The sequence below is a fragment of the Jaculus jaculus genome, chromosome 16 (assembly GCF_020740685.1).
Source record: "Jaculus jaculus isolate mJacJac1 chromosome 16, mJacJac1.mat.Y.cur, whole genome shotgun sequence".
NCBI lineage: Eukaryota > Metazoa > Chordata > Mammalia > Rodentia > Dipodidae > Jaculus > Jaculus jaculus.
In genome coordinates this window covers 39,899,715-40,035,078 of record NC_059117.1, presented here as the reverse complement: position 1 = coordinate 40,035,078, position 135,364 = coordinate 39,899,715, and the positions used below count along the sequence as shown (strand labels likewise).

Sequence of the window (135,364 nt, the reverse complement as noted above, 5' to 3'; positions counted from 1 at the left end):
TGGAAAATTCTGCTTAGCCTCATAGGCAATTAGGAACCTCTGGGTTAGAAAGAATATGGCATATTGGGGACCTTTCAGTCCACAAAGCAGCAGAACACTGAAGGTGGCTCAAGTTCAATTTTTCAGACTTTTTAACTCTCAGACTTTAATACACAGCTGCCTCTCAGGCCTCTGATCTTTGTAACCCTAGTGAGACTTTTCCTTCCACTTCTCATTCCCATTCCCAAACTCTCTGTCCTATCCAGGGAGGCTCTGAGAGAAAACCTGAATGCTCCTTGGGTGAGAAGAAAGACTGGGGTTAAGAAAAGGCAAGAGGCAACAGGCTGTTTTCCCCAAGGTCTTGCTCTCCTACACTGTGAAGACACTGCATAGCTAACACCCATCACCCCCAGAGCGCCCCTGGAAACCTAATTAAGGAGTCACTTAAAGCCTGGGGTTTACTTTGGGGTGCTGCCACCTAGGACCTCCCAGGGCCTTTGCCCATCTGTGACTATAGAGCTTGCACACTCAAGAGGGAGATCGGAGGTGCGCACCTCAAATTATCCCAACGTGGGGGGATCTGGGGCCCTGGCCGAAAACCTCCAGTAGCCCGAAGGCATTCTCTGGAAGATACATACAGATCAGGAACAAGCCGCTCTACTAGGTTTTGTTTTTCTTCTTTGTGTGAGTATATTTCCCTCCCTAGGATTCCACCCTCCTCCTAGTTCCTTTCACACACCCTAAGGCTGAAAAAAAAAAGCCCTGCCAGGCCTCAGAAAAATGCTCCCTGGATCCCACACAGATTTTCTTACTTTCACAGGGAATGTGCAGTTTTCAGTTTTTATTTTACTTTGACTTGTTTTAAACCAGCGGCCTAAAACGAGTTCAAAATCAGAGCTTTTCTAAGGACAAGACATAGGTCCGTGATAGAAGGGTGCATTAAAGAGAGATCAAGTCCTGCGGCTGGGAGGCCTAACCTGGACCTCCAGTAGAGAAACTCTCGGGCGGGCACCAGTGGCTGCAACCCGCCTCCGGAGCATCAAGCTCCAGTTAAGGCCGGAGGTGGAGGGGTGAGGGACACCTAACATTACTCTGCCCGTGAAAGACAAAGCCGGCCTCATTCTTGTGCTAAAAAGCTAAACTGAAATAAAAATTAGGGGCGGGGCGTGATGGGGGAGAGGTACCATTGACTTGCAAACGCACGCGTTTGTCGCTGGAAGCCCTCCGCCACGCCGGCCCTCGGTCCCAGCACTGGGCGCTTACTCACTACGGGCGGGGCCGCAGCCCGCGCACAGGACCCCAAATGAAGCTCGCAAGGCAGGCAGGAGGTGCCAGGACAGGACCTTACAAGGTTCGCGTGTGGCCTTGGCATGCCTGAGCCACTGGGTGGGTGGGAGGTTGACCTGCTCGGGATGAAGACGTGCTGGCCCGGGGATGGAGGCGGGGGGTTCCCCATACCAGCTGTCCTTCTGGCCCCGCAGCACCCCACCCCAAAATAGCAAGTTCACCGCGGGACATCCTTGTGAGCGGTGACCTGGCTCCCCACCCCAGCAAGACTTGGTTCTGAGCCTTGGTGAGCTGCTGGCGGGCGGGCGCAGAGCCCCTCCGACTAGCCGTCGCATTTGAACTTGGAGCAGCCACCGAGACGGGCGAGGGGGTCCTTGAGAGGGTGACACGGAGTCAAAGGACTGGAGGCTACCCCAAACACAGGGCATATATGTCTGACCCTGCCCATGGTGGCTCTGCCTGCGGCCTCGAGTGCACCAACGCCACCAGCTCCAGGCTCCCCCCAGTGTCCCCAGGGGCGCACGGCCCGAGGACAGTGGGTGCCCAAGGCCACGCGGGCCTCTTCCGCCCCGCGCCCTCTCTCCCGAGCTCCCCGGAGCCTGTCTTCCAAGCCGCCAGATACACTTCGAACAATCCGGGAAAAGAGGTGGAAAGAAACTGTTTGCCTGTCTAAACGCTGAGACTTATTCTCAAAGCTTTCCAGACTTCTCCTGAAGGTGGAAGGGGCCGCGTACAGTAAAGACAGAGCGATGTTTGCGATGGTATGACATAATTATCTCCAGACATGCCTCTCCCGCGCCCCCAGCTAGAGTTTGCACCAGCGAAAGCGTCCTAATGCATTTGCACACATTAAACATCTTGAACGCATAATTACAGGCTGCAGACAGACTGGACAATAAAAGATCTCGGCTCAATATTTTTGGAAGCCTTTTGTGACCGTGCCTGGCATAGTAACAGCCGCTTTCTATGGCCTTGGCCATCTAACTGGGGCCACCGTTATCGTTATCGTAGAACACACCCCCACACTCAGCTCATCTCATCTCATAGCGCTTCTTGAAAAAAAAAGGGGGGAGGGGGGTAAAGGTGGAAGCAGCCAGGGGGTGAAGCTGGCGGGGAAGGCCTCCCTGGCCTGCGGCTCTGCGCTGGAGCGCGTGTAGCCAGGGATGACGACGATGCAGAGAAAATATGTGCCGAGCCCAGCCCCGGGGACCAGCTTGCTTATTAGAGGCTCCTCAGTGGGACCCTCTAGGCCTCAAAACTCTGGGCACATAGCCCTCTGCATCCCTTCCCTACCAGGAAAACTCAACGAGTTGAAAAAGGGACGTACTGTGGTCTTCCTGCCTCCCAACCACTGAGCCTCTAAACTGAGCTGGCGCCTGCCACCTGGGCTATCTTTTAGAGAAGAAAGCCTTAGCTGACTTGGCACAGCAAGACTGAGAAGAAACTCAGGCGGTTATGTTCATCCACGCAGGCCTGAACTCTCTAGCTTCCGCTGAGTCGTAGCTGCCTGGTCTGTAAAATGGAGATGATTATAATAACCTCGGGACCTACTTCGCAGGTCGTTATGAGGAAGCACTTAAATTTTTTTTTATTGCCGTATATAACTTACATATAGCCAAGTATACAAATCTCAGGCACCCACCTCACTGAACTTTTATGTATGTATACACTTGTGAAACTGCTACAAAGATCAAGATATAGAGTATTACGAGCTCTCAGAAGTTTCTGAGAAGAACTTCGAAAACTTGCTTCAGCCCATGATCATGCTGCCTCCAACTCAAGAGAACAGCATGGTAGTCTAGAATACAAAGCTTCCTCATCTTAGGGACAAGAATCAGCCACTAGTTGGGGGTGTACCTCAATAATGAAGCTCTTGCCTAGCATGCACATAGGGCTTGGGTTTGACCCCCAGCACTACCATATATATGTAATTTGTAAACCAAATGCACATAAAAATGACACTTATTATTTTTCTCATGCCAAAAACTATAGGAACCTCTGATTTGGAGGAACACTAGGGATTGTGCCTGCAAATACTCAAAGCACTCAGGGATTGGGAAGGAATGAAGATAAAATTTCAATTCATTTTGAGACTATAGAGTTAGGCTTCCAGTGTGTTCATTTCCAGATGTAGAGGTGAGCCCAGAGATAAGATGGGAAACCCCCCCCCCCCATGACTGCAAGGCTGAGAGGTCCAGACCTTGAGATATTTTTCAAATTCTCCTGGGAATCCCCACCTGGTTCCATATATGGAGAAACCTTCAAAGTGATATTTGGGCATGAGATTTGGGAAAGCCGTTTTGGAAAGACTGTAATCCCAGCCACTAAAATGCAACTACTGCACTTCACAAGTAATATAAGATAATTAACGGGGGAGGGGGGATGGGAATTTTCACTTCAACCCTTTGGCCTTTAATTTTTCTCAGACACCACTGTTACTGATGACCTTTTTAACAGTACAGCAAGACACTTCACTGTATATGCTGCCCTGGTCTTGGTTGTTTTCCCAAGTATGGCCTAAGATAATTCTCCACTGACAGGTGTATTGGCTCAGAAAGTTATATTCAGACCCAGTGACTCAGCTGGGTAGAACTAAAGCTAACCTTGTGTGGCCCCGCACACAGAGAGCAACTGTAGCCTGAGTTCTAGATGCTGACCTAATGGTAATGAGCTTGGCAACCTTCAAAACAATCAGCTAAATTGGATTAACCATCGTTACCAGAACTCTCCTCTCTGGCTGGATGCAGAGCCATGCTGGGGGAAATAATCAAGGTATTGAGTATGACTTTGAGACTTCAACTATTCTCTGAGTGAGGGGAAATTGCAAGCGCCTCTTGGAATTTTTAACTATTCTGTCTTAGTAGCTATAAAAAAAAAAAAAAAAAAAAAAAAAAAAAACTGCTCCGGTCATTAGCCCGCCCTGGGTGTTCATCTCCGATCCCACTTCCTCAGTCCTCTTTGGAGCTCCGTGGGGTGGCCTCAGTTTTAGCCCCCACCCAGGCCAGGGCTGAGGCAGGAGGGCATGGTCGGAGCCTAGGGCTGTGTCCCCAGACCTTGGACCCTGCAGTATCCGCCACAAGAAGTAGCAGGAAACGCATTTACCACCTGGGCGACCTTGACTGCAGCCGATTAAAGTTTAATCCGAGGTGTGTGCTCAGCCTTGCCATGTTATTTAAACACATCAAAGGTCATAAAAAAAGATTCCAATGGCGTGAGCGGGTCCGACACGGACCCTCAGGGAGCCAGCGTTTGATTCTGTTTGGTTTCCACAGCCAGAACGTGGCGCTCAGGACAAGTAGGGGGGTCATAGGAACAAAGGAAAAGGGTTGCTTTCTCAAGGAAATTCCAGACTTCAAAACGCGCCAGGGGAAACCGAGTCTCAAGACACCTGGACAGACAGCGCTCTGTAATTCCGATTAACTGGGAAGACATCTAGTGGGCAGAGTTCGCAATTGCAGCAACGTCCTGCGAGCATCTTTGGCCTCTGGCCGGGGGCGACAGCCTGGCGGCTGGACTATCTGAGGCTGGAGGCCCCAAAGAGAAGACAGGCCTGTCTCTTCCCGTCATCCCCCTGTTGTCCCAGTGCTACGTCTAATGTCAAAAATCCCAGGGCCTTGGGATTCTGGGACTTGGGTCCAGTCCTTCCCCCAAGGCACCCATACAGGGCTCTGGGAGCCAATAGATTTCTTCAGAAGCCATGCGAGGCCTAGGCTCAAGTCACATCTTGCCAGCTTTGGACAGAGCTCCACCAGGTAGAGGGCAGAAAAGTAAGTTCTCAGAGTGCCCAGAAGGCATTTTTCACCCTGTCTCCAAAGTGTAGCCCTTTACAAGACGCTAATCAAGCAGAAGACTGGACCGTCTCACAGTGATCCTATGACGATAAGCCCCCGTGTGGGCAGTGCTTTCTCTTATCTTCCTCACCCAACCCAAAAACACCAGGAGCTGGAACCTTAAGGCTAAAACATTAGAATACTGCAGGCCTTCTCTTGGGCCTCAGTTCTCTGTTGGCTAACTTGCTAACCGCTTTGACTGGATGTAAGTTCTCCCATCTTGATGCATTAGTTGTCATTCTACTTCATGCCTGACTCACTGGAAAGGGTAGCACAGGATGTGCCTTGTCTGAGTGATAAGTCAAGAGACACCACTCCATGTTTCCTGTCAAAGTGTGAATCCCAGGGGATGGCTTAGCGGTTACAGCATTTGCCTGCAAAGCCAAAGGACCCAGGTTTGATTTCCCCAGGACCCATGTAAGCCAGATGCACAAGGTGGCGTATGTGTCTGGAGTTCATTTGCAGTGGCTGAAGGCCCTGGCGTGCCCATTCTCTCTCTTGCCACCCCCCCCTTCTCTCTGTCGAAGAAATAAATAAAAATAAAATATTTTAAAAGTATGAATCCCAGGACATCGTGGAACAAAAAAAAATAAAGGACTCTAGAATAGGGGTCTGCAGCTCTACTGATAAAAGTTTTCAGGCCCTTTGGGGTGGCAGCTGCAAAAGACATGATGCTACAGGGAATCACTGGAGGCTGACCCCTTGGGCCCTGTCATGCTCAGTTCCAGGACTAGGGTTGAGGAAAGTTCTGGAAAGTAGTCTCTTTTTCCTTCACATTGCCCATCATGAGGCCTTCTCCATACCTACCAGCTTGCCCAGGGAAGGAACTCTCCTGATTGTTCTTTGTTTTGTGTTACTCCCAACCCTCCACCCCCACAATAATAATTGGAAACAGTGGATGCTTCCATTCTAGGAAAGAAAAAAGAAAGCTTTTCAGACATTAGTCCGCTCGCCTCACACTGGAAGTGCATCTTCCAAAAGGTCCCTCCCCCAGCCCCCATCACCTGTTGGCTGTATAAAACGCATCCCCTCATATAGGTAAACTCTTAGGTTTTATTGAATCAGCTACAGAGGCCTGAAGCAGCACTAGGTAGAGGATGCAGCTGTGTTAACCAAATTCAACTTCAGAGAATAAAATCCTGAGGCCTGGATTGCAAGGGAACCCAGGATCTAAGGACCTGACTGGGTCCAGGTCCCATGCTGAACTCAGATGGACTGGTGTGCTGCTTGGATCCTTTCAGGTCCCTCACTCATCCCAACCCTCCACATGACCTGGAAAGGACTCTCCTTGCACACCTGGACAGACCCCCCTGGACTCCTGCGAAGATCCTGTCACTCCTCTGTTCTGTTCTCAGCACAGGTTGTAGGGACTTCTATTCCTCGGGGTGACTAACGAGTCTGCTTGCTCTCAGTGACATCAAATTACTTTGCACCAGCCGAAGGTCCCATGACCTGACATAACCTCACATTAGATCCTAAAAATGTAAAGAAATATGGCCTTTTTAAAAGTGGCTGAGAGCAAGTAATTGCTAGCAGGCTTGAAGGATTGTTTTCAACTCAGCTACCGACCTATGCCTCCAAAGCCAGCTGGGATTCACGTGCTCCAACTCCATGGACAGAAGCTCAAGCTTCAATTCAATGCTGGACCCTAATCAGGTTCTCAGACTTCAAATTATTTTTGTGTAATTACAGAACTCACAAAGCTTGCAGCCTAGACTGCAAGTGGAGCCTCAACAGCACCAGTGAGGAGGTCAGGGCACAACCCAGTTAGGCTTTAAAAACAACAAAAACAAACAAACAAACAAACAAAACCCACTCTTCTAAAAGAGATCAGGGCTTCCACAAAACTTTAGAAACACTGACCATTCTTGGGCTACCATGGCTTAAAATGTTTGTTGAATATTATAGTTTCGTTGTTTCTTATTATTTGTCCTCCCATCTCTCCCTTCCTCTTAGTTTCTCTGTAGCACATCTTTTCTCTTCTCCCTCTTCCTTGAAATAGTGTGTATTCCCTATTCTGCAATCTCTACCTTATCCTCAACCCAAGCCCTCACTCCCTCCCAGGATCCAGAGTCCTAGGACACACACTCCCACAACTCCTCCTCAGCCATTGTGCCCTAGGTCGCGTACAATTTGACAGTGCCCCTGGGTGCCAGTCAGGGGATACCTAGGCAGCATATCTAAAGACTTCTGCTGCTTATAGTTGGAACTGTTAGAGACTGACATAAAGTGTATTACAGGACTGGGGAAATGACTCAGTGGTTAAAAGTGCTTGCTTGCAAAGCCTGCTGGAATGGGTTTAATTCCCTAGCAACCACATAAAGTTGAACCCCAAAAGTCACACACAAGTGTTTGGCATTCCCTTGCAGTGGCAAGGGACCCTGGCATGTGCACACACACATAAACACACAAATAAATAAAAATTAAAAATTAAATATATGCATGTAAGTCTTTCCTCTTGTTTAATTTATACACTTTATGACCCTGGCCAAATAGGTCTTTTCTTATACTATAAACAATTACATATGCTTACTATAAAATCATCTGAGATATTTAACAACACCAAAAAAAAAAAAAAGGTAATTATGCAATCATGAACAACTAACACTGTCAAGGAAAGGGGTTGGACTGTGGATTATACCTGGCAGCTGGCAGGACAGAATTTGTCAAATTCAACTATTTCTATAATCACTTTAGATGTTTTCTGGGAAAGATCATGCTCACGGTCAAGAAGAGCACTGGCCGGGCTAGGTGGTACATGCCTTTTAATCTCAGCACAGATGTAGGAGGATCGCAGTGAGTTCGAGGCCACCCTGACCCTGAGACTACTTCAGGTCAGCCTGTGCTCCAGCAAGACCCTACCTTGAAAAACCAAAACAAACCAAAAAATACTGAATTAAAACAAAAAAGTCTGTAATGCCTTCTATTTCCTATTTTTAATCTCTCTCTTTTGAAGCAGGGTCTCATTCTAGCCGAGGCTGGCCTGGGACTCCTCCTGTTGATCCTAATTCAACCCCGAGTGCTAAGATCGTAGGCATAATTTACCACACCTGGCTAGAAAGCTTTTTTGTTGTTGCTGTTTCTTTGCTTGTTTTTTACTTTCTAGATTTATTTATTTTTGTTTTAACTTTTTTATTGACAACTTTTGTATATACAGACACATTATCACAATCCCTTCCCACCACTCTTCCTTTTTTCCCCTCTTGAATCCCCCTCCACTGAATTCCTTCTTCTTACCAACTCTTTTCTATTCTGATGTCATTATTTTTCCCTCCTATTATGCAGATCTCATGTAGGCAGCACCAGCCACCGTGTGATCATGAATATCAAGGTCATTTTGTGTCTGGAAGACAATATTGCAAAGTACTCCTCCCCTTCCTTTGGCTCTTAAATTCTTTCTGCTACCACTTCTTAAATGGTTAGAAGGGGAATATTTTAAAACACACAAAACTGTATTTCTTCTAGAAAAATCACAGTTACAGAGATAATGCAATACAAACTTCCTCCTCTTAGCTTATTTATTAAAAAGTATTTGGGGTTACTACCAGGAAAAAAGATGTGTTGAAATGGGAAATTATTTATCCACTAAGTGACTATACATTAATTTAAGATACAGATAGGATTTGTCTATGGCTTTCATCTTCCCTCCCCCCCAAAAATAGATTTTTTGATGGAACAATAGAAATCTTCAATTAAAGGATGACTTATTCATAGAAAAGGGTAATTTGAATTTGCCTCATTCATGTGTAATTTTTATAAAGAAGACAAAGTTTAAAGCAAGATGCAGTCACATCACAAATCCCTTTCGTTCAGATTTCTCTTGAGGGGGAGCTCAAGTTCTTTCCATATTGTAATGAAAATAACTCAAGTTCAAGTCCTTTTCCTTAATCTGGAAAATCCTCCAAATCTTATATTGGGAGTGAAATGATTTATGTCTGAATTAATTTTAAATATTAGAAAAGAATGAAAATGAATGGTGAAATGCAAGATAAAATGAAAATAAAGACTGAAGGTAAGACGTTGGATACAGAAGGGTTTTTCTGCACTTTTGTATGTGTTTGGGAATTTCTGTAATAAAAATATTTTTAAAAATTGTTGTAGGCAAAGGTAGAAAATATTTCCATGCAAATGAGCGGGAAAAATAATAAAATGGTCTGTTGGGTAGCACCTGAAATTGTTCATTTAATCTCCAGTTTCCAGGAATAGAAAACGACCCTGCTCTTCTTGATTTCTCGCCATCATCTGAATGCCCTCTTTCCGGCAAGCTCCGTTTCCCAGCCCATAAACAGTACCCGAACCCAAGATTGGGGGCATGGAACTTCCGTGCTCAGCTACCCTCATCAGAATATAAATACCCATAAAAACGAATATCAAAAGTTTTTATGGAACTGCTTCGTTTCCCCGAGCACTGGACCGAGCGGGGCTGCAGCCCTAGGGACAAAGAGACTCTGGCCGCTCCTGGGCAGCGCGCGGAGCTCTGGACGGGCGCAGGGAGTGTCCCCAGAGCCACGCAGAGGTTCCAGAGAAGACTCCCAAACCAGGTAAATGCAGATCCCTTGCTGACCTTCCACTAAGGACAGGTGTATTGACAAAACCATGGGAAGTGGAATGGCCAGTAATTGCAAAAATGAAAGTGGGCCCAGTGGAGATGCACCCGCTAACCAGGCTGATTTGACAAGGTGGAAAAAAAAAAATTAGGGCGGGGGAGGGCTTGGTTATCTGGCTGTCTTTCACCGACAAAAACATTAGATGTGCACATGCGCTACGTGTGCGTGTGTGTTATATACTTTTGATGTGTGAATCTTAGTGCACGTGAAGACGCACACATCTTGATGATTACTATATACAATGTGCCTGTGAAATCTGATTATACCTCCGTGTATTCTCCAAGGGGTCCGGAGTTGCTTCTTCTACGTTGCTTGCTGGTGAGTTTCTCCCCCTCTCTCTCTCTCTCCTCCGAAGTGGCCGTGGTGCACGGAGAATTCGCAGCCCGATCGGGAGCTTGGGACGAGTCCTCCCGGAAAGGGACTCCCCAGGCCCAGGCCTCCCCTGCAGCCAACAGTGATTTCTCTTGTGGAGAACGCCAAAGTGTAGTCCAGCCGGGACCAGGCTTACGTGCAAACCCCCTGCTTCCTTCAAACTCCAGAATGTCTTCATTGTATATGTTGACATAAAGAATCCACAGCCGAGCTGGGCGCTGGTTTCCTGTTTTGTTGCGGGCTTGAGCATCAGGCTAGGGTGGGGGTGGGTTGGGGGCGGTGGTAGGATTCCTTGGGGCACTAGAGGGAAGGACCTTCGGGTACAGAAATGACTCATCCTTTTCACTTTGCCGCCGCCTGGGATCGCCTGGCTGTCCCATGTTCTATCAGTGGCCCTGGCCAAGTGACAGGCAAACCCACCCACCCCTTGGGCGGCTTGGGTCCCCACAGTGCCAAGCTAACACCCTTGCCCGCTGCTTGCCACCCGCTGTAAGAAGCAGCTTCTTCCTTCTACTGAGTTTCTATTTCCAGAAATTTATTCCCTCTGCTTTGAACGCATGTCCAGGTCCTTTGGGTGAAAGCTGAGTTTCCCAGTTTAGGGCAGAGCTGAGCAGGGATGCTGCCAGGGCAGGGAGCGCTCCCACCGCCACCCAGACCTCGGGCTTCCGAGTCACTCAGGTCTCTCAGATGCCATCTCAGGCCAGGATGGACCCTCACTCCAAATCTGTGCCAATACTGAGGAGTCTGGCTGTCGCTGATCAGAGAGGGATTCGTTATGGGACCTAGGGCTGCTCGTTTTAAACCTAGGGGTGGCCCTGTCCCTTCTCAGGGCTTCGTAGGAAACAGGGAAGAGGGCTCTTTCCAGGCTTCCACCGTCCTTCTGCCCCAGTGGTTTTATGGTACCTGGTCTAACCTCCACCATTTTGCTGTCCTCAAAATCCATCCTCAGGGGTTCTTGGTGGCAAGTTGGGGGTCTGTGTGTCTGTCTCAACTTGATCTTGAGCTTCCATTTTCAAGAAGTACAAAGTGACTTCTCTTGATCCAAAATTACCCCTTCCGACGCCTTGTTATTGCTTCAACTGTACAAAATTCTAGAACAAAAGCTTGAAATGAGCGACTCAGGGTGTGCCATTTCCCTGTCCACTGGCCAATCCAGGATTCAGGACTTGAGTCTTTCCCTTTAAGAAAAGAGAGCTCTGCTTTCATCCTGGTGTGGAAAGGAGTGAGGATCCGCACAAAGCCCCCAGTGAGCTGTGTGGTTCCCACGGACCCCATTCTTAAATTGTCTGTACCAGCGAGGTTCAGAGGCGCTACTCTCTTTGAGAATTTCCTCCTACCCCACCAACTTCAGCCCCCAGCCATCTTTTAAATTTTTTTTTCCTTTCTAGATCTGTCTCCCCTTGCCATTTTCTCCATACCCCTAGCCTGCCTGGAGTGGAAGCGAGAGGGTTAAGACGTCCTGCAAATGTGGCTCATAAAGCTTCTTGGATCCATTAGAAACACATGAATATCCTGAAATACAAAGTGTCTTTAAATCCAACCAAGGAATGTTTATCCTCATGCTAGATGCAAAGAAGTAGTTCCAGGGAACAGTGCTGACAGCATGCGCAGTGTTAAAGTGATAGCAGGTACATTTCATTTGCTTATGAAAATCAAACTCAATTAAAACATGGTGCCCCTTTATCTAATTCTCCTCTAAGCCTGAGAGTTGAATACCCCATGACCCAGGCTGGCATGGAGTCTTCCACAGGGAAAAACATGCAACTGAGGTCTTCAGTGGGATGCAGATGGATGAGCAAAGCGCTGCAAGGCACCCTGTCTGCCCTGGGTGGGGGGGGGGGGGCGGGAGGCCAAGTGTTTTGGAGCAGGGGGAAGACCCTGGAAATGCCTTGAACAAAGGCCATGCTGCAGCTGCCATCCTGAGCTTCTGCAGGCACAGCCCCATCAGTGTTTCTCTAAAAGAAATCTGGGTGCACCAGACAAAGCCTGGAAAGGAATAGCAGCTTCTCCCATGTCCACCCCTAACCCTCTCCTTGGTGCTCTTGCTTAAGTGGCCACTGCTCCCTGAGGATTCCACTCTGTGCCCTGGCTTCCCCTTCCTAACCCATGGAGAATCTGAGAATGAAATGGTCCAGTTGACGGTGCTTCTCAGAAATCTTATAAAAATCCCTAAGTCTGAGAGACCAAAATAAAATAAAATAAAATAAAAATAAAAAAAAGTAGAGGGGGACAGCATAGAAAGTCAAGCCCTCCTAGATGGGCAAATGTGCAAATTTTGCTCTTGGCTTTGGGGCAAGAGGAATAATGCTAAGAGAATCTGTTCTTGCTTCCAAGACCACGCTCCAGTCTTCCTTGCCTTCCAACCTTTCTTTCTCCACCGCAGGCCAGTTTGGTTGCTGTCTGGTGGGGTAAGAAAGTGTAATGACAGTCATTTAGTTGAGTCACTTATCTCCCTCAGTGGAAGACTGAAAAGATCGGTTCCTTTTGCTTCAAAACGAGTAGAAATTGAGAAGCCCAGACCCCAAAGTATTCATAGAACTTATTCTAAATCGTAAAACCATTCCCACTGATGACTACAACTCAGTGTAGTCGAACATGCAGACACTTACAAACAATGAAGGAGGTATGCCAAAATACCATTGATATGCCTGGTAGAAAAATCACATCAATATACAGATATCCAAGAGACCTAAAACAAGGCAACAAGCTGGCTGCCTCCCTCTAAGTCACTGTGTCCTGAGAGTTTTTAAAGACTGATAATGAGATATTCAGCCCCAAGCCCTTCCTTGGTGGGGGCACCATATGTAGGGAGCAAAGCCCAAAGAATTCAAGATGCAACCCAAAGCCTTCCCCTCCCGCCCCCCTTCCACAGTGGCGCTCCCCAACAAACCTGTAGGTTGCTCCTCTGTGGACAAGATGAAATCTTGTCTCACCATTTTTGGAGTGGAAGGACCCAGTCGCATTTAGCAGTCTTGCAGGCCCTTTCTCTGCTCACAGGGTTCCCGGTTCCAGTGAAATGGGGGAGGAAGGGAAGAAAAAGGAGCTGGCCTTGGCCACCGTGGTGTGCCTCAGCTGCCTCGCCACAGCCAGAGGTGGGCTGGCACAGGCGGTAGCTGGTGGGGGCTTCCTAAGCTGTGTTTTCGTTTTTTCCGAGTCTGGCTGGAAAACAGTAGAGGATCAAAAAATCAGCTAAGGGAAAGGCTGTGGCTGGGCCCGAGAAGAAGAGTAAACGCCACCCCATAAACTTTACTAAGACAGAAGGAAAAAAAAAATGTGTAGCCAAACAAAGCCAGAATCTAAAACTCCAAAGAAAAAGGGAATGGAGAGTGAGTGGAGGTGGGTGGTGGGACTTTTGCAGCTGTCTTGGTCTCCAGGCTTGCCTTGCAGTTCTCTCACTCTGACTAGACTGCAACTTTCAACTTGACCTTGGCCTCCAGCTGCAAAGTCTGACCCTTATGTAAAACTGCCCTCAAGTCCCAAGGAACTGGAGCCTCAAACCCTACTTTGTCTCTTTGTCACTGTGAGTTTTACAATGCCATTTGGAGGGAAGAAGGGGTGGGGGACAGACGAAAGGACCGGAAAGTAAAGACAGAAATCACGTCTTCACAGAGGTTCATTCCTTAGTCTGCAAATGGCCAGTCAGGGAGAAGGTAAACCGGGGGCAAATCAATATTTACCCAGAACTGCTAAAAAGTCCGGAGGGAAAGGGCACACTGGGTGTGGAGGTGGACTACGTCTGGGGAGGGGGGCCTGGGAAGGTTTATTGGGCGACACTTACATTGGTCAGGGCAAACCCAGAATCTATGCAGATAAAAGACTGGGCTTAGCCTCATAGGTTTGGACCCTGCAGGGAAGCCCCAGGAGCTTAGAGAGCAAACCAGCAGTGGGATGTGTAATGTCCAGAGCTTAGGGCTGAGTCTGCAAGCTGGGATCAGAGAGCCAGTTCCAGCCTGGCTGCACACCAGAAAGCCTGGAACAGGCAGGAGTGCAGCGCTCTCTCCTCAGCTCACAGACTCCCACTTTCACTTTGACCGCTTGTTTCCCCTCTGGGCATCTGACCGGGTCACAGTCTCACAATCAGAAGTGGAAGTACATACCCCGAAGAGACAGGACCCCCAGAATCCCTCACCAAAACATTATGACTTACAAGAGGGTTGCTGCTCAGCTTTTCCAGTACCCACACCCCACCCTGCTCCCAGGAAAGGGTCGCAAATCCCAGGTACCCAGGACCGACTTCTCGGACTGGTTCTTGGGCACCAGGCACCCTCTGCAGGCTGAGTTCGTCCATTTTCAAGGAAGGCAATGGCCCCAAAGAGCCCCTTTCTCTTTCCCCAAAATGGAATGCAACAGGGGGCTCCCAGGTGCCTGGCCAGCCAGGTCCAACCCGAGGTCTATGGGAGTAGCATGTGTGGGTCCTCTCCAGAAGTCACTTAAGCCGGTTCAGGAGAAACGAGCCAGACTGATGAGGATGGAGTATGAGTGAATGGTGCTTCTCCAGCTAAAGTCTCTGGAAATCCAGGAAGAACTGTTTCTGGGTCAGAGTCACGGACAAGCTGTATACATAAATGGATGAATGTGGCTGTACGTATTGGAGAGACTCAGAAAGAAAAAGAGAAGAATAGAGGAGAGGGAAGAAGCGAGAAGGGAAAAGAGAAAAGTGGAGAGGAGAGGAGGTGATGAGATAAAATAGTTGTTCAGAGTCTATGGGCCTAAATGAAATTGCCCGCTAACGCTGTGTACCGGGAAGGCAAGGGCGCTCCCAAATACAGCCCAAGCTTCCCAGTGGAATGTCCTGGGACCCAAACGCCAGACGTCTCCACGGGAAGCCACAGGAAGCAGACGCCCTGCCCTTGTCCCCCTCAAAAGAGAGCAAATTCGCGACGTTGTCAAAGCCGTAAGCGCTGGCATCCCTCGCAGAGTCTCGCTGCATGAAGACGCACGCGGACACCTGGAAAGAAAACAGTCCCCGCGACGCCCAGAAACAGCCTGAGCTAAGTCGGTCCAGTCTCCAGACAGGTTCCTCATTCCTGGCCACTGCTCGGTTTACCTGACTGGTCCCACGACCTCGGGCCACAGCCCAACTGCGCGCGCCCACCGGCCCCTCCCCAGCCTCGGTGTGTATAGCTCGGGTCCCCCCACCCCTCCGTGAGATCCTGGCCGGGGATGGAGGCGGCCCGGAGGCGCCCTTCCCTCTCGGCCCCTCCCGCAGGATCCGGTGCGCCTCTCCCACGGGAGAGAGAACGGTGCGCGGCGGGCGCGGGCGCTGGCGCTGGGGACGGCGCGGGCGGCGGCGGGGCGGCGGGGAGCGCGGGTGCGCGGCCGGCGCGGAGCGGGGTGGGAGCCGCCCGCTTTGCATACGCCGTGGGCGGAGCCGGGGGGCGGGCCAATGGGCGGCCGCCTGGCGCGACCCCGCGGGGCGCGATCCGCCCCCCTCGCTCGGGCCCCGGCCCCGCGCCGCGCGCTCTTCACTTCTTGGGGGCTTTTTAAAACAGCGCCACTGGGGTCTTCTCCATGCGGCTCGGGCTATGACAGCCTCCGTGCTCCTCCACCCCCGCTGGATCGAGCCCACCGTCATGTTCCTCTACGACAACGGCGGCGGCCTGGTGGCCGACGAGCTCAACAAGAACATGGAAGGGGCGGCGGCGGCGGCGGCGGCGGCGGCAGCGGCGGCGGCGGCCGGGGCCGGGGGCGGGGGCTTCCCCCATCCGGCGGCCGCGGCCGCGGGGGGCAATTTCTCGGTGGCGGCGGCGGCGGCAGCGGCGGCGGCGGCCGCGGCCAACCAATGCCGCAACCTGATGGCGCACCCCGCGCCCCTGGCGCCCGGCGCCGCGGCCGCTTACAGCAGCGCTCCGGGGGAGGCGCCCCCGTCCGCCGCCGCCGCCGCCGCCGCCGCTGCTGCCGCCGCCGCCGCCGCCGCCGCCGCGTCGTCCTCCGGAGGCCCCGGCCCCGCAGGCCCGGCGGGCTCCGAGGCCGCCAAGCAATGCAGCCCCTGCTCGGCGGCGGCGCAGACGTCCTCGGGCCCCGCGGCCCTGCCCTACGGTTATTTCGGCAGCGGCTACTACCCGTGCGCCCGCATGGGCCCGCACCCCAACGCCATCAAGTCGTGCGCGCAGCCCGCCTCGGCCGCCGCCTTCGCGGACAAGTACATGGACACCGCCGGCCCCGCGGCAGAGGAGTTCAGCTCCCGCGCTAAGGAGTTTGCCTTCTACCACCAGGGCTACGCAGCCGGGCCTTACCACCACCACCAGCCGGTGCCCGGCTACCTGGATATGCCAGTGGTACCCGGGCTCGGGGGCCCGGGCGAGTCGCGCCATGAGCCCCTTGGGCTTCCCATGGAAAGCTATCAGCCCTGGGCGCTGCCCAACGGCTGGAACGGCCAAATGTACTGCCCCAAAGAGCAGACGCAGCCTCCCCACCTCTGGAAGTCCACTCTTCCCGGTAAATGGTGCCCCCTTTCCAGCCCCGCGCTTCCGGCTCCTCTCCAGCTTCTCCTCGGCTCACGCCAGGGGTCACGCGGGTGTCTCCCCAGCTCAGTCCCTGGCCTGGCCTGCCCTAGCAGCTCTGCACCCCTGGGAGCTGACCCCAGCTGGCTCTGTTGGCACTGCCCTTAGCTGAGGCTGGGCCCCAGCCTTCCTTGGATAAGGGGTGTCTTGGAGGGAACTTGTGGGGAGCCGGGCTAGTCTCCTTCGCCCTCTGCGCCCCGCCCTTCTCAGCCCTTGACACAGGCTTAAGAATAAGTTAACCTAATATTTGGCTCATCAAATTGCCCTGTTGGCTGTCTGGGGGGAAAAATGGCTTCATTGGAGAAGCATAGAAGCTGAGAGGAGTCAGACACCCGTGTTGTGCCCTGTAGGGCGCTAGGATGTTAATCGCTGGACGGGGCGGTCTAGGGGAGCAGGATCACTCCACTGGGGTGGTCACTGGCTATTTCTTTTCAGTACAAAACTAACCATCCTCCCCACTAAGCCTCCAGGCTCTGGCAGAAGACTGGGGTGCACAGCGTGCATGGCAAAGAGCAGCCAGGCTGGGCAAGGCGAGTGGCTCAGATCGAGCTGTCGCCTATGTTCTGGCCCGGATCTGTTCCTTTAGTAACTTGCCTTCTCCCTTATTTTCCAGATGTCGTTTCCCATCCCTCGGACGCCAGCTCCTATAGGAGGGGGAGGAAGAAACGGGTGCCTTACACTAAGGTACAATTAAAAGAACTCGAACGGGAATACGCTACGAACAAATTCATTACTAAGGACAAGCGGCGGAGGATATCGGCCACAACAAACCTCTCTGAGAGGCAGGTCACCATCTGGTTCCAGAACAGGAGGGTCAAAGAGAAAAAAGTCATCAATAAACTGAAGACCACCAGTTAATGGATTTAAAAGTGGAGCAGAAGACAACTTGAAGAGGTGCATCAGGACTCCTTGCTTTGCCCAGATAATGATAACGTTTGATAATAATTGAAGAATTGGAAAGAGAGACACTGACATTTTGCTCTCTTTCTCTTTAATGGAATCTACAACTTAAAAAAAAAAAAAAAACTTAAGAAATGGTAAAGGCTGCCAGTTCTCCTGCCAACCCCACCAGACCGTTAAATGACAAACTGTAGCGTCAACTCGTCCACCCCTAAATACCCAATTTCAGATAAGTTATGCTTTTACTGAAATCCTGTAAGTATTTACTGTGACCGGCATACTTTAGAATACTGTGTGAGAGGGTAATCTGAAAGCTGGATACGAAATCAAGAGGCCATTTTCAACATCTGCTTTGTTCTTAGCTCGCCACCCTTTGCATGTTACGTGCCTGCTCAGGTAAACCTCGTGAAATTTCTACCTTTGTATGCTCTGAGAAATGGTTGGTGCATAGGTTTAGAAGGGAAAAGAGAAGGTACTGGAATGTTGAGCTAAAACTATTCACTGCGAAGGAAGAGAGGAGAGAACGCTCTTCCCAGGATCATGTGTCTTGATAATAAATATGGCCAGCTAAACCTTGAGGTTCCAGGGGAACCCCAGGTTGGTAATGAACTTCTGAAAATAATTTTCAATTACTTGCAACAGCCATGTTTATGGTATTTGGACTATCCCCCAGTACTATAGACTTTCCAAAGGATTTGGTATCTTTATTTTTAAAATGTTTAAATCTTAACAGGCAATCCTCAGGATTCACTTTATGTCACCTCTTCCGGAAGGTCCCACCCAACACCATGGACTTTGGATGAAACACAATCTTTTTTTCTTTTTTCAAAAAAAAAAAAAAGTTTTTAATTGGCATATCCCAATGCTTGATAAACATTTTACTGAAGAAATCATTTTCGTTTTTAATTTTTTCAGAAGACTCAAATAAAAATCCATTCCCCCCAAATACTTAGACGCCTACATTCTATATTTTGACCTATTAAGGGATTAGTATTTCTTTTTGTTTATTGTATTATGAAACTGCATTAGAAAATTTAGGGAATTCATCTTCACAGCACATTTTTAATCAAGCAATTATTTCAATTCACACATTCGTTTTGTCATATTCACTATAAAATGCTATCGTGTAAATAAAGACATTCAGCACACTGTGAAAATGTATTTGTGCACCTGCTTTTTAAATATTTCTGCTAAAATTGGAAAGTTAGACCTGTAGATAGTGATATAGTGGTATTAATTATGTTAATAAAAGTCATTGCCATTGAAATATGAAGGAAACACTCATGACTTCCTTTAAACGTGCGCTGCACAGAAAGCCAAGGAGCAGGTTTGTCCTGTAGAAACTAAGGACCATTCTTTTCTATTATTATTCAGCCTTTTTCTACAATTTTTTTTAAGAAAAGGGAGAAATCCCTCGTGGCTAAAATCTTACAAATGATAAATGCTTCAAGGAGATTAAAATGTCAGGTATTCTGAGAGGAAAAGAAAAGAAAGGAGGAAAAGATAGCCTAAGTTCCCAGGCTCCCAGTAGAAAATGAAAACCAGTTGTTTAACAACAGCAATGCTTAAGCTGTCGTATTTTAAAGTCTGCTGTTGAGTCTGCATGTGGCTGAAAACCTGAAAGGGCAGGTTTTGATATTTGTTGAAATGACAGGACTAGGAAAGGCCTTAAACCTTGACCTTGAGGAAAAAAGACAATTTGTGACCTTGACTTTTGACAGCTCATGAATTGGCCTCAGCTGGATTAGTAGATCAAGGGCGCCACCTCGTGTTGACAAGCCTCCTTGTAATTCTTTAGCTTCAAGGGAAGGGGAGCTCTTACTTCCTCAGACTTGTTTGAGATTTAGTAATCATTTCTTTGGCTCCAAATGGAGCAAATTTGAATATATGTAAATTATACATGTGCCTGTATATATATGTGAATATATCATATATGTTTATACACCTATACAGTTGCATATAAATCATTGTGTGTGCTTGTATATAATTGTAGAATTTGTACAGATACAATATCATTAATTCTTAATGACTGAAGACATTGTAATTTAAGGTGATTTCTAGAGTTGAGGTACAAAACGTACTTTACGTGATAAAGTTTTGCTCCCTCTTTCTAACAGCCAAGTTTGATTTATCTTCATAGAGGTTCGTTGTGCATCAGATTGCGGCAGATGCTTTAAAGCTGTACATTTTTGTTATAGAGGTGTTCTTAAATAACCATGCTTTGTTGGCCTTCACCCTCCAAGGTGGTCTACCACCCTAATTAGAGCTATCAAGTAGTCTTTATGGCAAATAAAACGTTTCAGATAGCTTCCTAACTCTAGAGTTCTAGAGTTACATTTCAGAAATTCAAAGAAACTCACCTCTTGAAAGGTCAGTAAGAACTTAAATACCTCATATCTACAAAATAACCATATTATGGATACAGAAGGAGAACTATCCTGGAGAGCTAAGAGCTGACTGCTGCTCCACAGTGGTGTGCAATCTTATATCAATGCTTGCGAATCTGCCATTTGATTTGTGGGAGAAATGAATGTTTAATAACAACAACCACCATCAAAACTATAATCATAATCAGTATTATATCTACTGTTTATTGACCCCTAACAACACATCAGATGCTGTGTTCGGAGTCGTAAATAATAGATGTGTATGTTTATGTATTTAATATACACATAGGATAATGTGTTTTTTGTCAACTCCATACTGTGCACACATGTATTAAAATGTTGGTGGAATCAGTAGCTTTGGAATGTGAAATTTTTAGATGCAGATTAATTTTGTCTTTATGTCAGAAGAAAGTAATACTGAATGGAGAACCGGATTTATATTCAGCATTTGATGGAAAATAATGTTGGCTGGGTTACAAACCTGGCTGATGAAAACCTCTCCAACCTTGCCTGAAGACTGAGAGCTCCTTTATATCTTTATAGATGAAGAATTGTGGACCGAGTGTACAGCTGTTTCTACAGAAGGATGGTCCTCGATCACACATGTTGGCTATGTGAAGGACAATCATATTTTGCTGCTGAGGATTTTCACTCGACTTGTGAAATAAATGAAAATACGGCGTCAGGTCCGCTTCTCACATCTTATTCCAAAGCCTTATTCTAAATATGCTACTATCAAGCAGACTTTCTTCAAAATGTTTAAAGTAGTGGAAATTCCCCTCCAAGCTGGATCGTACAGTGTGTGTTTATGAATAGCTCCAAAGGGAACTCTCTCCAAAGGGATATTTGTCTTTAGATGTAAGGAATATTTTGAGCCTCAGGCCTAGGGAAGAGACCAACAGCAGCTCTTCATATGGAATACTGCCCCTTTCAAAAGCACCATTCCCGCAGGAGCCATGGGTAAAGTAGTAGTGTCTCCCCCCGCCCCCGTGTTGGGGGGATGTAGATGTGTCAGATTTTCTTTTTTCCTTCTAAAATGGCTGGATAGTGTCAATGTCACCTAACTCTCTTATTCAAAATGTCCATGGATCTACCAGAAAAGCTGAGCTGGGCATGGGTTATAATACTCCCAAATATCTAAATTCCAATCAGCCTAGAACCTGTAGAACAAAGACAGGCAGGAGGACACCAGCCAATTCTTGAAAATAGGAATAATTATCCAGACACCAGTCCATGGACAGTGACATTAAAACCTAATTCAAATACTTTTTTTTTCCTAAAAAGAAAACTTCCTGATTTTTTTAAAAATAATTTTGGGTTAAAAATGACTTTTCCATCTACTCAGTACTGTCAAATTTGTTATTTTATGTGGATGATTATAAAATGTTACCATGCTACTATTTATGCTGTTTGATACAGAGCATCCATTTTCATCCGTCTTTTTTTTTTCACATAAAAGGGGAAAAATATCTTAACGCCAGTAAGAAAATTGTTCATTTTAAAACATTCAACCTAATTGAAATGTTTTCTTAGAAATTCACCAGGAGGCAGCGAAATTCAGCTGAGGGTGATGCATTAGTGTGCGGTTAACGACCAGATTCCCCTGAAAGGTAGATAAGTGCCGTTGTACTGGCCGCTGGGTGTTTGGAGGACAAGAAGAAGCCGGCGTCTTTGCGCTCAGTGAATTCCTCGGTTCAAGAACGCCAAGGAAGGTTGCTCGGGACTACTAATCCCCAGCCGGGGATTCAGAGGCGCCCTTCTGGATTTGCGGACCTCTACTGAGGGGACGCTAGGGGGTTGCTGATTTATGCGCATTCCTTTAAACTTGATCGAATGCGTGTCAGCAGCCCAAGACCTGGAGAATCAGAGAAATGTGCAGCGAGTTGCTCACGCCCCATTTTTCATAAGCAGAGATGCAGCCTTATCCAAGAGGCCTGGGAAGATTTATGTCTGCCTAGGTTTTAAGACAGGCACGCTAATTAAGTTTTCATCTGCTAGGCCGCCGGGTAAATAAAATCCGGCTTCATTCTTGATGAAAATACCCACTTGGTCCTCACACGTCTATCTAACGCCAAGGAATGACCGAGAGGTGCCTGCTATTTTGAATATTTTAAAAGAAAGAGAAAAAGGATGCGCAAAAAAATTCAGCAGCCAAGGCCTTTGCCACAGTGGATTTCATCTCTGCCCTGCTCGGCTGTGCGGCTGAGAGCTGCATTCACCCGGCAGAAACAATTACTCCGGGTGTGTGAGGTGCTCAAACCTTCGTGAGGGCTTGTGCAGGGGGGGGACAAGCCTGCCCCAGGTGCGAGGGTGGATGACAGCACCCTCCGACCGCCTCCCGATGTCGGGCGCCTTGGGGTCCGAGGCGCGTGCCCCCAATTCTCAGGGCCTGCCCTAGCCCCCTGCTCACAATGGAGGCGCAAACCTGCGCCGAGCCCGCCGGGATCCGACGGCCCGAGGCTGGATTGTGGCCCAGCTCTAGGCGCTGCCTGGAAGCCCGCGGTCCGCGCCCCGCGGATGCTGGAGGGATGGGACCCCGGGACCCCGGGCGGCGAGTCGCCCCGAGCTGCAGGCTGACGTCACCGCAGGCCGAGCAGGCCTTCGCGGGGCTCTAGGCGCTATTTGATGAGGAGGGGTGGGTTGAAACGAAGGTTTTGTAAGGGTGCCCCCTTCTGCGCCCCGCCCCTCGCTCCCCAAGAGAATAATCGGGTATTTAATCTCTCCTGGTCTTAATTCTTGGCAGCGTGGAAGGTGGTTTGCAACGGGAAATAAAACTTGACAGGAGCATTTTCTCTAAAAGGGGTTTTGAGACGGGCTGAAAAGAAACCGTGTTTGCCTCTACCCAACACTTCCGTTTTTTGGGGAGGTAGGGGGACCTGGGAGCTGAGCGGTGGCTGGATGGAGCCGAGGGAGCGGCACTTGGCTCAGCAGGCCGCACAGTGCTCCCCCCGCCCCCACCAGCCCTGCAAGGATACCGCCTGGGCCCCGCTGCACCCCGAGCATCTGCGCCCCGGGCCTCGGGCCGCAGCCCCAGGCCTGATGCCTGGACCCCGCGCCCGCCCGCCCGGGAGCCTTGCACCAAGCGCAGCGGTACCCGGGGCACTGGCCCAGGGCGCCTGGGGGCAGGCAGGAGACGAGGACCCTGGAGAGCGTCTGAGATCGGCCTGCTTTAGCTCCGAGCCTGCGGCCTGGAGGGGTCAGGGACCCGCGGTGCCCGGGGAGGTGGCGAGGCCTGCGCTGCGCTGGGGGCTTTGTTTGCAGGCTGCGGGCCTGCAGCCCCTGCGCAAGATGGAGGGGGGCTGTGAGGGCGAGCGGGGCCGCGCGAGTGGCTGGGCTGGGCTGCCATTGGGTGGAAGCGGCCGGACACCGCCGGGGCTCCGTCCCGGGCGGGCGCTCGCCGCTGGCCCTCCTCACGCGCTGCTCCCTTAAAGGTCAAGTCCTCGGCGCCACCGCCGAATTCACGGTCAGGGCCGCGCGGTAGCGGCCGCCGCCGAGGTGGCTGAAAGCGCGGGACCGACAGTTGTCCCAGCGTCCGTCTTGCTGCAGGCAGTCCTGAGAGCAGGAGCTGGAGCACTGGAGGCGGGAGTCTTTCCTGATTTCCAGATTCCCTTGACCCCAACCCTGTTTGAAAGGATCCCCTGCAGCAGGGGCGGGGAGGGAGGGGAGCCCAAGCTATGTCTTCCTTCGGGAAGGAGACCTGCCCCAGTGCAGGAGACGCGGAAGCCGGCTGCGGCCTATCGCGGGCCAGAGGGAACGCATACACCTTCGGAAGTGGAGACCCGCTGGATTGGAGTTCTGGTCCGGGTAGGAACAAGTGGTCCAGTGGGGCCAGTGGATGGCAATCGGATATGGAAGTAAAGACCCTGTTGGAGTACCTAAATCCATTACAGGCCTCTGGTGAGATTCTCCTGCCTAAAGTCTACACTGAATGAGGTGCGCTGTGCCAATGGAGAAACCCCTAAATTCCAAGAACCCTTCATTGTGCTCTGCGAGGGGGAGGACACCCCCGCCCCCGCGCGCTTGTCCTGTGTCCATAAGCAGCCCGCAGCAGGTCAGAGCACCAGACCCAACAATAAACAGAAAGCGTAGGACTAGGTTGCCGCTGACCTTATTACCCCAGGCGAACCAAAAGAGACCTGCAAATTATTTCGCCCTACCCCCCTCAAAAAAAAGACCGAAAAGCTAGGCTTTACCCTTAGGGCTGCCATAGGGGAAGAGTTAGAGCAGGAAGCATTGCTCACGAATGGGTACCATGGCAGAACTTCCTGGCACCAGCGCATTGAGTTGTGGAGGCTGGATAGAGACAAGGGCCCTTTTCAAGCCTGGAATGTAAGCTGCCCTGAGCTCTGAGGAGAAATGGAGCTCTCTTCCGAGGCTTGTGTAGCTTGGGGTATGGAGGTGTCCTCTGAGCCACAGCCTAGGGACTGAGACCAATGACCAGAGCCAACTTTCTGGTTGGGCTGCACTCTTTATGGCAAATACACTCAGTTGGGGGAAAACCCGTTTGAGCTGAAGCTTCAGGGAAAATAGAAGGCAGACTTTGAGAACCAGGGCTTCACCCTTCAAAGTTCTCCTCGCTCCACTTGTTCCCACTCTGTAGGAAAAATAAATAAAATCTACTCTAATGAGTTGGCAACAGTAAAAATAAAAATAGCTCTCCTCAAAGGAAGAAACCCTCCCTTCTCCCATCAGTTCGAGACCCATTAAACTAAATGGTAACCAGATTGCTCCGGGGACCCTCAGCTGAGTTTTGTGCCCCACCCTCCAGTGGCCAGAAGAATGATATGGAGTCTTCAGATGCTGAGGGGTATTAGAGGTTAACTGGATCTGCTAGTAGACTAGGAACCAACCATGAGGTCAAGTTCAAGGGATTACCTATCCCTTCACTTTAGCAAACCTAGGCAAGCTTTAGGGAAGGGGTGATTTGACAAAGGCACAAATTGACCCCTACTTATACTTAGTAATGATCGATTTAATCACCAGATATTTTGTTGAAACAAAACTGTGATGGATGGGCCACCATCTGCCAATACGCCATTCCCTGAAAACAAACATGGGGAGATCTTCTGGACCATCCCAGAAATCTATCTCCCTAGCTCAGCATAAAGGAAAGATGTACCCCAAAGACACCTCCTACTAGGAAGGGAAGAGTTCCCAGATGGAAGTATGACCTCCAACCCTGGGAAGGGCTCTGTAGCTGTTCCCAGCACCCCCCCCCAACACTGCCACTCTAGCCAAGTCTCCCACCTGTGTGCAATATGACCACCAGGGTAGCAATAGTTTTCTGTCTAGCTTTCTAAAACTAGTACAATATTTAGAGACAGAGGAAAGTAAGGTCCGTGCCAGCAAGAAGAGGCAAAATATTTATGGTGCCCTAAGCAATCCACCAAGAAACAATTGTAGACAACTGAGAGCCAGATTTGGTCTGTGGAGTGGGTCCAAAGGTCCCAGGCAGCTACCACTGGAGACTGCCCAGCCTAGAAAAGTAGAAGCTGGGTCCCCAGAAGAGAAGAAGGAAGTGTTGGTGAGGGAGGTAGGGAGAGAGGGGAAAAAAAAACCCTATGGGGACTTAGGATGAAGTTCTTCCAAAAAGGAGGTGAGCAATCCAGGTCAGATCTCCGGTAGAGGCCCAAATTAGGGGAAGTTAGGAACCTAGTAGGTCTCTTTCTCTGTGTCTGGGTAGGAAATGCCAGCCAGGAACTCCTCAGCTTTTCCTCATGGAGATATCAGAGGAGGCAGCACAAAGTTTGGGATGGAGAAGCTGGCTGCAACTGGCTGCAAAGAGTCAAGATTAAAGACAGGCTAGCAGGAGCTCCCCAGGACAGGACCAACCAACTTCAGGAAGAACAAGAGAGTGGGAGCAGCTTGGTTTGGCATTCATGATACAGATCACATGCTGACTGTTCAAAGGGCTGCAAGTATGGGGGAGGACTTCACAGTCCCAGAGTTTAAGGACACTCCAAGCAGCTGCCACCTCCCAAGCTAGTCCCAAACACAGAGAACAACGCAGCAGTCTGCACAGTTGGGGCCAGGAAGCCAGGATTCAGGCTAGTGCCCTCTGCCCCAGAGCTATCCTCCTCTGGAGTGAGAGAGCAGCGCTAAATTGTCTAGTCAGTGAGGGTCCTAGACGCTCAAGTCCTTTGAATGACTGCATTAGAAGCACCCTTGGCACAGCCCGACCCCCTCTTTGCTCTAGTGATAAGGCCTTACATTGTCCTACAGTGCAATGACCTTTCCAAGGCCACTCAACCCCCTGGACAATGTCCTCTGGCGCCGCCCCCCTCCCGTGCTGCCCACACATCTCCAACTGCAAAAAGAAGCGAATGCTGCAGAGGCACCTGAACACGCTTTATTCTGTATTCTACCTGGGAAGGCGGGTGAAGCCATGGTGCACAGATTACCATTCCTGCCAGTGTGCATTTGGCCACAAGGAGAACAAAAATGGAAGACACTGTGAACATGCTTCCCACAGCCCCCCCCCCCCCCCCCCCCCCGCCGCACACACACACCCTTTAGGGCTAAATCAGAAAACTCAAGAAGGCTTGGTCTGTTTTGTTTATCACATCTCCTTGCTAGCTGTTTTTGCCTGGCAAGGTTATCCACAGTGGAGGCCTCCTTTCCAGGTGGTCACCTCCAAACCCTGGGAGCCTTGGCCTCACACTACCAGAGCTGCCTAGACCTTGAAATTCTGAAAAACAAGAGGAGATTGAACCGGCTCCCCTCCCTTCTTTACAGACACACACGCACCATCAGGCGGCCGCCACTTCCTGTCTTTGTTTTTCTTCTTCCAAACATTTTTTGGCCTCTTGCATTAGCCGCCGTGGGGCTCCGGGTTGACGATTAAAGGAAATAAACGCTGAAGAGTGTTTGGTGGAGATGGCCCCGCGCTGTGGAGCTCTTGAGAAAGAACAGCTCCTGGGAAACCAGTCTCCAGGGCCAATGTCACAGCCTTGCCCGCCGCGGCGTCTTCAAGGAATGAAACTCGGACTTGGCCTTCCGGTGTGGCCTTGTCCCTAGTCGGGTCTTTCCCAGAGCCTGGTAGACTGAGATCGCCTCTGGGTCTCCTGAAAAGCCAAAGAATCAGTTAAGTTCAGAGCAAAGTCAAAACCAAGGATTGCTTCTCCCTTTCTCCCTAGATCTGGTCAGAGGCTTAGAGCAGCGCCCACCCTGCACCCTGCTGCCTGCCTGAAGAAACATTCACACCACCAATATATCCTAGCCAAGCAGTACAGTAGAGGGCAAAGCCGCTATTATGCCGGCTTTGGGAATCTGAGCACCCTGCCTCTTGTCTCTGCGTCTCTCTGCTCGAGGGAACTAAAAGCCTCGGCAGCCCCAGGCGGTTTCCCTTCTGCGGGCATCGAAGAGCCTTTTCTCAATCCATCTTCAAGTCAGCGCTTCCACATGCCCTCTTAGAGGAGGCTGCAAGTCTCTCGGAGCACCCTGCTCAGGTACATCCTGCCAGCTTGCATGCCAACCACTCCCGGAAAGTCACCCATAGCCCTAGCCTTTCTCTGAGATTGGCCTTGTCTCCCTGCAGACACCCATGGAATACAGACCTGCCGGAACCCAGTCAACTAGCCTTCCAGGATAACCTAGGAGGCGAAAGTTCTGCGAGCATCACACAACACCATACCAACCTTTCTGCGGTGATCCCCTTCTTTCTGGCACCAGGGGAAATCGATCTAGCTAAGAAAGGAGCAGCCAGGGCAACTAGCAGAGACCGCCTAGCATCCCCCCAGCAGCGGGCCACTGCGGCCCCACTGCTCAGACACAGCTGAAGTTGACTGCCAAAACTGCCATAAAACCGCAGGTCTGTCTAGAACTGTTTTCGGTTCTCCTAGACGCCCCCGGGTTCAATTATGGTCTTAAAAGCCCTAATACAAGTGCAAGAATTTGTTTGCCTTCGCCCAGGGGCGGGGCAAGTCCTGCAATGGTGGCGCCTTTGTTACGGCAAAGCCACTGAAACACTTTGAGCATTCCTTTTGTTCGAGGGTAAGGGTGGTGAGGACTGGGTGGGCTGCTCAGAACCTCTCCTCCATGCTTTCACATTCCGTCTCTGGGAACGAGATACTGTGGAGAAACAAATATTTTCCTTGCTAGCTGCCTGTGGAAATAGAACTTTCCTCACTGCAGGGCCATGCTGTAGTTGTGATCCTGGCTAAGGGAGGTCTGGAGCCACCCTGTACAACCTTCCGTGCAGCTAGAGACCTTCTTCCCATGTTGCGGCTGTCCTCTGTGAAAGCCACAATGGAAAAATATGTCAAGCTGAAAGTGCACAAATAATTTCAAGTTCAGCTCTTAGGGATTCAAGGGGCATGAAAGTTCCTGCAGCAAATCCCGAATAGAGAGTTCATTAAACCAATGTGTCTGAGTAGCTTGATTTGTGATAAGCAACCCTTGTAAAGGGAGGGGAGCTACATAAACATTAATGCTAATAAACTAGTTTACTCCACTACGCAGTAATTACTCGGTATTATTGATATTTACAGTGGGCATTCAAATGCAATGGTAGGTCATTATTTGGAGAAAAATACATAATGAGAATATTTCTTTTCCAAGGCAATACACAATTAAATTTGTTATTGAGTCAGTTACAGTCAGCTCAGCAATAAATAAATAAATCGATGCTGACACTTAAATACCAAAGATCTTAGAGTTTATACTCTAAATCTCCCCAAGATATGTAAATACCTTTGGCTATTTCCTGGATGGAATAAGGAAGACAGTTTTCATTTCGTGACACCCTAGCCTCCCTTCTAAGCATTGTGGGGAGGCCCCAGGGCTGGGTCCCCTCCCTGCTCTTGGCTGTGCCTGGCTGTTGGGTGCCTTCTCCCTTCTTTCATTTCCCCACAAATACTTCTTCAATCCTGTAGCATGGCAAGCATTAATTTGCCTTCTTAATCTCCCTGTTTCCTCTTCTTCAGAAAGCTGGCTACATACTAGCAGTTATGGCCTCTTTAGCGCTGTCTGTAGTGCAAACCTAGCTTTTCAAGGTATCCCTATGGCCCAAGGTGCTAGGAGTTGGGAAAAGCACCTCTCTTTCTTTGACATTGTGCTTCTGTGGAATAAAAAGCAGGAATGAAGGCAACTGTCTGAATTTTTGCCTTGAGGATTCTTCCCTTTCACTCTCACACTTTGCAAGAAAGAAGAGGTGAATTTACCCGCCTCCCCCATTTTTTTAGACAGGGCTCCTTGGCCATCACCTCCCTCTGCCACCCCCATTTACCCCAGAGCCATGAAGCTCTGCAAGCAGCTTGGGGTATTGCCCCCCCCCCCGCAAAGGTGCAGCATACCCAGGAGAAGGCTCCTCGGATGTCAGCAACTCTAAACAGCCCAAGTTTCGCCTCAATTGCATGGTTTCCCGATTGATTTCTCCGCTCCAGAAGACCAGGCAGCTTGCAGACCCGAGAGCTGAGGCGCAGCCCCGTGCCTCTAGCTCTGCAGAGTGACTCCGAACCCCCAGAAGCAGCGAGAAGAAGGGGTTTTCTCCAAGGACAGAGTGTGGGACGAGGAGGTAAGCAAACGAGATGCAAGGAGGTGGAACCCGGGTAAAGCGAAGGCCCTTCCGAACCGCCCGGATTATTGACAAACCACCGAGGGAAGCCGCCTTGGCTGTTGGCGGTTTAGGGACGGAAGGCACTAAAGCGCTTCGGAAGTGACCATGAATTCGAGCGTGTAATCAAGTTACCGTGCAAATCGGACAAGCCACGAGACCAGCACATCCACGGCTGCGAACCATGGCCCCCGAGAAAGGGTCTTAGGCTGAGCTGCTTCCGAGAGCAAGCCTGTTGGGGCGGGGGGGAGGGGGGAGCTACGAAGAAGGAGGTTCGAACCTAAGCCTTCAGGAGAACAGACTCGGAGAGAGACCACGGGCCATACAGTTCCGGGCTTCCACCTGGCCACCCCCAGCCCAGAGCATCCCTCACCCACCGGGGGAGTGGGGGGCAGGCTTCGGGAGTTGAGCCTCTCTGGCCGGCCTCAGCCACTCGAGGGCCAGGATCGTGCCGTTGAGCCAAAGCGAGCAGCTTGGGGGCGCACCCCAGGCTCTCGGGCGCGCCGGGAGGCCCCCCAGCCAACATGAGTTACACCGGCGATTACGTGCTTTCGGTGAGAACACCGAGTGACGATCTGTTGCTTCCCCAGAGGTGGCTACAAAGAAAGGAAGCCGAGCAGGGAGGGGAGGGGGGGAAGGCAAAAAAAAAAAAAAAAAAGGAAAGAAGGGGGGTGGGGGAAAGCCAGGACTAGCTTGCAGCTTGTCAATTTCAACATCGGGTCACATGACCAGCACCTCCCTGCTAAGGATGGGGGGATAGATTTCCACGTCAGCTTACGTCTCCAAATTTCTACTTCACGGATCCGCTTCAAAGAGGCAGCTGCAGTGGAGAAATCATGTTAAGCTCGGCTACTGCGGAGAGCCCAAGGTAGCCCAATGATGGATTTTGATGAGCGTGGTCCCTGCTCCTCTAACATGTATTTGCCAAGTTGTACTTACTACGTCTCGGGTCCAGATTTCTCCAGCCTCCCTTCTTTTCTGCCCCAGACCCCGTCTTCGCGCCCAATGACATACTCCTACTCCTCCAACCTGCCCCAGGTCCAACCCGTGCGCGAAGTGACCTTCAGAGAGTACGCCATTGAGCCCGCCACTAAGTGGCACCCCCGCGGCAATCTGGCCCACTGCTACTCCGCGGACGAGCTCGTGCACAGAGACTGCCTGCAGGCGCCCAGCGCGGCCGGCGTGCCCGGCGACGTGCTGGCCAAGAGCTCGGCCAACGTCTACCACCACCCCACCCCCGCCGTCTCGTCCAATTTCTATAGCACCGTGGGCCGGAACGGCGTGCTGCCCCAGGCTTTCGACCAGTTTTTCGAGACGGCCTACGGCACCCCGGAAAACCTCGCTTCCTCCGACTACCCCGGGGACAAGAGCGTGGAGAAAGGGCCCCCGGCGGCCACGGCGACCTCCGCGGCGGCGGCGGCCTCGGCCACGGGCGCGCCGGCAACTTCAAGTTCGGACGGCGGCGGCGGCGGCTGCCGGGAGGCGGCGGCGGAGGACAAGGAGCGGCGGCGGCGGCCCGAGAGCAGCAGCAGCCCCGAGTCGTCTTCCGGCCACACTGAGGACAAGGCCGGCGGCTCCAGTACGTATAAAAGGCAGCGCCCTGCGCTTTATGAAAGGGGAGTTTGGAAATCTAGCGCAGCACCGCTGTTAAATTTTTATATGCTGTTTTATAAGCATATAAGGTTTATGAAGGGCCTTTAGGTTTTCCCCCAACAAAACTTTGTTATAAAAGGCGGGATCACGTGGCGAGTGCTGAAATTGGCCGTGAAATACCCACCGGCCAAAGCATGCCTGAAAAAAAAAAAAAAACACAACTCCCCTTTTTCCTTTTTTTTTTTTTTTTACCCCCCCTCCTCTTCTCAGCTCCCAAACCGGGCAGCTCAATCCCGCTCAGGGCCAGCTCCAGGCTGGGGAGCCGGAGGTGAGCGCCTGTAAATTCCCCTACAAGGGCTTCGGGAGCCTTTGATAGCGAGGTAATCCGCAGATTTTTATAAAAGCCATGTGTTGCGCCCGGACTCCAGTCCCGGCTGGGATTCAAAGGCATCGCTGTTTAACGATGGCGCTAGCAGTGCATTTAACAGATAAATAAGCCCGCTTAGCTCCAGCAATATATTAAAAGAAACAAATTAACCCAAAGTTGGCCTTTTTGTCCAAAGGAAGCCATTTTCCTCTGGCGCGGTGGCAATTACGTGCCGCTTTCTGTCCAACTACATGTTATTCACAATTGTTATTAAATCTGTCAAAAGCAAATTTTTGTGGGTTTTTTTTTTCCTTTTTAAAACAGTGGGTAAGTAGAGTCTGCTTGATACTCTCTTCCCTCATTCCTACCTAAAGCAGCACTTCTGCCCTGCAGAAGCCCCCCTGGTTGTGTGGTATCAGTGCTCTGTGAAGGCCCCGGGGGTAGGGGGTTTCCTCTGCCACCTCCCATCTCCAGGGATCTGGGAAACTAGCGATGATGGCGGACCTGGTGGCCAGGACTCAGGCTGACAAAGAACCCCCCAGCTGCCCCAGATGTTAACGAGGGCCAAATCATGGCTGCAACCGGCAGAGCCTGGGGCCCAGAGGCCTTTACTGCCTCCGAACAGGCGGCCCAGGTGCTGAAGGTGAAATGTCCTCAGGCGGCTGTTTGTTTAGTCTGGCCAGGCGAGGCGCAGCCAGCAACCCCCCCACCCCCAACTCCGCTGCTTTCAAAGCAGTTTGGGCAGCACAGACTCGCCTGTTGCTGTCAGGAGAAGTCCTTTATGCTCAAGGGGCAGCCCGAGCCCTTTCCCTGGGGGCTTATCTAGGAGCCGGCTGTTATCTGAGACCGAGCGCCAACTCCAGCTTGTCTGCAGCCTGCCGTAGGAGCCTGAAGGCAGGGGTCTAGAAAGATCTTGAGGAGCCTTGGGCCGGGCCTCCAGATCCTGCGAGCTGCCTTTTTCCTCCACTTTGGGATTTAGCGTGGGTTGCGACCTCTATGTCTGTCGCTCACTCCTTTGCCTTTCGTCCCCCTTAGGTGGCCAACGCGCGCGCAAAAAGCGCTGCCCCTACAGCAAGTTCCAAATTCGAGAGCTGGAGCGAGAGTTCTTCTTCAGCGTGTACATCAACAAGGAAAAGCGCCTGCAGCTGTCCCGCATGCTCAACCTCACCGATCGCCAGGTCAAAATTTGGTTTCAGAACAGAAGAATGAAGGAAAAAAAAATTAACAGAGACCGTTTACAGTACTACTCAGCGAATCCACTCCTCTAAGGCTCCAGCCTGCTGGAATCGGGTGGGGGATTCGTACACGTGAAACGATATGCAGATTTTGCCCTTGACAAGGTCAAGCCAGGCGGTGACTTGAAGAAAGGAGCTATAGGAAAGAGGAGAGGCTACGTGGAGGTAGCCCCAACAGGAAGGGGCCTGGGACGCTTGGTTAAGATCCCAACGGTTAAGATTCCTATTGATAATTGGATTCCGAGAGTTGTGTGCATCCACTAGAATGAATGGTTTGGGACTCCTGGTGGTTCACTCTTGGAGCCTGCAAGAACTTTAGGTTGGGTGTGGTCCCCACTTGGGACTGGGCCCCCTGGAGGCCACCCCCCCCAAAGACCCTCCACAGAGAGTCTGCCCACCCCCAGGACTCCTAAGTCAAGAAGTTGTGTGGGTTCTCCAAGGCCAGTTCAGTTTAGGGACAGGGGCAGGAGGGGGAGGGTTCCTAGATGCCCAGAATTGAGGTTGCTTTCCAAAGGCCATGTGAAAGACAGCTGAACTAAGAGGTGGCTGTGAGGTGTGAGATGGCTAGGGACCCCGGAAGAAAGAGAGAGCTACTCAGAGGACTTCAGTGTCTTTCCACCCCTCCTAGCTACTACCACACTATTCCTAGGCCTTAGCTTCTCGTGTCCCCTATGCAGCCTATGTGGATGTTCTTCCTCCCAAAGGGCATCTTCATTCTAACCCGCCAAAGACTGATGGCAGAGATGACTGTACCCTGAGATAGAAGACATTGAAATACCTAGAGGCTGCTCCCAGGCCGCCGCCCCCTCAATCTCTGTAAGAAATGCCTACGGAGTGCAGGATTTGGGCAAAGTTGCCACCACATTTAATGAAGCTTGGATTTGCTCTGTATCAGGCAGCAAAGAAAGCATTGTGTCTGCCCAGGGGGTCTTTGGCTATGCCTAGAGGGGCTAAAGTCCCCCTCCAAGTCCCCTCTTCCTACGCTGAACTCTGACCTCATTGGCTAAGAAGCTTGGAAGCTTGGAAGCTTCCGGTGACCTTCTAAGAGCCAGAGAGTGATTTGGAATTATTTTAAAAGATAAATATTATATTATATATATATATATTTCCCTGAAGGAACCAAAGCGAATTTTAAGATGCAATGTAGGGGGAGGGAAATGATGGAAGTATTTAAAGGCTCTATCTGTTTACAGTGTTCCACGGCTAAACTCGCTCACTGCTAAGAATGATTGAATGTATGCTTCATACAGGGATGGTGTTGAAAAGACTTGTAAATAAAGGAACCATAACCAAATTTGTTTCAATAATTTTGGGGGGGCCATCAGCTTATTTCTTTGGAGGTGCTGGAGGGGGTGGGAAGGGTGTTGAAGATGGTTCTTCTTGTCTCCTGCAATATTGAAAAGCATTAAGGGAGGGGCACTTGAAGCACCAGGACCTGGGGCCTCCACTGGGGGAGCCACACACCCTCCTTTGAATGTCTTCTGCCTCTCTATGTTAAGAAATGTCTGTGGCTCTTTTTGCAATGTGTGTGTTGGCCTGGCCTCAGTCACCATGTATGTATGTATGTATGTACTATATGGCTTGTAACGTACACACAGACAACAGGGCACAAGGAAAATAAAGAGGGTGGAAACTTGAGTATTGGGTCCTGGTGTGACATTCCTCTCCTGGCTTGCCTTTTACTGCCAAATGCCTCCCCACATCCAACATCCTGTTACTAGTAAAGGGGCAAGTTACCAAGCCCCTGAGGTAGTCCGGAGGTGACCGAATCAGAATTTAGCTACAGCCTACCTTTAGCAAACCAAGGTGTTTGGCCATGTCCTCCTGGGAAGTGGTAGCCTCTCAGGACATAGAATGGGGGACTATATCTCTTGGGACCTGGCCTGCCTCAATCCTCAAGGCCTCTTGAGCCTGCACTAGCCAATGGATCTGGCCCTAGGCTGTCTTTACTTACCTCAGGTCTGGAAGGCCTGAGCAGAACCCCTCTGAGTGTGCCCCATGAATCCCTTAAGCAAGAGGCTCATCATTTCAGGACAGGGCAGCTGGCTCTCAGAAGCCTCGAAGTATACTTTCTCCCCAATTCAGGCAGTGGTTTTCCTTGACAGGGGAAAAAAAAAAAAAAAAAAAAAAAAAAAAGATGCCGGTTTGCTCTTTGTTTGCTGCCTTTGAACTTCTGCCTTAAATTTGGACATCACCCATAACCTTGAGGGGCAGGGCGGAAAGGACAGGCCTTTTGTTGCCCACCCCACCCTCTCTCCAGCCACCCAGGCAGGGCCAAGAAAGCAGAGAGGGGCTGCATTTGTAGAGAGGCCCCAGGCTCCGGACCCCCGCTCTATTTATTTGTTTGTGTGTTTGCCTAACTGGCGCGACAGGGGAAATCGAACTGAAAGGGGAGTGGGGCAGACCCTGAGATGAATGTCTAGTTTGATAGACAGACACACAGAGGCCAACAAGAGCCCTCCTAGGGGGCTGGAGGAGGCGGGCAGGGAAGCCCAGGTTTAGGAAAAGACTTCCTTTGGGATAGTTAAAGATTAACCAAAGTCTCTCAAGTTGCTAGAGAGAGTCTAGCCAGGAGAACTCGCAAGGCGGGAGGCGGGCGGGCGCGGGTTTGATTTCTGAGCCCCATAAAAGCCCCATCCTCCGATGGCTGTGACAATGTGGTCGTAAACCCGTCCCAGGCCGGCCAATTTGCATATTTGGAATGCGCCGCTATAAACCCGGCTGGGGTTTTGCAGCAATTTCTTAGATGTAAAAATGAGATCTCAATAGCAGCGGGCTGGGCACATTCTCTCCCTCTTTCAGTGCCCAGAGCCGGTTTCCGTCTAGGCTCCAGGCAGGATCTCCAGCCGGGCCTAGGTGCGCAGCCGCCACGAGATGGCGCACTTCCGATCAATGTCAAAGCCGCCGGGGAGCCCGGAACCCCAGCGTGATTCTTGGCCTTTGTTCGCTTCTGATACTAAGAGCAGCACGGTACATTATTTCACTTGTCCCACTCCCCTTCATATCAAAAAAAGTGGGGCTCTCGCTCAAGAAACGATGGGTGTTGTAGTTCAAAGAGAGGCGCCTTCGTTAGGTCTCTCAGCATCTCTGCGTAGAGGAGCCGGCTGCCCCTTGGCTGGGATTTCAGAAATGTGTCAAGGTAAGAGGCGACAAGTTTATCAATCTCACCGGGGTCGAGGTGGGAGTGGGGAGGTGATCGATGTCTCAGCAGAGCTCGGGAACATGGCTGGGTTTGCACGGTGATTCGAGAAGCGTCTCTTCCACCCCCCCCCCCCCATCGTTCCTTAAGGTTGGAAAGCAGCGGGAGGCCTATGTGGAAAAGTTGTAGGTCTTAGCTCCGTGTGCCAGTATTTGGCCTAAGCGACCTTTCAATTTTGTGGAAAATCTCAGATTTAAATGAGTTGGGTACGATCGTCATCCAAACGAAAGGTTTCTAGTTGTTCTGGGTTTAGGTTTGTAGGGAAAAGAGGCGGAGGGGGGGGGGGTTGCTGCTCTAGAGAAAAGAGAAAGTTTCTCCTCAGAAACAATGGGGTGGCCAGTGTCTGTGGTTCGCTGGAGCGGGTTTAGACCCCGGGACAGACGGCCAGAGGCGACTCGTTTCCTACAAGGTGCAAGTTCTAGAGGTCTGTCTAGCAGCCTAGAGAAAACCTTTGTTCCCGCCCCCCCAAAAAGAGGCCAGTTCTGAGAAGTCGCATTGGATTTTTGAAGCTGCTGGAGAAATCTCTATATGTGCCATCAAAACCTGGCTGGCATTTTGCTAGTTTCCTACGTGTGAAAATGTGGGGTTTTATTTTGTAGTTTTGCAAATCATGCAAAATATATCAATAAATACATATACATTTTTAAAGACGGCATGGAGTTTAAAGTTTGATCCAGCCGTCGTTTATTCAGGGCTGTCATAAAACAAATTTTAAATGATCAAAGTGCTCATGTTTTGGAGGACAATTTAAAATTCCCCGTTTCTCCCATATATAATTTTTTCTTTCATTTCCCTCCCCCCACTTTTTCTTGAAAGAGTTAGGTTATTTCCCCAAATATATAGTGCCTGGGTGAATAAAAGGCATCCCAGAAAAAGTAGATGCTGCCTCTGTCTATGTGTTTGCACGTCAACATAAGTTGTGCCCAGTGGTCACTAGTCTTTGTTAAGCATAGGCTCCCAAACTGTGCTAAAAAAGAAAAGAAAAGTAGCCGTGAGGCACAGCCCCAGGAGCCCTCCCTGTAACCCGGGAGCTGCCTGAGGTTTTAAGACCAGAGGGATTCCTATGGGCAAAGCTAAGAATGTTGCATTTCAAGGGGATCCTGGAAGGGCCAGCTAAATCCTTAGATTTAGAAAAATAGTAGAAAAAAAAATAAAGTTAAGAATAAATCAGACCTGATGGTTCAGAACAGACACATCAAACGTCCCCAGAAATGTTGTTGTTTTAAAAGATGAACAAGAAACAAATGTTACTGCTTTTGGAAAATATTATAGTTTTATGTAAATTCGTGAATGTGAGAAGCTTTGAATTTTTGTTAATTCTGCATATGTAGATACAGGATGTATTTTCATCCATGGGGTTACGGCCCAGCTTTACAGACCTCTGGATAGCTTGGGGCCCAGAAAGCTTTGAAATGACCTTCATATACAAATTATTTATCATCTCGATCTCAGGACCAAACTTTTTTTTCACAAGAAAAAACACAACTTGTTTTTATAATAACAATTTATTTCCTGTGTTTGCCTGGGCCTACTTGAGGAGAGGAATCTGTTACCAAATGGAATGCAGAGTAATCCTCCACAAAAAGCTTGCTTATTCAACGTGGGTCTGGCATTTGCTGTGGCTCCATGGAAGGAATTGGTGTAATCACCAGGTAGAAACTGGCAATATTTACTTCTAAACAAAACACAGAGTCTAGCAGTGGCAGTGTAACCTCTGTGCAAGCTTGGTTAAGCTAAGGAGATTCCAAGGGTTTTAGGTCAAAGGCATCCCAAGGAAGAAAGAGGGATTTAGCAGCTGGAAGGAAGGGCAAAAAGGAAAGAAGGCAAATGGTAAATAAGCTAGAGACACAGAGAGAAGACAGAAGCAGACCCCCAGTACACTTGAATGGCTTTACTTAATCTCTGGGGGATGGCAAATCTCAGGAAAGCAAAGACGGATCGATAAACAGAATATTTTTATTGAGGAGGCTAACACCTCATTGTTGCAGTTTCTGTAAGCACAGAGGCTTTGGGGGATGGCTGGAAGATACTGAAGGCTCCAGACCAACTGAAAAGGCTGAGACCGCACTCAACACTCAACGGTATTTAACCTGAGCTTCTGTGCCGAGCCCGAGCCCAGCCGTTCTATTCTTTAGTTTGAGGCAGCCACATCAGCCACTGTACTGCACTGCAGGCTCTTGCTTGCTGTTTAGCAAGTCCAGGTAGGGGTGGGATGAAGATTGTAGGCCAGAGAGGGGCTTCCACATAGGTACACACGTGTTGTTTTTTTTTTTTTTTTTGAAGCAAGAAAGAGTTCAAATTAATTCTTCTGTTTGGTTTATTACAAGTGAGGGTAGGGAACTGTGACTGAGAACACAGCTGGCTCTCCACAAAGGCTGATGACAACCCAGGTGCCAATGCCATGGTCCGTGAGGCTGGTAGCCATCCATCCAGCTCCTCCTCGCTTTAGCGGGGGCAGGCTTGGAGCGGACGTGGTTGGCATGTGCAGGCTGTTGTATCCCATCTATCCTAGAAGCCCATTTGGCCATCTTACAGAGCCTTGGCTAGACCTGGCTTAGTGTGCTTTGTGCTGAGCACCTGGCTTATTTTGCCAGCCAAATTAGCAAGGCTTCTGAGTCTCAGGAGGGTCCTGGATTATGTAGAGAAGGCTTTGGGGGAAGGGTCTATAAGCTCCTCAAAAATGACGAGTTAAGTTGCAAAAAATGCACAGATTTGAATTTTTCAAAATTTTCAAAGGAAAACTGTCCTTGAATTTTCTAGAAGGGTCCCTGATACCCTAACAGGTTAATAAAAATGAATTTATATCACTGTCTTTCACTTAACTGCTTTATTCTCTTAGCGTCCACCATCTCAAAGTACTTGCCAATTGCTACTGATCCTTTGAAAACTTTAGCCGGAGAAGCTTCTTTCTGCATGGGATCCAGACAAGAGCAGCCCAGGCCCTAATCCTGGCCTGCTGTCCGCTGTGGTGGCGATCCTCCTCAAAGATCTCTCTAGTGTTCTTGGAACTTATTTCCCACATAGCAAACCTTCCCGGAGAGGGGCTGGCAGCGCAAAGCACCTTTCTTAGGCAGTCCCAGCTTTGGGGGCATTGCCAGGTGGCCTGTGCTGAACACAACAGTTTCACCCGTCTGGTGAGCAGAGTAGGCATCAGGCAGATCTGGGAAACATAAGGTAGAGCCATAGGCTTTAGTGCTTGGAAGCTTTTAGCGCTCCCATTCATTGGCCTTTTAAGCCTACCCAGATGAAAATTCACCTTGGCCTGGGGCGTAGAAGCAAATCAAAGAGTGAAAAGCGGAGGAGAGTTAATGATGTCTCCACATCAACCAGCCTTCTAGGTCCCTTCAGCTGCTGCTGCAGTTGTGCTGTAGAGCAGGGTCTATCCAGTGCTTCTCTCTTCTCTCTCTCCTCTCCCCCTGTCCCTCTTTCTCCCTCCATTCCTCTTCTTTTTCATTTAGACACTGGTCTTCTGAGCCACTACCTGCAGGGACAGAGGTGGAAGTGGCTGGAACCACAGGATGACGCCAGCAGTGGCTAGCCTCCTGGGCATGGCCAGTGGAGCAGCTGCAACCACAGCTGCTTGCCTCAGAAGCCAGAGCCTAGGCCTTACTTAGCCAGCTCTCCGGTGAACTCTCAGGGTCCTCCCAGGGTTGTCTTTGTCCTCTGGCTAGGTTCTCTGGGGTGGAACCCAAACAAGACCTCTCCAGTACAAGTACCTTCCCCTGTCTGAATTATCTATTTCCTGGGATCCCACAGTCAGCAACGCTCCAGCCCCAACTACAGCTGGCAGGTTGGGCAGGCCTGGGCATCCCAGAGACCTTGTAGCCCACAGGTCAGGGGCAAGACAGTGATCTTCCAGGCTCCACTGATGCTGCTCGCTCCAGGCTGGTCATCTCCAACTGGCTAAGAAGGTGTCCCCTAGTTGGACTGGGTGTCTGCTGAGCAGAGCGCCTGGCCTTGGGATTATTTTATAATAGGGCCACAAACCCAGCTCAGCCTCTCGGGGAATAGATTTCTTCACCCCGGCCTCAGCCTCGTTAAAATGTGCACACTGCGCTGCCTGAGCAAGGGCTGCCGGGCTGTGGGTTTAGAAGGGAGGGGGCAGAGGGGTGGGAACAGAGAGGCAGGAGTGTAATGACACATTTTTGTCATAACCTCAGGGAGCATAGGAATGCCAAGGCTAAAAGGAGAGGTTAAGCAGTGTGGCAGAGGTGCCCGCTGGGCACATTCCTCCAAGATTTCCCTTCCAGGTCTTGGCAATCCAGGAAGCGCCAAGACCTTAGGGCCAACATTCCAGTGCCCTAAAGGAAGTGAGTTTGGGGGTCTCCTCAGGATGATGGGGTGTGGTCTGGGTTTGGCTTTGGCCTGGGGGTGGGGGAAGTCTGGCTAAAGCTGCCAGTAGATTGTCACCTCACAGATGCCAGCCTTCCAAGGTTCAATGGTACGAGAAGCAGAAAAGGTGAAGTAGGTGAGGTGAGGGTGAAATCTTAACTGCACCAACCCGTGGAGTAGGAGGGCTGGCGGGAACTGGGGGTGAGATGTCTGCCATTGCATGTTGGGTAATACTCTACGTGAGATGTTGCGACTACAGTAAACAGCTTCCAGTTCACAGAGACTTCTGGGCACTTCGAGGGTCTTGGCAGCCTTGGGAACAGGTCAGTCACTTTTAGGAGCCAGATTTCAGAAATTGGGCCAGTCCAAAAATGAATAGAATAGCGAGACTAAGACAGGGTCCCCTTAATTTATCAAAGAGGTGCCGTGGCTGGTGACCACTTCCGTAACCGACATGGGAGCACCCAAGACTGGCTGGAGTGTGCACCATAAACACCCCACTTGTTAACTGCGCAGGGCCCAAGGGTGCTTCCAACAGACCCTCGCTAGGGGTTCACGTCTGAGCAGGGGAGGGGCGAGCTTAAGAGCCAGGTCCTCCAACAACCACATTGGGGCAGCCCCCACAGCTCCCAACCTTTGGGCCAAAGTGTCAGGCGTGTGTCTACCGATCCATCAATACAGATTACATATTTATATCAATCGTGAGCTCTGAGGGCGCCCTCGGAGAGCGGCCCCGCGTCTACGAAACCAAACTGGGAGTGGTCGCGCGGAAACGCTGGCTCGGGATTGGCTGCGGGCGCTCGCCGAGGTGCGGGGGGATTGCTAATCGTATTCAGCATGTTTTGCACAAGAAATGTCAGCCAGAAAGGGCTATCTGCTCCCTTCGCCAAATTATCCCACAACAATGTCATGCTCTGAGAGCCCCGCCGCGAACTCTTTTTTGGTCGACTCGCTCATCAGCTCGGGCAGAGGCGAGGCGGGTGGCGGTGGCGCGGGGGGCGGCGGCGGAGGCTACTACGCCCACGGCGGGGTCTACCTGCCGCCGGCCACCGACCTGCCCTATGGGCTGCAGAGCTGCGGGCTCTTCCCCGCACTGGGCAGCAAGCGCAATGAGGCGGCCTCGCCGAGCACCGGTGCGGGGAACGGGGGCCTGGGTCCCGGGGCGCACGGCTACGCGCCCGCGCCCATAGACCTGTGGCTAGACGCGCCCAGGTCGTGCCGGATGGAGCCGCCCGAGGGGCCACCACCGCCGCCGCCACCGCCGCCGCAGCCCCAGCAGCAGCCGCCGCCCCCGCCGCAACCACCCCAGCCCCCGCCACAGGCCACGTCGTGCTCCTTTGCGCAGAACATCAAAGAAGAGAGCTCCTACTGCCTCTACGACGCCGCGGACAAATGCCCCAAGGGCTCGGCGGCTCCCGCCGATCTGGCCCCTTTCCCGCGCGCCCCGCCGCCCGACGGCTGCGCCCTGGGCGCCTCCAGCGGCGTGCCAGTGCCGGGTTACTTCCGCCTGTCGCAGGCCTACGGCACGGCCAAGGGCTACGGCGGCGGCGGCCACGGCGGCTCCCAGCAGCTCACGGCCAGTCCCTTCCCCGCGCAGCCCCCAGGGCGCGGCTTCGACCCGCCGCCTCCCGCGCTAGCCGCGGGCTCGGCCGACGCGTCCGGGAAGGAGGCAGCCCTGGACGCTTCGCCACCCCCCACGCTGGTCTGTGGCGGTGGAGGCGGCGGGGGGTCGCAGGGCGACGAGGAGGCGCACGCGTCGTCCTCCGCGGCGGAGGAGCTGTCCCCGGCCCCTTCCGAGAGCAGCAAAGCGTCGCCGGAGAAGGACTCCCTGGGTAAGCGAGGCGCGCCCCAGGGCCGAAGCCAGGCGGGCAGACAGACGGACCCAAGGCCCGGAAGGAGCCGAGGAGCAGAAGCCGCAGCCGCAGCAGCAGCAACAGCAGCCGCCGCCGGCCTTGGCCCTTAGCTGTAGGCAGGCTGACCTTGTGAACTTGCTTTTTAATATTTGGGCGTGGGGACGCAGTAAAAATTCACGTCCGGCTTAGCGCCCCACACCAAGACGTCCTCAGCGCTGGCCCTGGCTCACCCCGATTCGGGGCGAAGACGCCAGCTAGCAGCCCTCCTCCTGGGCACGCACTTTCTTGTGGCCCTGAGCACCCCAAGCCCTGGTCCCCGGCCCAGCCTGCTCAGCGCGGCCCACGCGGGGGGGAGGGGGAGGGAGGGAAAGTGGCTCGCCCGCAGATAGCGCGGATGTTTGTAAGGCATCCAAAATAAGCAGCCGCCAGCGCCAATAAATAAGCCCATTAACCGGCGAAGTTCGAGTTTACGATCCCCCATGCCTTTTTCAAAGTTGCTGGAGGGGCGGGAATTCTCCTTGCAAGCAGAAGAAAAGGCAAATCCGCCCGGACGCCTGGGCCCTGAGCTGAAGGCCTGAGAGGGGCCATTTCGCTTCCCCCAGAATTCAGGGTTGTCCAGCTGCACACCCCTGGTTCTTGGAGAGATGCAAGAGGGAGGGCCCTTGACCCGAGAATCTTTTTTTTTTTTCCCTTTTGGTGATATCCCTATTGGCCCAACTATGCCCTTCTCCTCCTCCTCCTCAGTCCTTGGGCAACCTAAGGGGCTGGGGTGAGGCTGCGGAGATCCCATTCTCATATTCAATTAAGCACCCCCAGCTCCCAGCCTAGGGTCTGAGGGGAAATGCTTGCCTGCCACAGGTCCAGATGCAAAGAAAGGCATTAAGTTCAAAATGTATGGCTGCCTTCTAAGGCCTTTCATTCTACCAGCGCCCCCGCAGCGTGGTACTAAAACAGGTGCTTGGGGGTAGGGGCAAAAAAAAAAAAAAAAAAAAAAAAGAAGGTAGAAGAAAATGTAAATAGGGAGTACCGAGTGTGTAGTGTGGATGTGGGACCCACTTGATTTTTGTCATGCGATTTGGAGGAGTTAGTTAGACTCTTCAACCCCCAAGGAGAGCATAACCCTCTCTGTGTGACTTAGGGCATCCCTCTTATGGGAAAGATGGAGAGAATTCCCCCCCACTCTCCCATACAGCCTGAGCGGCCTCGACCCTAACCTTCCCCTCTATATTCTCTTACACGCTAGGCAATTCCAAAGGCGAAAATGCAGCCAACTGGCTCACAGCAAAGAGTGGCCGGAAGAAGCGGTGCCCCTACACGAAGCACCAGACGCTGGAGCTGGAGAAGGAGTTTCTGTTCAACATGTACCTTACTCGGGAGCGGCGCCTGGAGATCAGCCGCAGCGTCCACCTCACGGACAGACAAGTGAAGATCTGGTTTCAGAACCGCAGGATGAAACTGAAGAAAATGAACCGAGAGAACCGGATCCGGGAGCTCACAGCCAACTTTAATTTTTCCTGATGAAGCTTCCAGGAGATGTAGTGGTTTTGCTTCCAGAACGTCAGTCCCCTCCCCGTCTTCAGCCTCTGCCCTAGAACTCGCACCTGTCCTGGAGCCCCACTCCTCCCTCCCACACTCGCCGTCTCCCAGGCTGTTACATCTGTGCAGGGCTGGTTCGTTCAGACTTTTTGTTTCTTTGTTGGCTTGGTGTTGGTTTACTTGCTTTCTGGGGGAAAAAGCCATATCACACTAAAATGCTCCATAGCTAGTGATTGTCCAAATTGTCATGTCAAATTCTGGCTTTGCTGTCTTGGGTCTCACTGCTTGAAATGGCCCCGGCCCTCCTCGGAGCTGTTTTCCTGCCTGCCTAGGCCCTGGTAAACCTAGCCGGAAGCCCGAGATCTCATTGTCGGCGCTGAGGTGTCTGGCCTGAGGTCAATGGTGCAAGGAGCTGCCGCCACCGCCACCACCGGGTGTGCCTGTCTGGAGCTGGGCTGTGTTTAATCAGGGAGTGCAGGCCCTTGGGTTTCTTTTTTCTTTCTTCTTTTCTTCTGTGGCCGGGGAGAGTGTTATACAGGCATGGACATGCAGGTTAGCGATAGGGCTTGACTTTGGCTGGTTGAAAAAGTGAGAAAGAATCAGAAAGATTATTTTTTCCTCTTCTCCTGTAAGATATCCCAGATCTAAGCAGGGACAGACAAAAAGAATGACCAAGGGAAGGCAACTTACAGAGTGTGTAAGGTCTTGCATTGCCTGTTTAATTTACCTCTCAATTTCCATATCCTGGCTGTGGCTAAATAATGTAGTGTTGTTTATACACGTGGAATAGTGGATTTTTGCCATTAAAATTGTTACCACTTGGTAACATGGGAAAAGCACACCACAATTCTCCCTATCTTGTGGAGTTGGGTTTTTTGTTTGTTTGTTTGTTTGTTTGAATTCGCCTTTTTATTTTTTTATTTTTATTTTTGCTATATGGGCTTTCTGAAATTCATGGAAGCCTAGGAGGGCTGGGGCAAGAAGAAAAAAACGAGAGAAGGGAGACATTGTTTGGATTTTCTTTAAACTGTGAAGTTTCATGCATAAAAGGGTCAAACCTGTAGGTGCAGAAAAAGAAAAAAAATATAAATACAAATCTGTATAAATGTCTATTATTATGAAAAATTGCCAATCTTGTTTTAAGCAAATGCATTCTATCATTATTATAAATGTTAGTTCTAGCTTTATTTACTTCTAATCTTAAATCAGAATAAATTAATATTGTATTGCTGCTGTGCGTGGAAAAAAAGACGATGTTTATGTTCTTATAGAATAAAAGCTGTGGAATGAAGCTTTTAAAAATTTTACCTCCTTTTTGACTTCTTATCTTCCTTCACCTTCCATTTTATCCCGTCCACCACTTTTACAACAGGAGGACTAGCCTGAGCCCCCTGCAATTACTTTAGGCATCTATTTAAATATTACCTAGACGGTCGTAATTTGTCTGGGCCCTATAGCCCTGGTGCCGTAAGGTTTGTCGGCTTTTGTTCAGTTTTATGACTTGCTAGTATATCTGGATTGTGGCTGTCTTGGATCAGTAGTTTCAGTTAAGAGGAGATCTGCATAGACAGAGGGAGCCAAACAGGATTTCTTTCGGGGGCGTCCCAGACAGGCAAGCAGAGGCCAGTTATTTTGTGGGTGCCCGGGCCTCAGATGACCCTACGCCTCAATCCGCGGAGCAGGCCCAGCGTACCACTAGCGCCGGCGGTCAGCTTTGAGGTAGTCCAGCCCGGGGATGGGGACGCACTGCCCAGGGTCGCCCCCTCCCCCAGCACGGCCTCCCCCACCTGGCGGTCCTCCGCGGGGCCACGCGTTTCCTGCTCGTCCGAGAGGGGGGGGGGACAGCGCCGGGGGGGAGGGGGCGCGGGAGCGCGCGTCCGGGCAGGCGGGAGGCTGGGAGGGAGAGGGGGGAGCGAGCGGCTGGGGAGAGCGAGCCCGGGCGGCCGTGGCCAGAACGCGAGACCCGGCTCGGTGCGGTCCGTCCTCAGCGCTTGCCAGTCGCCCAAGGCTGCCGCCGCTCGGCGCCGGCCAGCCAGGCTGCTAGCTTTAGGAAGCGCTCGCTCCTCGCCGGCTCCCCTCCAGCCTTCTTCCTCCTGCCTTTGCGCTTTCTCTCTCTCTTTCTCTCTCTCTCCCTCTCTCCCTTCCTCTCCCCTCTCTCAGGCTTAGCTCACTGGGGCTCCGAGGCTTCATCCTCCATAACTGGTGTGTGGCAGCCCAGAGCAGTCGGTGGCACTGGCCGGCGCAGGTTGCCAGGGGGCCGGTTGGGTCGGGCATGGTGGCAGGGTCCTCTCCTTGGCGACGGCGGAGGCGGCAGCAGAGGCGGCGGCGGCGGGCGAGGAGGCCCCTGCGCGGGCAGCAAGAGAACTGGTCGGTGATTTAGGTAGTTTCCTGTTGTTGGGATCCACCTTTCTCTCGACAGCACGACACTGCCTTCATTACTTCAGTTGAAATCGTCTCCAGGTACCTGTACAGCGCGGGGGACCGGCCAGGATGGGGGGGCCATCAAGGCCCCAGTGGTGCCAGGCCTGAGGTGGCAACCTCAGCTTTCTCCGTGCAAAGGAGCCTCGCATCTTCCGGGGCGCTGTGCCAGCCGCCGGCCTCCCCCCACCCCAGCCCAACCCAGCCCACCCCCCTCACCTGGCCCGGAGCAGGTACGGTCAGGTTAGCTGGACAATCTGGGACGCGGGGGGCGTGGTAAGAATTCTGGGCCCCGGGCCATTCAAGGTCAGGGGCGCTGGCTTGCAGCCTGAGTTTTCCCTACTGTAGGCCTGCATCTGTCTGGGACCCCGTCGCCATGCTTCTGCAAGGCTGGGCACAGACATAGTACAATGTGGGCATGAGCTCAGAAAAAAATTCCTTTGCCAGTGGAGACCCAGGCCGAGATAGTAAAGACAGGGCAAGCGGGTGCTGAGATCCTGGCCTACCTTCTCTCTGTAAGCGGTGCTTTCTGTTCCTGGGACCCCCCCCCAACACACACCAGTCTCTTTTACTTACTTTCCTTCCATCCTACCTCCATCTCTTCTCTCCTTTTCCTGTTCTTTTCTCTTTCATTCACCTACTTTTCTTCCACCTCCCATCTTTCTGTTCGATTGATTCTCTTTCTATCTCTCCACCTCCTCCTTCGAGACCATCCTTCCGAAGGAGCAAAGGGTTGTCTTGGTGGAAAGGCTGGAGGTTTCATCTTTCTCTGCGCCGGTGCGGGGACTTACCACCTTCTGAAGAAGGGGCGCGCGGGTCGGCTGTTGAGGCCCGTGGGTTGGGGCCTGGTCGGGCCTCTGGGCAGACAAGGCCTCGGTTACGATCAAGACCGGATGGCGGCGGCCTTGCGTTTTACTAACCGCTGCCTGGGAGATCCTGCGAGGGGGCACCCGTGGCGTCTTTGTGTGCCCACATGGAGGGCAGAGAGGCCTTCGCCGGCCTCCCTGTTTCTGAGGTTAGGAGCAGGACTGAGACTCGGAAGCCTGGCCACCGAGACAGCTTTTGCCGGAAGCTCCTTTCCGGCTCTGCCAGGCCCGCTCGTCCTAACTCTGGTTTTGAATACCATGCAGGAACCTTGCTGGGGCAAAGCTGAGCTGCCTACTTACTGGCGACATTACAGTCTAAATAGTTAGACATGTCCCCTACGGCAGCGAGGTGCGGTGAGTTGTTAAATAAGTGCAAGTAGTCCCAAATTCAAGAACGGTGGGGACACTGACTTGAGTCCTTGTTGTCATTTGTAATCGGCTCATGAGAGCCAGCCAGACCGTTCTCAAGGAAAAAAAAAAAACAAAAACTGTAAACAAACCACCTTTTCCTCCTGCAAGGTTCACGGTGCCTTCAGACCCCTGTCCACCCAGCGACGCTTCCCTGGCCACCACCCAGTCCTGGAATTGTTGGCTTGGCTTAGTCTCACAACCTGTGATGTGCAAGGCACACCCAGTTCCCCGAGACTCTTCTCTGCCATCTCCCTCCACACCAGAGTATTGACTTTATTTAAGAGATCAAGGTTTTAGAAATACTAATCGGACTAGGGGGTGGTTTGTAATTACACCCGTTTATTATTTATGTACTGCAGACCCTTTCACTGCCAAAATTCAAGTAGACACCAAAGTCTGAAGAGTCTATCGTCAAATCTCTGAGCTCAAAGGCACAATATTTGGCTTTGCGAAATTCCCCCCCCCCCCATCCTTCAAGGCCCCAGTAAACAGCTGTTAAATGCTCAAAGCCTGCTAATTGTTAATCTTCCTATTTAGAAGCTAAGGTTTATTTAAAGGGACAATGTCTTTATTTTTAAAATATACTCTTAGTAATAGTGAACTATGACTTTCTCTGGGTACAAACTGCAAAAGGCAGGTAGACGATTTAGAAAATTATAGTTAAGATCCAAGTTAGCCTCCAGTATTAATTGTTTTAATGAACATATTAGAGCCTTGGAAGACTGCCGGGTATTTAAAACACCTCGGTTTGTGGTGGGGGTGCGGATGACTTGGAGGAATTTTCAGGGAAAGAAAAATATTAAGGGGGAGGGGGCAGAGGCAGCGGGGACTGGCCACGTCGGAGTTCATTGTGTCGGCCACTTTCCTCTTCCTGGCGGCCAGGCAGGCAGAGGAGGGATCGTATTCCCGTGGCTGGGCAGTCTCCTTCTTTAGTACACGGTCCCTGTGGCCTGGGACTGGGGTGTGTCAGTGTGTTGGAAGGTGTTTCCTTGAATGGTTTGTGAGAAAGAAAGCAAAAAGAGAAATGGAAGTGCCTGAGGTGAGGGCTAGGGTAGGGGACTAATGAAAAACACTCCTAGAACACAGTGCTCACACGTGAACCCAATTATGCTGCTTCTAGAAGTCGCTGCTCTCTATTTGGAATTGTGGTACCCCTATCCTAATTAACAAATGTGGCTGTGGGCTTTTCATTCACTCTCAAATCCAAAGATTCAAAGGGATGAAAAATAACTTCCATTATTTGGCCAAAGGATAGGATTCAAGTCAAAGTCCTGTGGCCCTCCCCATTTTAATTTCTCACCCTGGGCTTGAGTCGCAGCCCCTTCGCTTTGGATCTTGTAATTGTCTTTCTAGTCGCGTTGTTCAGTTCCACTGACTGCCAAGGGCAGGCTCATGGAGGTGGGAAGGACAGAAAGAGAAGGGAAGGGAGGCAAGGCAAGGCAAGGCAAGGGATGCATCCTTGAAGGTCTCACACTGGACCTAGTACTGGCCAGCCCGGTGCTGACCTCTCAGATACTGAAGCTGCCGGGTTTCTTAAGTAGGGTTGCCTTTCAGTAAATGGAAGCAAGCTTGGCTGCTATTATGCAGCCTGGTGGCTTTTCCCAGTTCCCGTTCCGGTAGCGCGAAGGGGTTTGCAGAGAATGGGGGTCTGCCTTATTGGCTTCTTCTGTCTAGGGACTGAAAGTACCCACCCAGGAAGGGTAAAAGGAGCCGAAGACCGAGTGCTGTGGGCTGTGGATCAGGGCCGCGCGCCCTGAAGAGCAAGAGCGAACTTGGGGGCTCCCCAGTCTGCCAGGCTCGGGGGGCCCACACCAGGTGGCCCCCCGTTGGCGGGGGTGGAGGACGGTTCGCAGTGGCAGGGAGGTTCTTCTGGACTTGGGGTGGATACCGTGTGTATTTGACTTGTCGCAGCCGGCCAGGGGGAAACTCACGTCTCCGAGGACGACGGGGAGGGGGGGATTACTTACAGGGAGCTCACCAAACCAAACACAACAGTCTAACTTAACCTTTTCCAAATCCTCATAAATTGTTTTACAGCTGGAAGCCACAGCCAGGCAAACGAATCCGTTGGTCTTTCCTGACTTCCCCCACACCCCCCCAGCCCGTGTGTGGCTTCTGAAACAATAACTCCTTATGAAATATCATAAATATAGATTTAAATACAGTAGAGCGACAATACGATTTGGCTGCCTTTTTTTATGGCTTCAATTATTGTCTAATTTTATGTGAGGGGCTCCGCTGGCCGCACTCACACGCGGGGACCCGCGCCTTCCTGATGGCGTGATTAATTGTGATATAAAATAGTCCGCTTAAGAACTGTGTGTGTCTGGTCTGGGGAAAGGGGGGGGTGCAGAGGAGAGAACAGAAGCAAGTCCAGATTTGATCTTTTAATCTTCGTTGGCCACAATTAAAACAAACCTGATCGTGCAGCGGCGCGATCCCTTTGCATAAAAACATATGGCTTTTGCTATAAAAATTATGGCTGCAAAACAGCGGCCCATTAATAGCGTGCGGAGTGATTTACGCGTTATTGTTCTGCCGGGCGGGCACGTGACGCGCGCGGCCAATGGGGGAGCGGGCGCCGGCAACTTATTAGGGGACTGTACCCCCCCCCCTCGTGCCACCAAGTTGTTACATGAAATCTGCAGTTTCATAATTTCCGCGGGCCGGGGCCGGGGCTACGGCGATGGCCACCACCACCAGCGGGGCCCTGGGCAACTACTACGTGGACTCCTTCCTGCTGGGCGCCGACGGAGTGGGCGACGAGCTGGGCGCGGGCCGCTACGCGCCGCCGGGGAGCCTGGGCCAGAACCCGCGACCGGCGGCGGCCCCCGCGCTGCCCGAGCACCCCGACTTCAGCCCCTGCAGCTTCCAGTCCAAGGCGGCGGTGTTCGGCGCCCCGTGGAACCCGGTGGCCGCGGCGGGCGCCGGCGCCGTGTACCACCACCACCACCACCACCATCACCACCCATACGCGCACCCCCAGGCGCCCGTGGCCGCCGCGGCACCAGACGGCAGGTACATGCGCTCCTGGCTGGAGCCCACGCCCGGGGCGCTCTCCTTCGCGGGCTTGCCCTCCAGCCGGCCCTATGGCATTAAACCTGAACCGCTGCCGGCCAGAAGGGGTGACTGTCCCACGCTTGACACTCACACTTTGTCCCTCACTGACTATGCTTGTGGTTCTCCTCCAGTTGATAGAGAAAAACCACCCGGCGAAGGTGCCTTCTCCGAAAACAATGCCGAGAATGAAAGCGGCGGAGACAAGCCCCCCATCGATCCCAGTAAGTGTCTCCTCCCTTCAAACCAGCCGCCGCCGCCGCTTCCACGCCGGCCTCCAGGATCTGCTGGCTGGCATGCCAGTTTTTGGTTTTTTTTTTCTTCTTCTTCTTCTTCTTCTCCTCCGGCCTGCCTACGTCCTCGCTGGGAACCTTTTGAACCGGGGCCGGGAACCAGAAGTTAGTGTTTTGGAACACCTCCGATGGGGGTCTCCCCCACCACGTGCAGACGCCGGTGAAGAGCCCCTGCCCGGCTGGGGAAAGGGAGGAGGCGGCTGTAGCGAGAGGGGGCGGGGCGGGCTGTGCGAACCCTGCCCAGACCCGCCGCCTCTCGGTTGGCGGCCCAGGCCCAGGACAGAAATACTTTGGGCCGTTCTTCGAAAGCAGACCCGAAGAGCCCTTTGTGCGGCTGGATGGTTCACGAAGCGCGGCGCCCACGTCAGCCCGGAAACTTGGCCCGGGACGCGGCGCGGGGGAGACTGCCGGTTCCCCCCAGTTCTTGCCTTCGGCACGAGGCGGCGTCAATTCTGCCCGAGCTGAGCCTTCAGGCCGCCAGGGTCCCAGGGCGAGATTATTCAAATAAAGTGGAGGCGCGAGCCCGGGTCTCGGGACACCCCGCGGGCCGCCAGGCTTCGGCCTCCCCGAGTGGACGGAGTCGCTGCAAGGCTGCCCAAGGGACCAGGGAGAGGGAGAGAAATCAAAACGACATATGAAATCTTTCTGCGGGGGCACAGGGCAGTCTGCTTTTCCTCTGCTGGAAGAAAGGACGTGTTTTTCCATTTTCCGTCTTTGGCAAGGCGTTTAGTTAGAGGGGAGGAAGGAGAGGGGACCGGGGACGGGCGAGAGAGGAGGCCGGCAGAAGGGAGGGGAGCCGGGCTTTCCCCGGGTGCGACCGCAGTTGACCGTCCTTGCGGCTGCCTGCCAGGGTTCCCCAGAGTCTGAGGCTTAGGCTGCCTTCGGCTCTTAGACTCCCCAGGAGGCTGCCTTGCGCCCACCCTGGGGGCTGCTGCTTCTAAACCCAGTGTCTCTCTCCCCCGCAGATAACCCCGCGGCCAACTGGCTCCACGCTCGCTCCACGCGGAAGAAGCGCTGTCCTTACACGAAGCACCAGACGCTGGAACTGGAGAAGGAGTTTCTGTTCAACATGTACCTCACGCGGGACCGCAGGTACGAGGTGGCCCGGCTGCTCAACCTCACCGAGAGGCAGGTCAAAATCTGGTTCCAGAACCGCAGGATGAAAATGAAGAAAATCAACAAGGACAGAGCGAAGGACGAGTGATGGCATCCAGGTTCATTTAGAAAAGAGCGAACCCGAGAGAGGAGGACTGCGTGTCCCCTTCTCCTTCCTCCCATCCCATCTCCCGCGCAAAGCTGCTGTAAACCCCAGGCCTCATCTTCCCCTGGCAAACCCTGCTCAGGCTGGCCCCTAGGCCTGCGGCTTTGATGGAGGATGAATTGTAAGCTTTCTATTTTCTGTAACACACACACACTCCCCAGAGGGCATTAGTGCTGTTGGCTGTTTGTGATAGCTTGTATATATTAAAAAAAAAAAAATCTACCTGCTCCTGACTTAACACAAAAGGATGAAACTACCTTTTTCTAATGCACAACTGTGGATGGCGGGCTGTATAGATTTTAGTCTCTGTAGTTAATTTAATTTGCTCTTTGTGGGCAGGTCGCTCTGCTGAGATACTTGAACACTGTGTTTTATTGTGGTAATTATGTTTTGTGACTCAAACTTCTGTGCTGGGTGACGCACCCGTTTGTGATTATGGAAGCTAGAATTCAATTTGAACTCAGGTTGTTTACAAGGAGAAGAAAAAAAAAAACAGTTGCATAGAGTATAGCTCTGTAGAGGAACACGTCTTCTGTATTACTAGGCTGTTAACCTATGATTGTAAACTAGTTGTAAGGATTTCCCAAGTGAAATAAAATTTGAAAAAGAAAGGGGGGGTTGGTTCTCCGCGATGCATAGACGATGGAAGTTCGGGCATCTTAGTCGCTACATGCTCTATAGTCCTGTGTTGTCCATTGTACATAATATGATCTAAACATTAAAGGAAAATCTCATCATTGGGTAAACTTGAATACTGCTTTTGCACCAGAGGAACGGCAAGGAAATTCGGAGCTATACATACGTGCAGGTCACTACCTATGGTTTACGTTTAACTTTAGCTGGGGGAAAATGAACGCCTATTATAATGGAGTTAATTTTATTGATAATAAATTATACACAATGAAATTGCCATTGGGCTACTGTAGATTTGTATCCTTGAATCTGGAGTTTCCATCAGGCTGAACATACACTGTATATTTTGCAATAGTTTACCTCAAGGCCTACTGACCAAATTGTTATGTTGAGATATTTAACTTTTTGCCAAATAAAATATATTGATTCTTTTCTATTTTTTTGCGAATCTGCTTTTTGCATCTTGTTCTCCTGGGCAGCGCCTCTGGGTGGGGGCCAGGGCCGAGGTGAGGGCAAGCTACCCCTATTTTTTTTTTTTTTCCTCAGCGGGCTGTGGGGGAGCCCAGACCGGCCACAGCCAGTTCAGCCAGGCCGAAGCTCTCCCGGGCCGCAGGAGCTGGGGAGGACAGCTGTAAAGACCAGCGCGAAGCCAGCCTGACGGCCTTGTGTCTACGGCGGGGGCATGGCGGGGGGAGGGGGGAGCCTTGGAGGAGCTGGGCTCGGTGTGGGACATTGTAGCCAGCCCGGGTAGCGGGGACACGTTTTCCTCTTGGTACCTCAAGAAATTTCCCAAACCTGGATCCCCAGAGAGGGCTGGGGACCTTTCTTAGCAGGCAGAGCAAGTGGGAGCCTCCAGGGGAGGTTTGAAAAGAGCATCAACCAGCAACGAGGTGGCTCCCTCAGACATTTAGGGGCTTTCAAGGGACAAGAAGCTCGCATCCACGACACAGGGTATCCTGCCAACCTGGTGGGGGACAATCTGCACCGCGCACTACAGTCCTCCTCCCCCCTCCCACGACAAGTCCCAACAGAGCCAGAGCGAGGGCCATAGCAACCGACAAGCCCCAAAGCGCCATAAAAGAAAATAAAGGCTGTTACTGTTTATGGGGTGTAAAGGGCTGGGAGTGAGGGGGATCGGCTCCAACTTCGGAGGCCCAAGCACCTTCCAGATGTGGCTGGAGGGTTCGGACAGGCGTCTCCCCACCCCCTTCCATTCGCTTGCCCTCTCCCACCCCCTCTGCAAAGTTGACTGTTCTAATGCGAGAAAAGGGAATCTGGGAGCTACTGGAGGAAGCTTCCTAAGTCCCACCCCAGGCTGGTACGCCCTCTGTTGTTGCAGACAGAAAGAACTTCAAAGACTGGGCTGTAGAAGTGTGCTATAAAGGCCGGGTCTGCGAACTGTCTGGAATTCGCCTCTTAATGAGTTTACAACTGTCCAGCCCCAATTAGGGTATTCCACCAAAGCCCTTTCATTTGTTTGCTCTGTCTGCCGCCGATAAAGCGGCTGCGGAAACAACCATTTTTATGGGCATTGCCCCTCTGCGGTGTAGATTCCGGGCTCCGTGGGCACCCACAGGAAAATGGGCCCTGGCCCCACCTATATGAGTAGGACCCTGGGAGGGGGGGTGATGGCCCCTGCTTCTGAAGTTCAGGCCAGCCCAGGCTGCTGGGGATGCAGTACCAGGAAACGACCAGCAGATGGCAGTGTGGCTCCACGCAAGAGATGCTTGCGCCGCCATCTCCCGCCGCCTGGACCCCGGGCTGTTCCTAAAATGTCGACTTGACGCGAGCCTTTCTGGAATGGGAACCCCGTATCTGAGTGAATAGCAGTCGTATATTTTCCGTGTTGCACATGCCAGCCTGGAAGCCGTCTTGGGACACAAGCGTGCGCCGAGGGCTTGCCTGACCCAGGCTGCACCCTCCTCCCAGGCCCCATTCCGTGGTGGCAGCAGCTGCCCGGGTGGCTGCGGGGCTGCAGCTCCGTGCATCGGTCCACTCCAGGGCCACCATCCTCGGCTCAGCGCAGATCTTGGGATATCGAGGCTTGCAGGGACCCTCGCTTATCAGTGGATGAACAAGAGGACGAACGCCTGTGGCCCCGGGACTCGATGACCCCACAGAGGGCGTGCAGAGGGCTCACAATGTGGCCACGAGTTGCGCCAGCCCCAGAGGCCCCGAAACCTGCACTTTGGATCAGAGCCGGGTTCAGGGCCAGGCGAGCCGCCGGCACTGGAGAGAGAACCAAGACCCTAGGATCCAGCTGGTTTGCATACCTGACAGTAAAATTAGGCGGGTGAAAATTGGGTGTAAAGCCATCCTTGGTCATTGTCTAATGTAGGGCTGCTGGGCATTGGCTGCTGTGGGCACTCTCGGGGGACTGTTTGGCTATTCAGAAATAAACGCGATGTTTATATGGCAAGTCTAACGACACCGTAGCCCCAGCATTGGCGCTCTTGTTTTTGAAGTCGTTTTTACTTCTGTGGCCATGGTATTTCCTTGGCATAGAGGTGCTGCAGAGCAGAAGCAAGGACCCCCTAATTCATTCCCACTCTACACCTCGGTGTAGGTGGAGGACAGCTCCAGAGCTAGCGGCCCCAAAGCCCCGTGCGAGGGCCAGCTTACGGGTGTAGAATGGTTTCGGAGCGAAACCCAGAGGCGCAGGGAACCCTTCGAATCACCCCCAGCCCTGTGAATACACGCCGCGTGGTGCATTTATTTGGGTCGTAATATTCTCCGCCAAGCCCACAAAATGTTTACGACCCACATCTCCGCGCTGAACACGCTGTAAAAGTGGGGACTGGATTTGGCTGACATTTTCCTTTCCTTCCTCTCCTCTTTCTCTCTCTCTTTCCCACACACATTGGCATCACAAACACACATCTTCCTTATATTTCCACTTATGCTTTTCGCTACATCATCTGATTGTAAGAAGGTTTTTATAGCTTCCTGGAGAGTTACCAGTGGCTGTGTATCCTAAACCGCAGAAATCTCAATTCATACAACTGCAAATAAACGGCCAAATAGCTGATCGGTGGACACAGACAGAAAGCTCGATTTTTCTGACTACAAATGCCAAGTCACAGATGGCTCACCAAGGCCCCAGGTAGGTGCAGGCCCGCCCAAGGTCTCAGAGGCTTCGAGAACTACCCAGGCCGGCAGGGCCTCTCTTGCCCTTGGCCGCCTGGATGCTGGAACTATATTCCCTCTCCTGCTCTGGACTGCCTGAGAGCGGCTTCCCACTGCCCGACTTTGCCCAGGCAAGATAAAGTTAAGGACCGAGCTCATTTATTCGTTTTGGGGAGGAATTGGTGCCTGTAATCAGGCCAGGGTGGGGAGCAGTCCCGCAGTCTCTCAAGCGGCTCCAAGAAAACATTTAAATGGAAACATTTAGAAAAACAACCCGTGGCCATCCGACTCAGGCAGGCGCCATTCGCTGCTAAGAGCTGAGTCTACATTATTAACTAGACTTAAACATTGAGGATGCTGCTGCTGCTGCTGCTGATGACTTTACAAAAACCAAACAAAGCAAAACAAGGGTGAAACAAACTCTGGCGGTTGGTAAAAAGCGAACTCCAGGAATGCAGTGGAAAAAGATCTAGATGGCTCCACTGATTAGAAACTAGCTTACATTTGTCTGCTCTAGGGCATGGGTTAAATAGTACTTCTGTGGATATTGTCACATAATATGCATATTTCAGTCAAATAATTAGAGGACCAATAGCTAGAGAATTAAACAGACCTTATGGAAAGACCGATTTTGTCCAACTTTTTTTTTTTTTTTTTAATTTGGCCATAGAAGACAGGCGGGAATAGAGAAACCCAGAAACAAAGGTGAGATATCAGGGACCTAGCCCAGCTGGAGGACTTGGGCCCAGAAGCACCCAGAGGCTTTGAGGGCAGTATTTGGATCTTTCTTGACTAGGGCAAAGGGACAGAGCCTCCTGCCAAGACTGGCTTGGACATATCCTGGGTCAAATACCAGCTGAGATGGGACTGCCAAGTGAGCTCCCGACCAGTGTGATTTTACCACACATCGCAAGTCGCTCCCGGCTGGGGTGCCCTGCTTAAGGCAGGTTGTACTTTGAACAGCATCTCTCTAGGCCATGCCATTTGCCGGAGCCTAGACAGACCCCAGTGGCATACTGGGTCTTTCACTTTGCAACTTGCTCTGTGTCACCCAAGCAACAACTTATTGGTCCAAACCCGTCTAATTCCATCTCTTTGATCTCCTAGTGTCTTTTCGTTGGCTTTCTTTTCCTTTAAGTTTCTTTCTTTCTTTTTTTTTTTATTTCCCCGCCAGAAGACGCAGTTGTTTGGAATTTCTCTTTCCGTATTTCCTCCTTCATTTGCCATCTGAGATTCAGTATAAGCTCCATTCGCCATAAAGAGAATTCCGGTTATTGCTGCCCCTAAGGTCCTTATCCGCACAGGAAGACGGCCCCGCTCCCACCTGCCTTCCTCTCCAATCAAACCACAGCCCTTCACTAGACAGGCGCGGCCGGGGCTCCGCGGCTCCGGGCTCCGGGCTTCGTTAAATCAAAATTTGAGCCTTCCTTCATCCTTCTTTTACCCCTCCCATGACCCCCTAAGAAGGTGCAGTGAACACAAGCAGCCTGGACCCTCTGAAAGTGATGAGGAGTGCTTTGTACACCAGGAGCCAAACCATAATTTAGAGGAGAATTTCCGGGGTAATTCCATTGTGAAGTCGGGTTTATGGTGTGCAATGGAGCTGGGCAGTAAAAGATGACCAAGGCTTCCAGCGAGGCCTGGGCAGTTTATGAGGCATTTAGGGGAAGGGCTCACCCAGTCATCCTCCACAGAGCTCGGGCAACAGGGACTTCAGCTGGTCCAACTCTGCAGCAGGCACCTGAGGCCTGGAATATGGGCACCCTGGACTGAGGGTCTTCCTGGGAGGGAATGAACCCCTTCTGAGCTCCCTTGTCTAGGAGCCAGTACTTGAAAAGGTGAGGCTGCTATATCTGGGTGGCTCTTGAGGAAGGTTCCCATACTTGTTTTTACTGCCTCCAAAAATAGGGCTCCACAGTGGGGTGCCACCCCTAGGCGCTGGGATCCCCTGTCGTCTACAAATCCGCTATAAAGATCTATTGCTTCCAGGCATTCTACCCCAACGTAGAGAACTAGGGAGGGCTGGCGTGAAGGCTGCCAGAAACCTCCGGGTACTGGAGGGTGTGACTGGAAAATTGCTCCTCCTGAGTTCTTCCAAGCTGAGTATACAGACCCAGCTCCCTTCCCCGTGATCCAGAGGACAAAGGGGTGTTAAGCCATGTACTGACCAGCCAGGTGCCCAGGAACGAATGCGCAGCCTTCAGGGCCGCAGTACCCGGGAGGAGGGAAGGGAACCGCACGTTAATAAATATGTCGGCAAATGAGGCTCATTAATAGATAAATACTTCACTGCTTCCTTTGGGCGGATAAACACTGCGCCGCCGCCGATTAAGAAAAGGAAGCCAGGAGAGGTTGACTTTATTCGAACCACATGGTTCCAGTCGCGGCGGTGTACTCGCTGTGGCCGCAGCAAGAGCCGCTGCGCCTGGCGCGTCTGCAGGGGAGTCTGCCCCGGGATGTTCCCCGGACCTGAGGGGGACGTGGGCAGAGACCTGCCGGAAGACCAGCCCTGGGTCCCGGAGGGGCAGGACGCAGAGACCCTCCCGGGGCTGGCTCAGCCGCGAGGAAACGCACGGGGGGCTATTCTTACGCCTGATCTGGGGTTCCCTAATAGGTATGCGGGGCTGAGGTGTGCGAGCCTGCCCCAGCACCCTCGTCTGCGGCTGGGGCACGGCAGCCAGCTCAGCCCTCGAGCTGGGCCTGGGGTCCGCGGGGCGCGGGCGAGTCCCTGGCCGTCTTGGAGCCCCTTCCTCGTCCATTCTAGAAGCTGGCGGCCCCGCCGAGCCAGACCACCTGTGAGGGCGGCGGAGATTGGCGGAGGCGGTCATGTGGGCGGTCACGTGCCGCGCCGGGCTCCGTCCAAAAGAAAATGGGGTTTGGTGTAAATCTGGGGGTGTAATGTTATCATATATCACGCTACCTCGTAAAACCGACACTGAAAGCTGCCGGACAACAAATCACAGGTCAAAATTATGAGTTCTTCGTATTATGTGAACGCGCTTTTTAGCAAATATACGGCGGGGGCTTCTCTGTTCCAAAATGCCGAGCCCACTTCTTGCTCCTTTGCACCCAACTCGCAGCGGAGCGGCTACGGGCCGGGCGCGGGCGCCTTCGCGGCCAGCGTGCCCGGCTTGTACAATGTCAACAGTCCCCTCTACCAGGGTCCCTTCGCGGCCGGCTACGGCCTGGGCGCGGACGCCTACGGCAACCTGCCCTGCGCCTCCTACGACCAAAGCATCCCCGGGCTCTGCGGGGACCTCGCCAAAGGCGCCTGCGACAAGGCGGACGAGGGCGTGCTGCCCGGCCCGGCCGAGGCCAGCTTCCGCATCTACCCCTGGATGCGGTCCTCAGGTAGGCGGGTCGGGCCGCGGGCGGAGCGGGGGGCGCGGGGGCGCAGGCCGGGCCCGGAGAGCCCCGGCTGGCCAGGCACAAGGCTTCCAGCCGGCCGCCCCCGGGACTCCCGGCCGGCCACGCTGCCTTTCTGGTTTTAATTAGAGCGGAGGCGCCATTGCGTACAGAGCCCGTAGCATTGTATGTAAATGAGGCTCATAAAACTTTTTATGGCCCAATTAATGGGTTCGATCCTCATAAATTTATTTAACTCCGTTTGCCTTGAATTTTTAACGTTGTTTCTTCCCTATTCTCTGTCTTCCCATTTCTCCCTCTTTTCCTCTCCCCTTCTTTCTGTCTCTCTCCTTCTCTCTCTTCCTCTTTCTTTCTCTCCTGCTCTCCCCTCCCCTTCTCCTCTTCCTTTCTGCCTGGCTTTCATTCTCAAAAGCAGGGACCACCAAGATCTGAGGGACTACCCATGACACCCTGTGCCAGAGACTCTTTCAGGACCTGAAGCTGGAGGGAATGGAACACAGGGTGGGAATGCCCCAGGATAGTCCGGGGAGTGGGGCTCCTGGCCAGGGTCGCCCATTTGTCTAGCCAGGCCGGGGAGTAACAGGCTTGACTAGGATTGGCAAAAGTGCACTGTCTCCTACTTGCACACACTCTGGATTTACAGTTTCCCTTTGTCAGGGGAAAGCAGGACACTGTGGAAACGTAGCCGGCTAGAAAGGTCCCTAGTAAAAGTTGGGATTAAGCTCCAACGTTCCCAACAGAGCTGCCTTCGTCTGGTCCCCGCAGCCTGGGTCCTGCCCTCTCCCTGAGGTTCTGAGGTGGGGGTCCGGCCAAGGAAGATGGTACGGGCTTGGACAGAGAGTCTGACTAATGCCTTCTCCTGTTTGGGTCCCTGTCTACTTGTCTGTGTGTTCACGTGTCCAAATTTCTGCTCGCAGGACCCGACAGGAAGCGAGGCCGCCAGACCTACACCCGCTACCAGACGCTGGAGCTGGAGAAGGAGTTCCACTTCAACCGCTACCTGACGCGCCGCCGCCGCATCGAGATCGCCCACGCGCTCTGCCTCACCGAGCGCCAGATCAAGATCTGGTTCCAGAACCGCCGGATGAAATGGAAGAAGGAGCATAAGGAGGAGGGCCCGACCCCCACTGCGGCCCCCGAAGGCGCGGTGCCCTCGGTCTCTGCCGCTGCTGCTGCTACCGCCGCAGACAAGGCAGAGGAGGAGGAAGAGGAGGAGGAGGAGGATGAGGAGGATGAGGAATGAAGGGCCAAGGCCCTGGGTGCACCGGACAGTCAGAAAAGCGTCTTTAAGAGACTCACTGGTTTTATTTACAAGAAGGGGGGCAAATAAAATGTAAAAATAAGTCCCCAACATTCACCCACCCACCCCCACCATCCATTCTAGCTCCCAACTTTTCTGGACCGAGCAGCTAGGGGAATTAGGTGGCCTTGGGGACCCCCCCTCTGACGCTGAGGATGCCAGTAGATACCCCTAACCCTAGGCCAGTTTGTGCGCTGGCACAGCCAAAATACTACCTAGCACAGGCCTCCTTGGGAGGCACCCCCAAACTACCTATGGGCCCTGCCCTAGTGGGTTTCCTGAGAAGCCCTCGCCATGTCTCAACACTGGCAGACCTCCAGCACTTCCCTCCACACTGCAAGAACATGATTCCGTACTACCTACAAGCCCTAAACTACCTATTTTGTGCTGGCTGGCTTGCCTGCTACTTGGTGCCCACTCCTTCCAGGCCAGGCCCCTGATGCTTCCAGCTGACAGCCTTTGGGGTCCCCAGGGCTTCACAGACAATGCAATGGGGTCCAGGGACCAGGGCATTTGGCTACTATTTAAATTGAAGAAAATAATATATTTATTCCAAAGCATACTAAATGCTGCAACCTAGAAGCCCTCTTTCTCTGGCTTGGACACCTCAAGTTCAGGGCCATTACCCCCATCCCACCCCCACCTTGTGGAGGTGAGCATTCCCGAGCTGGCAGCAGACCTCTGGTTGGCTTCTGCACTATAGGACTGAGGAGCTGCTCCCAGCCACACTGTTTTGTCCCCTGCTCCTGTGTCCTACTGTTCAGCCAGGTCAGCTCTGTACACCCTGACTTTTCCTATGAGGACAAATGCTGTATATTTGAACCGATTTTTTTTTGGGGGGGGGGAGTCATTTCTATAACCTTGGAATTGATTTGTAAAGGAATGTCTTGATTTGGGAAGGCTGTGTTCATAGGGAGACTTTGTAGCATGGTGTGTTGTCTTAAGCTAATTCTGTAGAGGGTGGGGAGCTATAATCCCCTCCCCAGTGCCCTACTTCCCTTGTGTTGTCCCCTTTAGCTCCAGCCTTGGGTTTAGGGAAGGACTGCTTCTCAGCCCAGCTAATCATGCTTTATGTAACAAAAATAAAGATGCTTGGTGACAAAGAAACATGGACTGCTTTATTGAGAGGGGCCTGAGTAAGGGCAACTGGCCTTAGCTGAAGGACAAGCCTTAGCTGTTCATGTACCCAAAACAGAAGGCCAGAGGAAAGCAAAAGGGGAGAGGCCACCCTTGGGCCCAAGGAGAAGCCGCCCTTGGGTCCAATCTCCGGCTCTCTATGTATGGACGTACATATGTAAGGGCGCACACGCGCGGTATCTCTTTTCACGTTTTTGTGTGCGTTTGTGTGACTGTGCATGTGCCTATTTTACATGCATGCATTTTGTGTGTGCTGGATTTTAGTTTCGCATAATTTCATAATTGTGTGTATATCCACATCCATAATTATGTGTGGATCTGTGCTGATACTTGTGGACACATATTTTCTATGTCTGTAATTGGGTACATATGTTTCTGTGTCCACAACTGAGCGCATGCGTTTCCACATCCTTAAACTGAATGTGCGCCTTTCTCTTTGTAGATATTTTTGTCTGGTGGTTGTGTTTGCATAAATAGCTAAAGCCATTGGAAACGGAATATTTGGTGGCTATCATAGTCTATGAATCCTCCCCTCCAAACTTCCATAGATCCCATGAGCGACTTTCGAGGATTTCAAACCTACCCTTTCCTCTAATGCTGTAGAGTGGGCTCTGCTTCCAGATTCCGCATGCGCTCTGAGCCCAACCCCAGTCTAGAAAATGGGATTTCAGGGTCCCTGCCGCAGCACCCTCCACTCAGACTTCAGTGGAGGTGAGGGCACCCTAGGGCTCAGCAGTGAGGCAGAGGGACTGAGGGAGGGGCGTCGGCTACAGCCCCTCTGTGCAGCCTGGGCAGGGTGTCTCAGGAGGACAGTGGCTGGGGAAGGGGCGAGGGTGAGGGGCTAGGGACAGTGGGTGCAGCTCAGAGCATCCTGAGCTTGGCCAGCGGAGACCTCCTTTCCTATCTGCTGGCTGGGTTGGGCCAGCTTCCTATAGGGCTTTTAAAAATAAAACCTGGCCCAAAAGGGCCCTGTAAAACCGCAGCCCCAAGTCGGGGCGGCCTCGGTGGTAAGATGGCGCCCGTGTAAGAGCTGCCTCCTCTTAGTGATGGGGAAAGGGTCATAAATCCGTTGTTGTTTATGAAAATTTACAACTTTGCAATACAACTTTATGAGTTGTTCGGCCCTTCCATTGGCCGCTGTCGGTCATGTGGATAGGAACCGTGAACATGAACTTTTTTATAATTTCCCTTGCGAGAATAGAGCCGCATTCTTTTGCTTCGCTCGGTCCTGCGTGCTTCGGAGCTCTGCCTTCCAGAAGCCTGCCTGGGCTGCGCTTTGTCCGGCGATGGCGAGGGAAGGGAGGCCTCGGCCGGGGCCCGGCCCGCCGCTCGCGCGGGAGGTGGGCAGCGCCCGGTGCCCGGCGCCGCAGCCTCACAACTCGCAACCTGGCTAATTTCCTGCGTCCTCTGGCACCGGCGAGGAGGACAGTTCGTCTCCCGGGCGGCTCAAACGACAGCTGTCAGAGGGACAGGAGCTTCTGGGAACCGCATCTGAAGGTGAGACGCGAGGGGAGGAAACAGGGACAAAGGTGGTGAAGGTGCCACAGCGGTGGGTGAGGGCACCGGGAGCGACTTAGAACGGGGGCATTCTCACCTTCACTCGCAGTGCCCCGTTCACACTCGCCCGCGTACACACTGCAGTCGACACAAGCCACTCACACACACCGCCAAGCTACAGCACTCCCTCCCGGCCCCCTCCCGGGCTCTCAAGGCCACACTAACTCCGTGGCACCGCGCCCTGGAGCCCGACAGCAGCGCTTCCCAAGCCCCAAAGGAAGCGTAGAAGGAAGTCACCTGGCATTGTGCGCTTCCTTTCGGCCTCTGGGGTTTGAATTTTGGGGAGTTTATTCCATTCATGACCCAATTGGTTCCACTGACTTCTGCAACAGCCAGAGACAGTTCCCGACCTGAGGAAGGTGGGAACAGGCGAGGTTTTAAAATGAGTTTGTACACGGATATTTATTCGCATCTGTAATGCATTCTGTTCTGTGAGCTCGGTTTTGAAAGAAAGGTGTGTGTGGCGGGGGTGGGAAGGAGGAGGAGAACAAGCAAAACAAAACAAAACAAAACAAAATCTCAAAACTTACTAATTCAGAGTTCTCCGCTGAGTGCTCGCTTCCAGTGGCCAGGCTTTTCCGCCGAGAAAAAGACGTCTGGAGCCCTGGGCATGGGGCTGGGTGCATGGTGGAATTCTGTGTCGGAGGAGAGGATGGGGTTAACTGGGTGTTACTCAATGGACTATTTCTGTGTAGAGGACTGTTGTGTTGGTATAGATGGCAGGGGCCTTATCAAGATAAGAGGGAAGGTTGAAAACCGAGTGTGGGCAATAGGGGGACGCCCCCGCCCCTTCCAGCCACCCCGGGGCAGCAGCAGGCCAGTGTCCAGGTTTCCTCCGCTTCCGGGGCCCGCGGGGAGAGGACTGCAGCCAGCCGCGGGGCGGCACTGAGCATCCGCTGGCCTGGCGGTGGCTTTGCGTTGCGTGGTGGCACGAACCCTGGTTTAGCCTGAAAGTGCATCTGACCCGGTCGGATTTGCCCGCAGAGCTCCGGGTACAGCAGTATAGAAACATTTCCGGAGGGGCTCTAGTTTCTCTCGGTTTATTTGGTGTTTTTGTTGGTGGTTGTTTTTCTCTACATATCTCGGGATGCGCTGGATCATTAAGGAGAACTCGTAGGTGATGTTCGGGGCGTTCGTCGGCGCCGTGGGTGCGCGGGGCAGATAAAGGGGCCCACTGGCCTCCCAGGGTCGCGGCTGCCCCGCCGGCCGCGGCTGCCTCGGGCGGATTATTTATTGCTACCAAGCCGGGCGCTCGCTGCTGCCACGCTGTGGCCGTCGCCGGGACCGGCGCCAGCGGCAGCCCGCCTCTTACAGCCTGGCGCGACTGCGGGGTCGGCCCCGCAGAGATTCCCCAGAAATCAGGGGCAAGGGGGACAAAAAGGAACCTGCGGGTCACTCTCCCTGGGTCTATTTGGCTGTGAACGCTCCCAGCTTCCGTCAGCCCTGACCGCAGCTGGCTGGAATAGACTCGGGTCCTCCCCTCACCCCCACCCAGCACCATGGAGGCTGGTTGCACAGGCCGCCTGGCACGTCGTGGCTGCTTCCATCCAAACTGCGCGTCCCAAGGCGCCCCGGGGGTGCGCGCCGGTGGGGACATCGCTCTGGCTTTGGATTCTGACCGCGGAGAGCTCACTGGTAGTCATGAGGCCTGCTGGCCTGGCTGGCCCTAAGGAGGATTGGCTATGGCAAGAAAAGCGGCGAACTCGAGGGCCTGTGACAGGCAGAGGCCGCACCTGTATGCTTTGGGTTCTGGGCCAGCGATCTGGCCGCCTGGAAGGGAATCTTCGAGGTCTCCCACACACGTGCAGGAAACGCTTCCAGACTGGGCATAAATGGAGGAGCTCAATGGTCAGCCCAGAGCGAGGGCAGACTGTGTGACCCTACGTACCATTCTACCCCCTTTGAAGAGAAGCAGCAGGAAGGTAAGTGCGCTTTCGGTGTGAATTTCATCTAGAAGCGAGCCATGGCGTGATCATTCTTGCCTTCTGTGGAGGGCGTGGGGTTCTTTTTTTCACTTCATGGGGCAGTAGGTCAATCTCTCTATAAATGCATACATACGTATGTATATACAGAAAGATGAGGTGCATATGCACATATGTAATGTTAGCTGCCAACGTAAATATGCACCGATCTCGGCTAAAACGCAATGATTTCAATTTAATATATTTTCCCATACTAGTGCTTACAGAAGTTAGAAATATATTTTCTGGCTCTTATCCAAGAAATTAAAGGAAATTCTCTCATTGGCTGAGACAAACCTTAGCTCTAGAATCCAGGTCAAAGCACAGCAATAATGGTAGTAAACCAGCACCATGGTGTTGCAACACTGCATGGGACATGGAAAAATGAAAGAGAAATTATAAATGTAAACATGCATCATCTGCAAAATGGCCATTTTCATTTCAAATAATAACTTGCTTGAAATCGTTGCCATCTGATGATTTTGTTTAAGAAGCAATAAGTTAAACTGATTTTCTTCAAATGTAGCTTTTATTTATTTATTTTTAAGTCCTTTTTATTTTTTGACTGAGTTTGCACATTCACCTTGTGGATTTTTTCCATGAAGAAATGACTGAGAAATGCTAAGTTTTATCTTCTCCTGAGCAAACCTTCTTTATATGCAAAGGGAAAACTTTCTCAGCTTGGATTAAGGAGCAGGCACAAGGTTTCCAGTGTAGCCTCCAAGGGTGTCTCCACAGACCCTGTGGAGGCCGATCTTAGACAAATTCTTTTTCAATTTTTTTTCCATTTGGGGGAAGGGAGGTCATGAAAAAATCGAAAAGCAACGAAGAGATTAGAGATTAAGGGAGCTGTTACCAGATTCCTATGAGACCACTGTCGCTGTCACCTCTTTCCAGGTCTGAACCCCATCAGTCCTCATGGATCAGGGCTTCTCAGATTTTACAAACAGCCTCCTGAAATCCAACCACATCACATAGTCTTTCTTCAATCGCGACAGAATTGGGGATTTTAAAACTAATTCAAGGGATTTTTACAAGCCCAACAAACACAGTCATAAAAATGCCATTGGCCCAATATCACATTTTACAAAATGAGATTGATCCCTGTGCTGTAAAAGCCAACAATGTGGAAGGTACACCTCTCAGGCAAGAAACAGCAGCCCCCAAACAGGCTTTTCACGTCCTGTAAGGGACTGCCAGGCCTGGGACAGTGGGAAAGGCAATTCAGTATTTCTGGAGCCAGTGATGACTGGTGCGGTTTTCAGAGCTGTGCTGCTGCTAGCCCCTGAGTAGTCTCTGGAAGGGTAGGACCGAGGACACACCCGCCATCGTGCCCTAGTCTGGCTTCCCGGAAGGAAACACACCCCATTAATTATCCAGTTGGGCCCCAGTAGCTGCTTTCTGCTCTCCAGGGGCCCTGCATCTCTTTTACCTCTGGACCCAGGATGGAGAGTCCGCGTCTGGATGTGTATCAGCCTCAGCCCTGACTGATCTCTCAGCAGAGGGAGAGAACTGGGGCTCTGGTGAGAGGAGCAGGTCCCACATATGGCTTCCCGCCCCAGCTTCACAAACCACTCTAGGTTAGGTCCCTTCTTATCAAAACCATGGGTTGTGGCGTTCCCTTGCCCTGTTTTCAAAGACAGGATGTGGTGCGTAGCTGGCTGGAGCCATTGCTTTATAGACCACGCAGGCCATGGGTCATTGCAAGGGGAGTCCATCAGTACTCAAACAAACAAACAAACAAACAAAATGTGGTACTGACAGGAAGGGGAGCCAGGAAGAGCCCATGTTTGGCCTTGTCCTGGTCAGCATGAGAGTGACCCTTCCGCTTTGGCTAAAATGATCCAATCTCAGGAAGGAGTGGGAATAAGAAAATGAGGGTGTGTACAGATCGCCAAAGCACAGGACTGAAGAAGAGGGAATGAGGACCTGACTTCCCAGAGCCCCTTTTCCAGCTCAAGGACCCACTCCCACAACCCACTCCCGCGAGGACGAAGGAGCGCGCAAGGGGAGGGGCACCCCGGGGCCATGCTCTTAGTGCTGGCCCGCAGGAGAAAAGCCGTCCCCATCACACCTCTCCCGGTTCAAGGTGGACAGGTTTCCTGTCTGGAGGGGAAAACCAGCAAAATCCAAGGCAAAAAGGGGAGAAGGAAAGAGCAGGCCTGGTGGGGCCTTGGCAGAGGCCTGGGACTCAATGCCTCGACCCACGTCCCATGTGCAGGGCCCTGCCCTGCTCGTGCCCGCCGCTGAGGTTGGGGAAAGAGCAGGGCCGGCTGACTGTGTGTGCCCATCAATCTGCCGGGCAGGCGGGCGGGCGGGCGGGCTGGGGGCTGTTTGTAACTTTGCAGCCTCGGTCGCCGCGGTCCCCGGGGAGCGGGCTCCGGCGCTCGCTCCCATTGGCCGCCGCTGCGTCAGCTGGTGCGATTTGCTGCTGTCGCTTTTGGCGTTCGGCCATCCAGAAACAAACCAGTTCGATGACTACTAATAGTTATAGCCAGATGTACTAATACACAACAAATCACAGTCCTGCAGAGGGGCGCGCAAATGAGTTCCTATTTTGTGAATCCCACTTTCCCCGGGAGCCTGCCCAGCGGCCAGGACTCCTTCCTGGGCCAGCTGCCCCTCTACCCGGCCGGCTATGACGCGCTGAGGCCCTTCCCGGCCTCGTATGGGACGTCAAGCCTCCCGGACAAGACATACACCTCACCTTGTTTCTACCAACAGTCTAACTCGGTCCTGGCCTGCAACCGGGCATCCTACGAGTACGGGGCCTCATGTTTCTATTCTGATAAGGACCTCAGTGGCGCCTCGCCCTCAGGCGGTGGCAAGCAGAGGGGCCCCGGGGACTACCTGCACTTTTCTCCCGAGCAGCAGTACAAACCCGACAGCAGCAGCGCTCAGGGCAAAGCCCTCCCTGATGAAGGCACGGACCGGAAGTACACGAGCCCTGTTTACCCCTGGATGCAGCGGATGAACTCGTGCGCGGGTAAGGCACTTCCCTGCACCCCCACCTGCCCACCCGCAGACAGAGGAAGGCAAGGGAAAGGATGCAGGAAGACAAGGAAGAAAGGAGAGGGAGAAGGAAAGTAGAAGGAGGAGTAGGAAGAGTGAAAGGATGAACAAACTTTTCCTTGGCTTTTGAAAAGAGTTTTTTTTTTTTTTCAGAAGGAAGAGGAAATCCATCCGCAATGGGGCAATCAGGCCCAGCAGAGGGAAGACAGGCTAATCAGGTCCACTGTAAGGTGACACTTTAAGAGAGTGTGTGGGAATCACTGCCAAGCTCTGTGACGCCTATGCCAGGGGGGCAACCACAAGAGAGGGGGAAAGCTGGTTGGGAGAGGGGGCCTGCCCTGTTCCATCCTGGCAGCACCCTACTCAGGATCCCGAGCAGAGCGGGCCTTCTGTGTCCATTACTGAAAACTTCCTTCACCTCCTAACCTCTCTCTGCCATTCAGAAACCCAGAAGTGTGAGGTCCGCATTGGGCCTCTTCTAGGGTCTCTCCCAAAGCCTTGGAAAGTCACAGCTCCAGTTTCAGGATTTTTTTTCTCTCTCTCTTTCCCTCTCTCGTCTCTTTCCCCTCCTTCCCCTTCCACTCAACTGCTCACTCTTAGCTAACTTCTGCCTTCTTCTGAGACCCTGACTCAGCCTCACATTTGATTTGGGGGGGATTTCTATCATCCTTAGATCCCAAAGCAGGGGCCCAACACAGTCCTAAGTGCCCTAAACCCCAGCCGACCGTCTCTAGCTCCGTGGCTTTGCCTCAGGTTTCCAAAAACTCCACAGGGAATCCTCCTTCCCTTGAAGCAGGACTGAGCCTAATTTGGATGTTAAAACGTACTGTGTTTTGCTTTAAAATCCACTTTTTCTTCAATGGAGCTGTGTTTTTCAGATAGGTTATAGAAGTTGGGAAATTTTTACAAGGATTTGAGAGGGCTGGCCACATTTAACTTTCTTAAAGAAAAAAAAACTGAGCTGAGTCCTGACATGGGTGGCCCCAATGGCATCTTTCACGGAGACCAGTGTGTGAACTGCTTCCATGCTGCTCCCAGGGCTCTCCCCACCCATCCACGAACAGATACATACTACATCTCTCAAAAACGTGACTTTACTGCTCCAGATTAAGCATGCCTATGCTCTTTCCTCACACGTATGGTTTTCTTACAAACTAGGTTTTCCAAAACAAAAAACAAAAACAAAACAATAAATTCTCACTCCCAAGTCATTTTAACTGGGGAACGTCTCGCTTGGCCGTGCCACAATCCTTACCATCCAGCCATCTTTTTGTTGCCCTAGCGATAATAGGAGAAGCTGGGTCTGGGGTGGAGGTAGAGTTAGTGTCCAGTCTAGAGGCCTTCTGGCGGGAGGCAGGGAATGAACAGGGTCGGCCTTGCTTACGGACACCCGGCCATTTCTGCCTGCAGGTGCCGTGTACGGGAGCCACGGGCGCCGCGGCCGCCAGACCTACACGCGCTACCAGACGCTGGAGCTGGAGAAGGAGTTCCACTTCAACCGCTACCTGACGCGCCGCCGCCGCATCGAGATCGCCAACGCGCTCTGCCTCACCGAGCGCCAGATCAAGATCTGGTTCCAGAACCGCCGGATGAAATGGAAGAAGGAGCATAAACTCATCAATTCCACGCAACCCAGCGGGGAGGACTCAGAGGCCAAGGCGGGCGAGTAGACGCCTGGACAGGACCAGGCCGGCGCTGCGACCTTCTGGCTTTGCCTCCCCCTGCCCCCGTGCCCTTGCCTGCTCCCCAAAATTTCTCCCAACTTGCCCCTATCCAGGGGCTTTCGCAGCTTCAGGGGAGCCCTAAGCTTTGTAAGCATCTGTTCATTTGCTTGTTACAAATAAACACCACCACCACCCCCACACCATCTCGGCTCAGCGGTGGAAGGGGCGCACTGCACACACAGGTTCTCTGCCCAAGCCAGCTGTGGAGTACCAGGGAGGACCCGAATTGGTCCCTGCTCCTATGTGGGCGCCTCCGCGCTCCTAGAGCTCTCTCAAAACGCGGGGTTGTTGGGGGAAAAATAGAGCCCCAGGCCTTTGCCCGTTTGGTGTCTGTGCTTTTCCGCCTCGAGTTTCTCACCACCCAGTCCTGAAGGGCATCGCCAAATCATCCCAGGCTATTGGGGGGTTTAAAAACAAAAAGGCCTAAGGGCTGGGCCTCTCAGGACGCCCAGAAACAAGAAGCAGCTCAAAGAACAAAGGGGACCCCCAACAGAAGTAAGTCTCTCCCGTGCACAGCCGTCAGTGCAAAGGCAACAGCCGAGACCGAGGCCAGCCAACCTGGGCGCGAGTGGAATTCCAGGCCCGGGAGCTACCAAGCTCCTGAAGGCTTCCAGCTCCCTTCTCTGAGCTCCCTGTCTCCCACAGCGCAGGTGCCACCGCCACGCGGCTTTTACGACCCAAAGAGGGGGACCAACACGATGGGAGCCCCAGGAATCCTGGCTTCCGAACGTTCCAGGGGCGCCGGCGACTCGGATCGGCCAGTAGGCAGAGCCCCCTTGCCTCTCAGCTATGTGTGTGGTGTGCTTTCGTCTTTCGGAGCCCAGAGATATAACTACGCAGATACTAGGCACTGCCAAGAAATGATTCCCTCAAGCCACTCCTGGAGGGCTAAGCAGGACCCTAATACTTCGGACCACGGATCCCCAGCCCCCAAGCGGCCTCGGTGGCTGAAGGGCGCCTGGGCCCACTCGCTGGGTTTTTCTGAGAACCCTGCTGCTTGGGGCCCAGCCGGCTGGAGGAACCCGAACGGAGGTGAAGATTCTCCAGGTTGGATAAATAAGCAAACGTAATAGCAAACCAATAACACGAAACCCTTATTTATAAGAAGGAAAAATTGACTCAAGTTATCAGAGTGTATGGAATTTGACCTCGCCTCAGAGAAACACTGCACAAAAGCTATCTTTAATAGACGCCTGTCATTTAAGACCGGCAGGGACACTGTCCCTCAATGCGCTCACGCTCACAGAAACAGAGCTGTAATTGTGGCTGCTGCTGTGGGCAGGATTTATTTCTCCAATTGGCTAAACGGTCTCCTCCTCCTCTTCCCCGAAGGTGATATCTGTATTTTCAAAATTCACAGCTGCCGGCAGGACGGGCAGAAGCGACCCCAACCTCGACACAAAAATCAGAGGGGCTACAAAGCAGGGAAATAAAGTTGTTGTAAATAATTCCAAGTCACCACCTCCCCCTGATCCTCTGCATCCTCGCCGGGTGTGCGATCGGCAGCTGACGGCCTCACAATTGGTACATCCTAATGGAACTGCGAGGGAAATGCAATAATTTTGCCATAATGGGCTGTAACCTCAATTCGACCCCGGCCCTTGCAGCCCGAGGTCGGAAGCGAAGCGATGCGCCCTGCCTCCAGAGGGTGGCGCTCGAGTCCGACTGAACGGCGGCTGCGGGTGGCGGGCACGCGCCCGGGGCGCGCGCGCCACCCTCTCGCCTCCACCCAACTCCCCCATTAGTGCACGAGTTTACCTCTAGAGGTCATCAGGCAGGATTTACGACTGGACAACAAAAGCACGTGATTCGAAGTCGTACCCCATATTTGGGTGCCTACGTAGGAGGGAACCAAGTACATGTCCCAGTCATTTCCATAATTCATCATAAATTGTGCAAGGGTGCTATAGACGCACAAACGACCGCGAGCCACAAATCAAGCACACATATCAAAAAACAAATGAGCTCTTATTTTGTAAACTCATTTTGCGGTCGCTATCCAAATGGCCCGGACTACCAGTTGCATAATTATGGAGATCATAGTTCCGTGAGCGAGCAATTCAGGGACTCGGCGAGCATGCACTCCGGCAGGTACGGCTACGGCTACAATGGCATGGATCTCAGCGTCGGCCGCTCGAGCTCCGGCCACTTTGGCTCCGGGGAGCGCGCCCGCAGCTACGCGGCCGGCGCCAGCGCGGCGCCCGCCGAGCCCAGGTACAGCCAGCCGGCCACGTCCACGCACTCGCCTCCGCCCGACCCGCTGCCCTGCTCCGCCGTGGCCCCCTCGCCCGGGAGCGACAGCCACCACGGCGGGAAAAACTCCCTGGGCAACTCCGGAGGCGCCTCTGCCAACGCGGGCGGCACCCACATCAGCAGCAGCAGCGGCAGCAACAGAGAGGGGGTTGGCACGGCGGCGTCCGGAGCCGAGGAGGATGCCCCCGCCAGCAGCGAGCAGGCGAGCGCGCAGAGCGAGCCGAGCCCGGCGCCGCCCGCCCAACCTCAGATCTACCCCTGGATGCGCAAGCTGCACATAAGTCATGGTAACGCCAGCCTTTTTCTGCACCCACTCGCCCGTGGCTGGGGGGGGGGCTCTAGGTCCCCCCCAGTCTGTCCTCGGCAGCCTCTCTTCCCGTGCCTCTCCGGGTCCCCCCCTTTCCTAGCCCCGCGGAACCTCTGCGGCAAGCGGTTCTCCCTTCCCTGCCTCCCTCCTCCTCCGTGTCTGCCTGCTCAGTGGTGGGGGAACGGGGCGCCGGCCAGGCGAGTTCAGACGTGGGAAGAGGAAGAAAAGCTAAGATCCACCTCGAACTCCCCGCGCCTTGCCTCGGAGAGCGCTCCCGGGTCAGGCCAGAAGAGCATGGTGCAGAGAGGGAGAGAGGGTGGCAGCGAGGGCAGTGAATCGGGCTTGTCAGGGTGGATAATTTATGAGGAGGGCTAGGCTGGGGAAACGGCGTTACTAATTACAGCCCCCCGAAAAAGGGGTTTGGGGGCAGAATCGAGGTGGAGGCCGGCAGGATTCTGAAGTTTGGGGCAGGAGGGAGAAAGAAGGAAAAGGCGGAAAAAGAAAGCAGAAACCCCAAGCCCACAGGCTGCCCGGAACGCGGGCCGCTGGAACTTTAAGGGAGGGTGACCTGGAGGCCACTTGAGCTCTCAGAAAAGAGCCGTGATTCGGTGGGTTTCCGAGCGGTGGGCAGCATGGGAGGGCTGTGCCCCCTGCTTGGGGGCAATCTGGGCAGGGCCAGAGGGCAGCCAAGGACCCAGGGAAAGCAGGGCGGTCCTCCATGACACAGTTCCCAGCCTCGGATGGGCTGGCCGTTCCCAGAGTCCAAAACGTATTGTTTTCTCTCTAGAAAGGAAGAGGGAAGGAAATTCGGGAAGGGAGGGTGGGCAGGGAGGGAGGACTTGTTGAGCCTTTCTCCTGGCTTCCACGCTCAGGACCCTGGCTCCCTGTCCAGCTGGCAGACTCGGGGAGCCAGGTGTTAAGGAGTGGGTGGCTAAGCTGACTTTTCTGTTGCAGACAACATAGGTGGCCCAGAAGGCAAAAGAGCCCGGACGGCCTACACGCGCTACCAGACCCTGGAGCTGGAGAAGGAATTCCACTTCAACCGCTACCTGACCCGCCGAAGAAGGATTGAAATAGCACATGCTCTTTGCCTCTCCGAGAGACAAATTAAAATCTGGTTCCAAAATCGGAGAATGAAGTGGAAAAAAGATAATAAGCTGAAAAGCATGAGCATGGCGGCCGCGGGAGGGGCCTTCCGCCCCTGAGTGTTTTATTTAAGTACTGAGCAGCATTTGTAGTGTCAGTACTAAGGTGACTTTCTGAAACTCCTCTGTGTTCCTTCTGTGAAGAAGCTCTGTTCTCGTTGCCCTAATTCATCTTTTAACCATGAGCCTGTTTATTGCCATTATAGCGCCTGTATAAGTAGATCTGCTTTCTGTTCACCTCTTTGTCCTGAATGGCTTTGTCTTGAAAAATAGATGTTTTAACTTATTTATATGAAGCAAGCTGTGTTACTTGAAGTAACTATAACAAAAAAAGAAAAGAAAAGAAAAGAAAAAAAAAACACACAAAAGTCCCCTTCAACCTCGTTTAGTGCCAATGTTGTGTGTTGCACTTGAGTTGTTTAACTGTGCATGTGCGTGGAAGTGTTCCTGTCTCAATAGCTCCAAGCTGTTAAAGATATTTTTATTCAAACTACCTATATTCCTTGTGTAATTAATGCTGTAGAGGTGACTTGATGAGACACAACTTAACTTGTTTGATGTGTAGTGACTATAGTGACTCTGTGACGAAAACTGTGACTCCCAAGCGGTGTGTCCCTGCGTGCCTTTGTAGGACCCTTTGCACGAACTCTCGAAGTGGCTCTTATAAGCGCAGCTTCAGTGATGTATGTTTTTGTGAACAAAGTTACAAATATTGTCCAAGTCTGGCTGTTTAAGCAAACTGTGATCAGCTTTTTTTTTTTTTTTTTTTTAGTATTTGTTTTTAAGAAAAAAAATATTGACTGGAAACAAAAAAAATAAACTTTCTATTGTAAGTTCTCTTGGTCTGGTTTGTGCCAACTAGTGAGCGGCTCTGCTTTCTGCGTAGTCCTGGAAGCTAGTGATTCAGGCTACCTGAGCAGCCTGTGTGCATGGAGGCCTCGGGCCAACATCCTGACCCAAAGCCTTCCCAACTCTGGCATCAGAAAGCTCAGGGCAGAGGAAGGTGGCAAAAGCTATAGGCAGTTCCCAACCTCGAGTCCACTCTGGCCATCTCTGAGGAAAGCAAGTTAACTTGCTGGTTATAAAAAAGAAAGGAAAAGAAAGACAGAAGGAGAGAAAATCCAGGGCTTTGTTAACCACTCAAGAGGCCCACTCAGACTCAGCCTCTTTCCTCAGGCTGCCCTAGGCCTCCACAGGCTCAAGAGGCTTCTCTGCTAGATTGTGGACCCCAGATCCTGGGTCCATTAACCCACTGTGGTGCCCCTTCCCCACTCCTCATCCTGAACCCAGTGGCTTGTTTTGCTACAATTAATGGAAAGTACTTACCCCGTCCTAGCTCGATTGGGGAACTCCTCAGAGCAGCTAAAGCCAACTAGAGATTTGCACATTTACCGACGGGCTTACACTGATGCGTCTTCCCTTTTAAAAGTTATAAAACAGTAAACTTTATAAGCCCTAGTTCCGGCTATATGACATTTGGGTGCCAAATGAATAGGGTTTTGTCTATGAATTAGATCGTAAAGTCATCCATAGCACAGACAGATCGGCTCACTGGCTATAAAATGTCACGTGGGGCCATTAAAATAAGTTTTATGGTTTTGGGGAGTTGACATCCAACATTATATACCACATAACATATAATCTCACTGACGCTGGACTCCATTTGACTCTTTTGCAGGCTACGTGTGCCGCCTGGTCATTCAAATTGTCAATTTTAGGTCCAGAAGTGTCCAAACCACAAGTTCTCAAAACTCCGTGAAAAATGGCTCCCTCTGAGTTAAGGTAAGCTCGTCCCCTGAGCGCTTGCAAGTTTATTTGCTCTCTGAAAACTTTCTTTCGCGTTTCTCTCTCTCTCTTTCTTTCTCTCTGGCTCAGTAAATCTGAAGATGCTGTAATTCAAAAGGATGACTAAACTTTTCCTCTGCCCAGCTTAGCAAGGGCAGGAGCCAGCTTCGCGGAGGCGGCAGGATGAACAGCGCCTGTGGCCGGCCGCATCTCCAGGCCTAACTTTAACTGTGGCACAACCACGGATGTAAATGGCTCCCGCTGCTCCTTCCTGAGTGCAAAAAGACGATTCTGTGTGTGTGTGTGCGCGCGAGCGCGCAAATGGGCCTGTGTGTGAAAACTTGGCACGCACATCCCCTTCTGAGCTTGGCCAAGTCCGGGTTTTGTGGGAGTCGCGGAGCCCAGGGGTGGGGGCTGGGGGATTGTAGGGAGCAGGCCTGGGGCGTCCTGTGCTGCGCTGAGCTGGAGAGTTTGAAAGAAAGGCCCGGGCAGGGCCGAGAGGGACTCTGGCGGGATTTCTTATGAGGCTATGGCAATATGTCTTCGCTGGCTAGGGTCATTTGGCAGGACTGAATTGAGGCGGTGGACTTTGGGGCTGGGTTTCTGTAAGAGCAGAAGGTGGCAGAGGCCAGCGAGGAGACACGGGTGCTCCTCTAGGCTGGGCCTCAGGGTTGCAAGGCCCTGGCTGATAGCGCCCACAGGATGCTGGGGAAGCAGGTCCCCATCTCTGGAGTTGCTGAGCACCTCATCCCTGCACGGGACTAGGCCCCTGAACCTTGTGTGTCTACCGTGTTCTTATTTCTCTGGATCGGTTCTCACCCGCTTGTGAGTCTGAAGCAATAAACTTTATGGCCGGATTTAACTTTAGTCTTTGAATCCTCAAGCTAATTGAAAGGGGTTAAAACGCTTTATTTTCTTCCGCCTTGCCTTTCTTCTTACTCTCTTCTTTCCTTTTCCTCCCCTTCTTTGCAGAATTTAAACATCTATGCACAGGGCCCTCAAAAGGCAATTTAATCTTCCCCTCGATAACATTAAGAATTAGGGAAATTTACTCCCCCTGAACATGCAGACAATTCTTTCTTTCAAACTGTGTCCTAAAGTTTGGGGGGAAATGTGTCTTCAATGCCCAACTTAAAAGTCTCCAGAGCCATTAGGTTGTTTTTCCTGACACCTCATAAAGGGTAGTTCAGGAATGAAATTGGTCTTTTGTCAGTAGGAGATTTCCTCTCTTTTGTTAGTTGTTCCTTCTGTTTGATCTCAGGATATTTACATAATCTATGATTTCCAAAACAGTCTCCAAAATTGCACCAATGGGCAAAGTAAAGAGAAATAAAATTTTCTTGGGTAAAATTCCATCTTGGCCCCAGCCACCTTTCTTTTTTCTTTTCTTTCTTTCTTTTTTTTTTTTTTTTTTTTGCTTCAACCTCCCCATCCTTCAGTGGCAAACTAAGCCTAGTAACTAGGGACATCATGTTCTGTCCTAGGGTCTTCTGGGGGGGGGGGGTACTCAGGAAGGTCCTAGCAGATTTCCCCCAACCCTGTCCAAGGAACTAAACCAAATTTTCCAACTGCATTGAGAAATTAAACAGAAAAGAAAAAAAAAATTCTTTTCTTTGGAGGGGAGTAGTTTTCTGGCAGGGTTAATTGGCAAAGGTGTTCACCAAGGGCTTACAAAGAGAATGCTAATGTGTAGATTTGAAATTTCAACAAACATAATTGTACAGAGGTCTCCTGCACAATGTAAGCCCAACAGATGTCCCAGTGTCAGAAATCCAAAAAGCAATTTAAGATATTTTTCTTAAAAAAATCAAACTCCTACAAATCCTACTTTTCATGAATAGTGGTTAGCTGAAGAATTCATTAAGTCATCTTGAGTAAAGTGAATATTAGCATTTTAGCACTCAGGAAGCTCTCTCCACATCTTAGTAGGTACCAGGACTAAAATTCTGCATGATGTGGGTGCTCCCACTATTTGCTGTGCCTGAGATGCTGGATTCTTCGTCTTACTGGAAAATATTGGGTTGTGGTCAGACTTGGGTTGCACATTTGGTGATCTTGCTTTCACAATTTGTTAGTGACTGAAATTAAGAGAGAGGTGGGGGAGGAAGGAAGGGAGAGAGAGCCATGCTAGCAGGTTCATTTGAGTCCCTTGTGTAAAGAAAGCATCCACAGTACCTCTTGGCCACACCCCACCCTGGGGTGTGGGAATGGACAGAAAGGTTGTTGGAGTTCTACCCAGCATCATGTAAGGCAGCAGATCTTTCTCACAAATTAAAATACAAGCTCTGAGCACTGTCAGTTTGCTTATTTCTGTCTGTTTTAATCTTCACAAAGCTTAAGTAGAATTAAGAGAACAGGTCAAGCCACATGGGGTTAAGGAACTTCAGAAATACAGGATCTAGTCAGACCTAGGTGAGTGTTCTTGGAGGGGTTATTTTTCTTTCTACTTTCATAGGAATCACACCAAAAGGGTGGTTGGTTATGAGCTCATTTTGTAGATGAGTTATTTCTCTTGGTGTATTCTTTTGGGTTGCTTTTTATAGAAAAATACATATTTAGGAAAAAGCCTCTGTCACTGAGGAGGACATTGTGAAGATGCTCAGCTACAGCTGTGGGTAGGAGAATGTGCTTGCAAGAGGAGAAGGTGGCGGAAATGTGTAGGGGCTTGTTTGTTTCCAAAAGCTAAAGAGAATATATTTCCTGAACTATAAATATAATAGGAAGCTTCTGGTCACACTTACTTAGGGGTTTGTTAGGGTTTCCATGGTCTAATTTCAAAACATTATGCCTGGATTCTTTTTCTCCTGTGCTGTGTTGCTTTCTATTGCTTTTCTGTTGATGACTTTGAGATAGCAAGATAGCATTTTCTTCCAGAAACATTTGTGACCATTTGTTGAGATTTGTAGAATATGATATCCAAACAATCACATCCTAAAGATGGGTTACTAAAGAGAAAAAACAGCTCTTTTAGCTTGAGTCATGCCCTTAGCACTGGCGGGGAGGGAGGGGGGATCCTGTCCATGGCTTGCCCACCATGCAAAGGATAGAGCATTATGGACTCTCTCCCTTTGGCTTCTAAAGTGAAATTTCCTTCTAGCCAATAACCAAACTATAAACAGGGCCTAGGCAGGGCTAAGGGGTCAGCCTTAGACTTGCACTCAAATAGGAGAGGGGATCCACAGTTCAACCATTCTAACTTCCATAACTAGAAGATGCACTCAGGATTGTTTTGTGTGGTGCTTTCTGAAAAGAAGTTTGTCCTCCCATCAGATCCCTTACTCACAAACTGGTCCTTTCAAAAATAATATTTGTTATGAAGGTTATTAGGTAATTATTGCGATTTTGTGAAGCGGCCCTTGCTAGAGGTGAAGTCTGTCATCGCCTAACAAATGACGCCCGTGCAGTTCACTGCCGGGTTAAGTAAATGCAGAGACGATAAATCTGCACACCCTAGGAATCGCCAGCAGAGCACGCTTTAGTACAAGTTCACAGTCAACTCGCTCGCCCGGGCTAACTCTCCCAAGAATTAGGGCTGCATCTTTATTTTTAAATAAAGAAAAAAGCCTCCCACCCCCACTGTCAGCTTTCCCTTCATCCTCTTTTCTTTCTTTCTTTTTCTTTTTTTACAAGATTGCCCTGCTCTCCAAATTCTCCTCGTTAGTGTAATTCAAGTTAGTCTAGCTTGTATCTAAGTGCTGACAAAACAACATAGGAGGCTGATTTGACAGGAAATAGAGTCACAAATGCAAAAAAATATATACAATTCACCCTTTAATTCTATCAGGCAGTGACAGAAGCAGGCCATCCTGAGATCCTAGGGGGCCCCTTCCCCCTGAAAGAAGAGGCTCAGCCTTGTGTATCTTTGTGGTTAGTGTGTTACAACTGCAGGTCAAAAAGTTGAGGGTCAAAAGTTTACATTGTGCAGCACTCTTAGTCATCTGCCCAGACAGAGTTTGATGTCAATGTTAGAGCCGCGATCTTGACTATCAGCACAAAAGATAAAATGGCTCAGAGTGACGCGTGCATCACGGTATGGACTCCAGGTGAACCCTAGTGGTTGAATGACCTCAATTACAGAGGAAAGGATAGAAAATTCCTCTTTTCAAGAGTAATACATGCGGTATTTCATGTTGAATTATCGCACCCATTCTGGGGGAATAGCAGCAGGTAAATAGGCATAGATTACTGAAAGACCAACACCTTAAATGCTAGAGAACCATGAGTCGTTTGTGGGTTTGTCACAAAATAAAAATGCTTAGTTCTCATCAGAGGACCTTTAAGGAATCAAGTAGCAAGTTTCCAATATTCCATGATACCCTCAAAGGCAAGACAACCATTCAAGAAGCTTTTATTGGAGGGGGGGAGGCAGTTTTGATTGGCCAGGGAGCTTGCTTCTTTTTTCAATACATATAATGATCTCTAAAGTATGGAGTAGAGGGCAAACACAGGCAGATCTTGAAAAATGTATTCTTTGAAAGTTTCAAACAGAAAATGCTCCTACCCCCTCAAAATTGCAACCCATTGAATGCAAAGGGTTGTCAGACCTGAGAGACAAGTGGAAATCCCCAGAAAGGGACAGGATTCCTATTGCCACCAACAGCAGAAAACAACTTACTGGTATCAGGAAGATGCTCCTGTTGTTAGAAATTTTCTGTTACTTATTATTAATCTACTCCAGAATGTAAGAGAATGCTACAATCTGCAAGTGACTAATGGTACAAAATGCAGGAAGTTGGAATCTATAAACGCCAGATCACTTTTTAAGACCACCATGACGGATTTCTTTTAGCCAGAAAATACATTTTAAAATACATGTGGAATGAGGGGAGGAGCTATGAACAGTGGAAAGCAAGCTAAGAATAAAGCATGTGTGTGGGTGGGTGGGGGGTGGGAATAGGGGAGAGAGGGAACAGTGTATTAAGGAAGCAGACTGGAACCATGCTTCATGTGTGGGTTGCAAGTGAACTGTTAACCAACATTTTACTTTTCATACATTTAGATTAACTTTAAGTGTTGGGCTGTTAGAATCTATTTTCTGGGGTGGGGGTCTTCCTTTTCTGTGTATTGACATTCAGATGATCAATGTAGGAAAACAAAGAGAAAGATAAAATATCTTTCTTCTTGATTTTGGGGATATTCAAGTACTGAGAATGTCAACTCTTGTTGGGCTGTTTAAAATAATCCCAATATATTCATGTTGGTTGGAGTTATCAATGTCAGGTGTACATTCATTGGTAAAGTAAATATTTGCTAAGCACCGTCTTCATGGAAATAATCAGGGTCCTTCTACTGTGCAATGTGTAAATTTTCTACTCTGGCCAAGAGCTCTGAGCCAAATGGGGTTTTGCCAGATGAAATAGAAGAAAGGAAATAACTGTGCTGACCGCTGTTAGAGCAGTGGACACTTTGTGACATCTGGACTAGTAAAATGAAGAAAATGGAAATCCCTCTTCCTCACGAAAACAACTGTATTCCTCTTCCAGAGAACGTCTTCATTGTGTTTTGGTTAAAACGATATAATATACCTAACAAATATTTTAGCTTCAGTATTCTTAAAGTGAGAAAAAGGTGCTTGTGGGAGTTGTCCTTTCAGGATGCTGATGTCTTTAGAGGATGTTGATCTTTTATGTTTCTCACACAATCCTTGTTTTGAATTTCTATCCTTGTGCCTGAGTTGTGTTCAGTATCTTAAATCACTACAAGGAAATCACACCCCTAAACAAATTAGATGGTAAAATGGCTGGTCAAATGTTGTTCTTCTGTAATCATGCTTACAGTAGGTTGGGGGAAGCCTTCATATGCCACTATTAAGCATTTCAAAATTCCATCTTTTCTCATCTTGCTTCAAAAATGAGCATGAGATAGTGAGCAGTCTGGTGGGGGGGACGGACTGTCGCTCTGAAGAACAAAGGACAAATACAGTCAATACATTCCATAACGTTTACATTTCCTTTGCTTTTTCCCTTGGTTTTTCCTGGGAAGGAGTGACCTGGGCAGAGCACCCTCTCTAGAAGACAGTGTATAGACCTTTTAGAAGCGCAAAGTCCAAGGCCGAGGTGAACTTCAGGTCAGCACGTCTAACAAATATGAAAATGTCGGCTGGTGAAGGGCGCGCCTTGTGATTTAACAAAGACTGTCAATGTGTAAGATTAATAAGAAACAAAATGCACACGGTGTCACTGTGCGGTCACTTTGAAACTTGGGACAGGGTTGCATTCAAGTGGGAAGGCTGTTCCAAATATATTCAAAATGATTCAAATCAGATTCCGAGCAAGCTACAAACACGGCCTCCTTCCCCGCCCTCCCTCTCCCTCTCCCTCAGACCCTCATTGCCGCTTTTCCATCTGGGATGCGAGGACATGATGAAAAGTTATTTTACTTAGTGGAATTTTAAGAAAGCTTTTGTTGGGAATTTATGTTATCCCTGCACGTGGAAAGAGCCAAAGTGCTTACCAGTTTCCCAAGGAAAGGCAAACGCTTCAACCCCGCTTGGGACTGGAGCCAGTCGGTGTGCGAAGATTTGCACGCAGGTCACTCTGCTTGATTTCAGGGTATCTCATCTTTTCTCAGGCAAGATGCTACTGGTAAATTTCAGTCTATTTTTTTTTAACTAATTAAGTAGCTTCTACCTAGCTTTCTGGTGGTGTCTTGTATTTTATGTAAAGGCAAAAGATGCTTTTTTTTAAAAAAAATGTTTTTTTTTTTTTTCCAAAAGATTGTTTGATTCAATGGAATTGTGCTGTGGCTTGCAAAGGGAGACTGTGGAAGGTTCAGAAAAGGTACTGAGATTGTTTATTACAGCCATAAATCTTGCAGTAAAATGTCAAAATGTCGGTGTGTGAGATAACACTTGGTGGTCCTGGCTCCGTTTGTGTTTATGATAGAACTGCAAAGACAAGTTACAGGCCTTGGGGGATTCTGTGTAAGCCTGTCTTCCTAAAGTAATAGAACTCAGGGAACACAGGCACAGTTAGTTTGCCCATACACAAAACAGTGCCCACGTCTCCTAAATACTTAATAGTAGAAACTCCATAGAAGGTTCTGGGGGTAAGCAACACAAACGTGATTTAGTGTCCGTAAATAATACTAAACAGACGTGGTGAAGACTATGGCTCATGACATGAGAAGGGCAAGATTTCCTTGTCATGCTTTTCCTCCACATGAAGTGTCACCCAGATTTGCAGCATACATTGTATATGTTATTTATATAATACATTTTATATGTGTGTGTATACTGTATCTATTTTCTACTGGAGGAGAAAGATTGGTTTAGGCAGCCAAATGACAGACTTGAATGCCCCTGTTCGAGTCTAGAGAGGATGTCTAAAGATGTAATCGGTGTCAATTTCTGCCTGTGGTTCCGATTTCATTAAAAAAAAATCAGGGTGCCTCATGTCAATGGTCAGCACTCTTCACACACACATTCACCCAATGTGGAAAACCTCTTTGTACCACTTCAGGGCGATTCCAGTTAGAAGCTAACATGATCTTTTTTTAACCTCTTTTCTTAAATTAGTTTAAAGATTAGTCTCATATAATAGTCTTTATGTGGCTAAGCATTAAAAGACTATCCATCAAGTGGATATATCCCAGCATTTAGTAACTCCAATGAGTAACTGATATAAATGAAGATAGAATTGACTTTCTTTTTGAAGTGTCTCCAGGCTCAGGCTATAACTTTCCTTGTCTGCATTCCAGACTCAGTTGTGAGAAGGTTGTTTATATTGCTCTTTGGAAACTCAACCAAGGTGCAGCAACTGAAATATCTTTGCTGCGCATGCCAATATGAAAGTTATTTTTAGAATAGTGACCGTGCTAGTTTGTACTACTTTGATGCAGGCTGAGAAGGAGAGAATCTGGGTGTGTCTGTCACTCAGAAAACGGAGGAGAAAGTACACAGTATGAAAAGGACACCAGTATTTACTTTAAAGAGCAACATTAGATGGAATTAATAAGTAATTTATTTGTTAATAATGGCGTAATTAGTTTACTCATCAAATTTCAATTATCGAATGGTAGGCAATAGTCCCCTCTCCCTCCTTTCCGGAGCTACTGATATCGTTAATATGCTAATTTTCAACAATTTAGAAATTACAGGCTGTCCTGTATATATAACCCCAGCCTCAGCCACAGCCTGGAAAAGCAGCATGTGAAAGAGAACAACCTTCTTAGCTAGACAAGACCTGTGTTGGCGAAGGGGCATTTTCTGATTGAGTTAGACTGACATAGGAAGCAGCTACTCTCTAAGGTCGGTTGTGAGCACGCATCTCTTCCGCGTCTATCCATTCGCATCCTTGGGCCGAGGTCTCTCTTATAATCGTGCCCACTAAAGCAGGCATATTTAGTTCTCAGGTCGGGGCGTCTCCATCAAATTACATGCTATTTAGGAAGGTTCCGCTTTTTTTTTTTTTTTTTAGGGTAAAGGTCTCTAAAAAAGGGAAAAATTAAAATGTCTCTAAAAACAGCGGTGGGGAAAGTGTTCATGGGGTTGTACTGCAACTGTCCCGCTGCCCGTCCTTTAGCGATTTCTCAGCTGCTCACACACCCACTCTCACTTGGCGGCTGCAGCCAGTCTTCAAGGCAGGTATTCTCCAGCAGCAGGTAGACCAGCGAGCAGGGAAGGGTTCAACTGGTGAGAAAATGGGTCGGTAGGCCTCGTTCGTTTTATTCCGGGGCCAAGATAAAAACCAGGATGTCTCTTGGACCCGGCGCCCTTCCCTTCTCCAGAGGGCCTCGAACCCTGAAAGAATGCGAGGTCTGGGTGGGCTGGAGGTCAACGCTGTGCCGTGGCCGCCCAGCTGCCCTGAGGCCTAGGAACGAAGCAGGATAGCAACAGGGCTGGTAAAGCTCGACATCGTAACAGGCCCGAATCCTTAGCCGGAATCCAAGCTGGGGCTGGGGCCCGGGCTGGGGAGGGGGGGTGGCGAAGGACCGATGCCCCTGCTTGTTCCTCCCGCCCGTGGCACCAGAGCCGCATCCATCAAGCACCCGCACGTTTCCTGATCCGGGTCCGCGCGCGCGGAGCGCCCATTGGCGGGGGCGCTGCACGTGGGGCGCGGGCGGGGCGGGGCGCGCGCGGGGCTGCGGCGGAGAGAGCGCGCGCGGGGGCGCGGGGGCGCGGGGCGCGGGCGGGGGAGGAGCGGCGCAAACTTTGGCGGCGGCTTCGGCGGCGGAGGGGGAGGGGGAGGGGTGGGCACTTGACAGCGGGGGGAGGGGAAGGGCGCAGAGGGAAAAAGGGGGGATGGGAAGCGAGGCGAGAGGGGGAGGGGCCTCGGCGAGCCCAGAAAAACGACAACGCGAGAAAAATTAGTATTTTTGCACTTCACAAATTAATGACCATGAGCTCGTTTTTGATAAACTCCAACTACATCGAGCCCAAGTTCCCTCCCTTCGAGGAGTACGCGCAGCACAGCGGCCCGGGCGGCGGAGACGGCGGCCCCGGCGGGGGCCCCGGTTACCAGCCGTCCCCGGCGCCCGCCACCCAGCACCTGCCGCCGCCGCAGCCCCAGCTCTCCCACGCGGGCGACAGCCGCGAGCCCCCCGCCTCCTACTACGCGCCGCGGGCCGCCCGCGAGCCCACCTACCCCGCGGCCGCCCTCTACCCCGCGCACGGCGCGCCGGACACCGCCTACCCCTACGGCTACCGCGGCGGCGCCAGCCCCGGGCGGCCCGAGCAGCCCCAGGCGCACGCGAAGGGCCCGGCGGCACACGGCCTGCACGCGAGCCACGGCCTGCAGCCCCCGCCGCCGCCCCCTGCGCCCCCGCGGCGCTGCGAGGCGGCCCCCGCCACTCCGGGCGTGCCCGCGGGGGGCAGCGCCCCCGCGTGCCCGCTGCTCTTGGCGGACAAGAGCCCGCCGGGCCTGAAGGGCAAGGAGCCCGTGGTGTACCCCTGGATGAAGAAGATCCACGTCAGCGCCGGTACGTGGCGCCGCTGGGGAGGCGCGGGAGTGTGAGGCTAGGGCCAGGCCCGGGTTGGAAGGTCGGAACTGGGGGGGTCACAGGGAGAGGCCGAGAAGAGGAGGGGGAAGGGCGCCTCGGGAGGGGAGCCCCCCATCTGGCCTGGACTGCGGTGGGATGGATGTGGGGATGTGCGCGCCAGCCAGCAGCCTGATCCCAACGTGAGAACCCTTTTGTACCCAGGGTCCCTTTATCGGGAGATTTACGAGACGCCAAACTGTTAGGGCAGTAATTATAGCCCCCATAAATTTAATTGTCCTGGCAGAGGCTTCGGGCCATGTGTCTTTGAAGCTTTTCTTCAGCCTCAGTGCCCAGCACCATTCTTTATGGCTCTCGGGTGTTTCCCGTTGTCAATAGCCTGTGAAGCATTTTCTTTGCCGGTTTCTGTATCTTGCGTGAACTTGGTGTCAGGTTATTATATAATGATGATGTCCAATTGCTCTTCCCCACCCTAACTCCTCTCTCCTCCTCCTTTGCCTCTCTCCCACTGCCTCCTCCTTGGCCTTCTCCTTCGGGGCGCTGGCTTTCAGTCAACCCCAGTTATAACGGAGGAGAGCCCAAGCGCTCTCGAACCGCCTACACCCGGCAGCAGGTCTTGGAGCTGGAGAAGGAGTTCCACTTCAACCGCTACCTGACCCGAAGGCGCCGCATCGAGATCGCCCACACGCTCTGTTTGTCCGAGCGCCAGGTCAAGATCTGGTTCCAGAACAGGAGGATGAAGTGGAAGAAAGATCATAAACTGCCCAACACCAAGATGCGGTCTTCCAACCCAACCTCGGCCTCTGCCGGGCCCCCGCCAGGGAAAACACAAACTCACAACCCGCACCCCCATCCCCATCCCCTCCCTGGTGCCTCCACACCTATTCCCTCCTCCATATAATCTAGAAACATAGACCAGTTTCTCTCTCTTACCTTTCTCTTCCTCTCTTCTGCTCCCATCCCCATCCACTCTTTCCCAAGTGAATCATTACAGACACCAAAACAACCCAACAAGGTGAAAACCATAACCAAAATCAGAAGATATTATCCCTGGTAACTGTGTGTGATGGTTGTCACCCCAAAGAGGACAGTTGTCCTGGATGCTGATTAGGTGTACAACCTGCTGGCCTGAACAGCCCTGCCAACTTTGGATACCTGAGAAGGACCACTTGCCACCAAATACTGATGAGATGTCGAAAGTCAGCTGGACAGCACATGCTGACTTGGGGACCTATACTTCTATGTTTGTTGCAATCAGAAGAAAGCAGACCCTTTCCCACCTTCCTTACCTCCTCCTCCTTAAGGCAGCTCATGTGAGCTTTACTGTAGACATTGTGGACCTCATAAGATTATTTAATTCTCAAAATGTGTAGACCTTGATGATAGGTGTGACGTGTTGCTTTCCCTCCCTCACATTTATTTAAGGTATGGTTTTAGAGATACTGTCTTATTCTGTGGCACAATCTGGGGGAGAGGAGAATGCATTTAGATCCATGTGCAACTGTACAAAGTGATATGGCTATATAAAAAGCCATGTGCTAAGAATAAACTTCATTTTAAAAATCATTAAAAATCTAAGAGACAGATTTATGTGTTTCCTATTCTTTTCATTAAAAAAATCCAAATCTTTATTGATATGTTTGACCTTGTGTGTAGAAACTTTATAGATAGCTTGCGTTGTGTTCACATGGATTCAGAGTGCTCACGTAATTTGTGTAAATATGTGTGTGTGTGCGTGTGTGTGTGTGTGTGTTCAACTTGAGCTGAATTCTTGTCAAGCTTGTCCACCGTGGAAATGTTCCAAAGAACAGAAAGGTTCTTCAGTCCTGAGAGGGCTCCTCTTCTCAAACTCAGTCAGGCTTTCAGGCTTCCAGAGAAACAGGGAAACGTGTCTGTCCCTGTAATGAAAGGTGAAACCATGCAGAGCGGAGGCCCAGGAGTTTCTGCAGCTGTCCTACACACTGAACTCTGAGCACACTTGGAAAGAAGTGGTCCCTTTGGTATTTGTTGCACCTTCACACTTAATCTGCCTGTTTCCCCAGAGATCAAACAGTTTGTGTAAAGGGTTGAGATTGCTTTCTGTTTCTTGGCTGGTCCTAAGGTCCTCTTCACGGAGTACAGCATGGAGATTTTTGCTTGCTTGTTTCTGTGTTTTGAAAGAAGAGCCCGTATACCTTCCCAAGTATGCTCTGAGGAAATAAAAGGCATAATGACACCCTAAAATGCACCCCAAGCAAAGTAGACCTGGTAGAGTTCACTGCTGGCAGAAAGCCAACCACTGACCTAGGGTCACTTTCCTCAACTTTCAAATAGTTAGGGATGTTTTTGCCCAATTCCAGTGCTCTAGATCCAAAAGGTTAAAGATGAGAACTCACTTCTCAATCTCTGTAACCCTAGTACGTGTAGCCTTATTGAATCTTGGTACTCAGGCACCAAGATTCAGGAAAGCAGTGCACACTAGCCCCAGAATATTAGCTATGTTGCCTGGCCTTGGAAAAATACAGTCTCGGGTTTGTTCAGTAATTATAACAGAGAGGGGAGGGGTGCTCATCTACCTCTACAATATTGGAGGATTTGTAAAGCCATTTTCCATGAGTGGGAAATGCACAACCACTGTAGGTACCAGTACCTCTTTACCAGTGCTTCCCTTAGTACAAGCTGTCCTCTCCCCACAGGCTAGCCAGGATTAAAAGAGATATGATGGGTGCCAGTCTCTGACAGACCAAGAAAATCAGGGACAAGTGAATGCATAAATGACTTCCCAAGTCAGGAAAGATTGGCATAAAGTACATTTTATAAGGTGTGAACAGGCGCCCAGGCACTTCTGGAGGCAATACAACTGCTGCTGAAACTTATTAACCCCCCCCAACTACACGCACTTGTAAAACGAAATTAAATCACGCTGAAAATAGCAATTTTCTCAGGAATCATTAATCACCTCATACAATAAATACTTCTTTGTGATTCAACAGCAATTCTGAGAGGCATTCTCTGGGAAAAGTCTGTGGAGGAGAGAGGGATCTTCTTGCAAATAATGCTTTCTCAGGCATAGAAGCAGCATCTTGGCTGTCTGCTAAAAAAATGCCTAGATTCTCAGTGGAAATTGAGAGTGTCAAGCTGAAAAACCTCAAATGGCATATGATCATCATTTAAGGTAAATTCTTACATTTCTCCTGTGTGGGGAAGGAAGGATATGGGATGTTCAATGGCTTTGTGCTGGAGGCAGTAATAAGGAGGTAAAGGGGGTGTCTTTCACTTGCCCATCCAGAAAAGAGAAGATTGGCATCATTTTTCTGATGTTACAGGGTAAAATGTCACTTTGTGTTGATTATTAAGATAGTGGTGAACTTTTGCAAAATCAAAATTATTGAAAATGCTTCAAATGATTATGTCATTTCTTCATAGTGAGTGTCTTGTCTGTTTCATACTGGGCTAGCTTTTAAGTGAGCTTTCTACAATAGCTTAGAAAATCTCACTTTGTGCTTCAAAATCATGCATTGTCTGCCCTTTGCTAGGGCAACCATAAGAGTTCACTGAGAGGACAAATTTTCTATCTCATTAATTGTTTTTTTTTTAAGCAAACCTACTAACCCTCAAACCCTTGACCTTTAAAGATAGTATTTTGTGTAAGCTCTATAATTCTCCAGCCAAAATGACCCTTACACATACTCTCCTACTCCCTTCTCCCTCCTCCTCCCTCCCTCCAATACACTCATCTGCTTTAGTCATAGAGCCAAGCTGTGCAAGACTCTGGAGATAAAAGTTATGTCAACATCTGAAATCAACCTAAATCGGATAGGAGACATTTTAATGGTCACAGTTTGAATTAAGTACTTAACACTCTCCCCCTCGAAGAAAAAATGGCAGTTTGCAGGCTTTCTTTCCTAGTTTTGCTGAAATCTACGATCTACCCTGTGTTTTATTACAGCAGGAATTCAAGTGTGACAGACATAGTAGAGTACTTAATACCCAGGAAGGAGCTCATGGGAAGATTACCTAGATATATGGGCTGGGTCCACTGTACAGTATCTCTGCCTTTATAGCAGGTCTCCAAGGGTGCCCTTACCCTCCGTTTCTTAGCCCTTACCATTGGTGGGTATCACCATACCTCTTGTGTTCCACACTCACTAGTCCCCTCAATGCCCCCCACCCACCCAAACTGGGCAGCTTTACCCCTGCTGCTTTTCTTTTAGCAGTTCTGATACTAAGTAGATCAGCAAGCCTTCCTAAAGGGGAAAAATAAAGACACGCCAAAGGATAGAGGAAGCAAATGGAAACCTGTATCCTCCTATCTCTGTAGGTGGGTTCTGTTCAAGGGACAAATCATTCTTGTCCCTCACTTGGGGTCTGCATCCCTAGGTACAGTCTGGCATGGAAGAACTCAGGGTCACCACCAGCAACTACTGTTTCTGGTACCCCTTCCCTGTGTCACACCTTGGCTCAAGAAACTATACCTCATAGAGGATGGGCTGCAAACTAGGGGAGGAAAAGAGGGGGAAAAGGAGGGTAAGGAGGGTGTTCTGTGTTCTTGATATCATCAAGAAGGTAGATAGGCTGTCAGGAAGCTTTCTCAGTCTTCTACTTCTGGCTTGGGACTCTGATATCTCTTCTTCCAAGGCCTTCAGTCCCATTCTCTCTAGAAGTGATTTCTGAACTTGAAAGAAATTTCAAGGTTGAGGGGCTGGTCAAAGTGAAAGGCCATTTTGATTCATTTGTCTCAGTTTACAGATAAGGAAACTGAGGCAGCTGAATGCAACCTTTTCAATGTTCCTTATGCTGATGCGTGTGTAGATTGATCAGAGCCCTTTGTATCTCCCTGGATTTAAGTGCTTAGGTTACTTCTTGAGGCATAGTAAGTGCATAAGCACTTTTCTCCTGTCCATTGTGACAGGCAGGAAGGGAGGAACATATGCATGTGGGCTTGTGATGATGTGCAGGGCCACAGGTGTGTGCAGCCTGGCAGAAGAGTGACTTCTCTGATGCACCATCAACACTGTCCTGGGGGATTATGTAACCAAAGTACCCTGTGTTGGCATGAAGACAGGTGGACTGACTGGGCTCAGGTGAGGGATGTTAGGGGGCCTTAAAATACTGGTAGCCCCAGAATGACTAATTCTGCTGTACTCACTCTGACATTTTCATGGGGGTCCCTTGCCTTGGTGAGGAAAAGGGCGAATGAATTCTGGAGATCCAGGGGCCAGAAAAGCTAAACATGGGCTCTGGTTGCAGCTGATAAAGGCGTAGCGCCTGTTGGAGGGAGATATTGAAATTGTAATCTTTGAGGTCACGTGACTCATTAAATAATTAATGCAGATTGTCAGGAATGGATCGGAGTTGTGCGGGCCACACTAAGAATGAATGTCTCAGAAGTGAGACTACAGGTTCCTGTTTGATTTTTAAATACACACACGCTCAGATTTCTCTCCAAAGGCTTTTAACTCCTTCAGGAAGGCAGGCGAGAGCCCTTCCTTCAGCTGGGAGAACCAGGCCGGCCAGCACCCGCCAAGCCTTGAGGCTTTTCCGCAGTGCTGGGAGCGCACTGAGCTGGGGAAACGTGAGTTTGGGCTTGGTACTTTTTATTTATTTATTTATTTATTATTATTTGTGTGGTCACATCCTGGCTTTGGTGATGAGGTGGGACGGATGCGCAGAGAGTTGCTGATGTTCTTGATTCACGCTGGGAAAGGCTGCAGAGGTACCACAGGACGAGGGCGGCTTTGTTCAATTTTCCCGGCGTTCATAAATCACCAGCGCAGGGCCAGCTAGCCAGCGAGGGAGCAAGCGGACGCCAAAACCGCGGGGAGAGAGAGAGGCCCAGCAGCCCCGGCCATGGCAGAGCGCAAGCTGGGCAGCATCTCTCTGTGAATCAGGAGGCTGGAGGATTTATGGGGAACAGCAGCCATGAATATTCGATTTGGGGATAAAGAAATAGCAGCAGCAATAATAACCATAATAATTACAATACTTCTAAGCCTCCCTCCTGGCAGCAGCAGGCAGAGGCAGTGGTGGTGGTGGTGGTGGTGGTGGTGGTGATGTCTTTCTGAACTGAAGTAGAATAGCAAAGTCCATGATGGCTATGCCCCAGCCTGCTCAGGGTCATGCTAGGAGCCCCAAGGCCAGGGAGTCACTCCTCTTGAAGACACAGAGGGTGAGTTTGTACAAGACAAAGGGGCCCAGGGTGGATTCCAAGTCCCTGATAGAGGCTAAAGGCCACTGGTGGAGTGGAAGCAGAAGGTAGCTGCCGGTCTGTTGACACTTGTCTTCGAGGCTCCCAAGTCAAGGGTCAGGAGACTGCTCCGCTATTTGATGGTCCCTCTTCAGTATCAGAGACCATGGTGGCAGGGCAGACCATGAGGGCCTAGTTTGGAGCGGGTGGATGGTTACAGGTCTGGTTGGGGAAGTCTGGCCTTGGGTTAGGACTGTAGAAGTTGACCTCCAGCATGGGTCCAGCAGAGGGGAGCCAAGGCTTAGCAAGCTGGGTGGTTCTCTGGCCTTTCAGCATTGTGTCCTGATCCTAGAAGGTTAGGTGCTGGGGCCTCCATGATCATGTGCTGGTTCTAGGCTAAAGAAGGGCTCTGGATATTGTGAAGAATGAGACTGCACCAGGAAAAGGCCCCCCCCTGATCAGGCCCTGTGCCCTGGTTCTGCCCAATTTGTAGCAGCAGTGGAAGTTGGCATGCTCTCTGGCACTGGGTCTCATCCTAATCCTCTCAGCCCACCAGGACCCAGAAACGGCTTGCCCAGCACTTGAATGAACCAGAGGACAAAACCTCCCAAGACTGCCTGTGCTCTGTGGATTGAGCCCTGGTCTGATTTCCCGCCAACAGAAATGTCCGCTATTAGTAAGGTTTCAGCAGTCAGTGATTGAACGCTTCCAGACAAGGCTTCCCTTTGTTTGCAAGAGAAAATAAAGCATGCAGTCACATTCCCCAAGTTGCGGTGCGCACAGAGCTGCTCCAGCAGATCCCGCACCACCAGCAATCTTCTCACACCTTGTCTTCCTCCTCCTCCAGTCCATTTTCCATCCCTCCCCCCTCCATCAGAAAAGGAGAGAGCGTGGGTGCAGAGATGGAGTATATATTTGTTTTCCAAAAATAAATCACCATCTTCGGGTCATTTGTAGACTGGAACATTCGAGCTATGAGTGCTGTCGCATGGACGAGTGCCCTGGCGACTCCTCCGTGTCCGCGTCACCCCCAGGGCCACCGGGGTCCCCAGCAAAGGACACATTTCCAACCCCAATCTTCCCACTCCCTTCTTTCGCAGCCTCCGTTCACTCTCCACTGTGTGCTTGTCTGCAGAGGGCCTGGACACCGCAAAAGGGGACTCCCAGCTCCCGGAGTTGGAGACCATTCCTGGTTCAGATTCAAACATCTTTGGAGGTAAGTGCTATGCCAAAACTCTTTGGGGTGTGGAACTTTGTACCAGGAGATTGGGAGGAGTTTACCCTATCCAGCTGCAGGCGACCACAACCAGTTGAAAGTGGTTCTGGTCAATAGTTAACTTTGGCAGAGTTTTGGAGCTGAGTTCCTTTCAGCCTCCAGCCCTGACCACGCAGGGCATCCTCAGACAAAGAGGCCTCTGCAAAGCCGGTGGTGGCAGGAAGAGCAGTCACAGGAGCTTAAGTCCGGGTAGGGCGAGACTTGTATGTTTGTTTCTTCTTGCAAGCCCCCGAACAGATTACTACACAGAACTGCAGGACAAAAGCAAGTAAAGGCCATGGGCAGCCAGACGCTCCTGCGTGGGCTATTCCACTTGTCTGCTGCAGCGACTGCGGAGGCTGCGAATTCGGAAATAGTCGGCCAGTCCCAGCTCTCTGTTGAGGAAACTTGTCCCAGAGCCTGGCACTTTCTCTGATTCTTTGCTTCTCCTGGGCAAGAGAGAAGTTGCTGGATTTCCAATAAGTAGGCCATGGGCAGCAGCAAGTCTTCTCCAGTCTCTCATCAGGGCCATTCGCCGTTTTGTTTGTTTGTTTGTTTGTTTTTCCTACTGGAAAAGCTTAGGTCTTCTATGTCTGAATGTTTTCTTTCCTATTTGGAACAAGGGGAAAAACTCTTTAAAATTCTTTTCAAGTTCTGGCTTAATTTGTTCTCTTAGTTTGAGATGTAGGGAGGTAATTACTATGGTTTTATTACCTTGTAAAAGATCCATAAATTATATGCCTATTTGGGGGAGGGGCTGCTGAGATAGCTATCTGAAGCCTGATATGAACGAATGAATTTGCTTTGTTCTTTCAGAGTTTGACTTTCCCCACTCAAAGGGTTGGGAATGGAACCCAGGGCCTCAGTGTGTGACAGGCAAGCGCTCTGCCACTGAACTATATCCCCAGTGCAGAGATCAGTTATTGATAAAAAGTTTTGAGATTTTGTTTTCTATCCCCTAGGCCCAAGTCTTCCCTAAAATGTGCTCCCCATTCAAATTGTTCATTCATTGTAACATACAACTTAGTGATGCTCTGTGGCTAGTATAGCATTTGGGATACAGTTATTTTATTAATAGAAAGTAAAATACTAATAGTACTTGGGTTACTTTCTCAACTATTGTGTCTGTTTATTTCTAATATACATGTAATAATTCAGGAATTTGCAGCACAGTATGTATACATGATTTGCATCTTTGCAAACAACAGGACACTTGCAGATATAAACAGCTGCAGGTGTTTGAGTAACAAGATATCTGTAGAACTTGGAGCCCTGTTATACTGCTGTTGTCCTCATAGGACATGTCTCATGTTAAATAATGATCCATCATCTGAGTATAATTTTGATAGAGAAATCAGATTGCAGTGTTTGAGTCCAGATATATCTAATCTGCCAACAGCCTGGCAAATATTGACTAATGGTCTGTATGCTTGGTCACCAGCTCCTTTCAAACCAACTTTCCCTCTATTTTGGCTCTGATGACCTGGCTCACGTGAGTCCCCAGGCTAGTGCACTGAGTGGAGGGGGCACTGAGCCTGGTTTTTTAAAGGCTCACAGCTTTGCTGCAGGAAAGTAGAGTCTCAGTTGCTGGGTCTCATGGTGGGATGCCCAACCTGTTTGCTCCTAGAGAAGATGTTTTTTACTCAGAAGTTAAATTTCCTATGACTTCCTTAGATCCTTCCCCCTACTCATCCCACCAATTCACACCCATCCCATCCTAAGTCCTTAATGTTAATTGTTAAACAGCAGTTGGAGCATTAACTGAGAAGTAGTGGCATGGGGAATCCAGGATGGAATGGATATGCCTCTGGGCCTCACTGAAGTTACAGCATTCCTCTAAAGCAGTACCAATGACTTCTACCCTTGATTTATGGCCTTGAGAGTTTCTGTGTGTCTGAAACTCTCCTGAGATTTTTGATGAGGCTCTTTCTCATCTTTGAGCTGATTTCTCTACAGAAACCTGTGGGGGAAGGCACTGTCAGCAACTAGGCAATACACCCAGGTCCTTTCAGTCAAGTTTCTGGAGAGCTCAGTGTGAGTGACTAGGGAGAACACATGTGGTAGAAAGTAGATTGAGTCCTATTGGGACAGGAGAATATATTTTGAAAACAAAACCAGAGACAAGTAGCTTTCATTCTGGATTCTCTCTTTCTAGGTCAGGACTGGTAAAGTTCTTCTAACTATACCACAGCCAGAGCCTCAGGGGAATTCTGCCACCAGCTTAGACCAGTGCTTACTTCCATGTGATTAAATCTTCTTTTTTTTATTGTCTGATTTCCTGATTTGGACCCCCTCCCCAGTGACAGGTCCCTTTACTACTTAGGTTCTTACATCTCAACAGACCCCTTCTATCCCCCCTCTGGGGAGAAAGGATGAAGGTCATGCAGAGCCTCCTGTAGCTGCCATAACTTAAAACATAGGCAGCTGAAGACTTACTCTCCAGGAACAAAAGATTATGGTCATAGGCCTGGCTGGTGTGGTGGTGTAAGCCTTTAACCCAGCATTCTGAAGGCTGAAGTGGGAGGAGCCCCATGAGTTCCAGGCCAGCCTGGGTTAGAGGGAGTTCCAGGTCATGCTGGACTACATTGAGATCATGCTTCAAAACAAACAAACACACACACACACACACACACCCCAAAAAAAACAAAGAAAGACTATGGTCTGCTCAGTGCACTAAAATCTCAAAACTAAGACTGAAAGGGGAACTTTTCAGACAGCTTGTGAAAGGTAAAGTGTTGAAATGAGTGGGCAGTGTCACCAAGTAGAAAGCAAGAGTGGGGAGTGGAGACTGGCAGGTGAGGGGTGCAGCTTATTTATTTCAGCCAGGTTCTTCCTGAGCAGGACTGGTTCAGTTCAGTTTCAGCTGGTAGACATGGAGTTGTCTTAAGGGAAAGATTACAACCCTGTATGCAGAGAGAGTTGCAGGTTGTTTTATAAGTTAAGACATGGGACTGGAGCTAAGTACTTTCCCTCACTTGTCATGGGGGAAAAGTAAATCATTTCCTCTTAACATTTTTCATCACTAGAACCATGTAATTTCATGTATTACACAGCTATGGGCCAAGGAAACATAGAAGTATGGGTTTCATCTGGGCATTATGCCTCCCCAGATTTTGCAAAACCCTAATCCATAACTTTATAGCTAAGCACATCTTTCCTAATGGGCTGCCAATGAACAAATACAACTGGACTTGGAAGAAGAACTTTCATGTTTTGTCAGGTAATTATAGGCCTTTTTGGTTTTTCCTGTGGCTGTGGTGTATGCTATGGGTGGTAGCAAACTCCACAGAATTGTAGACAATAAGGCAATCCACTGAGCAGGCCAGTCATTGCAGGGCTTGTCTCTTGCTTTGTGATGTACTGGTCTGTGGGCCAGAGGAGACTGGGGGGCTTGAGTGGGCTGGCTTCAGCTTGTCTGTGGAGGGAAGGCCCTACGGAAAGTTAAGTGCACGCTAAGAAGGTGGACAGCATTGCTGTTCCTTGTGTTTGGAGTGTGTGTAAAGAAATCTAAGTGGAGATAAGCGGCTTTGTGTGGCATGCTTTGGTGGGTGGGTGGGGGGTGTCTCCTAGCATCCTCCTATTAAGACAAAACTCTTACAAACTACTGGTCAAGGTCCCTCACTTCCCTTCCCCCAATGCTAAATGTCCTGCTTGGAAACCTAGTTCCTTCAGTGATTCCCTATTTCAAATAAAAGGATTTAAGTTGACGTATGACCACGTGAGCACATAATACCACACATTATTGTGGTATTTGGAGCGGAGACCCAGGCAGGCTTTGCCTGTGGTTTTCTAGATTCTCTACACAGGGAGAGCTTCCCCTCACCCCACGCACCCACCTCCTCCTTTTCCTTTCCCTTCTCCGGAGAGGGAGAGCACTCTTCCAGCGGTCAGTCGGTCGCAGTTTTCAGCACTCATGGAGCAGTTCTGGGCCAGCTAACTGATGGGACTCCAGGCCACACCAGGAGGATGGAATTTATTTTAAGGTATTTCCGCTGATTGTTCATATCTAGAGTGAGTTATGGCTGTGAGAGACAAAGGTCAGGCGAGGAGACCCTGGATCATGGGCAGGACCCTCAGCCTTTCTCTCTTCCTTTGTTTCTCTTTAGAATTTAGAACCATTTGAAGGATTCCCAGTAGCGCCTCAGACTCTAATTCCCTGGAAAGTGTTGGGGGGCATAAAAGGGAGGGTTCTTGGGAGCTACTAGACAGACCCAGTAGTCTCCAGTGTGAAGGTGGCTTTGTCCACTGCACCAGGCAGGCTGAGGTCCCAGGAGCTGCTCCTGGGCAGAAGGAAAAGTCCTGAAGCTGTGGTCTGGTGGTGACAAGAATCAAGGAGGGCCAGACCTTCTGGAAGGGGTGGGGGCCAGTAGCCCAGAAGGGGAGTCCTGCTCCCAGGCCAGGCCGGTGTTTGCTGAACACGAATTCGAATACCATGAAGGGTTAGGGCTGACCTCGGCAGCCTGAACAGATGGAAGAGGAAAATCGATGCGGGAAATGTGCAGATGCGCTGCCATTTTATTGATGATGCTTCCGGCCACTTCGCTCAGTGCTGGGTGGCAGGGTGCATTTCCTCGTGCTGGATCCGAGTAGCCTGCCAGAGGGCAATGCCATTGTTTCTCTAGCATGCTGCCTAGGAAGGAGGGGGAAAGACAACTCAGACCTAGGAGAGTGGTGGAGGGGTGGGGAAGCATGCTGTTCACCTGGAGGCTAAAGCGGTTTCAGATTCAGAGGCGAGCCCAGGCTGGGACCGGGCTTCTATTAGTGTATTTAACATGGGTGTTCTCCAAAGCAGTCTGGAGAGTTAAAGAACTGGCCAGGGATGCCCTGGGTGGGAGGGAGTTCTGAAGAGACAATCTTAGGGAAGCAGAGGCAGGCATTTCTCTTGCTTTTGATTCCCACAAAGGAAGCTGATGTCAGAATGGAGGCAAGTAAGAGTGAAATAGCATGCTTCCAAAATAGCAGGGAAGCCCTAGCTAATTGGGCTTTGGGGACGGGACTACCCATGCTCCTGGGAAGAGTGGAAACTTCAGAAAGGTAGAGGAAATTGTGCTTAAATCTGTTCCCTTAAGCAGGAAAGGGGCTGCTTACAAGGAGTCAGGAATCAATTTGCCCCCTTTGACTTCTTAAAAATGTATCTTACTTCTTTCTTTGCTTAAAAAAATTTAAAGCCGACTTCCCCCTACAAGAGTGGGGTTTATTTCCCCTGGAAGGATGATTTTACCCTCCCCCATGCCTTCCTCGGTGGTCACCGCGTTTAACTAAGGTTGTTTCAAGTGCTCTAAAACACCCCTTGGAAATAAAATGTAAGCTTTAATTGCTGTTCAATTACTTGTCAGCATTTCATATGATTTATGACCCAGTTCTGGCGCATTTTTGACCCAGTTAAAGACTCATAAATAATATAGTTTCACTAGAAAGAATGAGAAAGGGAACCGAGGTTTTGTAGAGGCATCTTTTTATTGTCGCTTCAGTTCCAGAAAGCAGAATAAATATCTAACGATGGACTCTTTGAGCTGGTTCTGAATAAGCATGCACAGTGAGAAGCCAATAGCTGCTTTCATAGAACACAGTTGGTTTGTCCTCCTAGGAGAGAGCTAAAACCACCCATTACGACTGAGCTATTAGCTACTAAAGGGGCTGTTTCCCTTCTGCTCTCAAAATGCCGGCGGCCTCAGCCTCACAGGGAAATATATTTCCTCAATAACCTTCCTCCGCATCTTGAATTTTGATGCCTCCTTTTTGCCAAAAATTACTCCTCACCTTCCTCCCTGGAGCACAGACAGACAGCCTCGAAGCTGCTGAGATCTTTCAGAAATGGTCAGGGCACCCCTCAAATGGTAGAAAGGTACCACCAGACACTTTCTTGTTCCAGCGACTCTTCCGCGGCTGAGAAAATGTGGTCTTCTAGTCTCCTGGAAGCCGTGGCACTCAGGGAAGTTGGAGATGCCAAGGGATCTTCAGCAAAGAAAAGCTTGTGTTTGGAGAAGCCGGGTTAACTATGGTAGATTTTGACTAGAAATCACACAGCAACAGTGGACAATTTCTGGAGGTGGACATCAAATATTGTATTTTGTCTTACCAAACAATAACAAACCAACAGAAACCTTCTGGCATTGTAAACGATTAATTTTAATCATCTCGCATCCCATGGCTCCAAGTCAGCCCTTCGGATGGGGCCAGTCACTGGGACAGCAATGAATCTGAATACCAGGAGGCCAGACCTTAGTCTCCGAAGTCAGTCAGAGCTCTGCTTTGCTTGCCAGGGCCTACAGCCCCGAAACGGGGCAGGAGGAGGCCCAGGCCTGAGCTGAGCTGGTGCCCCAGATCTGCCACGGCTCCCACGACTTCTCAGTCCAGTCCCGCTTGGTCTTGTCTGGAAAGGTCTTCGTGGCAGCCGCCCTAGCCCTGGTTCCAGAGCCCTCGGTCCCCTTGTCCCAGATCATCCCCTTTCCCGGGCAGGTTCTCACCAGGAGCTGGACTTCCCTGCAGCGAGCTTAGCTGAAAAAGCGGCGAGAGTCGCGTCAGCAGTTTAGAAGAGAAAGTGCGGGTTGATTATTGACCCACGCCTTCTTTCTTCAAATGCCACATCCGACCCGGAGGGTTTGAAGAAAAAATGCGGCCAAGCGGATTTTTGCCCCGGCTCTCACCTCCTACGCGCCCGGGCTCCTCCTTTCAAGTCGCTGTGCTGCAGTGTGCCATAAGGAGCAAGTGTTTGCTGTTTTGTGCTCTGTTTACAGCTTTGGGGCGCCGAGTCATAAATCTTACCGAGCCATAAATGACAAAAACCATTGGTATGCATGAGGCCACCCTGGCCCGGAGTACTTTTTGATTTCTCCCTTTTCTCTGACTTTGTTTTTGCTCTAAGGTGACACTTTGGCTCCCTGACAGTTTAAACATACTACTTATATTTTTAACACCTTCCTTTGAGAAGGACCTCTGTTGACGCCTCGGAGTTGCACGAAAGCTCTATTTCTCTCTCTTTTTTGGAATCTCATCCCCTTGAAGAGTTTTCTTCTGAAGCTGAGAAGCTGAGGGGGCTGGGGGGCTTTGGGAAGATAGCATCCTCTTTAAAGTTGTGGCGCACTTGGGCCTTTACTCCGTTCAGGGAAGGAAAGGCCATTCGACTAATTAGAGGGCAAAATATCATGGATATCGTTTGTGTTGGCCTGAGAGCCTTGTCTATCCTCCCCGTGGGCGAGCGGACACAGGGGGGCTGGAGGCCTGGGATTCTAGGCACCCTTGAGTGTGCCTGATCCCAGAGAGCTCCGTTTCACTGCTGGGATAGATAGCCATCTCCCCAGCTTAGTGCCCCCCTGGCTGCAGGACGTCAACAGTTTCGGCCACAAAACGTAAGCAAATACTGTTGAGTTGCTCTTAGGAAGGCCCCTGGAGAAAGGCCCAGTCCCCCCGCACTTCAGAGACCGGCTTTGGGGTGTCTGGCTTGGAGGCTGCAGGTGAAGTGAAAGGTCTCAAGTCTGGCAACTCATCTCTAATTCTCTCTTTGCCCTTTGCTACCCCAATGGAAATGCCCAGGGTAGAGGGCTGCATGCTTTTTCAAACGGATTCATAAGAAATAGAACTGGGCAAGTGAGCCCCTTTGTGAGAGCCGTTTGTCCTCATTAGCATAATTTTCCTGGACTTTAGTGACGCCGTGGAAGGAGGAGAGGGAGGGCGTAGGGGTGGGGGAGGCCGCCCTCCTCCCGCCGCCTGCGAGCTCGCTCCGGTTCCTCCCCATCCCCATCCCCCACGCCGGCCTGCGCTTCCCCAGCCGTTCCGGTCTCCCCTCCCGCCCGCCCGCCCCGCACTGCTCACCGCACCCCCGAGCCGTGCAGCTCCGCGCGTAATATTCATAAGAAACATACCCAAGTCGGTGCCACTAGCCCCGCAGCGCCCGCGCCGCGCTAGAGCTCATCTCCCGGCCGGGCGGCTGCCCTCGGGAAGGGCAGGGGGCGGGGAGGTGGGGGAGGGGAGGGAGGGTGGGTGGGGTGGGCGGGAGGGGGGGTCCAAGCCGCCCCAGTCCGCCCTGGGCGAGCCTTGCCGGAGCAGCGAGCGAGCGACCTCGCTCTGCTCTGCGCGGCGGAGTCCGGGCCTTGGGGTCTCCCGCCCGCCCGCCCGCCCGCCTGCCCGGCGTCTCGGCGGATGCTGAGGGTCGGTGCCCATCCCGCGCCGAGGGGACCCGGTGGGCCTCGGAGTCGGCCCGGGGGCCGGAGCCCGAGCCCGAGCTCGCGGCGCTCAGCAGAAGTTAAGGTAAGCTGGGCCACAACCGGCCGCGCTCCGCGCTGAATGGCGGAGTTTACGTCTCGGTGATTTATGGCCGCAGACTTAAATCTCGGTTCAAGAAGAGTTCACTAGCCGGAGCTTCCTTCCCGGCAGTGACTGATACCCTTACACTTCAGTTCAGGCCGCTTTCTCATCCCCGCCCCCACTCTTCCCTCTCCCCCTAGCCCAGCCTCAACTTTTCTGGGTGGGAGACCGAGGGAGGAGTGGGTAGAGGACGAGGGTTCTTTCTTCCTAGGTGTCCCGGTTCAAACTCGGGTGAGGGTCGCGAAGGAAGGGGAGGGAGAGGTGTCTGGAGGAAGGAGGTGGAATTTGGACATACCTTGCTTAGAGACAATAGGGCTTGCTTCCAGCACTCAGTTTAGCCCCAACAACTCAGCTTTTGCACCTGGAGGTTATTGTCCAGAGCAGATCTTTGTGGAGGCATCGCCCTCTACCCGCAGCCCTTACTAGGGGTAGGGGGCCAAAGCAAAGTTTTCTGGCTGGCAAATCTCCAACTTCTTTACTAGGTTGGAAACTTTGGGGGCTGGAGTGGGGGCGTTGTGTGAGCTCCAAGGTGATCATAGACCTCAAACAATAGGAAGGATTTTGGTGAGATACCTTAGTTGAATCCGTATTTTGAATTTATGGAAGCTGTCCTATGCTGTTTGATTTTTAAAAGGTATTTCTGTTATTTTACAAGACAACACACAGCTTGATGAAAAGGCTTAAAGCAGGTAGCAAGCCAGTAATAACTTGTAATAATGGATTAGCAAGTCACTAGAAATACTGCATGTTCAAAATCAGCTTAATATTGTTTTATCTGATACCATGCTGTTCAAGTGTCTAGAGTAATTTTCTCAACCTGACGTTTTATTTTAAGCAAGCCTGGTATATAAAAAATTTATAATGGCAGACATTAACACTACCAAATGTAATAGGAACTGTTTTCAGGGAAAGAACAGGAAACCTAGACATTAGATAGCAATTCACTTTTAAGTTTTATTTTATCCTTTATTTGCTTCCCCTGATGGTCTGTGTAGCTCCATATCTATTTCGAAAGGAGAAACAATACTTCAGGGTTCATGAGCATGTACAGCAACTCCGGATAAGCAGTGCTGTAATTTTTAATTGGGGTTCTGGAAAATTAATCGCGCTTGTTTTCCAGATGTTCATCAGAGTATTGGTTTAATCATGAAATCTAAGGGAGTCTGTTAGTAAAAACAAAATTATAATCAGCTATGGTTAGGTGCTCATTATTATTATTATTATTATCTTTTAGTTAACATCTGCAAGTCCTGAAAAACTTGACTAACTCTGGGGTTTAGTATATATGGTTGGTCAACTATTGTCTTCATAAATTTGTCATTATAGTTTTCCTAATGGTTAGAAAGACCCACATTCTGAGTGTGTTTATGTGTATGACTGTATGGAACTCACATGGAACTTTTGCTGAGAACTAGAAGTTTGCCATAGAAAGACTGAAAACTAGCAGAAAACGGATTGCATGTCTGCAAACTGCTTTTAAATAAAAGAGAGTCGAGAAGGGTTCCAATTTTTCTTTTTAGATTTTCTTTGTAGATTTTCTGTGACTTGGTATTTCTGAATCAGGTAAATGTGCCAAATAACAAATATCAACAACAGTCACCAAGATCAGGGAACTTTGGCAGGGTTTTATGGCTTGTGCTTCCATGCCTTGTCTGGAGCCAAATGACCCCCATACATCAAATTACATAGCAGTTTCTAAGACAGAACCTATTATCGTTAAGTTGGAAGGAGAGTTCAAGCTGTGGTCATGGAGATGAACGCTGGTTTTTCAGGTTCCTGGTGGGTTGTGTTTTTTTTCTCCCCTAATCCATCATGTTTAGCAGGTAGAATTTGATAGTTGTCCTGAATAACACCACCTCAGAAAGTCCAAGACAGGAGAGTTGGGGAACCTCCTGTAACTGGAAAAATGGGGGGGGGGTCGCTTGCTATGAAGTGCCCGCTGAGAAATAGGGAAAGAGGAAAGAATGGTTCAGGAGTTGAGTTGTGAGTTGTTGGGTGTGATGATGTTATTGGTCCTTCCCCCAACACACACACACACACACACACACACACACACACACACACACACGTTCTACCCAAAGTTTTCTTTCTACCCACCCCTTCTTGGCCACAAGGGGTTCAACTGAAGTTGCTTGGTCCTATCCCTGATGGATAACAAGTGCAGCTTCTGAACTCCATCATGCTCTGATAGAGCAGTTGTCTAAAGAATTTTTTGGGGTCAAGCTCTTTTGCAGGTAGGAAGTCCCAATAAAAGGCTGATGAGGAAGTCAACCACCTCAGGACTTTTTGGGAATTACGAGTCCTGAAGTGGGGACTGTAAAGGAAAAAATTGGCAACCAATAGCTCCCTTCTGCTTTCTTGTGGCTTTCCAAAGATCTGAGGAGAGCCGTGGGCCCTCTGGACGATGCCAAGGAGTGAACAGGAGAAACACTTCGATTGGTTTCTTCTCTGAAAAAGAAGGATCCCAACCTTGTTCATCCAAGCTTACAAAGCCTCTCTCATTTTGGACCAGGGCTCCAGAGACCTGGCTTCCAGCCCTCACTCATTCTCCTTCTCCCTCCGCGGAAAATCCCCCAACTCCAGACCCAAGTTAAGCAAATATTTGTAGCTGCCAGTAAATTCCAGCAGCTTTTTATAGCGCGGCTCCCTGCGCCCGGGGCCACGTCTTGCTGCTAAATATTGCTGACCACTTTTTCTTTTATGGCTTTCATGTCACTTAGCTATTGAGAGCAAGATGGATTTGCGCGGAGCCCTCACCGCGCTGCTTGTCCCCCCCCCCCCAGGTCTGCGCGGGGCGACCATTGGCGGCGGAGCGTCACGTGACCGCAGGGGCGTGCCAATGTGCGCCCTCACGGGTGTCAAGCCCCCGTCAGAGTGTGCGATCAAGATCGTGAAACAACGCGATGCAAAAAGCGACCTACTACGACAGCTCGGCGATCTACGGTGGCTACCCCTACCAGGCAGCCAACGGTTTCACTTATAATGCCAGTCAGCAGCCGTACGGGGCATCTGCCACTCTGGGCACCGACGGCGAGTACCACCGACCCGCCTGCTCACTCCAGTCGCCTGCCAGCGCTGGGGGCCACCCCAAGGCCCATGAGCTGACTGAAGCGTGTCTGCGCACACTGAGCGGCCCGCCCAGCCAGCCCCCAGGCCTGGGCGACTCGCCTTTGCCCCCACCTCCACCCCAGGCCGCGCCCCCGGCCCCACAGCCACCCCAACCCCCACCGCAGGCCCCTGCGCCCACCCCTGCGGCTCCCCAACCCCCTTCATCGGTCTCCCCCCCTCAGAGTGCCAACAGCAACCCTACCCCTGCCAGCAGAGCCAAGAGCCCCCAACTCAACTCTCCCACGGTGGCCAAACAGATCTTTCCCTGGATGAAAGAGTCGAGGCAGAACACAAAGCAAAAAAACAGCGGCTCCAGCTCAGGTAAAAGGGGGGCCTGTGGCGGAGCTCTGGGCCCCAAAGCCACTGTCAACCACAGCCAGCAAATCTGGGGGGCATGGAACATTTCCAGAAATGTCCACTACTTCCCCGTCCCAAGAAAGGTTTCCAGAATCTTGCGACTTAGAGAGGTGATGACGGGGTCTCAGTGGGTCAGGAAATCCCTAGGCATAAACTTGACTGGCCTTTCTCTGGACCCCTTCGAGTACAATTTGAGCCTGGTGGAGTTGGAATCCCTCTTGGCTTCACTGTTACTGTTCTGACCTCTGGGCAGAATCATCCTGAACCCAGCCTCTTAAAGCACAGCTCCATTTTTCTACCGAAACAGCATCATCCCCACCCCCCATACTGAAATGTGGCTAAACCTTTCTCCAAATCCCATTCAGTGCTGTGTCTGTGATCAGAGCCAATCTTTGCTCCAGCAGATGGAGTGGCTGCCTTACCTCTAGGAAGGCCTTGCTCAATCTTAGTACAATGAAGGCAGGCAGCCGCAGCCGGGGGATGTCCTGGGGGAGGGGATTTGGCTTGTTATCATAATGGGAACCACATGGGGCTCTTGGAACTGGACTCCAGTGGAGGAAAGGCCTGGGGCTTCCTAGCATCTTGGATACCTTTGCCCTTTTCTGCCTCAGTTGCCAGTACTCTGTTCTGATCATCTGGTGCCTTCACAGCCAGTATTTGGGGAAGACCAAGGAGGGTAAGAGCACACAAGTGACCAATTTGGGTGATCTGCTTAGTGACAGGGACCCATCCCAAGAGGCCTGAGCCTCCCTACCAGAGCTAGAGAGCTTCTCTGGGGTCTGGACTCCTTTGGGCAGAGGTCTTCCGGTGTGAGATGTCCACTTTGCCCATGTTCTCTAGGTAGATTTGAAAATTGGCAACTTGAAGCTACTGCCTGGTCATTTAGCAATACAGTGAGGGAGGGGTATATATAGTCAGGGAGTACAAATTAGGTCTCCCACATTTAGCTGCTGTGCTCAGAGTGAAGGTGGTGACACTTGCCCACAGGAAGCTTCTTGTCTGATGGGTCAGTCAATGAATCAGAAAATTAAAAACTCTAGAAAGCAAACTGGGCGTTCCTCTACCCTCTCCCTTTTCCCCCTTGGAGAAGCCTGTGATTTGCTCCTTAGCTGAATGCAGGCTATGCTACCTCAACTGTTTCCCTGGCACCCAGAGAAGGGACGGTGCTGAATCCCTTCCTTCTGGGCCCTGACAGAAGAGGCATCTCTGGGGCCGGGCTGGGTCAGGGAGCTGGGCGGAGCCGGTTGCCCCTGACACTGCTCTTCCTCTCTCTGTCGTGTCAGGCGAGAGCTGCGCCGGTGACAAGAGCCCGCCCGGGCAGGCTTCGTCCAAGCGCGCGCGCACGGCCTACACGAGCGCGCAGCTGGTGGAGCTGGAGAAGGAGTTCCACTTCAACCGCTACCTGTGCCGGCCGCGCCGGGTGGAGATGGCCAACCTGCTGAACCTCACCGAGCGCCAGATCAAGATCTGGTTCCAGAACCGGCGCATGAAGTACAAGAAGGATCAGAAGGGCAAGGGCGTGCTAACCTCCCCGGGGGGCCAGTCCCCAAGTCGCAGCCCAGTGCCGCCTGGCGCGGGCGGTTATCTGAACTCAATGCATTCGCTGGTGAACAGCGTCCCCTATGAGCCCCAGTCGCCCCCTCCCTTCTCCAAGGCCCCCCAAGGCACCTATGGGCTGCCACCCGCCTCCTACCCCGCTCCTCTGCCCAGCTGCGCGCCTCCACCTCCCCCGCAGAAGCGCTACGCGGGTGCGAGCGCAGGGGGCACCCCCGACTACGACCCGCATGCTCACAGCCTGCAGGGCAATGGCAGCTATGGGACCCCACACTTACAGGGAAGCCCCGTCTTCGTGGGGGGCAGCTATGTGGAGCCCATGAGCAACTCTGGGCCAGCACTCTTTGGCCTAACTCACCTCCCCCATGCCACTTCGGCCGCTATAGACTATGGGGGCACTGGGCCGCTGGGCAGCGGTCACCACCACGGGCCAGGGCCTGGGGAACCGCACCCCACCTACACGGACCTTACCGCCCACCATCCTTCTCAGGGAAGAATTCAGGAAGCGCCCAAGCTCACCCACCTGTGATGGTGGTCTTGGGGCTGTGTGCCAGGAGAGTCACCCACCCACCTTTCTTTTTTCTTCCTTTCCCTTTTTTTTTTTTTTTGGTTCTTCCTGCTCTCTCCCCCCTTTCTGTTTCCTCTGCACCCTTCCTTCATTTTGTTTTTATAGTTATGTGACGTAGCAATCTTGGTTGCTGGAATGGCTGTCAGTATCTAGCGATATCTACCCCCCCCCAACTAGGCTGCTGGCCCTGCACCCTTTACCCTCTCTATTCTTTGATCAGAAACAGGGTATATGAACAAATGTTCTAGTCGAGTTTTCAATGTGAATTTGTTCGAACGTTATGGCTCCCGAGAGGAAGCAATTGCGATTTTTTTAAGTTTTAGTTTTTTAAATTGCACTTCTTGTAATGAGCGAGAAAAAAAAAAATCAAAGGCGCTTTGAAACAGGGGCTGCCTTGCAAAGATGACTAAGTGTGCGTCTTTTCGTGTGTGTATGCTGGTGAACAGTCAGACTTATTTATATTTTTTTGCAAGCATTGAATAGTTTTAAGTTTTACATATTATTTATCCCCATCCGTTCGTATTTATATTAAAAAATTCTGTACCCTGATTGTTCAGAAGGTTTCTTGGGCCTTTTGTTCAGTGGTGTATTGGCATACATAGAAACATTTATTTGAAAGGGAAATATTCCTTTATAATAATGGTAATGATGCAATAAAACCAGAGAGGATCCAGCGTTTAAAACAATGGTTTAAGTTTGTAACATCCGGCAAAACCGAAAAAAAAAATCATCTGTAAACGTAAAAATGCTAGATTTGTTTTGAGAATTTTACATTCCTTGCTGCTCACATTCTGAGGGAAAAAAAAATAAAGTTTTTATTCTGATTAAGTTCCGTGTCAGAAGGGGTTCTTTGAAGATGGGGATCGGCGTGGAATCCAGGCAGAAGCGAGCTGACAGAGTGGGCGGCGGCTCGAGGATCGGTGCGCGGCCTATCCGGCCACTCGTCGCCTGGAAGCTGGGCGAGTTCTCGGGAAGGAGGCCCGGGTCCCCGGCGGCGGCTGCTCAGGAAATGCTGTGCTTCGAACCCCCTGGGTCGCCTGGTTCGCAGCTGCCGCGGAGGCAGGCGGAGGGCGCCGGGCTGCGCAGTGTAACGTGCAGAAGAAACAAAGGAAGCCGGGCCCGAGGCGCAACGGGGGGTGCACAGGTGCCCGGCGACCGCACAGAGAGAGAGAGAACCCAAGGCGGTGCCCTCCGCGCTTCCCCGGCGAGAGAACCAGACAGCCTCAGCCTCGGGAATCTCGGGGTGCTGAGCTCTCCCACAGCCATCAGACTCCCAGTCTCCAGCGTGGATGCTTCGCGGTCCATTACAGCGCCAGGAGGGGGGCGGAAAAGCCGTCCTAAAATCGCCCCCTAGAGCGGAGCAGTTCCAAAGGGACCGGGGCTTCCCCACGAGCCCAGGAGAGAATTCCTGAGCCCCTCTTTGGCTCTGAGCAAAAGCTTTCTCCTGGAATTTAGCGTTTGCCATTCTGTGGATTTATTTACTCTCCTTTCCCCTCCGGGCTTTCTTTTTATGGCCGCCGAGGGAGGGGGAGAGAAAGGAGATTTGATATCTTTCTAATAATAATGCACTTGTTTAAGTACGTCTTTCATTTGATGCTACTGAAGCAAAATATCCCATTTCCACTTCTGGGTTTAAGACGCTACCACCGAGGGGCTGGCTGCAGAGGCAAAGCCAAGAGCAGTAGAACGAACACATTTCCGTTTTGAGGTTAAAAAATTACTGGGGAAAAGGAGCCAGATTCAGAAATTGCAAACCTCAGAGCTGCATCCCTCATCCTCACCTCCCTCCAAGCTGGAAGTGAACCGCCTGTGCCTGGAGGTGAGGAGTGTCTGCGCCCCTCGCCTTGGACAGCGTCTGCCACGGGCAGAAGTAGAAAATGTCGCCATTTTGTTTTCAATCTCAAACATCCATCATCATGGCCTCTATCTTCCCTCCCCACGCACCCTCAGAATCCTTCTAGAAGCAGGCACAGAGGCCATTCCTGGGTACCTGCTGAGTCCCAATGAGCAGCTTTTAGGGAACTTCATGTTTTAAGAAGAAAGAAAAATCTCAGAAAAACCAAAATCAGGCCATTACGGGAGAGCTGAGTGCTTCACACCCTGGAGAAGCTTCCCCCCCCACCCCGCATCTGTCCTGTGGTTCGGGTTTTCAAAGAATTCTGCCCGTGGTGAAGTAGATTTGCTCCCCTCATCCCAATCTCCCAGCTAAAGCAGGGTGCGCACCTCAGAAATGCAGAGGCTGGAAAACCAGTCTTTGTGAGGACTGGAGCCTTATGGTTGTTTATTCTGAACACACGCAGGATTCTTCTTTTTAAGTAAGCATTCAGAGACACGAAAATTACCTGAGAAAATAAGGAACAGCATTAGGGAAAGAGGGAAGGAGAGAGAGAGAAAGAGAGAGAGAGAAAGAGGGAGGGAGGAAGGGGGGGGAGAGAGAGAGAGAGAGAAAATATCTTTACCTGAAAATCTTTCAGGGAAACCAGTATTTGAACCCATTCTAAACATCTACTCTTTAGCTGAGGGAGAAATGGTTTGGAAGCTTCCTCCCCTCAGGGAAGAGATTGCAAAATGAGATTGTAATATGATTTCCCGTACCTTACCAGTCAAGACATTCATTTTAGCTTTCAAAGAAAAATATCTATCTTACCCCCACCTTCCTAGATATTAAAAAGAAATCTTTACTAAAATATTTCTTGAGTTAAAGTAATAGATTTGGGGAAGATTTCAGTGTTGAGCAGTCTCAGAAAAGGGTTTTCTTCCAGATGGTATTTGAATTAAGGCAACTGAGAGAGGCTGAAAGCTCTCACCCACGCAGCCCCTGACAAAGCCCAGCGTTAGCAGGCAGCTCTGCTCTCTAACTCCCCTCCTTCACCCCTCAGTACTTTCTGGTAAAAGCAAATGCCCAAGGCCACCATCCCAAGAATCTGCAAAACACCTTTCCTAAAAGCAGTCTTATAACCCTTTGCACTTCTAAAAAATATTTTTAAACAAGACTAGTTTTCCTTTTTTACTTGCGTTTCCTGCTCTCTTCTCAGCTCAGCCACATTTGATCTTGGAAAAAGCTCGAAGCTGAAATGTGTTCTTAAGGCCAGAGGCTGTCAAGGCTTTTGGTGAACAAGATTGATCGCACCCAGACTTCCTCCAGAGCTTTGTTTGGAATAAAAGCAAGAAAACTGAAAAACCTTACATTTTCCAAAATAGCATCTCTATCTGTAAGGCAATACTCTAGGCTGGTCAAGGTTGGAGGCCACTTTATATCTCATTTCCAACCCAAACTCCTTTGTATACTGGCCTCCGAGAAGGAGTTCTACTCTTGCTCTTTGGTCAGCCTTTCTGGTTTTCTACATAGAATTTTTTTCCCCCACCAACCTCTCTCTCCTTGGCCATCAGAATGATTTATTTTCCTGCCACTGATGCCTGCCGGCCTGGGGTAGTCGGATCACTTGGTCCATTTCAAAGGATGCAAAATCGAATCACCATCGTTAGGGTTGTGTGTGTGGGGGGAGGTACCTTCAGATCTGTCTTCTCATCCTAGTATTTTTTGTTTGTTTGTTTTTAAGTTATTGCTTGGTACCTAAAGGTGTCATCTTTTGAACTCTTCAGCACTGCTCAGCTCTGTCCAGCACTGTTCAAGTCTTGTCTGAGAATTGGAAAAAAGAGAAGGAAGGAAAAGGAGAAGCTTTATAATTCCACCTTGGGTCACTCCTCCCGCACCCCCTCAGTGCTGCTTCCCACAACAGAACCTGGGTGCAAATCTCCCAGGTGTCCAAGGAACGAAAAGGTGTGGGAGGCAATTCGGGCTGCCAGGAACTGTATCTGAACCAGCCAGCCCCCACGCAGAGCAACAGGACAAGAAGAATAGAGGGAGAAAGGAAGAGAGAGAGAGAGAGAGAGAGAGAGAGAGAGAGAGAGAGAGAGAGAGAGAAAAGCATCTTCTCTCTCCCTGCTGATAAGTTCCAGCAGACTTCCTGGAAATCGGAAATACTCACCGGACCCGAGCCCTACGGGTATGAAACCCAGGATGCCAGGAGCCGCCTGCGCCTGCTCGGGGGCAGCAATTCTTTGGCTGGCCGCCGCCCTGGCTATGGGGATTTGGACACATGGACCTGGGGCTGCTGTCTCTCTTGGCACGTGCATCTACCTTTCTCCAGCCACTCCTGAGAAGTTGATGGCGCAGGAAGGTTGGCAAGCTTCGAGAGCCGCCTCTCGCTTTCCGCTTCCCTCTGGAGCCAGATGCAAAGCTGCAGTGGAAAGCCAGATAACAATGGGCTGGGGGCGCAGAATCCAGGCTGGACACTGAGAGGGGCCAGGGGCTGCGGGGGCGGGGGGGGGGAAGGAGAAGCGGACAGGACAGAGTGGGAGGGGGAAAGAAGAGCAAAAGAAGGAAAAAAAGAAGAGATGCAAGGAGGGAGGGAGATAGGAAAGGAGGGAGGGAGGGAGGGAGGAGGGGTGGGAGATTAGTTTAGAGATCCAGGAACTGGTTTTGGGAAATGTAGAGAAGGAAAGAGAATTAAAGGGGGGAACCCCAAATCTCTCCCTCTCTCTCTTTCTCCCTCTCTCCTTTCTCTCTGCTCCTTTCTCCTGCCTTAGCAGAACTTATGTGACTGGGTTGTGAGGGCCCTCGGGTGTCAAAACTTTGAAGATTAATGGATTACTTTGTTAATGACTGCAGGCGTCAGACTGAGGTGCTTAAATGATTTGTGAGGTGCGAGGCGTCTTCCCGACAGTCCCAAACAATGCGCGGAGTGTGCGGGGAGGCAGAGGGCAGCCTCCGGCGGGACCGGCAGCCGGGCGCACACGCACACGCACACGCGCACACACACTCGCAAACGCGCCAGCAGATCCTCGCTGATCCGGAGGCAAGGCAGGCGCCCGCGCCCCCACGCACTCCCGGGCATTCCCATCCACACCCACATATATGTGTTTTTGCCCTGAAAAAAGTGTAAATAAAGCCTCGCAGGCCCCCAATGAGGCGTTCCTTTCCGACTTTTTTGGATCAATCAAACAGACAGTGGCTTCTTTTGATTAAAGCCCAAATTGTCATTGGGCAGAAGCAATCATGTGACAGCCAATTCGGTCCAATTTCAACCTTGTCTCCATGAATTCAATAGTTTAATAGTAGCGCGGTCCCCATACGGCTGTAATCAGTGAATTAGAAAAAAAACACCCCAGCAGCGATCTTCTATGATAGATTTTTTTTCCCCCTCCGCGCTCTCCTTTTTCCTGGGCCTTGCCCCCCCAAAGCCCCTCCAAAAGAGGGAACTTTTTCTCCAAGGGGGCTCCAAGGAGAAGGCCATGAATTACGAATTTGAGCGAGAGATTGGTTTTATCAATAGCCAGCCGTCGCTCGCTGAGTGCCTGACATCTTTTCCCCCTGTCGCTGATACATTTCAAAGTTCATCAATCAAGACCTCGACGCTTTCACACTCGACACTGATTCCTCCTCCTTTTGAGCAGACTATTCCCAGCCTGAACCCGGGCAGTCACCCTCGCCACGGCGCTGGCGGCCGCCCCAAGTCGAGCCCCGCGGGCAGTCGCGGCAGCCCGGTGCCCGCCGGCGCCCTGCAGCCGCCCGAGTACCCCTGGATGAAGGAGAAGAAAGCGGCCAAGAAAACCGCGCTGCCGCCCGCCGCCGCCGCCACCGCCGCCACGGGCCCTGCCTGCCTCAGCCACAAAGGTCAGTCCCAAGACTTGGCCCTAGGTCCCCGGGACCCTCGTCCCCCTCCGGGCTGCCAAGCAGCCGTTCTGGGGGGGGGGAGGGGAGCGTGGGCTGCGAGGGAAGGAAGGGGGACTGATGCCAGCTCGCCTGTCCCCTGCCCCTGTGGGCTCAGGAGTGGGCTTGAAGAGGCAAGGGGATCCTAAGCTTTAAGACATATATATTTTGAGGAAGGGGGTGGGGGTGAAACTTTCCCTAACTTGTGTAATGTGGGATGATTTATTTGAGTTGGAACTGACCTCCTCTTGTCTAGTTGTCCTAGAGTTTGGCTTTTTGACAGTAATGAAGAGTGATAGATCGCTCTTGCTCAGCTAAGCAGCTGATGCATTAATTATAAATTGTGTTGTGGCTAATATAAAGTTTGCTCCAGGATGAAGAGGTTGGGGGTGGGGGGGAGCCACAGGCAGGAGTTTGATGGAGGTGGAGGAGAGATGGGGCTTCCCCCGGCTGGGCTCCCAGGAAAGGGCAGCACAATGGCTCCACCGCATCCAGAGGCGGCCATCTTGTTGCTGTTGATCTTTTCGGCTATATTTATTCTCCAGTGGAATAGCCCCTCGGACCCCTCCACCTCCAACTGTGCGAGTGTCTCTTCCTTGGTTTCCCTCTCCACAGAATCCCTGGAAATCGCCGATGGCAGCGGCGGGGGATCACGGCGCCTGAGAACCGCCTACACCAACACGCAGCTTTTAGAGCTGGAAAAAGAATTTCATTTCAACAAGTACCTTTGCAGACCCCGAAGGGTGGAAATCGCAGCGCTGCTGGATTTGACTGAGAGACAAGTGAAAGTGTGGTTTCAGAACCGCAGGATGAAGCACAAAAGGCAGACCCAGTGCAAGGAGAACCAGCACAGCGAGGGCAAGTGTAAAAGCCTGGAGGACTCGGAGAAGGCGGAGGAGGATGAGGAAGAGAAGTCCCTCTTTGAGCAAGCCCTCAGCGTCTCCGGGGCCCTTCTGGAGAGGGAAGGTTACACTTTTCATCAAAATGCCCTCTCTCAGCAGCAGGCTCCCAATGGACACAATGGCGACTCCCAAAGTTTCCCAGTTTCTCCTTTAACCAGCAATGAGAAAAATCTGAAACATTTTCAGCACCAGTCACCCACTGTTCCTAACTGCTTGTCAACAATGGGCCAGAACTGTGGAGCTGGCCTAAACAATGACAGTCCCGAGGCCCTCGAAGTCCCCTCTTTGCAGGACTTCAACGTTTTCTCCACAGATTCCTGCCTTCAGCTTTCAGATGCAGTGTCGCCCAGTTTGCCGGGTTCCCTCGACAGTCCCGTAGATATTTCAGCTGACAGCTTTGACTTTTTCACAGACACACTTACAACAATCGACTTGCAGCATCTGAATTACTAAAACATTAAAGCCAAACAAAGCATCACAAAACAAAAATCCTCAGACCAGGTGGTTTGGCCTTCTTTCATGTCGGAGCTGCTTTTTTTTTTTTTTTTTAAATTTTCTTCTTGACTTACCCACACTTTCCTTTAAATGTTGAGGATTTTCTGTTTAGTGATTTCCCCTGATCCAGTTTCAAAGCCATTTCTTATGAATTATGTTGGAGTTCTAGTTGTTTTAAACCTAATCAAGAACCCTCTATGTGATTTTTCTGAAAGCACTACATGAGGCCTGCAAGAAAGTGACCATCAACTGTCTTGTCACTCTTCTTATTTTTGTATGAATTAGGACGCATTATCATGCAGATTTTTGGTAGAATAAATTCTCCTTTGCTATAAGTAGCTTTCCTATTTTTTTCCTCCCCCTCTTTCTCAAAACTCACAATGGTCGCCCTTTTTTTTTTCTTAGTCTAATTTGGTAAATAAAATTCTGGTCACAATTTACTTTCTTTTTCAATATATTTATTAGGGTGGCATGTTCAAAAGTCTTCAATAGAACGCAACATAGGAGGAAGCCAGAAATGGCTAGGGTTTCTGACAAGTTTTTCTTTTTAATGAAATGGATTTAGTTTTCAGCATAATGGCTCAAGCCATAGATTTAAATTAATAATAGAAACAGGATTGGGCAGCCTGAATTGGTCCAAGCCCAAGCTCTTAAAATGGATAAAGTGCCTACAGAAACCCCAAGCTCAAGAAATGAGTAATGTGGAGTTTCTTTACCAAGCTACCAGTCTCCAGGTCAAATAACTAAGTTATCAAAAATCCATTTATTTATACACATTTGTTTTAAACATCTACATTCCAACCCCTCCCTTATTCCCACCCCCCTTTTCAGTGAAGTAGATTAATCTCCCAGCTGTTGATGGGTTCAGGAAATACAGACCTAAAAGATAGAGAAAAACAAAATAAAACAAAACAATGGTTACTGGCTGAAAATTGCATACCAGGAAAAGATTCTTTCCCATCTTTGGTGTTAGTCACTCTAGGATTTTTTTTTCAGGGTCAGAAAAAAAATCAATATTTAATTCTTAAATCTGTTTACATTGCTAATAATGGATCATTAAAGCTTTGAAGCCAGGTTAGCAAGTTAAGATTTAAAACAGAGTGTTTCTGCACCCCAGATTATTAATTAACCAGTTTTTTCCAGAAAGAGCACTTTAAATTAAATATCAATAAAATGTGATCTAGGGCACATTACTGGGCTCTTCTGATTTTCCCCCCTTCTTCTGTCTCGCCCATGTTTATTTTTCCCTCTCTGGGCTCTGTTCTAATGGCTGACTTACCGTGAGAAAATGCAGCAACATGTGTGTGGGGTGGGTTGATCTACGAACCCAGCTCTTCACGAAAAGGCTTGGAAATTATCATAAAATCGCGATCTTTTTTTAGGGGGGGCTTGCTCCCTACCTTCCCTCCACCCTCGCCCCCTAGATCCCGCAGCGGCTCTGGCTCTGGTTCAGTCTCGGGCGTGTGGGGACTGCGGCTGTTTCCAGGCCCCAGGCTCCACGCGGAGCTGGGCGTCCCGGGCTGTGGCCAGGGCTGCGCCGCTCCTGGATGTGATTCGTCCTAAGCTCATAAATCAAACGCTTTCTATGAATGAGAATGTCATCAAAGAGATCAATTGCAGGAACACATGCACAAATAAAAATCCTCTTACGTATTTGCCGGGGATCCCCGTCCGAAAGCATTAAGTTAGAAGGCGTTTAGTCATAATTCATTTTTATTGCTGTTTAAAACAACAGCTTGGCTGAGCCGCGGATGCCAAGAACAGCTCCGGGCCTCCGCGGTGTTTTGTCTCCTCGTTTGTTCCCTTTCTGGTAGAGGAGCCTGAAAGAGGCACTTTGAGCCGATGGTTTCAATCGTGACCCAAGCTTGCCTTGCACCCACTCTCCCTGGGCATTTTAAGAGACTTTAGCTCTGAGTCCAGCGCGGGTCGCTGGCCTACTCGCTTCAAGGACCGGGTCTTTGACACCGCTAATGCCCCGGGGTGGGGGCTGGGGAAGCATCTGAGCTCCCGATGCCTGCGGGCTCAAGGCCAGGGGAGGCCGCCTTGCAGAGCCGGCCCTAGGAAAGCTATGGTGGGGTCGCCGGCCGCGGCCCCAGCCGCCCGGCGGTGAGCGCGCGGCCTGCGGAAGCTCGGGGGAGGGATGGCTGGCTGGGGTCCGCGGTCCTGAGTGCGAGTGCGCGTTTGTGATCATAAGGAGAGCACCCCACTCCGGTTGCCGAGCAAAGAGGCCAGGAGAAATAAAGCTGGGGAGGGAGGCACAGAGGCCAGGAAACAGCGGAAGTGGCAGGGCGCTTGAGGCCAGGGAAGGCGTCCTGTAGACGGGGGGATGGTACAAACCCACAGGAGGACAGCGGTGTGCCCGGGCTGGGGTCCACTGTCTTCGCTACGAGAGCAGATCTGACCGAGGAGCACCTCACTTCTTGCCCAATCTGTCCTCATCTGGACACCTAAAACTCCTCAGGAAGTAGCCTCCAGGAGGCTCACCATTCCTCCCCACTTTCTCCAGGATGAGGACTGACTGAACTGTAACGGAGGCAGGGGGAACTTTTTGACCCGTGCTCCCTCTCGACCATACTCAGGGTGGGCCAAAGGTCACAGAAATACACTTCAAAATGAAATCTGGGGAAAATGTTTCTTTGGACCTGAGTCCAGAGCCAAAGGTCTCCAGAGGTTTCTCAGGGAAGGGGCAGTTTTTTTTCTTTTTTTGGGGGGGGGGAAGGGTACAACTTCTGTAAGTGGAGAATACAGCATCGAGGACCAGGGATGAATAACACATTGGAAATGTGCCTGCTTGGAGCAAAACTTCCTTTTCCTAAAAGAGAGGGGAGGTGGGAGGAGTGGGACCCCCAAACCCACTATTAATTATGCCTGATGGTCATAGTAAATCTACTCAGAGTTTCTTAGGTGACCTCTGGTGTTCTCCTACTTAAGAATGCGTCCATTCTAGGTTTGTGCTTGGCCTTTTCCCTCTAGAAGCCCAGGGTTGACATGAAACCTCATAGTAAACAGCAATTAACGACCCCATCAGCATCAGTGTGGGACAAGGGTGATGGAAAACAGGACCCCTGGCCTGAGAAGACGCTCACATTCGCACGTGTCTCTCTGGGGAATGCCTTGAAGGTTCACGCATGCAACTACGACAGTTCGTTGGGAAAGTGTCCCCTCGGCTCTCAGCCATCTGGCCACTGCCCCTCCCACTTGTCAGCCCCCGACTTCCACTCCAGATACGCAGTGGATGGGGGGAGGGGGTTTGGAAACAGAAGGCTCTCCCCCCTCCGAGCAAGCCCCTCTAGAAAAAAAAGAGAAACGGAGGTGGGGGAGGAGCTCAGCGTACTTTCTAGGAGCGGTGATGCGGCTCTCCGAGGCCTACGCCGGGGCGCGCACGCTCCGGAGTCCTAAAGAGCCGGCAGATGGCCTCCAGCGCACAGCCCGGCCCCCACGCTGCCCACGTCGGCCAGCGTCATCGCTCTCCCCCGCCTTCTACCCTACAAACTCCCGCGGCTGAATAGTCAAGGATCTTGGAGGGCTTCCTGAGCAAAACAGAGCGGGGAGGAGAAAGGGGCGGAGAGCAGAGCAAGAGGGAGGGCCCCGAGCGCCCTCGACGCGGGCTTTCCCTCCAGAACCGGACGCGCGGGCTCACCTGCCCCCGGGATCGAATTACACCGAAGCTCCTCACCGCCTGGCTAATGGCGGCTGGGAGTTGGAAAGAGGGCTCTCCGGGACCCTCCGTGGAGGAGGGGAGCTTCTGGCCCTCTGGTCCCCTTCCCACCTAACCAGGTTCCTCCCAGCCAGTGCTATGGCACGTCCCTCGCAATTCCGAGCTTAGAGAGTCGGTGGTACAGCCTCGCCCGGGGCCTCACAGCTCCTCACCGCCCTGTGGGTCTCAGACAAGGGACCGTGGTGGAAGCCACCAGGTAGCCGAGGGCGTGATGTCTGTTGGATTCCCACCCTCCCGGCCCCGCTTGCTCCCAGCTCCGCCTTTATCATTTAGGCTAATCCAGAGAGCTCAGATGCACTGATTCCCGCCCCAAGAGGGCCCGAAGGCCTTGTGGCTTCTCACCTGGTGCCAGTCCATCTTTCTGAGCCCGGTGGGGGCGGGGGCAGAGGGTCGCCTCCCAGCCCCCACCTTCCCGGAGGCGGGCGTGCGCAGCAGGCCGTCTTCTGCTCCTTGGGGTCCCAGCGCTCCGCGCCCGCCGCCGCAGCCGCCTGGGCCGCAGCCGCCGCCTGGGCTGCTTGGGGGGGCCGACTGCACGTCACCTAGATGGAGGAGCGCCGGGGATTTAAATGCCACTGAAACGGTGATCCATCACCGCCGGAGCCGGCAAACTTTCGCAGGCGGCTCAGCTATTGGCTGGTAAAGTCACGTGCCCCTCCCCTTGTGCCCTTCGCCTTCCAGCCCCGCCTCTTGCGCACTGTACATTCATATCATTTTTCTTCTCCGGCCCCATGGAGGAAGTGAGAAAGTTGGCACGGTCACCCAGGGCTTCGCAGGACCCAGTCACTCAGTGACAGATGGACATTGCAAGAATGAGCTCCTTTCTGGAATACCCCATCATTGGCAGTGGCGACTCTGGGACCTGCTCAGCGCGATCCTACCCCTCGGACCATGGGATTACAACTTTCCAATCCTGCGCGGTCAGTGCCAACAGCTGCAGCGGCGACGACCGCTTCCTAGTGGGCAGGGGAGTGCAGATCAGCTCGCCCCACCACCACCACCACCACCACCACCACCACCACCATCACCACCCCCAGCCGGCTACGTACCAGACTTCTGGGAACCTGGGGGTGTCTTACTCCCACTCGAGTTGTGGTCCTAGCTATGGCGCACAGAACTTCAGTGCGCCTTACAGCCCCTATGGGTTAAACCAGGAAGCAGACGTAAGTGGTGGGTACCCCCCGTGCACGCCCGCTGTTTACTCTGGAAACCTATCATCTCCCGTGGTCCAGCACCACCATCACCACCAGGGTTATGCTGGGGGTACTGTGGGCTCGCCTCAGTACATTCACCACTCATATGGACAAGAGCATCAGAGCCTGGCCTTGGCCACGTATAATAACTCCTTGTCCCCTCTCCACGCCAGCCACCAAGAAGCCTGTCGCTCCCCTGCGTCGGAGACGTCTTCTCCAGCGCAGACCTTTGACTGGATGAAAGTCAAACGAAACCCTCCCAAAACAGGTGAGTCCTGCGGGGCAGTGATTTTGGAAGGAACTGGTTTGCTTAGTTTACAAGGGAAATTAATAAGGATTTTTTTTCTTTTTAAGAAGGGTTCTTGCTTCTGGCTAGTATAGTAGGGTGTGAATAGAGTGCCAGGTGCGCTGGGGCAAAAGTGTGGTGTGTTTTCAAAGGAGCTGAGGTTTGGGTGTTTGGAAGCCTACGTAGGAAGAGACGGTGAAGCTCTGTTAATACCTGTAGGCTCCATTCCTCATGGGTCTGACCACGCTAATGGTGACTTCGGGTTAACACTCTGTACTTCATCACTGGGGCTGTTACAATCATTTATTCGCCCCCTGCCCACCGAGATATGTGTTGAGAAGTTCTTGGCCCACCCTTCTACCTGAGCCTTGCCCTGATGTAGGGGATGTTTCCGTTTATTTTATTTTATTTTTTTTTACCTTTTCCTCTCATGCTTTTCACCCTATCACAGGGAAAGTTGGGGAGTATGGCTATGTGGGTCAACCCAACGCAGTGCGTACCAACTTCACCACCAAGCAGCTCACGGAGTTGGAGAAGGAGTTCCACTTCAACAAGTACCTGACTCGCGCCCGCAGGGTAGAGATCGCAGCGTCCTTGCAGCTCAACGAGACCCAGGTGAAGATTTGGTTCCAGAACCGTCGAATGAAGCAGAAGAAACGTGAGAAGGAGGGGCTCCTGCCCATCTCCCCGGCTACCCCCCCAGGAAACGACGAAAAGGCGGAGGAATCCTCGGAGAAGTCCAGCTCTTCGCCCTGCGCTCCTTCCCCGGGGTCTTCAACCTCAGACACCCTGACTACCTCCCACTGAAACCCAGTTCCCCGCAGCCCATGCTGCTCCTGGGACTGGGATTTCTTACCCAAAGCACATTCTTAGCTTATCTTCCATTCCATTTGCAGTCTCTCTTCTTTTCTGATCCTATCTGGGGAGCTCCTGGCCCTGGTCTGGATAAAGTGTTTCCAGAGAATTCTGGAGACTTGGCTGGAGGTTAACTCCTTAATTCACATTGGGTGCCAGGGTCAATTTCTGGTGGTACCTGACCTTCTTGGTTTTTGGAGATATTTTTCACACAACCTCCAGTTCATTTTGGATGTCCTTTGGAAAACAGTTCACTTTCCCAGCAGAAACATGCCAAAGGGAGGCATCTCACCTTTGGCTGACAGTGTATTTACAGTTCTTCTGTACCTTACCCTTAAGCAGGATATAGAGAAAGGAGAGAGCTCATAATGAGTATGTTTACACAATTCATCCCTTAATTTAAGTCAGTGTTGTGTGTGTGAGGTTGTTGGCTGTAAATACTTTCTCTTGAGAGATTTATCTTTATACAGATTTTCTAGAAATGCTTAAGTGACTAAATCAGACAGGGTGAGCAAACTCTCGAAACTGGTACCATTTTATATGTGACTATATATGAAAGAACACAATCTCTCATTTAAATTCAATCAGATGCTTCAGAGAGCAGCTTCAGTTTGTTCTTTTGGAGTTAAGAAGGCCTGCTAAGCACAAGGTTCAGAACCCTGGCTTCCTGTACAAAGTCTTACCCTAACTCTTCTACCCTTTTCTTGCTTCTCTGACCACTCTTCATTTAAAATTTGTGCTGTATTATTTGGAACCAAAGGTTTTATTTAAATTAACCTCTCTTTCCATCTGGATTTGATGTATTTTTCAGCTCATTTGTTAATGTGATGGATGGCACAATGAATGTATATTTTGTGTGATTCGTGAATAGTCTTTTGCATGTCGCACAATGTTTTGATGTCCCTAAAGTACCACACTGAGTTCTATCAGTTATCCTTTGTGAGTCGATGATAGTCCCTAATCCCTGTACAATCATGAACAGCTCTGAGATCCTGGAGCGAGTGACATGATCCAGAGCAGAATTTACGGGTCTAAAGATGTCTGTAATAAATATATTCATGTTTCAGGTATGCTTGAGTATCTGTGTATTTGGCTGGGCTATAATTTTTTTTTTTTTTTTACAAAGTTGACTCATTTCCCTTGGAGGAGGACAGAAAAGTGGTGTGTATTTTCACAGAAGTGGGCCTTTTCTTCACTAAGAGTGAATACTTGCCTTTTTCTTTTAGCTTGAAGTTTCTCCTATACTTTTACCTAACAAATGTCTATTAAATGTATTGCTTCTCTTTAAAATAACAGCAGCTCCTCTTATAATCAATGCTCAAAAATGTTGAAGAAATTTATGAAGGAGATCAATTTTTGAAACAAACATGGAGACTTCCTGGGTCAAGTGCTAACCTTTTCACCTCCAACTGGATGTTGACATATATATAAACAGAGCCCCCTTCAAAAGCTAAAAACTGTCTTCAGCTAGTCTTTCCTCACATCAGTGAAGCAAGAGTAAAGAGATTCACATTTAATTAGCTCCAGTATAAAGCTGTGGTGAGAATGGAGCCTCCTCCCCACCACTTCCTCATTTTTGGATTGTCAGGCATTGTTTCAATATATTCTTTCCTTTACACTGAATGTGGTCTATTTTTGGCCTTTCCATCTCTTCCTTTACTTCCATCCCTGGACTGCACATCTCATTGCTTTCAGACTGAGCTTCGATTTCTTAGCCATCATGGCTGTAAATGGTCTGCAGTTCTTATGCCAGGCCACATAACCCAGAAGATAGGTTTATTTTCTTCTCTAGGCTCAGTAGATTCTTACAGGTGAGTTTGTGGAAGTAGTCACCACAATGGTCAAAATCCAAATTGTTTCTGGCTAAGGCATGTATCAGATCTCAGAGGAGGCCAGAAAATGAGAAAGCTTAAAGTGGCTCTCCTCCCAGAGTTCTTGCCAGTTTCCATTTACTTTCATACATTTTTGGGTTTAAATGACATTTTCTAATTTTTTTTTTTTCCTGGTGATGCTGGGGATTGAATCTAGGGCCTTGCACATGACAGGCAAGTAACATACCAATGACACACACTCCCAGCTCCAACTTTCACACATTTTGGAGGGCTTTGAACCCTAAGAATAGAGTAGAAAATTTACAGCATCACAAACAAATACAAACATATGACTTCCTTCCTCTTCAAACGGTGCTTTAAAAGGATAGGCTGGGGAAAGAAACTTACAAAAATGGAGTTTGCAGGCTTTCTACTTCACTTGTGAGATTTCCTGCACTTCCCTGTTAAGTGGAGGAAGCCTGGACTTTGTGGGAACAGTTGTTGCGGCCATATCAAGGGCACCGGGTGCTCTCTTCTCTGCTGCTGGGTTCTGAGGATGGAAGAGAACTTCAAAGACACCAAGCCTTTCTTTCATTTCCCCACTGGCTATGCTGTACCTTTTGTTTATTAGTGTTAGGCCACACAGCAAAACAGATGGCTGGTTTTCAAATACTTTAATGTGTTAAAGTATCATTTGCATGCCACTGTCTTGATTTCAATATCTAAAAGCGGGGCCAGACGTGCTGCTAATGCTAGGGATTCCAGTCTTCAAGGTGACGATTTTAATGTAGCTGAGAGGGAGGAGAACAATGAATTATGGCCAAAAATCTCCAGTGTGCTCTAGGTCCTGGAATAAATCAGTTAACAAGCAATGCATCTAGGAAACATTAATATACCTTTCAACAAGAAAAGCATTTGTATCTTTTTAGCTGTCCCAATCGATTAAATCAAAGGCGCTTAACACATTCTATTTGAAGGTCTCTCTTTTTTTCTGTTCTGGTCTCTGAGGCGCACAGTTAGCTCCTTGAATAATGACAGCGGTTTTAACGGAAACAACCTAAAGAGAGAAAACGGAAAATATCATTTTATTGATATGCTTAAAAAAAACGAAACAGTAGTCTCAATTAGAACCAGGAATAATTGCGATATAAAATTCATTTTCAAATGTGTTTTCTTCACTTCCTTTACATTCACCCAAAGTTCTCCCTAAGTGAAGGGTGTCCTCCAGCGAGGCAGGGGTAGGTCTTGCTGTGACTCTGAAGTCAGCTCTGGGCTTCACCTTTGAAAGTTTACTTTTGGATGCTATTCAGATGCGATGGTGTTTTCCTCTGGGGCAATCAGATTCCAACCGATCAATATTTACTCAGTCTGAAAGGGTTGTTGAAAAGGCTGCTAACAACAAACTGCTTAGCTGCTCACCCCTGTTTAATCTCAGGTTCACCAAAAGTTCAAGAAGAGATGAATGCAGTGATGGGTCACTTTAGAATGAGTCCCAGCGGTTTATCTGAGCTCTCAGCTAAAGGCAACAATTACAGTGCCACCCCTCTTTGGGAAAGGGGCAACGTTCCTATTATTCTTTTGCTAAACAATGTTTACTAGAAACTTTAAACACTTTCCTCTTCCCTCCTGGTTCTTTTTCTTGAGGATAGCTTCCAGCTGCCCTTCCACTGCACCTCAGTTTTCTGCCAATCCATCAGGCATCATTTGAGTTAAAAGAAATTTCACCGACTACTTAAAAAATGTTGAATGAGTCCAATACAAAGGTTTCTATTTTTTTCAGTTGCCACAAAATATGAAATGAAATTCTTTGTGCCATTAGAGTTTATTGTGGAAGTATAGGGCAAGATTAAATTGAAATCCATTTGCTTTTGAGGACTGTAGACAAGCAGACCCCATATGGAGGGGTATTGAGATGTGTGGAAACAAATCTTGGGAGGGAAAGCCAGTTTTAAATTTTTACATCCTCTTAGTGCATAAACTACACAGAGATGGAAAGGGGAGACCGAAAGAAGCCAGTGGGGAATGGTGGGTAGAAGGTGCTGGACACTGAAGCTAATTGCTACAGCTCTTCAGAGGTTAAAGTTCATGTAATCACTGCATAAATGCATACTAAATAGGGGTTTATTAAGCTTTCCTGATGGCTGAGCACGCCTGTGAAAAATGGCCACTGCTGCTCATGCTTCTTTCTTAAGGATGATCATTCTTGATGTAGAATCTCTGGGTGTCTGAGAATACTGCTATTTTGAGAGACTGGCAACAACTCTGTTGTTAACTTTTGAAATCACAGCAGGAACAGCATCTTTCTCTGTGTCCGATGGGATTGTAACATACTTCTCTCATTGAAAGGCTCTGGCTCTTTCAATACACAGAGGAACACAAGTTAACATGCTCACATCAGATAAGCTGACCCTGGGGACTCTCCTCCCTGAAAAGCCTACTTTGGCCCTTTACTTCTGGCGGGCATACAGAAGCAATGCCTCCGAGCTCCTTGGGCCTAGATGAAGTGGATTGGAAGGAGAACCATCTAACCTCTCATTGTTTGCATCAGGACAAGGCTCTCAGTGATGGATGGACTTGAAGGTGAGTATATTGCCAGTAATCAGTACTTCCTTTCTAAGTAAGAACCAACCTAACTTAGACCTGAGTCTAGTGCACTTTTAAATTCTGAAACTATAATTTTGTTATCTCCCTCCATAATTTATTCTATGTGAGTTGTTTCCACCTAGATATTGTTTATTTTCTATTTCTGTTCTACTGGTCATACTGTCATCCTTAACTTCAAGGACATCATGGCTACTGAATCTCTGAAACAATCTTTGAGGTAAATGTGTCTACCATCTTGCTTGGATAGGAACATTTGTCTTCCCCCCACTTTAAAGACATATATTCCTAAGTTACAAAGACAGCTCTGTCTTTCACACACATTTGTTTTCAAAACCTAGATTTGCGAAGAATAAGTGAAAGAGTAGCTTACTGTACCATTAAATTGGCAAAGATTTCAAAATTCAAGGAGCATTCAGAAGGGGCTCCAACTCTGAACCATGTTATTGTTATTTGCTATCTTTTCCTTGCCTGCTAAATTGATCTGACTCAGGTTTCTTAATTTCTGCATAACTCACTCATATCCCTAACACACACACACACACACACATGCACACACACAATCATTAACATAAAGTTTCCTTGCAAGATAACATTCCACACTCTCCTTTATCTCATCCCCATGGGGTCCTATTAATCTCAGCAGAACCTGTTGCCCAGAGGACATCAATGGTTGTCAGTGTCTGAAGAGCTGGACTGGAATCCTTGGAGAGTGCCTTATTTTTAAATAACTCCAACCATTAAATTCAGCTGATTTTCTATCACAGAACTACAAACCAAGTATTAGTGAAGAAACTGCTTCATGGAGATTAGTCCTTGAATGTCTTGGGTCTGTTTTTGTTTGGAGAGGAGGACTGGACAGACAAGCTCTAAAATATGGTCTACAAAATTCCCTTGACATACTGCATTTTGAGTTTATTGGAAATAACTGAAAAGACGGTTTCTTTCCCAATGCTTGTAGGCACAAATAAAACAGGTGTCTCCATTTATTATTTATCTGTTCATTTATTTTGAGGCAGGATCTCACTGTAGCTCAAGCTGGCCTGAAACTCACTCTGTAGCCCAGGCTGACCTCCAGCGATCCTCCTGCCTCTCGCTCCCCAGTGCTAGGATCAAAGGCATGTGCCGCCACACACAGTTTGCATGTACCTATATTAAAATAGCTATTATGGTTTTATTCCTATTAGATACGTACGTTTAAAAGTCCAGACACAAAGCTAATCTATAGAAATCAGATTGCGTTGCATTTCCTTAGATTTAAAGTAGTTTACTCGGGTTAGGGAAAACTGTTTACAATACAAAATGAAAAATTATGAGCTTTGTCTTTGCAAACTGGAATTTTTCTTCGCTGAGTTGGACATTTAACAAATATGACCTGGCTCGTTGTAACAGCCATAAAAAAATGAATGCAGAAAGCAATGATTTAAATTGGTGGGAACTCCACTCCTCCTCCCTGCCTGTTTCGGCACCTACCCCCCCTCGCCGAAATAGTAATCCTGAGGTTTTGCTAAAGTTTGAAGGGAAATTTTCCATCCTGAGGGACAAATATCCCTTCTTCGGGTGGCGGAGGGACAGCGGGACAGCGCCCCGGGCCTCCGCATGCCCCGCAGCTGGCCGCGGCGCTGCGTCCAAGCGTCTGCGCCCGCCTCGGCGGCCGGGCGGTGCGGGAGCCAGGGCTGCCCTGGGCACCCAAGCGAAGTCGGCTTCCCTCCCCGCCTCTTCTGCTTTCTTCCCCGGAATTAGCTTCTCCCTTTCTGGTCCAGGAGGAGGGCGGGTGGCTCAGCCTCCCTCCCGGGCCTGACCTGGGGCGCATCTCCCCAGCTCGCATCTTTTCGGGTGGCTTGGGAGTGAATGACTGACTTGGGAGCACGTCCCCTGGGGCTGGGAAGGACAGCACTTTGTCTCAGGAACCAGGAGCCTTTGGGTTTCCTTGTTCATTTCCCACCAGCATGGCCCTATTTCAAAATGCTAGGAGGAGTGGTGCTTGACTCTAGAGAAATAAAGAGTTAGCCCTTAGCATTTCTTCCTCAGGGCCAGAAATCCTGGTCAGATCACTATGCGCCGGAGAATTTCTCAGATGGACGCAGAACCTGAGGAGAGAATCAGCCCATCGCAGGCCACCTGTGCACCAGCTAAAGTCTTAGGGTTAGTGGGGTAATGAGCAAGAGATGCTTTCTCAGTGAACCTGGTACCAGCAAAAGGGTGAAGGAGACAGACAGAACACTCAACTCCTACCAAATCAGATACCCAGAGACCCAGAGACTCCCAAGACCTCCTGTCACTGAAATAGACCTAAAACGAACCCAACACGGCTCAGGGAAATTCATGGAAGAGGGGGCGGAAAGATTGTTAGAGCCATAAGTTGGGTCATTATGCACGGAGACATTGCCTTTCCCCCATAACTGAAGGCCACTCCCACAATGCAACACCCACAGTCCGCAGGGGAGGGCACGACAGGGAGAAGGCGAACAATGCTACCATCATGACTGTATACACACTATAAGCATAACCAATAAAGAAAGGAAGGAATGAAGGAAGGAAGAAAGAAAGTAAGTAACTACGTCCTGGTCAGAGACCAACCCAGACACCCTTCTCCATCCATCTCTTGAAGGTTTGAAAGTTAAGGGTGACCTGCCTGTGCCCTGAAGTTCTTTTTGTAACATTCCTTCCCTGAATGCTACCCTGGGCAAGTGGAAGTTCCTGAACATTAGATACTGGGGATCACCCTAGGCTTGCTCCTCCTGAAGTGGGGGGGGGTCAAACTGTGCCTTAAAGCTTTACCTCAAGTCTCCTTTTTTTTTTTTTTAAATCTAGAAAGTTGGCTGCATCCTTTCTAGTCATGTTAAACCCCTCTTAATAACAGTAACTTTCACACAGAAAACTTTGCAATCCAATGCCTAACTGTTGATATGAACTAAACCATCCATGTGGTAAGTATCCCAGAGACTCTCCTTGAAGGCACAGCCCTTGATATCCAGTAACAAGAAGCATCAGTTCTTTGTAGTAGGCAGAACCCAGTGGCTGGGGAGAGAGCTCAGTTAGTAAAGTGTTTGCCTTGCAAGTATTAGGGCCCAAGTTTGATTTCCAGTACTCACATAAACCTGTAAGTGCCTGTAATCCTAAATCTGAGGAGGAGGGAGGTAGATCCTTGGAGTCCTGACCACTCAGTTTAGCCTAATGGGTGAGCTCCAAGCCAATAAGAGACTCTGTCTTACAAGAAGGTGGACAGCATCCCCAAAGACGAAGGACATGTGTATGTGAGTGTGTTTGTGTGTGTGTGTGACAGAGAGAGGGTGAGAGAGAGAGAGAGGGGAGAGAGAGAGAGAGTTGTGTGTCTGTGTGTTTGATATTCTTTGTCCATGTTGCTAAGGTGTGATGTTTTGGTACACTGGGTAGTGATAAATTTGGAGTAGTTAGTATATCCATCATTGTATACTTTTATCATTCACTTATTGTCATTTCAGATTCCTTGTTTAAGATATGTAATACAGGGCTGGAGAGATGGCTTAGTGGTTAAGCACTTGCCTGTGAAACCTAAGGACCCAGTTTGAGGCTCAATTACCCAGGACCCAGTTAGCCAGATGCACAGGGGTCGCACTTCATTTGCAGTGGCTGGAAGCCCTAGCGTGTCCATTCTCTCTCTCTCTCTCTCTCTCTCTCTCTCTGTCACTCTCAAATAAATAAATAAAAATTTTAAAAAATTAGAAAAAGATACGTAAAGCATTATTGTTGACTCATTCACTGTGCTATACTACAGACATCAGAGTTTATTTATTCCCCTGACAAACTTTGTACCTGCTAATAGTCCTGGCCTTCTCCTTCCTATCTCCATAGCTTCTGCTACCACTGTTCTACACTCACCTTCTCTGAGATCAAGATGGAGAATCCAGGCTGGAGAGATGGCTTAGCGGTTAAGGCATTCGCCTGCAAAGCCAAAGGACCCACATTTGATTACCGAGGACCAACGCAAGCCAAGATGCACAAGGTGGCTTGTGCCCTGCAGTTCACTTGCAGTGGCTGGAGGCCCTGAAGTGCCCATTCTCTCTCTCTCTACCTCTCAAATAAATAAATAAATAAAAATATTAAAAAGATTTTGATTCCATTTATGAGTGTGGTTATTCATGGATACCTGTAGTTTGTTTTTCTCATTTATAGTATGATCTTGGAAGTGTGTGTGTGTGTGTGTGTGTGTGTGTGTGTGTGTGTGTTGGGGATTGAACCTAAAGCCTCACATATGTACTCTTACACTGAGTTGCTCAGAATATTTTCTTTAAAATATTTTTATTTATTTGCAAGGAGAGAGAGAGAAAGAAGAGATTGAGAATGAATATGAACGGGTCTCTTGCTACTGCAAGTGAACTCCAGATGCATGCAATACTTTGTGTGTCTAGCTTTATATGTGGGAAATCAAACCCGGGTAGTCAAGCTTTACAAACAAGTACCTTTAATCACTAAGCCATCTCTCCATCCCAAGTTACCAAGACTTTCAAATCATAAGGTGACTGTTCTGTTGACTTTTTTTTTTTTGGTTGTTTGAGGTAGGGTCTCACTCTAGCCCAGGCTGACCTGGAATTCACTATGTAGTCTCAGGGTGGCCTTGAACTCACGGCAATCCACCTACCTCTGCCTCCCAAGTGCCACCACGTCCTGCTGTTCCTGTTGACTTTTAAAGTTGTCTTGTGTCATTTCTAACTGAATTGTGCTTGTAATTAGTATACAGAGCAACAGCAACAGGTTCCCTTATAGCATATTCATTCATATTTAGTTGTGGTTGACCCTCACCACCCCTCACTCCCTTCTTCCTCCAGTTCTATACAGTTTGCGTAGCTGTTTAGAGTTCTGAAATTCTGAGTCAGGATTATTCTGAGCCAAGCCCTCTGCCTAAATACTTTACAAGTACTAACTCATATCATCCTTACTCAACCCCAGGAAGGAGGTATTTGGTTGTTTTGATTGTACAGATAAGTAAAAGGAGTGGTCCAACATGTTACTTAACTCATCCACTGAATCTAGAGCCCAAACTGTCACTGGCTTTGCCTGTAGCATTTTTCTATAAAGACAATGACAGGATTGGGTATAAATCTTTTACAAAAAATTCTTGGGTTATCCTTTTTTTTTTTTTTTTCATTTAGGTCCTGCCATATTGGGTAGTTGCTCACTAGTAAAATATTGGAGACTTGGAGAAATTGTTTCATACCAGACACACATGCAAACAATGGTTATACATTCTTGGAAAAATGAGCAAATAACAAACAGAATAAAACAAATCTAAAGAGAGAACTCTACTTCAGCAATAAAGTCAAAGAGAACTAATTAACACTAGAGGTGTGATTTTTTTCCCCCAGGCTGATCTGGTATTCACTATGGCATCTCAGGTGGCCTCAGGTGGTCTTTGTGCTAGTATTAAAAGCAAGCACCATTATGCCCAGCCTGATTTGTGTGTGTGTGTGTGTGTGTGTGTGTGTGTATACATGTGGGCATACCAGGGTCTCTTGCCACTGCAAACAAACTCCAGATTCATGTGCTACTTTCTGCATCTGGCTTTTTGTGGGTACTGGGGAGTAAACCTGAACCAGTAGGCTTTGCAAATAATTGTCCTTAACCACTGAGCCTGAGGGATTTTTGTTTTTATTTTTTATAGTTGACAGTAATTGCAGGCATTATTTCAAGGAGAATAAAAAAAGACATTCATCGCTTATTTTTACAGCATGACAGGAAATATTCAGTATAAAGTACAGATGCTTTATTTGTACAAAAGCTGTTATCCATATGTTTGGGAACATGATTTCATTTGATTATATATTTTTTCTTTCTTTCTTTCTTTCTTTTTTTTTTTTTTTTGAAGTAGAGTTTCACTCTAGTCCAGGCTGACCTGGAATTCACTATGTAGTCTCAGGCTGGCTTTGAATTCACAGTGATCCTCCTCCCTCTCCCTCCCAAGTGCTGGGATTAAAGGTGTGTGCCACCATGTCTGGCTTTCATTTGGATATTTTACATGCTGCAAATACACTCACAGTGTACATTTATGTACATTTAAAGTAAAAAGGAGGGCTGGAGAGATGGCTTAGCACATAAGGCTCTTACCTGAAAAGCCTAAGGACCTAGGTTCAATTCTCCAGGTCCCACGTAAGACAGATGCACAAGGTGGCGCATGTGTCTGAAGTTGGTTTGCAGTGGCTGGAGACCATGGTGTACCCATTCTTTCTCTTTCTCTTTTTTTCTCTTTCTCCCCTCTCTGTCTGAAATAAAAAATAAGTTAAAAAGGAAAAAAATCTATCTGTACCCTAAGGGAGAATCTCCATAATTTACAACTTAATATCTGTTGTATATTAATAAACAGAAAAACAAAATTCAACAAGAACTTTAGGGAATATATCATGCACTCTAAAGAAAGCCAGTCTTTACAAGGCAACCACTCTTAGAACTCAGTTCACACAAGGGTAGAGTAGGAACTGAATATACTGCTTTATTTTCTTCTACCTTCTCACTTTCATAAGTGCTGAAGGATTTGGCATAATTATACACGTAACAAATTGATGACTTATTTGAGTTACATATAGAATCACAGAATCTGAGAAGTCATTACAAATCATCTGAACTGGTTTCTTCATTTTTTTAAATTAATTAATTAATTTTTTAAAGATTTTTTTAAAAATTTTTTATTTATTTATTTGAGAGTGACAGCCACAGAGAGAAAGACAGATAGAGGGAGAGAGAGAGAATGGCGCGCCAGGGCTTCCAGCCTCTGCAAACGAACTCCAGACGCGTGCGCCCCCTTGTGCATCTGGCTAACGTGGGACCTGGGGAACCGAGCCTCGAACCGGGGTCCTTAGGCTTCACAGGCAAGCACTTAACCGCTAAGCCATCTCTCCAGCCCTTCTTCATCTTTTTTAAAAAAGTTTTTTTTTTTTTTTTGGAGATAGTCTCTTGTAGCCCAGATTAGCTTTGTACTCCTTAAGGTTGACCCTTCATCTCTGATCTTCCTGCCTCTACCTTCAGAATACTGATATTACAAACATGAATCTCCAGGTGTGGTGTTTTGTGGTGCTGGGGATTGAACCTAGGACTTTGTGCTTGCTAAGCAAGCACTCTACCAACTCAGCTACATTCCCAGCCCCTGGTTTCTTCATCTTACAGGTGAAGAAATTGAAGCTCAGAAAGATATTAGCAGCAAGAGTGCTAAGAAAAATATTTACTTACAAACCGGGTGTGGTGGTGCATGCCTTTAATCCCAGCACTTGGGAGGCAGAAGTAGGAGGATCATTCTGAGTTTGAGGCCACCCTGAGACTACAGAATACTGGTCAGGTCAGCCTGGGGTAGAGTGAAACTTTTCCTTGAAAAAACAAACCAAACCAAAACAAAACAACAACAACAAAAAAAGAATTACATCTCAACTGTATAAAGTGTATATGAAAAAACAAAACTTAGTTCTAGGCTTGATATATTAACAAAATTAATTATTGTAGTAAGTATTGCAATTATATTATTAACTAAATATTAAATATCTATAAGTTGTTAAGAACAAACAGGTTTAAGTAATCACATTTTGGCCAGATATTTTCTTCTATTGGACTTCCATGAACCCTATAATAAATATTATAGCTCTGAATCCTCCTGCCCCTGGGGTAAAGAGAAATTGGGCAATCCACTTTGCTTCCTCCATTTCAGATTTTTTTTTTTTAAAACATAGTCTCCAAGTGAGGCAGAAATAAAATCATAGGAACCAGGTTCCTGAATTTCCCTGTCTAGGCCACTTCCAAAACTTGTTAGCTCTTTAGTCCTTTTTTGTTTTGTTTTGTTTTTGAGGTAGTGTCTTGTTCTAGCACAGGCTGACCTGGCATTCACTATGTAGTCTTAGGGTGGCCTTGAACTCATGACGAGACGATCGTCCTACCTCCGCCTCCTGAGTGCTGGGATTAAAGGTGTGTGGCACCACGCCCAGCTCTCTCCAGTCCTTGATTCAGGCATCAGGAAGGTTGAAGGCCTTCTACCCTCACTGAGGTGATGTACTCTCCATGGATCAAAAGTCCTTAACTTGGGCTGGAACAGTGGCTTAATGGTTAAGGTGCTTGCGTGCAAAGCCAAAGGACCCAGGTTCTGTTCCCCAAGACCCATGTAAACCAGATGCACAAGATGATGCATGTATCTAGAGTTCCTTTACAAAGGGCTAGATGCCCTGGCATACCCATTGTCTATCTGCCTTTCTCTCTCTCACTCAAATAAATTTTTAAAAAGTACTTAACTTGTAATTCATTAGTTTACATAAAATACTTTCTATATATTTAGCAAATTGTGACAACTTTGTTTTGCAACTATGTAGCATGCAGGATGCATTGTGTATGTGTGGTTTATGTATGTGTGTGCAGATACACATGACCCATGCAGAAGCTAAAGGAGGATGTTGGATGTCTTCCTCTCTTTCTTATCCACATGATTCCTGGAGATGGAGTCTCTCCCTGTACCCAGAGCTGCTATTTTCCATCAGAATGGCTGACCACTGAACCTCGGCTGTTCTCCAGTCTCTGCCCCCCACAAGAGTTGGGATTATAAACATGCATGACCATAGCCAGCTATTTTTGTGGGTTGTGGGGAATCAAACTCAGGGTGAATTTGTGTCTGCCTATGCCTGTAATCCCAGTAGTACTGTGGATGGTGAGGATTGAGAGCTTGAGATCAGCCTGGGCTGTGTAGAACATTCCAGGCTAGCCTAGACTGTGTAGTGAGATCCTTTTTAAACAAACAAACAAAAAATAATAACCAAAGCCACCAACCACCCAACTAAGCAAACCACCAATAGTTTTTATTACAAATAATGAAGCATTTTAGCACATGTGCCATGTGTCATACCAATCAGATTTTGAAATATTTTAGGCCCTGTGAGGTGTGGCCTGGAATTGTGAGATTGCAGTTGGACTGTCTGACTTAGATAGCATATGAGGAAGATGAGCCAAGTAGTAGCTTCTTAAACTTCAGTTTTCTTTCCTCCCCCAGATTTGGACTATTTTAATGCATGTCCTCTTCACCTTCTTATATCTAAGCAAATACATAAAAACAATAAAGGTAGTAATTTCTTTTTGCCTACCAAGAAAAAAAACATAAGGCTAGGCTAGGGATATAGCTCAATGGTTGACTGTCTGCTTGACATGCTAAAGACCCTGGGTTAGATGTAGAGCCACCAACATCAGCAAACCAAACAAAGAAAACCATCACCACCACCCAAACCATAAACATATCTAATTAGGCTGAAGAATGAAACTTATTTCTTATTTTATTGTGCAACCTTTCTAGATAACCAGTTCTAAGATTTATTCTCCCAGGCTGAACCTGGATAGGCATGAATAGATGACACTTAATGACTGCCTACATCACAAGTTGTAATGGTTTGATTCAGGTGTCCCCCATAAACTCAGGTGTTCTTGAAGCTAAGTTCTCCAGCTGCTGGCACCTAGAAATTAAAGCCTCCTGGAGGCGGTGTACTGTTGGGGGCAGGTTTATGGGTGTTACAGCCAGTTTCCCCATGCCAGTGTTTGGCACACTCTCTCCTGTTGCTATGGTCCACCTTATGTTGGCCAGGAGATGATGTCTACCCTCTGCTCATGCCATTGTTTTTCCCTCCATTGTGGAGCTTTCCCTTGAGTCTGTAAGCCAAAATAAACCTTTTTCCCCCCCTACAAGCTGCTCTTGTCAGGTGATTTCTGCCAGCAATGCGAACCTAACTGCAACACAAGTCATGTAGAACTTACTAGGCAATGTAAGAAACACTCCATACTGATTGGCTCACTTAAATCTTCCCCTAACCCTAAGAGGTTTAGACACTATATTAATTTATTTCATGATAATTCCCATTTTGCATGAGAGGAAACAGATGGTTAGAGCTCATCCAGGTGAAAAATGATAAGGTCCACCGTTGTACTCAGCAGTCTGGCTTCTGAGTACTTCCTAAGTAAGTTATATTCTTTTTCCAAAGTGTCTCACCTGGCTAGATTTTTCCTTTTTCTTTATTCATATCCTCCCTCTTTCTTGTCTTCTACTTTCTTTTTTCTTATTTGAAGAAGACATGACAGAATTGGTTGAGTCCCTGGTTGGGCATCTATAATTGTGTGAGGTAAGTGGTTTGGTGCCATCAGCTGCAGGTGTCTTTGAGTAAGCAATTTGCTCTTCTGCTTCCAAGAATTCCTCCCAGCTTCACCTCTTCCTGACCTCTCTGCTACTTCTCACCCTTCCCCCAACTTGGAATTTCTGCTCTCCTCCTATGGTTTTTATCTTGCTCCTTCATATTTGAGTTCCATCTCACTAAACACTCATTTAGAAGAACAAAACAAAAGAACAACAAAAAAACCACTCATTTGGGAATGATGTAAAATTTTACAGATACCATCTCTATAGGTTCCAAGTCATTGGAGAGCAAACAACCTATCACCTAATTTGTTATATTACATTACTTAGCATTATTATTTTTTTTTACTAAACTCTAATTAGATATTTAAACTCTAGAGTTTTCTTACAAAAATCTTATAGATGATTGAAAGTGGCACTCATTTCTTCCAAAAAAAGGTATAAATTGTAAGCTAGGCATGGTGGCTCATGTTTTTAATCCAAGTACTTGGGAACTGAGCTAGAAGAATCACTGTGAATTGGAGGCCAGCCTGAGCTACAGAGTGAGTTCCAGGTCAGCCTGGGCTATAGTGAGGCCCTGCCTCAAAACAATAACAACAATGTGTAAATTGAGTTTTTAGTTCTGGTTGGGGTAGTGTAATCTACATATGATTTTGTTCAACTGCAAGGATTTTGTGATGACATTTCCTCAAGAGTAGACGGTATTGAGGACCTGTTAACATAAATTCCATGCCCAAGGACTGGAGCATAGCTCAGGTGGTGGAGTTTTTGCCATCATGCTCAAATCCCTGGGTTCAACTGCAGCACTGAAAAAAAAAAAAACACTCCTACTTTGTGGAAATTAAGGGAATGGAAGAATAAAAAGTTTGGAAATTTGGGGTGAGGAATGGAACCGAGGCTCTTAAACATGCTAGACATTCACTTTACCACAGGGCTACACACCACCCCATACTAATCTTTTTAGGAGGAACCTTTCCTTTTACTGCCACATAGCTGACAATTTTCACCTGCCTTCTTAAAATCCAGGAGTGGTGGCGTACGCCTTTAATCCCAGCACTTGGGAGGCAGAGGTAAGAGGATTGCCATGAGCTCCAGGCCACCCTGAGACTACATAGTGAATTCCAGGTCAGCCTGAGCTACAGTGAGACCCTACCTCAAAAAACCAAAATATATAACAATAATAATAATAATAACAAATAAAAAGACACCCCTCCCCCCCAAAAAACAGAGTTCTTTCTTTCCCCAGAGCCCTTACTATCTTGAATGGATTCTCCCCATTTCTT

General features: G+C 50.0%; 13 protein-coding genes and 2 long non-coding RNA genes across 35 annotated transcripts; 11 read left to right on the top strand and 4 right to left on the bottom strand.

Moving 5' to 3' along the window:
• The first annotated feature begins 15,582 nt into the window (after window positions 1-15,582).
• Hoxa13 (homeobox A13) lies at window positions 15,583-17,570 on the top strand. Its single transcript, XM_004652784.3, has 2 exons — window positions 15,583-16,513; window positions 17,192-17,570. The coding sequence occupies exons 1-2, from the start codon at window positions 15,601-15,603 to the stop codon at window positions 17,434-17,436; spliced, it is 1,158 nt and encodes a 385-aa protein (XP_004652841.2). The 5' UTR covers window positions 15,583-15,600; the 3' UTR covers window positions 17,437-17,570.
• A 12,552-nt stretch (window positions 17,571-30,122) lies between these two features.
• Window positions 30,123-34,251, top strand: Hoxa11 (homeobox A11). Its single transcript, XM_004652785.3, has 2 exons — window positions 30,123-30,997; window positions 32,414-34,251. The coding sequence occupies exons 1-2, from the start codon at window positions 30,295-30,297 to the stop codon at window positions 32,644-32,646; spliced, it is 936 nt and encodes a 311-aa protein (XP_004652842.1). The 5' UTR covers window positions 30,123-30,294; the 3' UTR covers window positions 32,647-34,251.
• A 958-nt stretch (window positions 34,252-35,209) lies between these two features.
• Hoxa10 (homeobox A10) lies at window positions 35,210-44,824 on the top strand. Of its 5 annotated transcripts, none has more exons than XM_004652787.2 (2): window positions 35,210-35,752; window positions 43,241-44,824. In XM_004652787.2, the coding sequence occupies exons 1-2, from the start codon at window positions 35,488-35,490 to the stop codon at window positions 43,513-43,515; spliced, it is 540 nt and encodes a 179-aa protein (XP_004652844.2). In that variant the 5' UTR covers window positions 35,210-35,487; the 3' UTR covers window positions 43,516-44,824. The 5 variants fall into 5 exon arrangements, with proteins under 5 accessions (XP_004652844.2, XP_044991408.1, XP_004652843.1 ...); XM_045135473.1 differs by lacking the exon at window positions 35,210-35,752 and adding an exon at window positions 39,969-40,122; XM_004652786.2 differs by lacking the exon at window positions 35,210-35,752 and adding an exon at window positions 40,495-41,976.
• On the bottom strand, window positions 43,481-46,117 carry LOC123455267 (CASP-like protein 4A1). The gene is made up of 3 exons (XM_045135476.1): window positions 45,998-46,117; window positions 45,705-45,877; window positions 43,481-44,109 (listed from the first exon to the last, which is right to left on the bottom strand). The coding sequence occupies exons 1-3, from the start codon at window positions 46,034-46,036 to the stop codon at window positions 44,064-44,066; spliced, it is 258 nt and encodes an 85-aa protein (XP_044991411.1). The 5' UTR covers window positions 46,037-46,117; the 3' UTR covers window positions 43,481-44,063.
• A 3,683-nt stretch (window positions 46,118-49,800) lies between these two features.
• On the top strand, window positions 49,801-52,908 carry Hoxa9 (homeobox A9). The gene is made up of 2 exons (XM_004652788.2): window positions 49,801-50,509; window positions 51,544-52,908. The coding sequence occupies exons 1-2, from the start codon at window positions 49,915-49,917 to the stop codon at window positions 51,780-51,782; spliced, it is 834 nt and encodes a 277-aa protein (XP_004652845.1). The 5' UTR covers window positions 49,801-49,914; the 3' UTR covers window positions 51,783-52,908.
• Window positions 52,909-58,457: 5,549 nt separating this feature from the next.
• Hoxa7 (homeobox A7) lies at window positions 58,458-61,371 on the top strand. The gene is made up of 2 exons (XM_004652789.3): window positions 58,458-58,949; window positions 59,882-61,371. The coding sequence occupies exons 1-2, from the start codon at window positions 58,571-58,573 to the stop codon at window positions 60,205-60,207; spliced, it is 705 nt and encodes a 234-aa protein (XP_004652846.1). The 5' UTR covers window positions 58,458-58,570; the 3' UTR covers window positions 60,208-61,371.
• Window positions 61,372-62,441: 1,070 nt separating this feature from the next.
• Hoxa6 (homeobox A6) lies at window positions 62,442-69,793 on the top strand. Of its 5 annotated transcripts, none has more exons than XM_045135801.1 (4): window positions 62,442-62,898; window positions 67,644-67,905; window positions 68,085-68,149; window positions 69,342-69,472. In XM_045135801.1, exons 1-4 carry the CDS (start codon window positions 62,548-62,550, stop codon window positions 69,438-69,440), a joined length of 777 nt encoding a protein of 258 aa, XP_044991736.1. In that variant the 5' UTR covers window positions 62,442-62,547; the 3' UTR covers window positions 69,441-69,472. The 5 variants fall into 5 exon arrangements, with proteins under 5 accessions (XP_044991736.1, XP_044991734.1, XP_044991733.1 ...); XM_045135798.1 differs by having other exon boundaries at window positions 62,445-62,898; window positions 68,085-68,156; window positions 69,342-69,793; XM_045135800.1 differs by having other exon boundaries at window positions 62,447-62,898; window positions 68,085-68,161; window positions 69,342-69,476.
• On the bottom strand, window positions 62,723-65,874 carry LOC123455304. Of its 2 annotated transcripts, XR_006633811.1 has the most exons (6): window positions 65,776-65,874; window positions 65,217-65,284; window positions 64,847-64,998; window positions 63,489-63,593; window positions 63,196-63,308; window positions 62,723-62,892 (listed from the first exon to the last, which is right to left on the bottom strand). It is a non-coding gene; the product is annotated as an uncharacterized LOC123455304 (long non-coding RNA). The 2 variants fall into 2 exon arrangements; XR_006633812.1 differs by lacking the exons at window positions 64,847-64,998; window positions 65,217-65,284; window positions 65,776-65,874 and adding an exon at window positions 63,895-64,147.
• On the top strand, window positions 62,762-107,221 carry Hoxa3 (homeobox A3). 10 transcript variants are annotated; one of them, XM_045135790.1, is made up of 6 exons: window positions 62,762-62,898; window positions 75,039-75,142; window positions 88,054-88,235; window positions 92,383-92,463; window positions 103,590-104,235; window positions 105,555-107,221. In XM_045135790.1, the coding sequence occupies exons 5-6, from the start codon at window positions 103,710-103,712 to the stop codon at window positions 106,352-106,354; spliced, it is 1,326 nt and encodes a 441-aa protein (XP_044991725.1). In that variant the 5' UTR covers window positions 62,762-62,898; window positions 75,039-75,142; window positions 88,054-88,235; window positions 92,383-92,463; window positions 103,590-103,709; the 3' UTR covers window positions 106,355-107,221. The 10 variants fall into 10 exon arrangements, with proteins under 10 accessions (XP_044991725.1, XP_044991722.1, XP_004652849.1 ...); XM_045135787.1 differs by having other exon boundaries at window positions 92,348-92,463; XM_004652792.2 differs by lacking the exon at window positions 88,054-88,235.
• Hoxa5 (homeobox A5) lies at window positions 69,941-73,743 on the top strand. Its single transcript, XM_004652790.3, is given in 3 exon segments — window positions 69,941-71,371; window positions 71,374-72,195; window positions 73,170-73,743. Coding segments are annotated over 3 exon segments (1,161 nt in total). The 5' UTR covers window positions 69,941-71,283; the 3' UTR covers window positions 73,421-73,743.
• Hoxa4 (homeobox A4) lies at window positions 84,457-86,651 on the top strand. The gene is made up of 2 exons (XM_004652642.2): window positions 84,457-85,063; window positions 85,633-86,651. Exons 1-2 carry the CDS (start codon window positions 84,478-84,480, stop codon window positions 85,980-85,982), a joined length of 936 nt encoding a protein of 311 aa, XP_004652699.2. The 5' UTR covers window positions 84,457-84,477; the 3' UTR covers window positions 85,983-86,651.
• Window positions 97,941-100,459, bottom strand: LOC123455305. Of its 2 annotated transcripts, none has more exons than XR_006633814.1 (2): window positions 100,365-100,459; window positions 97,941-99,000 (listed from the first exon to the last, which is right to left on the bottom strand). It is a non-coding gene; the product is annotated as an uncharacterized LOC123455305 (long non-coding RNA). The 2 variants fall into 2 exon arrangements; XR_006633813.1 differs by lacking the exon at window positions 100,365-100,459 and adding an exon at window positions 99,150-100,191.
• Window positions 107,222-109,962: 2,741 nt separating the features above from the next.
• On the bottom strand, window positions 109,963-117,951 carry LOC123455285 (collagen alpha-1(III) chain-like). The gene is made up of 4 exons (XM_045135652.1): window positions 117,906-117,951; window positions 117,564-117,760; window positions 110,535-110,634; window positions 109,963-110,033 (listed from the first exon to the last, which is right to left on the bottom strand). Exons 1-4 carry the CDS (start codon window positions 117,949-117,951, stop codon window positions 110,023-110,025), a joined length of 354 nt encoding a protein of 117 aa, XP_044991587.1. The 3' UTR covers window positions 109,963-110,022.
• On the top strand, window positions 111,382-113,551 carry Hoxa2 (homeobox A2). The gene is made up of 2 exons (XM_004652793.3): window positions 111,382-112,070; window positions 112,722-113,551. Exons 1-2 carry the CDS (start codon window positions 111,578-111,580, stop codon window positions 113,459-113,461), a joined length of 1,233 nt encoding a protein of 410 aa, XP_004652850.1. The 5' UTR covers window positions 111,382-111,577; the 3' UTR covers window positions 113,462-113,551.
• A 3-nt stretch (window positions 117,952-117,954) lies between the features above and the next one.
• On the top strand, window positions 117,955-120,050 carry Hoxa1 (homeobox A1). 2 transcript variants are annotated; one of them, XM_004652794.2, is made up of 2 exons: window positions 117,955-118,679; window positions 119,149-120,050. In XM_004652794.2, the coding sequence occupies exons 1-2, from the start codon at window positions 118,016-118,018 to the stop codon at window positions 119,502-119,504; spliced, it is 1,020 nt and encodes a 339-aa protein (XP_004652851.1). In that variant the 5' UTR covers window positions 117,955-118,015; the 3' UTR covers window positions 119,505-120,050. The 2 variants fall into 2 exon arrangements, with proteins under 2 accessions (XP_004652851.1, XP_012803056.1); XM_012947602.2 differs by lacking the exon at window positions 119,149-120,050 and having other exon boundaries at window positions 117,955-118,381; window positions 118,585-118,665.
• Window positions 120,051-135,364: the final 15,314 nt, after the last annotated feature.

Excerpts from the sequence above, each read along its gene's own strand:
- Hoxa13 (XM_004652784.3), top strand. The coding sequence starts at position 15,601 with ATGACAGCCTCCGTGCTCCTCCACCCCCGCTGGATCGAGCCCACCGTC. Across the intron at positions 16,514-17,191 it reads CTGGAAGTCCACTCTTCCCG|ATGTCGTTTCCCATCCCTCG; the intron begins GTAAATGGTGCC and ends CTTATTTTCCAG.
- Hoxa11 (XM_004652785.3), top strand. The coding sequence starts at position 30,295 with ATGATGGATTTTGATGAGCGTGGTCCCTGCTCCTCTAACATGTATTTG. Across the intron at positions 30,998-32,413 it reads GGACAAGGCCGGCGGCTCCA|GTGGCCAACGCGCGCGCAAA; the intron begins GTACGTATAAAA and ends CGTCCCCCTTAG.
- Hoxa10 (XM_004652786.2), top strand. The coding sequence starts at position 40,998 with ATGTCAGCCAGAAAGGGCTATCTGCTCCCTTCGCCAAATTATCCCACA. Across the intron at positions 41,977-43,240 it reads GCCGGAGAAGGACTCCCTGG|GCAATTCCAAAGGCGAAAAT; the intron begins GTAAGCGAGGCG and ends CTTACACGCTAG.
- LOC123455267 (XM_045135476.1), bottom strand. The coding sequence starts at position 46,036 with ATGGCCCCCCCATCCTGGCCGGTCCCCCGCGCTGTACAG. Across the intron at positions 45,878-45,997 it reads CGGTCCCCCGCGCTGTACAG|GGGCCTCCTCGCCCGCCGCC; the intron begins GTACCTGGAGAC and ends CTGCCCGCGCAG. Across the intron at positions 44,110-45,704 it reads GATGAAGCCTCGGAGCCCCA|CCAAAGTCAAGCCCTATCGC; the intron begins GTGAGCTAAGCC and ends TTTTTCAACCAG.
- Hoxa9 (XM_004652788.2), top strand. The coding sequence starts at position 49,915 with ATGGCCACCACCACCAGCGGGGCCCTGGGCAACTACTACGTGGACTCC. Across the intron at positions 50,510-51,543 it reads CAAGCCCCCCATCGATCCCA|ATAACCCCGCGGCCAACTGG; the intron begins GTAAGTGTCTCC and ends TCTCCCCCGCAG.
- Hoxa7 (XM_004652789.3), top strand. The coding sequence starts at position 58,571 with ATGAGTTCTTCGTATTATGTGAACGCGCTTTTTAGCAAATATACGGCG. Across the intron at positions 58,950-59,881 it reads CCCCTGGATGCGGTCCTCAG|GACCCGACAGGAAGCGAGGC; the intron begins GTAGGCGGGTCG and ends TTCTGCTCGCAG.
- Hoxa6 (XM_045135798.1), top strand. The coding sequence starts at position 62,548 with ATGTGGATAGGAACCGTGAACATGAACTTTTTTATAATTTCCCTTGCG. Across the intron at positions 62,899-67,643 it reads TCTGGGAACCGCATCTGAAG|TCTAACTCGGTCCTGGCCTG; the intron begins GTGAGACGCGAG and ends TTCTACCAACAG. Across the intron at positions 68,157-69,341 it reads ACAGGCTAATCAGGTCCACT|GTGCCGTGTACGGGAGCCAC; the intron begins GTAAGGTGACAC and ends TTCTGCCTGCAG.
- Hoxa4 (XM_004652642.2), top strand. The coding sequence starts at position 84,478 with ATGACCATGAGCTCGTTTTTGATAAACTCCAACTACATCGAGCCCAAG. Across the intron at positions 85,064-85,632 it reads GAAGATCCACGTCAGCGCCG|TCAACCCCAGTTATAACGGA; the intron begins GTACGTGGCGCC and ends GCTGGCTTTCAG.
- Hoxa3 (XM_045135795.1), top strand. The coding sequence starts at position 103,710 with ATGCAAAAAGCGACCTACTACGACAGCTCGGCGATCTACGGTGGCTAC. Across the intron at positions 104,236-105,554 it reads AAACAGCGGCTCCAGCTCAG|GCGAGAGCTGCGCCGGTGAC; the intron begins GTAAAAGGGGGG and ends CTGTCGTGTCAG.
- Hoxa2 (XM_004652793.3), top strand. The coding sequence starts at position 111,578 with ATGATAGATTTTTTTTCCCCCTCCGCGCTCTCCTTTTTCCTGGGCCTT. Across the intron at positions 112,071-112,721 it reads TGCCTGCCTCAGCCACAAAG|AATCCCTGGAAATCGCCGAT; the intron begins GTCAGTCCCAAG and ends CCCTCTCCACAG.
- LOC123455285 (XM_045135652.1), bottom strand. The coding sequence starts at position 117,951 with ATGGGGCCGGAGAAGAAAAATGATATGAATGTACAGTGCGCAAGAG. Across the intron at positions 117,761-117,905 it reads GAATGTACAGTGCGCAAGAG|GTGACGTGCAGTCGGCCCCC; the intron begins GCGGGGCTGGAA and ends TCCTCCATCTAG. Across the intron at positions 110,635-117,563 it reads GAAAGATGGACTGGCACCAG|CTTTGCATCTGGCTCCAGAG; the intron begins GTGAGAAGCCAC and ends TTTCCACTGCAG.
- Hoxa1 (XM_004652794.2), top strand. The coding sequence starts at position 118,016 with ATGGACATTGCAAGAATGAGCTCCTTTCTGGAATACCCCATCATTGGC. Across the intron at positions 118,680-119,148 it reads ACGAAACCCTCCCAAAACAG|GGAAAGTTGGGGAGTATGGC; the intron begins GTGAGTCCTGCG and ends ACCCTATCACAG.